Source organism: Hypanus sabinus, chromosome 5 (genome assembly GCF_030144855.1).
Source record: "Hypanus sabinus isolate sHypSab1 chromosome 5, sHypSab1.hap1, whole genome shotgun sequence".
Taxonomy (NCBI): domain Eukaryota; kingdom Metazoa; phylum Chordata; class Chondrichthyes; order Myliobatiformes; family Dasyatidae; genus Hypanus; species Hypanus sabinus.
The window spans coordinates 171,645,758-171,767,660 of NC_082710.1; the positions used below are offsets into that span (position 1 = coordinate 171,645,758).

The window sequence follows — 121,903 nt, forward strand, 5'->3', positions numbered from 1 at the left end:
AGGTCCCACATTTTGGTAGGACTAATCAAAATAGGACATACATGGTAAATGGTAGGGCATTGAGGAATTCAGTAGAACAGAGTGATCTCGGAATAATAGTTCCCTGAAGGTGGAATCTCATGTGGATAGGGTGGTGAAGAAAGCTTTTGGTATGCTAGCCTTTATAAATTAGAGTATTGAGGATAGGAGTTGGGAAGTAATGTTAAAATTGTACAAGACATTGGTGAGGCCAAATTTGGAGTATTGTGTATAGTTCTGGTCGCCAAATTATAGGACAGATGTCAACAAAATAGAGAGAGTATAGAGGAGATTTACTAGAATGTTACCTGGGTTTCAGCACCTAAGTTACAGAGAAAGGTTGAACAAGTTAGGTCTTTATTCTTTTGGAGCATAGAAGGTTGAGGGGGGACTTGAGAAAGGTATTTAAAATTATGAGGGGTATAGATAGAGTTGACATGGATAGGCTTTTTCCATTGAGAGTAGGGGAGATTCAAACACGAGGACATTAGTTGAGAGTTAGGGGGCAAAAGTTTAAGGGTAACACGAGGGGGAAATTCTTTACTCAGAGTGTGGTAGCTGTGTGGAACGAGCTTCCAGTAGAAGTGGTAGAGGCAGGTTTGATATTGTCATTTAAAAAAAAAATTGGATAGTTATGTGGACAGGAAAGGAATGGATGGGTATGGGCTGAGTGCAGGTCGGTGGAACCAGGTGTGAGTAAGCTTTCAGCATGGAGTAGAAGGGCCGAGAAGGCCTGTTTCCATGCTGTAATTGTTATATGGTTATATAAAGGGATCAGCAGTGGAAAAGATGAACAGTTCAAGTTCTCGTTTGTCAACATCTCTAAAGATCTATCCTGGGCCCAACATACAGATGCAATTACAAAACAAAAAAAAAGCACGACATCGGCTATATTTCATTAGGAGTTTGAGAAGTTTTTATTTATATCACCAAGGACACTCGAAGGTTTCTACAGATATACCGTAGAGCATTCTAACTGATTGCATCTCCGTGTTGCAGGGAGAGGCCACTGCACAGGATGCGGATAAGCTGCAGAAAGTTGTAAACTCCATCATAGACACTAGCCTCCCCAGCTTCCAGGACACCTTCACAAGGTGATGCCTCAAAAAGGCAGCATCCATCATTAAGGAGCCCCATCACCCAGGACCTGCCCTTTTGTCATTGTAACTACCTGAAGGAAGATAGATAAATACTTTATTTATCCCAAGGGAAATTACTGTGTCACAGTAGCATTACAAGTGCACAGATATACAAATATTAGAAGTGAACTAAGAAAGAATTTAAAAAATAAGTTACCTCAAACAATCTAACAGGAGGGGGAAATCACTTCCCCAGCTATATGTTGACTCATTAAAGAGCCTAATGGCCGAGGGTAAGAATGACCTCCTGTAACGCTCTTTGGAGCAGCGCAGTATTCTAAGTCTATTACTAAAAATACTCCTCTGTTCAGCCAAGGTGGCATGCAGAGGGTGAGAAACATTTTCCACAGTTGCCAGGATTTTCCACAGGGTCCTTTGTTCTACCACAGCCTCCAGTGTGTCCAGTTTGACTCCTATGACAGAGCCAGCCTCTCTGATCAGTTTATTGTACCTATTGGCATCACCCGTGTTGATACCATTGCCCCAGCACACCACCGCATAGAAAATTGTCCTGGCAACAACAAACTGGTAGAACATGTGAAGGAGAGGGCCGCATAGTGTAAAGGACCTCAGTCTCCTCAGGGAGTGGAGGCGACTCTGCCCCTTCTTGTACACAACCTCTGTGTTGGTGCTGCACTCAGGTCTGTCATCCAGATGCACCCCCAGGTACTTGTAGGTCCTCACCACATCCACGTCCTCACTATCAATAGTAACAGGGAGCAGTGCATTCTGAGTCTTCCTAAAGTCCATCACCATCTCCTTTGTCTTATTGACGTTGAGCTGCAGATGATTCTGTTTGCACCATTGGACAAAGTCCTCCACCAGAGGTACAGCAGCCTGGAGATACACATTTAGCATTTCAGGCACAGCTTCTTTCTCTCCGCCGTCAGATTTCTGAATGGACAGGATCCCCATGAGTACTTCCTCAACATTTCCCCCCATTTCCCTCTCTCTTTCTGTGCTACTTATTTAATTTGTTTTATATACACGGTACTTCTTATAACTTATTGTTTTTATTACTGTGATTTGCAATGTACTGCTGCAGCAAAGCTGCAAATTTCTCGACATAGGCAGGCGATATAAAACAAATACAGGTTGAGTATCACAACCGTCGCAGTTCGCCGTGCCGCTGTGGGACGTCCCTCGGCCTAAAGAGTGGAATAGGTCCACGCGTACCGGCCCTCACTATAAATCTACGATGCGCAGGCGGGAAGAACGATGACTCCTCTTCCCTCCTGATCTTCGCAAGCGAAGAACCCGCCACCGTAATGTAAAACGACCCGTAAAATGGACTTAATCAAGCGACTACGAACGTTAGTTATTTAATAGAACTCTTTAGCGTGGAGAGCCTCAGTTTTAAATGAAAATAAGCGACGGCCATTACTGTATATTGACAATCCTGCTTCTTTTAATACCAGCAGGCACATTCTCTTCAGAGTGTCGCTCCAGAGGAGACTGTTCAGTACAGCCAGGTCAACATAAAACAAGCAAAAAAGAAGAACCGGGTGAACAGGAAAGTGGATAATACAGAATATGCCTCAATAAGACAATTGTTCACGACTTATTCCAATTCTGAAGATCTCAGTAGGCAGACAAGGTTTTAAATAAGCCTCCAAATTCCTAAAATGCGAGCGAGGGGTGGGGAATGGTTAAAGTTGACAATAGATTTTGTGAAAGGAATAAGTACTGTACTGGAATCTGTCATTTTTCACTTTCCTCGGCTTCTGTTTCTGCTGACTACATTCGAGGAGAATTTTGAACGGGCCAACTATGTTCCTGCAAAGTACCGAATTTTACCTGATGATTTGCTAGATCAGGTTTAGCTAATTTGTTGCCATATCCTTTGCAATCAGTTCTGTGCTATTTTTGACAAATCGATTGACATGAAATTCATTCCGTTTCCCACCACGCCGCAAGATTTCAACTTTGAAAAATTATGATAATTGTTTGTGTGCAGGCAGATCGGAAAAGTATACTTTTCCCTTCTTCAGCAGCGTCGGTACTACGCAGTTAATATGCCTCAAATTAAGATAACGTACAAAGAAAGAAGATTCAGTTTAAACTTATTTTACCACCCGGGGTACTAACGGGATCTGATGCAAAACTGGTCTAGATGCACGATCCAATTAATGTAGTTTTGACTAACCTTTATCATTGTGTGAAACGGGCGTTTGCTCAACACAGTGCACCCGCCGACTGAGCTCAATATATGACATCATCCAGTTTCAACAGATTTAAATTTAGTTAAAATATAGACACAGTGCCCACTCCATTAGATACCTACTATACCTAATAAAGTGGCCACTGAGTGGATGTTCGTGGGGTTCTGCTACTATAGCCTCTCCAGTTCAAGGTTCGATGTGCGTTCAGATGCTCTTATGCTCTTACTGCTGTAATGCGTGGTTATTTAAATTATTGTCGCCTTTGTATCAGCTTGAACCAGTCTTGCCATTCTCCGACCTCTCTCAATGCGTTTTGGCCCACAGAACTACCATTTACTGGATGTGTCTTGTGTTTCGCACCATCCTTAGTAAACTCTAGAGACTGATGTGCGTGAAAATCCCAAGAGATTAGTCATTACAGGTTTTATGCATGGATATCCTTGGAATTTCTATATTTATTGTCAGAATATTGTGTTACTCAGATTAACCACTAGTGGTTCACTGATCTACTATAAACATTCTGCTTTACCTCAGCCCGTTTCCACCTATTAAAAATCGAGAAAAATCATTCATTTATTCCAAGCGAAATATTAACGATGCTCCTTGTCACATTTATTTGTCCGAAGTAATTTCAATATGTTCAAGATTCTCCAATCAAACCCCTAAAATCTTAATCAGAATCAGAATCAGGTTTATTATCACTGGCATGCGTTGTGAATTTTTTTTTATACTTAGCAGCAGCAGTTCAATGCAATACACAATATAGAAGAAAAAAGTCAAAGTACATGTAAATAAATAAGTAAATCAATTACAGTATATATATCAAAATCGTGCAAAACAGCAATAATACATATTAAAAAGTGAGGTAGTGTTCATGGGTTCAATGGCAATTTAGGAATCGGATGCCAGAGGGGAAGAAGCTGTTCCTGAATCGCTGAGTGCGTCGTAGGTAAAATGGACGGCATCTAATTGCGAGATATTCCAGGTCTGATGAGCAGAATTGGGACAGCACTGATAGACTTGTGCACCAAGAGGATTTGATCATGAGGCATACTCTTCTACTCTGGTTTTGAGCGACTATTGTTCTCTCCTGACTGTCGATCTGAATGGCAGCGTCCGGTAAGGAAAGGGTCAACCACGATTCCGTGAAACAAAGGACACACGCAGTCGTAATGACCCTTTGATTCAGCACCCTCGCTCTGAGATAATCGATTTTATTCACCAGAGACGATACGTTTGCCAGCTAGATAGTCGCAACTGGGAGTTTAAACCCCCGTTTCTGTAAACGCACTTGTATCACTGACCTGCAGCCCCGTTTCCTACGTGATATCCGACGAGGAGTACGTCCACAATTGGCTTTGCTTCCGCCGGTTTTGAGTAGCGATAGTTCAATTAATTGCATTATGACAGTGGTTCCCAACCTTTTCTATGCCCCACACACCTAGGAAATGTTTGATTAATGTTCGCACCCCCTACAAAAGTAATATCACATTTGAAGATGAAGAAGTCTATTTTCTAATTATTGAACCACATATAGTACTGCGGGTGAACATATTGAACTTAAAAAATAAGCTTTCAACTCAGTGCATAAAATGCAAATTTAAATCGAGCAACTAGATTCTAATTTATTCAGAAAAAATTGTAAACAGTAAATTGATGAGACTCCTCAACTCTGAGGTGTAACTTCCCAGGTAACGCTGATGAGACTCCTCAACTCTAACTCGGGCAGAAGGAGACTGGAGTGTCCTTGGGACAAACGTTACTACCACTTCTCAAGACACACTGGCAGCTGGCTGAGTGATCACTCGTGACTTGTCACTCAAGCACACAAGCCATTCTTTGTCGCACCCCCTGAAATTCCAACTCGCACCCCCTGGGAGTGCAGGCTCCCCAGGTTGGGAACCCCTCCATTAAGACATCTTATTTAAGTGGCATCTTTTGTTAACTGTACTGACCTTGGAAGCAGTTGTAATTTTTAGCCATATCAGACTGAAACAAGATTATTTAAGCAAAGATAAGTGAAAATCCCATTTATAACCACGGAAACAGGCCATCTCGGCCCTTCTAGTCCGTGCCGAACGCTTATTCTGACCTAGTCCCACCTACCTGCACTCAGCCCATAACCCTCCATTCCTTTCCTGTAAACCCGTAGTAAACTATGTATACCTGTCTGAACACGCCCCTCTGCTGACTGCTCCTGTGGCTCCTCCCACAGACCCCTGTATAAAGGCGATTGGGGAACTGCTCCTCCCTATCGTTCACGTTCAGTCTCCTATTGATGGTGCATTAATACCTATACAATTTTTTTTCAAATGACAAAATCGAACCTGCCTCTACCACTTCTACTGGAAGCTCGTTCCACACAGCTACCAGTCTCTGATTAAAGAAGTTCGTCCTCGTGTTACCTCTAAACTTTTGCCCCCTAACTCTCAACTCATGTCCTCTTGTTTGAATCTTCCCTATTTTCAATGGAATAAGCCTATCCACGTCAACTCTATCTATCCCCCTCATAATTTCAAATACCTCAAGTCCCCCCCCCCCCCTCAACCTTCTACGCTCCAAAGAATAAAGACCTAACTTGTTCAACCTTTCTCTGTAACTTAGGTGCAGAAACCCAGGTAACATTCTAGTAAATCTCCTCTGTACTTTCTCTATTTTGTTGACATCTTTCCTATAATTCGGTGACCAGAACTGTACACAATACTCCAAATTTGGCCTCACCAATCATCACTCATCTTCTATTACCGATTTTGCCCTTCTCTTTTCTGTTTTCCTTCTCGGCCTATCCAGTAAAAATTTAATTGTCTTCTTCACACACAGCCCAAGTAGTTCGCCGTGGTTGTATAAATCCTTGTCCTGTGCATCGTGACCGCAGCAGAAAGTTTGGAATCTGAGTCACGGCATTACGGAAAGGCAATGTTCGATGTTAATACCAGAGTGCATTTTGGAAGAACAGGTGGCAGTGGTGGTGGAGGTGAGGGATTTGTCGAGGGAGTCGGAATTCACCATGGTTCCTGCAGAACAGCTTTCGATTACTTCATTTTTTAAATGGCGTTCAGCAAAGGACGACTGCCACTCTTCCTGATCTATTCTACGTTCACTTCACTCACATTCTGAACTGTGTCATCGTGTATAGGGCAGAACGGTGGAGGGAGAGGCGATATATCTTTTATACTGCCTGTCGGAATCTAAACAAAACCTTCACATTACAGTGTCTACGAGCAAGCAATGATTTTGAATGCATCCTGAAAATAAATACTGTATTTCGTCGGTAAATACAGGCTATTAAAGCCCATTCTAATGAACGATCTTCAGAATCTCATATGTTCGCTGCGTATCTGGGACATAACTTCATTGGAAGTAAAAGCAAATGCAATTTAATCGTTCTGTTTTATTTTATCTGTATGGTAAATATTTCAGTGATCTGCACAATTCAGTTTTTTCACACGTTCGCAGACACAAATGCATAAACAAAACCTTCAAGATAAGCAAGCACCACTCACTACAATGCAGTTTTATGCATTCTCTAAACAGCGCTTATGTAGCTCGCCGTGATCGTATAGTGGTTAGTACTCTGCGTTGTGGCCGCAGCAACCTCGGTTCGAATCCGAGTCACGGCATTGCGGAAAAGCAATGACACGGCATTGAGTGCACTGTTTTTCTTCCCGGACCGACAGTGATAGCGATTACAACAGGCACCTGTTTCATACAGAAAAGTCTCTAGAAGCATAGTGGGCTGCCGGTAGTCAAATGTAAAATTTACTATTGCACTATGTTCAAGTTTAATTATCATTCAACCGTACATGAATACAATCGAACGAAACAGCGTTACTCTGGGGCCAAGGTGTAAAATATACACAGCACAAGGCACAAGGCATACAGAACTCATTCAAGCAAACCTGCAGCGCAATATTACATAAGACCATTAGACATAGCAGCAGAATTAGGCCATTCAGCCCATCGCGTCTGCTCCGCCATTTCATCATGGCAGATCCAGGGTCCCACTCAACCCCATATAACTGCCTTCTGATCAGGAAACTTTCAACTTTCGCTTTAAATATACCCACGAACATGGCCTCCATCACAGTTTGTGGCAGAGTAGTCTACAGATTCACCACTCCCTGGCTAAAAAAAATCCTCCTTACCTCCGTTCTATAAGGTTGCCCATCAATTTTGAGGCTATGCCTTCCAGTTCTGAATACCCACACCATAGGAAACATCCTCTCCACATCCACCCTATCCAACCCTTTCAGCATTCCGTAGGTTTCAATGAGATCCCCAGATTCTTCTAAATTCCAGTTAGTACCGGTCCCCAAAGCCACCAAACACTCCTCTTATGTTAACCCCTTAATTTCTGGATTTATTCTCGTGACCCTCCTCTGGACGGTCTTAAAGCAACGCATCCTTTCTGAGATATGGGGCCCAAAACAGTTGACAATACTGCAAATGCTGCCTGACTAGTATCTTATAAAGCCTCAGCATTATCTCCTAGCTTTTATATTCTATTCCTCTTAAAATAAATGCCAACATTGTATTTGTCTTCTTTTCCACAGACTCAACCAGTAAATTAACCTTCTAGGAGTCTTGCACGAAGACTCCCAAGTCCCTCTGCACCTCTGATGTTTGAAACTTTTCCCCATTTAGATAATAGTCCGCACTAATGTTCCTTTTAACAAAATGCATTATCATACATTTCCCAGCACTGTATTCCATCTGCCACTTTTTGGCCCCTTTTTTTTGTATTGGTCTATGTCCTGCTGCAATTGCATTGCTTCCTCAGCACCACCCCTACCCCTCCATCTATCTTCATATCATCCACAAACTTTACCACAAAGACATCAATTGCATTATTATCAAACATTGTGAAAAGTGGCGGTCCCAATACGGACCCCAGTGGAACACCACTAGTCACTGGCAGCCAACCAGAACAAGCTCCCTTTATTTCAATTTACTGTCTCCTGCCTGTCAGCCATTCTTCTATCCATACCAGTGTCTTTCCTGTAACGCCATTGGATTTTGTCTTGTCAAGCAGTTTCATGTGTAGCACCTTATCAAATGTCTTCTGAAAATTCAAGTAAATGACATCAACTGCCTCTTCTTTGTTCACTCTGCTTGTTATTTCCTCGAACAGATTCATCAGGAAAGATTTTCCTTTATAGAAACCTTGCTGACTTTGACTTATCTTATCATTAGTCTCCAAGTACCACGAAACCTCATCCTCAATAATAACTGAGGTTAGTCTAACTGACCAATACTTTCCTTTCTTTTGCCTTCCTTCCTTATTAAAGAGTTGAATGCAAACTTCCAGTCCTCTGGGATAGGATGTAGTGCATCCTAAGACCTTTGAGTTTGCCTAGTAATTTTTCCTTTGTAATAGCAATGTCGGTCACTCCTGCTCCCTGATACTCCTGGATCTCTGTCATACTGCTAGTGTCTTCCTCAGTGAAGACTGATGCAAACTACACATTAAGGTCATCTGCCAGTTCTTTGACCCCATTACTACCTCACCCGCATCATTTTCCAGTGGTCCAATATCAACTGTCACCTATCTTTTCTTTTCAAATGAATAAAAAAAGGTTTAGTATTCTGCTTTATATTACTGGTCAGTTTGCCGTCATGTTCATCCCTTATTATAGGTTTCTTAGTTGCCCTTTGATGGATTTTAAAAGCTTCCAAATCATCCAACTTCCTAGTCACTTTTGCTACTTTATATGCCCTTTCCTTGGCTTTTATCTTCCCTTGTTAGCCAGGGTTCCCTAGCCATGCCATTTGAGAACATCTTCTTTGGGACATATCTATCCTGCGCCATGTGAACTATTCCCAGAAACTTCAGCCATCTCTGCTCTGCCGTCATCCCCGCCAGTATTCACCTGCAATCCACCTGGGCAAGTTCCTGTCTCACGTTTCTGTAATTCCCTTTATTCCATTGTGATACTGATGCATATGAGTTATGCTTCTCCCTCACAAATCGTAGTTAGAATTCAATCACATTAAGATCATTATCTCCTTTAGATTCCTTTACATTAAGCTCCCTAAGAAGATCCGGTTTATTACACAACACCCGATCTAATATACCCTTTTCCTGGGTAGGCTCAAGCACACACTGCTCTGTAAAGCCACCTCGCAGGCGTTCAACAAATACTTTCTCTTGCAATCGGATACCAACCTGATTTTCCTAATGCCCTTGTATATTGAAGTCTTCCATTACTTTTGTGACATCACCCTTATTACATGCCTTTTCCAGCTCCCTTTGCAATCTCGAGTACCTGAGTGACGTGTCCTGCACAAGTACGTGAGTGACATGTCCCTCAAATTGAGGATGTCATTCCCGGCAGTCCGCAGACGGACGTACGCAGGGGCTTGCAATCCTGCCTGCCATTCCACCGTTCCGAACTGGAGGCGAGCCCACAGCCAAAAATCAATGCTGCGCTACACCGCCTCGGACGTCTCCTCTCCTGGACTGCAGCAACAAGCAAATCTACTTCTCGAGGCCTAGCTTTCGTTACATTCGGAGCCACGCCGCCTGTCGCCCCAGTAAACAGGGAAACCGCCCTGCAACATCTTACATTAGCAATGCCCAACAGGATCTTGCGACCACAAGACAAGCATGTAAAGCAATCATCTGCCATTACACACGCCGCATAGCAACGCCGATATCTTTGGTGCCTTTCAACAGCAGGCAGGAATTCAGTCCGAAGCAGCTTGCTGAAGGGGGTAGACCTGTACACGAAGTTTTTAAAGATCAGCATTTTCTTGTGATCATAAAAAAAGGCGTTAAAAAAAGACAAAATCACCTTTGGTTGGTTCCCGAGAGGTCGCTGCTTCCGAGAGCGCCTTTATCTTATCGGTAAGGTTGTACCCGAATACAGTATATACACCTGAGATTCATTTTCTTTCAGGCATTTACGGGAAAATAAAAGTAATACAACAGAATTTATGAAAAACTATACACAATAACGATCGACAAATATTCAATGTGCAAGATATGGCAAATCGATCAAATTATTTAAAAAGTAGATAAATAATACAGTACGATATTGAGAATATGAGTTATAGAGTCCTAGAAAGTGAGATTATAGATTATCGAATCAGTTCAGTGTTCAGGTGAGCGAAGTTACGCTGGTTCAGGAGCCTGTTGGTTGCAGATTAATAAATGTCCTGAACCTGGTGCTGTAGGATCTGCGACTCCTGCACCCCTTGCCCGGTGTAGTAGCGAGAATAGAGGGGGTCATCTGACTGTGGTAGTCGTTGCCGCAGATGACACATTTTACTGCGTGTTTCCATGCACATGTAACAAATAAATAAAGCTGATCTGTAATCTAGTGTCTGCACATCATCTCCTTCCAGATACTACTAAACAGCTAGATACGCGGGACAATGTAGAGGACAATTACCTTTGCAGGCAACTCGGGCGGCCACAGTGCAACACCCACACAAATAGGCTCAGAACAAAACCCAATCAACACTGGCCGCCGTGCTCCTGCACTGCCCACCTAAATTCCTGGCAAATGGAATAACCGGTGTGACTGTGTCGAAATACATCACTCTTGTGACTTTGCAAGTAAAACCGGGAGCCATTAAGAATTATTGAAGATCTGGAAAGCAACTAATTCATTCCTGCCGCTGCACACGTTGGCTATTGGATGCAATTCCCTGAATTTTGAAATCAGTGCTCCTCATTTCGTTACATGGATAAGATCATTGTAACGAAACAAGGCTGAACTTTGCTCACTTTATACATGTACGTGTCCTAGGGATTTGCTGTCGCGTATTCGGTTAACACACACAGCTTAGCAGTTCAAAACAACTCTTCTAGATGCTTCAGATTCAGATTCAGTTCATTGTCATTTAGAAACCACAAATGCAATGCAGTTAAAAAATGAGACAACGTTCCCCCAGAATGATATCACAAAAGCATATGACAAAACAGAATACACCGGAAAATCCACATAACGTTTGGTAATCCCCAGACCAGAGTCCGGAGAGGCTGCTGCATATTAATATCGTGCTACCGTCTAGCGCGTTCCCCGAAAAGGAGCTCCAAAGCCACCAGACAAAAACAAGACCAAAAACTAAAGCTACAAGACCTGCACAAAACCACATAATTACAACATATAGTTACAACTGTGCAAACAATAGCATAATTGATAAAAAACAGACTATGGGCGCAGCAAAAATAGTCCAAGATGTTTAAAGGACTGTAAGTTCAAAAGAAATCACCACAGTTTTCATAAGTCCCCAGGGTCCCGACAGAATCGACATGCACTAGTGGATCAAAATTGATGAATTCATATCCGATCTAGCAGCAGCTGACAGAAACTGACGTGCCACGCCATTTCGCTGCATCCACATTGAGTTTGAATCCTTATAACTAAATATCTCCGTCCTTTTCCTCATTTACACAGTTCGAATCATTTACAAATCAATGCATTTAGTTTTCAGCTTTTAATATATGGTCGATTCTAAAATATTACAGTGCTATTATGATGTTATAATGTTATTATAATATTATACAACTCTATCAAGTCACCTGTCTTTCTCGTCAGCGCCAAAGAGAAAATCCTTACCTCGCTCAATCTTTCGATATTGGGCTTACTGTGAGTTCAGAAGCAAATATAGTTGACTCATTGAGTTTAATTTATTGTGGCTGTGCTCCTTGTAACCCGAGAGAAACGAAAAAAAGTACATGTACTATTATCGATTTTGCCTTTCTCTTTCATTTTTTCCTTCTTGGCCCATTAGTTACAATTGAATTTTATTCTTCTTGTCAGGTTGCGCCCATGTAGCTCGCTGTGATCCGATAGTGGTCAGTAATCTGCTCTCGGTGTGATCCCATAGTCGTACATACTTCGCGCTATGGCCGCAGCCGCCTCGATTCTAATCTGAGTCACGGCATTGCGGAAAAGCAATGGATCGGTAATAGATTTTCTGTTTTTCTTTCTGAACGACACGGTAGCGATTAGCGTAATGATGGTTGTTAAACACAGCATTGGACTACCTCATGTCTTTAGTGTTGTTGAGCTTAGGTCGACAGCCACTCCCCCTGACATAAATGTATTCTGTATTCACTTCACTCTCACCCTGAGCCAGGTAATCGTGTATAGGATAGCGCAGCGAAGAGACTGGCGATATATGTTTTGAATCGACAATAATTTCAAATGCATCCTGAGAACAGATAGGGAAAATATTTTGTCGGTAAATACATAATATTGAAATCCATTCCGAAAACTCGTACACTTTTCAGAAACTCAAATGTTTTGCATAAACGCTGCCTGGTCTGTTAATTTCTTCTGGCAATTTGTGTGTGTTGCTCATGTGTGGCGCCTTATCAAAGACTTTTTGAAAATCCACTGAACACACCATCTACTGAATCTCCTTTTCTATCATGTTTGTTTTCTTCAAAGATTTTCCCTTGAGTGCATCATCTAGTCCAGATGACTGATCTACCTTTAGACCTTTCAGTTTTCCAAGAACTTTCTCCCTAACAATGAATCTTCACTCTCGTCTGACCCCTGACACTTGAGCTTCCACAATACTGCTAGTGAAGGCTGATGCAAAATACTTATTCAGTTCGGTCGCTGCTTCCTCGCCCCCTATCACTAACCTGTCCAGCACTGTTACAAGTGGTCCGATGTCCACTTTCCTCTCTCTGTTATACTTTATGTATCTGAAGAAACATTTGGTATCCTCTTTAATATTATTGCCTAGCATATTTTTGTATCTCATCCTCTCCTTCTTAATGACTTTTTTTAGTTGTTTTCTTTTCGTTTTTAAAAGCTTCCCAAACCTCTAACTTTCCAATAATTTTTGCTCTATTATATGCCCTCTCTTTGGCTTTTATGTTCTTCATGGCTCTTTATGGCTTCAGAATACCCTGTGCATTCTGAATTGTTTCTGGAAATTCCAGCCATTGCTGCTCTGCCGTCATCTCTGCCAGTGTTCTTGTCCAATCAGTTCTGACCAGCTGCTCTCTCATGCATCTGTCATTCCTTTTACTCCATTGTGATGCTGGTTCATCACTCGCCCCTATAGGCTCATTTACCTTAAGCGAACTTAAGGTTCATTGTACCACACCCAATCCAGAATAGTGGATCCCCTTGTGGGCTCAACCATGAGCTGCTCTAAAAAGCCAACTCGCAGGCATTCTAGAAATTCCCCCCGTTGGGATCCAGCACCAACCTGATTTTCCCAATCTACCTGCATATTACAATCCTCCATGACCATTGTAACATTTCCCTTCTGACACGCATTTTCTATCTCCCGTTATAATTTATCGAACACTCCCTTACCTTTAGAATGCCATGGACAGGATCTGAGACATCCCTGGCTCTGGAATCTCGGAGGCAACATACCCTCGTGGTATCTCTATCATGCCCGCTGTATCTCTTCTCTTGTCCTCTGCCTATGGAATCTCCCATGACTACTGCAGTCCTCTTCACCTCGCTGCTGTTCTGAGCCACAACACCAGACCAGGATCAAAGACCTGGTAGGTCGTCTCCCTCAACAATATAGGGTGGTATACTTATTATTGAGGGGAACGGCCACAGGGGCACTCTGCACTGGCGATGCATTTCTGTTCCTTCCCCTGACAGTCACCCAGTTACCTGTGTCCCGCAACCTAGAGCTGACTACCTCCTTATATCTTCTATCTATCGCCTCTTCATTCTCCCGTATGAGTCGAAGGTTGTCAAACTGCAGCTGCAGTTCCTTAATAGGCTAACCCCTATTGACATCAATGGATCTGGAGTTGAGAGGGTGAACAGCTTTAAATTACTCGGCATAAACATCGTTGAAGATCTCACGTGGTCTGTACATACCGACTATGTGGTGAAAAGGGCACAACAACGCCCCTTTCAGCTCAGACGGTTGAAGAAGTTTAGTATAGACCCCCAAATCCTAAGAACTTTCTACAGGGGCACAATTGAGAGCATCCTGACGAGCTACATCACTGCCTGGAATGGGAACTGTACCTCCCTTAATCTCAGGACTCTGCAGAGAGTGGTGCGGACAGCCCAGCACATCTGTCGATGTGAACTTCTCGCTATTCAGGACATTTATAAAGACAGGTGTGTAAAATGGGCCCAAAGGATCAGTGGGGACCAGATCCACCGCAACCACGAACTGTTCCAGCTGCTTCCATCCGAGAAACGGTACCGCAGCTTAAAAGCCAGGACCAACAAGCTCCGGGACAGCTTCTTCCACCACGCCATCGGTCTGCTTAACTCATGCTGACACAACTGTGTTTCTATATTGTATTGACTATCCTGTTGTACCTACTATTTATTATAAATTGCTATAAATTGCTCATTGCACGTTTAGACGGAGACATAACATAAAAAATTTTACTCCTCATGTATATGAAGGATGTAAGTAATAAAGTCAATTCAATTTACTCAAAAGAATGGCCGCTCCGCTTGTACTTGCTTTATTTTTACTCACCTTTTCTAATGAATCCCGCTCGGCGATTTGTCGCAGCTCCAATCAGAGCAACTGCCTCGCAGTTCTGCCTTTTTCATGTTGATTACGGAGCTGATTGAAAAGGCTGCTCTCTTCGTGTACTCCTGCTCTTCGATCTGTCGCAGACCAAATCACTCTGAAATGCTGCCAGCGATAGTTGTGTCTTCGGGAAATTTATGGATAGCGTTTGAGCCGTGCTTTGCCGGACAGTCGTGAATGTAGAGAAAGTAGAGCGGTGGGCTAAGCGCACACCCTTTAAGTGCGCCAGGGTAGATTGTCACCAATCCGCACAGACTGTGGTTTCCTGTTGACGAAATCAGGGATCCGTCATTCTGTAGCATCCCCATAACTAAACATCTACCTCCTGTTCGTCATTTTGACATCCCGAAATATTTACAAATCACAGCATTAAGTTTTTAACTTTCACTATTCTCAGTTCTAAAATATTGAAGTGTTATTTTGATGTTATAGCATTATAATAATGTCATACACCTCTATCAAGTCGTCTCTCTTCCTCATCCGTTCCAAAGAGAAAAGCCCCACTTCGCTCAATCTTTCGATTTAGGACTTATTGCTGATTAGGCAAATATTATTAAAACATTGAATTTAATTTATTGTTGCTATGATCCCGGTAATCAGAGGAATAGAAAAAAAACTCTTCCCATATTCCATTTCCCTCTTTTCTCCTTTCCATCTCCGTCCCGTCATTACAATATTTTTCCCTAACGTCGTGCCCATGTAGCTCGCCGTGATCGTATAGTGGTTAGTACTCTGCGTTGTGGCCGCAGCAACCTCGGTTCGAATCCGAGTCACGGCATTGTAGAAAACAGTGACACGGCAATGGGTGCGCATGTTTTTCTTTCTTTCCGGGGTTGTTACATTGACCGTGTGCGTTTTGGGAGATGGATCACTTTGCAGTCGCGTGGTGAGTTGTTTGTTTAGGGGCCGAGAGCTCACGATGGTCACTGCACAAGAGCATTAGATTACTTCATGTTTAAGTGGTGCTGAGCTCAGGCAAATGCCGCTGTTACTGACATACAGGCTCTCTCTAATGACTTCACTCACATTCTGAAGCGTTTCAATGTGTGTAGTGTAGACGAGAGGAAGGGATGGCCATAGACCTTTGAATCAGCTGTCGGAACTTAATAAAAAATCTTATTATTTAACACCAAAATGATTTCGAATGCTTATTGAAAATAAATTGTTGTTAAATATACAGAGAAAAACGTTAGCAGAGTTCAAGACCCAAGACAGTTTAATGTAATTTCCAGTACACAAGTGCAACGGGGAAGGGATTTTTTCCCGGATCTGATGCAGCATAAAAACCCAATTCAACAAATAACACAATAATTATAAACATATAAAATAGCTTATATACATAAATTGATTGTGTGCAAGTGATACTAGGCACAGGAGGGTCTGTACATAAAATGACTGGAAGTGATGAAGTAGTGGTGGTTTGGGTGTGGAGAAGTGTTTTAGTGTATGGAGGTGCTGATAAGATTTAGTGTTTAGGTAGAGTAACGATTTTGGAGTTTGGTGCTGATACCAAGGGTGACTGATAAATTCGTGGCCTAAAGTAGAAGGAGCCAATTTTAGAAAACCTAGCACATTTTTCAACATAGTCCCCTCCAACATTTACACACTGAGTCCAGCGGTCGTGGAGCATACGGATCTTGGGCCTCCGTGTCCACAGAAGGGGTGGTTGATAAGCTCGTGGCCTAAGGTGGAAGGAGATGAGTTATTAACTTCAAACTTTCTGCATTACCACTCAAAGAGTTGACCTGCATGTACCTGTAACGGGAGTTGTATAACTCATCTCCTTCTACCTTAGGCCACGAACGTATCAATCACCCCTCGTACATAGCCGCCTCCCTGTTGAGAATGGGATAAACAGTCCATGAGCCCGGTTGCTAGGATCCTTTTAAATGCAGAAGAATTGGAGTGTACATTATCATCTTGGTGTACAAACCTGGCGATTTTATCTCAGTCCTGCTCACCCGTTCTAGAGCATCTAGCGGTCAAATGACGTACAATTTACCTGGCGAGGAAGTTTCTGCCATTATCCTGGTAGCGGTGTACATTCCATCAACCAATGTCAAGCAGGCTCTGGAGGAGCTGAGAGATGTAATCAGAGGACAGGGAACTGCGCGCTCTCATGCCTTCCCCAACATTGCGGGAGATTTTAAGTGAGTTTTTAACAAAACCGTTTTGTAGTTACAAAGAAGTCCACTAGATGGCTTAGCATGCACAGTTTACATATGCCCTTAGCTGGACAGACAGACAGAGAGACACACTCACAAATATCTGGTCGTGTTTTTACTAATATTCTATATGTGCCTAGCGGGCGTCTGACGGCTGTGGTCTGGGTGGGGCTGGTTCAGGTCCATATACCTGCACATTCTGTATCGCTGTATTTTACTGATATTCTATATGGGTTTGTTGAATGCTATGCGGGAGGACGGGCATCAGTCTGCGGAATCGGGGGTGGGGATGGAGGTGATAGGGTGTTTCGGGACTCTTTTATTCCATGAATGCGACTGTAGGCAATGTGATTTTGCATTTTAACCTCATAGTAACACTTGTCTCATTTGTCCGTATTAATGAGTATTCAACTATAGTTGAATAACAATTAAACTGGAAATGAATTGAATTTAAAAAATGGATTCCTATGCAATCTAGCAGTAGCTGATGGAGACAGGCGTGGCTCGTCATTCTGTTCGTCATCATTGAACCTGTATCCGTATAATTAAACATCGACATCTTATTTCTCATTTCGCCAGTTCGAAATATTTACAAACGATACCACTAAGCAGTCAGTTTTCAATATTGTTGATTCTAAAATATTGTAATGGTATAACATTATATAGTTTAATACTGTTCCGTATTCAGACAACAATAAATATATGAGTTCAGCAAGGGCTTTATGTAACAAACAACACGTTTATTAAACACAGAAAACAAACCTCCAAAAAGTAAACAAACACTAACGTAACCGGAAACAGCTGCGGAGCGGCAGCCCAAACAGTTCTTAAAGCGATATTGCAAAAACAGTTCTTTAAAGTAGTATTGCCAAAAACAGTTCTTTAAAGTGGTATTGCCAAAAGTTCTATATGCCCACAGTCCATTTAAAAGGAGAGACTTTATAAGACGAGTTAAATTCTCTTTCACGTCGCTTGGCCTCGATCCCCGACGTCGAACTTCCCACGAAGAATTTACGAAACGAAACGGCTTAAAGGCACTGACCTTTCCTTCTTCACTACCTTCAATCCTTTCTGGTAAACCCAGGGATTAACACGAAGATAGTCAACGAAATCCTTCCAAATAAGGATCAAACAAAGGTTGAAACCCGTTTCACCGTAGAAAGCGATTCTCCTCGATCTTTAACACCCGAACTTTGATCTTCACTCTCCACTAATTTCTCGAACTAGCAGAATCGTAAAGAACCGACTGGCAATGACCTTTTAAACTTTAGGCATTAGATAAAACTTCATCCTTCAACTAAACTGCGTCATCATTTAAAACACGCTGTGGCATGAAGTCAACTCGGCAAATCCAGCCACGAACTGCCCCTCCTCACAAGGTGGGGTTTACCTTTTATAACCTGTAAAAAAAACCTGTCACATGATCTCCACTGGCGGGAAAATGACGTCACTTTACCATCACAAGACCATCACCTCAAGTCCAGTACAGCTTCAACCCCAGTCACGTGACAAGGGCACCACTGTCATGTGTCAAGAGTACGTAACAATACACGTCTCTGATGTTACGTCTCTATCAATCGTCTCCATTCTCTCCCGTTCCAAAGAGAAAAGCCCTAGTTCGCTCAACCCTTCGATTTTGGACGTATTGTTTATTAAGCAAACACAGTCAAAGCATCGAATTTAACTTTTAGTTGCTTTGCTCCCTGGAAGCAGAGGGAGAGGGAAAAAAATCAGAGTTTCTATTCACCATTGTAACTTTCTCCTTTCTCTTTTCCTTCTCCGTCCCGTCATTACAATATTTTTCCCTAACGTCGTGCCCATGTAGCTCGCCGTGATCGTATAGTGGTTAGTACTCTGCGTTGTGGCCGCAGCAACCTCGGTTCGAATCCGAGTCACGGCATTGTAGAAAACAGTGACACGGCAATGGGTGCGCATGTTTTTCTTTCTTTCCGGGGTTGTTACATTGACCGTGTGCGTTTTGGGAGATGGATCACTTTGCAGTCGCGTGGTGAGTTGTTTGTTTAGGGACCGAGAGCTCACGATGGTCACTGCACAAGAGCATTAGATTACTTTGTGGTGACCCACTTCCGAGCACACTCTAACCGGCTCACAATTAGCCAGCGTGCGGGCACAAAGGCCAGGTCCGCAACAAAGGGTGAAAAGCCTGGGGGGTTTGTGAGTACGTGTCTCTTGGAGCGTCCGCGCCCGGGGAGGGCGGGATGAGGGAGGCCTTAAAAGCAAAGCTGTGAAGTTCGAATAAAATTATCTTTGACTGCAGTTTACCGACTCCGTGTCGTTATTTTAGCGCTGCGTGGAGCACACCGCAACAATTGGTGACCCCGACGGTTCAAACGATTTTTGGACCGGAGATGAACGACGCCGCATCTGTTCATGCGGTTTAGTCGAAACTGCCAAGCTTCTGGACGCTCCGACCTCACCTATGGTTCCAGCACGCAGAAGCCCAATTCCACGTTCGGCAGATAACCTCAGAGGACACACGTTACTACTACATGGTGAGCTCCCTCGACCAGAACACAGCGGCCCAGGTGGCGGAGTTCGTACAGTCTCCCCCGGAGGACGGCAAGTACACGGAATTCAAAGCCCTGCTCCTAAGGACTTTCGGACTCTCACGGCGCGAGCGAGCTGCCCATTTCCTGCACCTGGATGGCTTGGGAGTCAGACCGCCATCGGCTTTAATGAATGACATGTTGTCTCTGGCCGACGGACACACACCCTGCCTCATGTTTGAGCAGGCATTCCTAGAGCAGCTGCCCGAGGACATAGGCCTGCTGCTGTCCGACGCGGATTTCAGTGACCCCCGGAAGGTGGCAGCCCGGGCGGACTTGCTGTGGAACGCCAAGAAGGTGAGTGGGGCGTCCGTTGCACAGATCACCCGGCCACGCTCCCAGCAGCAAACCAGTCCAGGCCCGGCCGCAGAGCCCGCTAACCCCAGAGGCAGGGGTGGGGAGCCCAACGAACAATGGTGTTTCTACCACCAGCGGTGGTAGAAACCCGCCGTTGCCGCCCCCCCTGCCAGTTCCCGGGAAACGCCAGGGCCAGCCGCCGCTGATGGCTACGGCGGCTGGCCTTCGGGATAGGCTCCTGTATGTGTGGGACTAGCGGTCGGGACGCCGGTTTTTGGTCGACACCGGTGCCGAGATCAGCGTCTTACCTCCGACGAGTTACGACACCCGCAACAGGGCACCGGATCCCCCCCTGAGGGCCGTGAACGGCAGCACAGTAAGGACCTATGGCACCCGTCAGGTGCAGCTACAGTTCGGCTCCAGCCAGTTCACGTGGGACTTCACACTGGCCGCCGTAGCCCAACCGCTTCTGGGTGCGGATTTTTTGCGGGCTCACAGCCTACTGGTCGACCTGCTCAGGAATAGACTGGTCCACGCCGAGACCTTTCAGACGTTCTCCCTGGGTGCAGCCCAGTTGCCAGCCCCTCACCTCGACTCCATCACGCTGTCCGACAACGACTTCAACAGGGTCCTGGCGGATTTCCCATCGGTTCTGGCAGCGCAGTTCACGGCAGCCATGCCCCGACACGGCGTACTGCACCACATCCCGACCCAGGGACCACCCCTCCACGCCCGTGCACGGCGGCTTCCGCCGGACAAGTTCCGACTGGCAAAGGAGGAGTTCAAGAGGATGGAGGAATTGGGGATCATCCGGCGGTCCGACAGCCCCTGGGCCTCCCCCCTGCACATGGTGCCCAAAGCGACAGGGGGCTGGAGACCGTGCGGCGACTACCGCAGGCTGAACGAGGCTACCCTGTGCCGCACATTCAGGACTTTGCAGCAAACCTGCACGGCGCACGGATCTTCTCCAAGGTAGACCTCGTCCGAGGGTACCATCAAATCCCGATGCATCCGGACGACGTCCCCAAAATGGCTCTCATCACCCCGTTCGGCCTTTTCGAGTTCCTCCGCATGCCGTTCGGCCTGAAGAACGCCGCACAGACGTTCCAGCGGTTAATGGACGCGGTGGGACGCGACCTGGACTTCGCTTTCATCTATTTGGACGACATCCTCATAGCCAGCAGCAGTCGTCAGGAGCATCTGTCCCACCGTCAACTCTATGCCCGGCTGAGTGAATACGGTCTAACAATCAACCCGGCCAAATGCCAGTTCGGGCTCGACACCATTGACTTCCTGGGCCACAGGATTATTAAAGACTGGGCACCCCCGCTGCCCGCTAAGGTAGATGCGGTCCGCCATTTCCCCCGACCCACTACGATCAAAGGCCTTCAGGAATTCGTAGGTATGGTCAATTTCTACTGCCGTTTCCTCCCTTCAGCTGCCCGGATCATGCAACCCCTGTTCGCCCTGCTGTCGGGTCCGGGCAAGGACATTACCTGGGACGAGGTGTCCGCCGCCGCTTTCATTCAAACGAAGGAAGCCTTGGCGAACGCCGCAATGCTGGTGCACCCCAGAATGGACGTCCCTACCGCCCTCACAGTGGACTTCTCTAACACGGCAGTCGGTGGGGTACTGGAGCAGCTCATCGCGGGTCGCTGGCAACCCCTGGCGTTTTTCAGCAAACACCTGCGGCCACCCGAGCTCAAATACAGTGCTTCCGACGGGGAACTGTTGGCGCTATACCTGGCAATCCGGCATTTCAGTACTTCTTAGAAGGTCGGCCCTTCATCGCGTTCACGGACCACAAACCGCTTACCTTTACGTTCACGAAGGTGTCCGATCCCTGGTCGTCCAGCCAGCAGCGCCATCTGTCCTGCATCTCTGAATACAGGACGGTAGTCCGGCACGTCTCGGGTAAGGACAATGTCGTGGCGGATGCGCTCTCTCGCCCTAACATTCATGCCCTTTCCCAAGGGGTAGACTCTGAGGCGCTGGCAGAGGCATAGCAGGCAGATGAGGAGATCCCGAGTTACAGAACCGCGGTCTCCGGTTTGCAGGCCTGGGTGAGAGGACCCTACTCTGTGACGTCGCCACCGGCTAACCCCGTCCCGTCGTCCCGGCACCTTGGCGGCGACGTGTTTTCGACTCCATTCATAACTTGGCGCACTCCTCCATCGGGACGGTTGGAGCAGGTCTCCAGCAGGTTTGTTTGGCACGGACTCCGCAAGCAGGTCAGTGCCTGGGCCAGAACGTGCATGCACTGCCAGACGGCCAAGGTGCCGCGGCACACCAAAGCTCTGCCGCAGCAGTTCCACCCCACCCACCGGCGTTTCGGCCACATTCATGTGGATATCGTGGGCCCGCTGCCAGTGTCGCGCGGAGCGCGGCACGTCTTGACTATCGTGGATCGGTTCACAAGATGGCCAGAGGCGATCCCGCTCACAGACACCACCTCCGAATCTTGCACCCGGGCACTGATCGCCACCTGGGTGTCCCGCTTTGGTGTACCGGCCCACATTACCTCCGACAGAGGCGCCCAGTTCACCTCCAGCCTGTGGTCACCTATGGCCAGCCTTTTGGGGACTCAGCTGCACCACACCACTGCCTACCACCCACAGTCAAACGGACTAGTGGAGCGTTTCCACATGACCCGCCTGCGAGGAGCTAACTGGGCGGACAAGCTTCCCTGTGTCCTACTCGGCATCCGCACGGCGCCCAAAGACGATCTGCACGCCTCGTCGGCCGAGTTGGTGTACGGCGCACCCCTGTTCGTCCCCGGGGAGTTCATACCAGCCCCAAGGGGGCAAGAGGAAGAACCCGCAGCAGTCCTGGGCAGACTACGCGAGAGACTTGGTGACCTGGCCCCCATACCCACTTCGCAGCATGGGCAGAACCCGACCTGCGTACCAAAGACTGCAGAACTGTAAGTTTGTGTTTGTATGAATCGGCCACCGCAGAACGGCCCTATGAGGGGCCGTTTACGGCACTCAGGAACAACGGGTCCACGTTCGTGCTGGAGGTTGCGGGGAGAGAGGAGGTTTTCACGGTGGACCGACTCAAACCGGCCCATGTGGACCTGGCGCAACCGGTCGAGTTTCCGGCACCGCGGCGCAGAGGCCGACCTCCGAAACAGGGCCCGGCCCAGACTGTGGACATTGGGGGGTGTATCGCCGGTTCTGGGGGGGGGGGGTTATGAGGCGACCCACTTCCGAGCACACTCTAACCGGCTCACAATTAGCCAGCGTGCGGGCACAAAGGCCAGGTCCGCAACAAAGGGTGAAAAGCCTGGGGGGTTTGTGAGTACGTGTCTCTTGGAGCGTCCCCGCCCGGGGAGGGCGGGATGAGGGAGGCTTTAAAAGCAAGGCTGTGAAGTTCGAATAAAATTATCTTTGACTGCAGTTTACCGACTCCATGTCGTTATTTTAGCGCTGCGTGCAGCACACCGCGACATCTTCCTGTTTAAGTGGTGCTGAACTCAGGCAAATGCCGCTGTTACTGACATACAGGCTCTCTCTAATGACTTCACTCACATTCAGAAGCGTTTCAATGTGTGTAGTGTCGACGAGAGGAGAAATACCTTTGAATCAGCTGCCGGAATTTAATAAAAAATCTTATTATTTAACACCAAAATGATTTCGAATGCTTATTGAAAATAAATTGTTAAATATACAGAGAAAAACGTTAGCAGATTTCAAGATCCAAGACAGTTTAATGTAATTTCCAGTACACAAGTGTAACGGGAAAGGGATTTTTTCCCGGATCTGATGCAGCATAAAAACCCAATACAACAAATAACACAGTAATTATAAACATATAAAATAACTTATATACATAAATTGATTGTATGCAAGTGATGCTAGGCACAGGAGGGTCTGTACATAAAATGATTGGCAGGAAATGTTAAATTAGTGGTGGTTTGGGTGTGGAGAGGTGTTTTAGTGTATGGAGGTGCTGATAAGCTTTAGTGTTTAGGTACAGTAACGATTTTGGAGTTTGGTGCTGATACCAAGGGTGACTGATAAGTTCGTGTCCTAAAGTAGAAGGAGTCAATTTTAGAAAACTTAGCACATTTTTCAACATAGTCCCCTCCTACATTTACACACTGAGTCCAGCGGTCGTGGAGCACACGGATCTTGGGCCTCCATGTCCACAGAAGGGGTGATTGATAAGCTCGTGGCCTAAGGTGGAAGGAGATGAGTTATTAACTTCAAACTTTCTGCATTATCACTCAAAGAGTTGACCTGCATGTACCTGTAACGAGAGTTGTATAACTCATCTCCTTCTACCTTAGGCCACGAACGTATCAATCACCCCTCGTACATAGCCGCCTCCCTGTTGAGAATGGGATAAACAGTCCATGAGCCCGGTTGCTAGGATCCTTTTAAATGCAGAAGAATTGGAGTGTACATTATCATCTTGGTGTACAAACCTGGCGATTTTATCTCAGTCCTGCTCACCCGTTCTAGAGCATCTAGCGGTCAAATGACGTACAATTTACCTGGCGAGGAAGTTCCTGCCATTATCCTGGTAGCGGTGTACATTCCATCAACCAATGTCAAGCAGGCTCTGGAGGAGCTGAGAGATGTAATCAGAGGACAGGGAACTGCGCGCTCTCATGCCTTCCCCAACATTGCGGGAGATTTTAAGTGAGTTTTAACAAAACCGTTTTTTAGTTACAAAGATGTCCACTAGATGGCTTAGCATGCACAGTTTACACATGCACTTAGCTAGACAGACAGGCAGACAGAGAGACACACTCACAAATATCTGGTCGTGTTTTTACTAATATTCTATATGTGCCTAGCGGGCGTCTGACGGCTGTGGTCTGGGTGGGGCTGGTTCAGGTCCATATACCTGCACATTCTGTATCGCTGTATTTTACTGATATTCTATATGGGTTTGTTGAATGCTATGCGCGAGGACGGGCATCAGTCTGCGGAATCGGGGGTGGGGATGGAGGTGATAGGGTGTTTCGGGACTCTTTTATTCCATGAATGCGACTGTAGGCAATGTGATTTTGCATTTTAACCTCATAGTAACACTTGTCTCATTTGTCCGTATTAATGAGTATTCACCTATAGTTGAATAACAATTAAACTGGAAATGAATTGAATTTAAAAAATGGATTCCTATGCAATCTAGCAGTAGCTGATGGAGACAGGCGTGGCTCGTCATTCTGTTCGTCATCCTTGAACCTGTATCCGTATAATTAAACATCGACATCTTATTTCTCATTTCGCCAGTTCGAAATATTTACAAACGATACCACTAAGCAGTCAGTTTTCAATATTGTTGATTCTAAAATATTGTAATGGTATAACATTATATAGTTTAATACTGTTCCGTATTCAGGCAACAATAAATATATGAGTTCAGCAAGGGCTTTATGTAACAAACAACACGTTTATTAAACACAGAAAACAAACCCCCAAAAAGTAAACAAACACTAACGTAACCGGAAACAGCTGCGGAGCGGCAACCCAAACAGTTCTTAAAGCGATATTGCAAAAACAGTTCTTTAAAGTGGTATTGCCAAAAGTTCTATATGCTCACAGTCCATTTATATTGTAATGCTATAACATTATATAGTTTAATACACGTCTCTGATGTTACGTCTCTATCAATCGTCTCCATTCTCTCCCGTTCCAAAGAGAAAAGCCCTAGTTCGCTCAACCCTTCGATTTTGGACGTATTGTTTATTAAGCAAACACAGTCAAAGCATCGAATTTAACTTTTAGTTGCTTTGCTCCCTGGAAGCAGAGGGAGAGAGAAAAAAATCAGAGTTTCTATTCACCATTGTAACTTTCTCCTTTCTCTTTTCCTTCTCCGTCCCGTCATTACAATATTTTTCCCTAACGTCGTGCCCACGTAGCTCGCCGTGATCGTATAGTGGTTAGTACTCTGCGTTGTGGCCGCAGCAACCTCGGTTCGAATCCGAGTCACGGCATTGTAGAAAACAGTGACACGGCAATGGGTGCGCATGTTTTTCTTTCTTTCCGGGGTTGTTACATTGACCGTGTGCGTTTTGGGAGATGGATCACTTTGCAGTCGCGTGGTGAGTTGTTTGTTTAGGGGCCGAGAGCTCACGATGGTCACTGCATAAGAGCATTAGATTACTTCATGTTTAAGTGGTGCTGAGCTCAGGCAAATGCCGCTGTTACTGACATACAGGCTCTCTCTAATGACTTCACTCACATTCTGAAGCGTTTCAATGTGTGTAGTGTAGACGAGAGGAGGGGATGGCCATAGACCTTTGAATCAGCTGTCGGAACTTAATAAAAAATCTTATTATTTAACACCAAAATGATTTCGAATGCTTATTGAAAATAAATTGTTGTTAAATATACAGAGAAAAACGTTAGCAGAGTTCAAGACCCAAGACAGTTTAATGTAATTTCCAGTACACAAGCGTAACGGGGAAGTGATTTTTTTTCCGGATCTGATGCAGCATAAAAACCCAATACAGCAAATAACACAATAATCATAAACATATAAAATAACTTATATACATAAATGGATTGTATGCAAGTGATGCTAGGCACAGGAGGTACATAAAATGACTGGCAGGAAATGTTAAAGTCGTGGTGGTTGGGGTGTGGAGAGGTATTTTAGTGTATGGAGGTGCTGATAAGATTTAGTGTTTAGGAGTAACGATTTTGGAGTTTGGTGCTGATACCAAGGGTGACTGATAAATTCGTGGCCTAAAGTAGAAGGAGCCAATTTTAGAAAACCTAGCACATTTTTCAACATAGTCCCCTCCTACATTTACACACTGAGTCCAGCGGTCGTGGAGCATACGGATCTTGGGCCTCCGTGTCCACAGAAGGGGTGATTGATAAGCTCGTGGGCTAAGGTGGAAGGAGATGAGTTATTAACTTCAAACTTTCTGCATTACCACCCAAAGAGTTGACCTGCATGTACCTGTAACGAGAGTTGTATAACTCATCTCCTTCTACCTTAGGCCACGAACGTATCAATCACCCCTCATACATAGCCGCCTCCCTGATGCTTCTTGGGAATAGTGAGGGGTAGTGGGTACCTTTTTTGGAGGTAGTGAGGTAGTGAGGGGTGGTGATGGTTACTACCTGCTTTAAGTGGCCGGTTGCCGTAGTTACGGTTAGCGTAACGCTTCACAGACCCAGCGATGGGGGTGGGGGGGGTGGGTTAGAAGGCAAGATTGAACTTCCCCCTCTGCATGTAAGGAACTTTGACCGTGAGTTTCTTCCGCGTGCTCCGCTCGCCTCCCATATTCCAATTACCTACAGGTTAGGGTTAGTGAGCTGTAGGCACGCTATGTTGACTCCGAGAGCATGCCACCACTTGCGGACTGTCGCTATTATATTCAGAGTCCAAAGAAAAAATTATTACCGAAGTATGTGGGACTCGCTGGTTCGGTCGAATTCCGGACTAGCCTCGGGTCGAATCCGACGTCTCCTCTCTTCATCTCCTCTCAAAAAAAGAAAACCCAAGCCCATCCTTACCAGAGAAACCTTCTCTTAATACGGCCAGACTAATTGGATGGCACACAATTCTCCTATTTCTTATCTTCAACAGTAACCCAAACAAGCAACTTGCACAGAAACTGCATAACAGTAAAAAAATACGAACAAGGGCATTGCAAATATAAACCAGCACAACCCTGACATCCATTTTATTGCATCATTCACTGGAGTATAAATAATTAAAATAGCATTTATGAAAAAATGCGATAACAAACTCAGAGAAACAACTAATGTGCAAATAACTGAAAAGTAAATAAATAATTCTGGTAACACGTGCTGTTCCAATGTAGTGACATTGGAACTGAATCTATAGATTGTGGAGTTAGTTCACTGCTGAGATGAGTAAAGTTGACCACGCTGATTCAAGAGCCTGTTGCTTGGAGAGTAATTAATGTACCTACACCGGGTTCTTGTGTCTCCTGCTTGATGATAGCAGCGAGAAGAGAGGGGCTCGTCTTTTTTGGGCGTTGTCGTAAACGATGCAATTCTCTACATAATTCGATAAACATGTGGCAAATAAAACTATTCTTTATTCTTTATCAATTCATCCCTGATATTACTACACAGTTACATACCAGAGAAAATGTGTAAAGGAAATTTTCTTTGCAGACTGTCGCAGGGTTAAGGTGCAAAGTCCACACAAGTATGCACAGAGTAGAATGGGAACCGGGTCGCTGGGACCAAAGTTAAGTACGAAGTGCTTCTTGGCGAATGGATTAACCTTCGGGCTTTAACGAAATATGTCGCAATCAGCGTTTTGAAACTGTGCAAGTGAAATGGGGTTTGGGGGGGCGGGGTGGATAACAACCGTCGCACACGCATTCTAATTGGCCGCATCATCGTTTGCTCGGTGGGGGAAGGGGAGGTTTGGAAGTACTGCTGCAGAGAATCCAATGAAGCTGCTGAAAGTGTGAGTTCAGCCAGCCTCCATCATGGGCGCCAGCCTCCGTAGCATCCCGGGCATCTTCAAAGAGCCACACCTTAAATTGGCGGCATCTATAATTAAAGACCCTTCATCACTCACGACTTGCCCTCAGGAACAGCTGACATCAGAATTTGAACTTGACATTGAATCCATAAAAGCTACCTCACGACCTTTTTTTGCACTACTTATTTAATTTTATAAATATATGTACTCTTACCGTAATTCACAGTTTAAAAAACGTTATGTATTGCCTTGTACTGCTGCCGCATAAACACGATAATATGCCGGTGATATTATACCTAGATCTGATTCTGGTTCTGATTATAAATCAGCTCTCCTGATTACGTAGTTTTACTTAAACTAGGCTTTATATCAGTTGCAAATAATTCCACTAGATGGTTCAACATACGCACTCCGGATTAAAAATAATATCTGGCTGGGTGGCGGTTTGCTCGGGATATGCAGGCTATAAATCAGATCTTTCACCGGTGGTTCCAGAAACGAATATCACCTACAGAACCGAAAGAGCTAACACACTTGCTTCAGGACATCTTCAAAGGCGCTTCCTCAATAAGGCGGCATCAATCATTAAGGATCCCCAACGCCAGGACATGCACTCTTCTCATTGCTACCATCAAAAAGGAGGTACAGGAGCTTGAAGACACACTCAACGTCACAGGAACAGCTTCTTCTCATCTGCCACTCGATTTCTAAATGGACAACGAACCCATGAACACTTCCTCTGTATTTTTCCTCTCGTTTTTGCACTATTTCATTTAATTTACACACACACACACACACACACACACACACACACAAACATATAAATACTTATTATAATCTTTCAGTTTTATTACTATTAACTGCAACGCTACGGCTGTCGCAAAACAGCAGATTTCCCGACACCTTTCTGTATATACAATATGCCCTTGATGGTGGGTAGGCTGTTGTCTGTGATAGGATGGACAATTTTGACAATCCGTTGTAGATCCTCGTTGTCCACTACAGTGCAGTTTGTACAATGCAGTGATGCAGATTGTGAGGACGCTCTGCACTATGCATCTGTACAAGGACGTGAGTATAGATGGGCATAGTCCAGCCCTCTGAGACTCTTCAGAACGTTGAGGCATTGGTAGGCGTTCTTGACTGTGTTCTGGGACTGTGAGATATTGTGCGAGATGTGCTTCACCCCGGATTTAGAAACTACTTGTACTGCTCGGGGGAGTAGATTTAGGACAGAGATGAGGAGGAACTGCTTTTCCCAGAGAGTGGTGAATCTGTGGAATTCTCTGCCCAATGAAGCAGTTGGTGCTACCTCAGTAGATAAATTTCAGACAAATTTGGATAGGTTTTGCCATAATAGGGGAATTAAGGGTTATAGGGAAAAGGCAGGTAGGTGGAGATGAGACCATATGCAGATTAGCCACGATCTTATTGAATGGCGGAGCAGGATCGACGCGTCCGATGGCCTACTCCTGCTCCTATTTTTACGTTATTTCTTATGTTCTTACGTTCTTTACACATCAGCGCCACCGATGCAAAGAGGGTATGCAGAATCTCAAAAGATAGCCGCATATCTGTGGGGAAACTTAATTGAAAGTAAAAGCGAATGCAATTTTACCAAGTATAATCATTATACCTGTTTTGTCAATAGTCAAATAATTACTTACTTACTTACTTAAGCCTATCTCCCCAACTGGTGCATTGGCCGTCGACAGCATTACACCGAAGCCCTCTGTCCATACGAACATAAGATATAGGAGCAGAATTAAGCCATTTGACCCATCGAGTTTGCTCCATCATTTCATCATGGCTGATCAAATTTTCTTTTCAGCCCCAATCACCTGCATTGTCCACGTATCCCGTCGTGCTCTGACCAGTCAAGAATTTATCAGCCTCTGCCTTAAATATACATAAAGACTTGGCCTCTACAGCTGCCTGTGGCAAAGAATTCCACAGACTCACCACCCTCTGCCTAAGAAATTCGTCTTCATCTCCGGTTCTAAAAGGACGCCCATTTATTCTGAGGCTGTGTTCTCTGGTCTTTGACAAGCCCGCCATAGCATCTATCTTCTCCACATCCACTCTGTCACAACCTTTCAGGTTTTGATAGGTGACCCCTCATTCTTCTGAATTTAAGTGAATACAAGACCAGAGCCAACAAAACTCTTCATATGGCAAATCATTCAATCTTGGAATCATTTTTGTGTTCCTCCTTTGAAACCTCTCCAATTTCATCGCATCCTTTCTAAGATAAGCGGCGCAAACCTGTTCAGGATTCTCCAAGTGAGGGCTCATCAGTGCTTTATAAAGTTTCAACATTACGCTTTTATATTGCAGTCCTGTTGAAATGAATGCCAACATTGCATTTGCCTTCCTCACCACTGACTCAATTTGCAAAGTAACCTTTAGGGAATCCTGAACAAGGACTCCCAAGTCCTTGTGCGCCTCAGTTTTTTTATATATATTTTCTGCCCATATAGAAAATAGACAGCCCTTTTACTTCTTCTACTGAAGTGCGTGACCATACACTTCGTGACACTGCATTCCATCAGCCATTTCTTTGCCCATTTCATAATCTATCTAAGTCTTTCTGTAGCCTCTCTACTTCTTCAAAACTATCTGCCCCCTACCTATCTTCATATATTCTGCAAAGTCTGCAACAAAACTGTCCGTTCCATCATCCAAGTCATTAACGTATAATGCGAAAAGAATTGGTCCAACACAGACTGTGGAACACCACTGGTAACCAGCAACCAGCCAGAAAAGGCTCTCTTTATTCCCGCTCTTTGCCTCACAAACAGATTTGTCAGAGTTAAACATTTTTCCTTGCTGAAACCATGCTGACACCGGCCTACTTTATCATGTACCTCCAAGTACCATGAGACCTTGTCCTTAACAATGGGCTCCATTATTAAGCGTCAACTGGTTATTCTTTTCCATGGATGCTGCCTGACCTGCTAAGTTTCTCTATCATTTCGTGTGTGTCCTACTGTATACTAAAAAACGCAGGTGGTCATAGGGAGAACAGGCAAAGCCCCAATAAGTATGCACAGAGTAGAATCGAAATCTGATCACTGGAACAAACGCGAAGTGTTGCACTAGCTGCGCTACTACTCAGCGAAATCTTGGCAAATGGATTAGTCTATGCGCTTCATCGAAATACATCTCAATTGGCGCTTTATGATCCGGAAGACAACTACATAATCCACTCATTCCTGCTGTTTGCACACGCTGATGGTTTTAATTTGGATCCTTGTAACGAAACTTTATTCGCCATATACATTAATGTGTATCAGGGATTTTCTCTGGTGTGTTACGTTAGGTTAACACTCAGTGTTTCGTAGTTACAAACAAGTCCACTGGATGGCTCAGCATTCACATACACGCACGAACGCCCCCCGCCCCCCACATATATATCCCCATACCCTTTGATGCCCTGGGTAAACAAGAACCTATCTCTCTCTGTCTTATATGCACCTAATGACTTGGCCTCCAAAGCCGCTCATGACAACAAATTCCACAGATTTACCACCCTCTGACTAAAGTAGTTTCTCCGCATCTCAGTTCTAAATCGACATCTTTCAATCCTGAAGTCGTGCCCTCTTATTTTAGAATTCCCTACCATAGGAAATAACTTTGCCATATCTAATCTGTTCAGGCTTTTTAACATTCGGAATGTTTCTATGATATCCCCCCCTCATTCTCCCGAACTCCAGGGAATCCAGCCCAAGAGATGCCAGACTTTCTTCACGCCGTAACCCTTTGATTTCTGGAATCATTCTTGTGAATCTTCTCTGGACCCTCTCCAATGTCAGTACATCCTGGTCTAAAATATGAGCCCAAAACTGCACACAATACTCCAAGTGTGGTCTCACGAGTGCCTTATAGAGCCTCAACATTACATCACTGCTCATATATTTTATACCTCTAGAAATGAATGCCAACATTGTATTCGCCTTCTTCATCACTGACTCAACCTGACACAGTATCTATTTGTTTGATTCTGTTTTTACTAATATTCCATATGTGCCTCTATTTGTGAGGACTAGGCCTCTAAGCTCTCTAAGCTGTGGTACCGCCTAGCTGGTGCCTAGTCAGATTGATGGGCGGGGGGAGGGGGCGGTGGTTCTGGTCTACAGTATATACTTGGATATTCTGCATCGTTGTATTTTATCGATGTGGGTTTGTTGTCTTGTACGTGCGAAGACTGGGCATCAATCTGCGGTGTTGCGGAGTGAGGATTGGGGGAGGGATGCATCGGGACTCTTATTCCATGAATGCGTTCTTGTGTGCGACTGCTGGTAATGTCTTTTCCCACCTTGACTCTTTTGGCTGTATTCATGAGTATTCTCATTTCGACAGTTTGTAATATTTATAAGTTACACCATTAAGCTTTCAATTTTCAATGCCGTCGATTCTAAAGTACTGCATTGTTATAACATCATGTTAAGTTGGCGCAAAAGGCGACTCCTTTGCTTTCATCTTCGGAAACAGCTTTATTCCTACCTTTGATATCATTTTTTTTCCTTTCAGGGTGTGGGGGTGTTTTTGAAGACCCTGACCTGGAGTTACACTCTGACTCTGTTTCTTTGGGAGAATGGGTCGGTCCTCAGGGCCTCATGACCGGCCGCTTTTTGATATCCAAAGGACGCGGCCTGGAAGAGGAGCGCGTCTTCAGGGTCCAGGGATTCTCTAGCTCTTCTGACGTGCTGCTTCTCGGTCGGTGACCCTGACCGAAGCGTCGCGGGAGAACACCAGACATCGGGAGCCGCGGGTTGTGTGCCCGGACAGCAAGGTCTTATTGGTGCCGACCCTCCGGAGTGCAGAGCTCGGAGAAAGCGACATAACAGACTTTTAACAGCGCAAACCGGCGAGTTGTTTGTTAGGTCTCCCCTTTCGCTGAGAAACGGGGACATCTCTTTTTCCATTATTAGGGAGAGAGAGAGAAGAAGAAGCTGTGATATGTCGAATTATAGTGTGGACAAGTAGCTTGTGGGGTGCTGCGAGTCTGTGTTTTTATTGATGCTTTACTCCACGCATGAGTGTTCGGTGGCGGGAGTTGATGCTTTTTTGCTAGTGGAGGGAGGGTCGTTTCCTTGTGCGTGGAAGGGGGAGCTGGGTGTGGGCTTCAGGGTTCGAAGGTTTAACTGTCATTCATTGTTTGGGGGCACTCCTCCGTTTTCGCGTATATCTGCAAAGAAAAGAATTTCAGGATGTATATTGTATACATTTCTCTGGCATTAAATGAATCTATCGAGCTATTGAATGCTATACGTCTCTATCAATCGCCTCCATTCTCTTCCGCTTCAAAAAGAAAAACCCTAGATTGCTGAATCCTTCGATATTGTACTTATTCTTGTTAAACAAACATAGTTAAAACATTGAATTTAATTTATTATTGCTATGCTGCTTGTAAGCAGACGGAGAGAGAAAAAAAATCACAACTTCTGTCCTCCATTTTGCCCCTCTCCTTGCTCTTTTCCTCCTCCACCCTATCACAACACTGCAATTTTGTTCCTCCTTGACACAGCGCCCAGGTACCTCGCCGTGATCGTATAGTGGTTAGTACTCTGCGTTGTGGCCGCAGCAACCTCGGTTCGAATCCGAGTCACGGCATTGTAGAAAACAGTGACACGGCAGTGGGTTTGCTGTTTTCCTTTCTGGATTTGTTACATCGCCGGTCTGCGTTTTGGGAATAGCAGTGGAGGAGGTAGTGAGGCGTGAGGACGCAAGATGAAGATGGTTCCTGCACAAGGGCATTACTTCATGTTTTCAAGGGCATTACTATGTTTTCCATAGTCGAATAGCCACTCTCCCTGATATGTATTCGACATTGCCTTCACTCACAGCCTGAAGCGTGTAATCATGAGTAGCATATATTATGCCTGCAGCCCCCTCCTTTGTGAGAATCGCAAGATCACTATTGGGTTGGGACAGGGGACCCAGGAAATGAGGGAGAGACGTGTGGAATGTCTCGGTCCCCCGGCGATATAAAGCTACGGGACATGGCCATTGTCTCCGGAATGCGAATTTGTGGATTGAAGACTGTCCTACATGGAAGCCCTCAGGCAAAGTGGGCTGGTTGAGGGACGGATTGCATCACCCCCAACCTGATTGACATCTGCGACCCTGCGAGTCAGGATAAAAGAGGGTCTGTGGGAACAGCCCCTCAGACGCACCAGAAGAAACGCTAGCGATCCCGTAATAGCAGGAAGCCATTTGAAGGAGGCCACGTGCGTTCGGTTCCGTTGCCTGGGACTGGTGGCTTGTTCCACGGAAAACGGCTTTTAGCTAACAACGGGGAAACCAACTCCCCCGACTCAAAGGATTGGCATCATAAAAGACCTTGGCAAGTTTAACCCGTCTTTCTCTCTTAAACCCAAAACGCTGCAGCTTGAACGAACTAACAGTGACTGTTATATTTCCATCGGACAATACATTATCCCCTAGACAACGATAGAGCTATTTCTTATTGATTATTATTATACCCGCGCATTTAGATTTAGTATTGACGACGTATATTATCTGTATGTTTGCATTAATCTTATTTTTGTGCCCCTTTATCAATGAATACTTTAAAAAATATACCATCAGACTTCAACGGACCTCTCTATCTTTGCTGGTAAGTGACCCAGTTACGGGGTTACATAACAGGTAGAACAGAGTAGGGAGTGGCCATATACCTGTCGACTGTTGGAATCTAAAAAAGTAATCTATTTACCACACGCAATGCTCCTGAAAACAGATAATGTTTGTAAATATTAAACTTTACAGCCCAGAATATTAAAGCCCATTCTAAAGGCCATTATCAAGATTTTAGATCCAGAATTGTTTAATGTCATTTCCAATAAACAAGTGTTAAGGAGAAAGAAATTATTGTTACTTTTGATCTGATGCAACATAAAAACACAATAATTAAAAAAGTACAAAAAATAAAAGCCCATAAAATAGATTATATACATAGATTGATTGTATGGTTATGAAGTGATGCTAGGCAGAGGAGTATCTATACTTAAGATGACTGACAGGAAGTAGTGGTAGTTGGGGGCGCGGAGGGGTGGGTTAGTGGATGCAGGTGCTGATCAGCCTTAGTACTTAGGCAAAGTGACTGTTGTTGAGTCAGGTGGCCTTGCCATGTATGCTAGGTAGCTACCTCCCTGATGGGAAAAGGAAAAGCAGTCCATGAGCAGGGTGATTTTGGTGAAAAGGACTACCGTGAAAGTCCAAGGGAAGCCGGATTGGATACACAGAATCATGTGTAAGTTACCTTCTCCTGAAGAATGGGAGAAGGAACACTGAATTATGAAGAAATTACTTTTGATTTGTGTACCCTTGGGGTTTGTTATGCTGGAGAAAACTTATATACTTACTTGGGCTTAGCTTAGGAATATGCTACACAGACTAATGTTGTTGGGTCTCTCAGGGGATTCCTGTGCATAAAGCCAATTCCCTTCAATGAAATTGAGAAAGGATGCTTCGAAAAAATAACCAGTAATTTTAAAAGCTATTACTGGCCAGTCAAAAGGAAGAATTGATACAGGAGGGAATAGATGATCAACGGAAGAACATGAATGTCAATCGGATCATTTTACTTTCAGGGAAATTGCTTTGAGGGTTGGTAGATACCTAACTATATTTAAACAGATCTTAATCTGCCTAAATTGCATGTAGCTACTGAAACAGCTGAAGAGGCGGGTGCTGGAAAAAATCAGGGCAGGTGAGTGAATGGGAAGGAGTAGGTACACAGAAAGGACTGATTTATAATGTGGAATCATCATTAATTATGGACTAATTTTGGTATTGGTCATACCACAGTCATGGTCGCACGATGTACTTGTTCTTGGATAGCTCGGCCTCCAGCTCCACCTGTAAAATTACTCCAACAAGCTAACTTGGAATCTTTTGATCCAGAATATTTAGAAATGAGGCCTTTACCCCTTGGGAATGACGCTTCCTATCCCGAGGAAATAGAAAAGGTGTCCTCAAGAGGTGGGTAATAGATAAGGTTGATTGGACGATAAAAAAAAGAGAGGACTGTGGAAGAAAATTAAGTTTTAAATATTATTTTGTCATCTTGACTAGCTACATTTACCAAAGGTTTGGGTCATGAGGGAGACAGGATAGGACACAAACTCTGTCTTGCTTATGTTAGCTAGCAATAGGTTATGCCAATAATAAGACCATAGGACCATACGACATCGGAGCAGAATTAGGCCATCTGGTCCATAGAATCTGCTCTGCCATTCAATCATGGCTGATCTTTTTTTCCCTTCCTCAACCCTAGGACCTGGCCTTCTTCCCTTAACCTTTAATGCCATATCCAATCAAAAATCTATCAAACTCTGCCTTAAATGCACCCAACGACCTGGCCTCCACACTTGCAAGTGGCAATAAATTCCACAATTTCACCACCCTTTGGCTAAAGAAATTTCCCTGTATCTCTGTTTTGAAAGGGCGCCCTTCTATCCTAAGGCTGTGTTTTCTTGTCATAGACTGCCCAACTATGGGAAACAAACTTTCCACATCTATTCTGTCTAGGCCTTCAATATTCGAAAAGATTCAGTGAAATCACCCCTCATCCATAGTCACTGGCAGCCAACCAGAAAAGGATCCTTTTATTCCCACTCGCTGTCTCCTACCTAACTTTCCTGAAATACCATGGGCTCTTAACTTGGTCATGGCACCTTGTCAAATGATTTCTGTAAGTCCAAATATACAACATCCAATGCATCCCCTTTATCTACCTTACTTGCAATCTCCTCAAAGAGCTCGAATAAGTTCGTCAGGGAGGAAAGCATGCTGACTTTGTACTACCTAGTCCTGTGTTACTAAGTACTCCATCACCTCATTCTTAACAATTGACTCTAACATATTTCCAGACAACTGACGTCAGGCTAACTGGTCTATAATTTCCTTTCTGCAGCCTTCCTCCTTTCTTAAAGAATGGAGTAACATTTGCAGTTTTCCAAGCCTCTGGCAGCATGCAAGAGTACAATGATTTTTGAAAGTTAATTTCTAATGCTACCAAAATCTTTAGCACTACCTCTTTCAGAACCTAAGGTGCAGTTTCTCTGGTCCGGGTGACTTATGTATCTTTAGATTTTTCAGCTTTTTGAGCAGCTTCTCTCTTGTAACATTAACTGCACCCACTTCTCTTCCTTCACACACTACAACATCAGGCATACTGTTAGTGTCTTTCACAGTGAAGACTGACGCAAAATACTCATTTAATTCATCAGTCATCTCCTTGTCTCCCGTTATTATTACTCCAACCTCATTTTCTAGCAGGTCTATATCCACTCTAATTTCTGTTTTATTTTTAACATACTTGAAAAAACCTTTACTATCCACTTATATATCATTTATTATTTTGCTTTCATATTTCATCTATTCCCTTCAAATGATTTTTAGTTGCCCTCTGTATGTTTTTAAACACTTCCCAATCCTTTATATTCATTCGAATTTTTGCTTTCTTGTATGCCCTTTCTTTTCCTTTTACAATAGCTTTGACTTCCCTTGTCAGCCACGGTTGGACTATTTTATCACTTGAGTATTTCTTCAGTTTTGGAATACACATGTCCTGCACCTTCCTCATTTTCCCTAGAAACGTACGCAATTGCTGCTTTGCTGACATCCCTGCCAGTTGCTCCTTCCAATTTACTTTGGCCAAATCCTCTCCAATATCATTGTAAATTCCCTTACTCAATTAAAATACTGCTACATCCGACTTTACTTTCTCGCTATCAAATTTCAAATTGAACACAAACTTATTGTGAACACTGGCTGCTAAAGGTTCTCTTACCTTAAGCTCCCTAATCACATCCGGTTCATTATAACTGGACGAGAGGTACCCCAGGCTACTGTGAGAGGGGAGGCAGGAGATCGCTGAGCCACTGGCGATGATCTTTGCATCATCATTGGGGGCGGGTGAAGTTCCAGAGATTTGGAGGGTCGCGGATGTTGTTCCCTTATTCAAGAAAGGGAGTAGAGATAACCCAGGTAATTATAGACCAGTGAGTCATACTTCAGTGGTTAGTAAATTGATGGAGAAGATCCTGAGAGGCAGGATTTATGAACATTTGGAGAGGCATAAAATAATTAAGAATAGTCGGCTTGTCAAATGCAGGTCGTGCCCTACGAACCTGATCGAATTTTTTTTGAGGATGTGACTAAACACATTAATGAAGGTAGAGCTGTAGATGTAGTGTATATGGATTTCAGCAAGGCATTTGATAAGGCACCTCATGCAAGGCTTATTGAGAAAGTATTGAGAAAGTAAGGAGGCAGGGGATCCAAGGGGTCATTGCTTTGTGGATCCAGAACTGGCTTGCACACAGAAGGCAAAGCATGGTTTTAGATGGGTCATATTTTGCACGGACATCGGTGATCAGTGTTGTACCTCAGCGATCTGTTCTGGGATCCCTACTCTTCATGAAGTTTATAAATACCTTGGAAGAAAAGTGGAGTGGGTTAGTAAATTTGCCGATGACACAAAGGCTGGGGGTGTTGTGGATACTGTGGAGGGCTGTCGGAGGTTAGAGCGAGATATAGATAAGGTGCAAAACTGGGCTGACAAGTGGCAGGTGGAGTTCAACCCAGATAAGTGTGAAGTGGTTCATTTTGGTATGTCAAATTAGATGGCAGAATATATTGTGGAGGATCAGAGTGATTTTGGGGTCCGGGTACATAGGATAATCAAAGCTGCTGCGCAGGTTGACTCTATGGTTAAGAAGGCATACGGTACATTGGCTTTCATCAATGGTGGGATTGACTTTAGGAGCCGAGAATAATGCTGCAGCTATATAGGACCCTGGTCAGATCCCACTTGGAGGACTGTGCTCAGTTCGGGTCGCGTCACTACAGGAAGGATCTGGAAACCATAAAAAGGTTACAGATGAGATTTACAAGGATATTGCCTGGATTGGGGAGCATGCCTTATGAGAATAGTTTGAGTGAACTCAGACTTTTCTCCTTGGAGCGACGGAGGATGAGAGGTGACCTGATAGAGATGGACAAGATGATGAGAGACATTGATCGTGTGGATTGTCAGAGGCTTTTTCCCAGGGCTGAAATGGCTAGCGTGAGAAGGCACAATTTTAACGTGCTTGGAAGTAGGTACGGAGGAGATGTCAGGGGTAAGTTATTTTATGCAGATTTATGCCTGCGTGGAATAGGCTGCCGGCGACGGTGGTGGAGGAAGATACGGTAGGGTCTTTTAATGGAGCTTAGAGAAATAAAAGGCTATGGGTAGCCCTAGGTAATTTCTAAGTTAAGACCATGTTCGGCACAGCTTTGTGAGTCGAAGTGCCTCTATTGTTCTGTGCTCTATGTTTCTATGGCTGATCCCGTAGTAGGCTCAATGACAAGCTGCTCTGAAAAGCTATCTCTTAGGCATTCACACTTTTTTTGAGATACATTACCAACTTGATTTTTCCAATCGATCTGTATGTAAAATCTGCCATGACTACTATAGCATTGCCCTTTTGACTTGCCTTTTCCAGTTCCTGTTGTAACCTGTGATCCACCTCCCAGCTACTGTTGGGACGTCGGTTTATAAATTCTATCAATATCCTTTTATCCTTGCAGGTCCTTAGCTCAACACACAAGGATTCAGCATTTTCTGATCCTAAGTCACATCCTTCTACTGATTTGATGCCATTCTTTACCAGTAGGGGACACCAGCCCCTCTGCCTACCTTCCTATTCCTCCGATACAACGTGTAACCTTGGATATTCAGCTCCTAACTACAACTATCGTTCAGCCACGATTCAGTGATGGCCACAACATCATATCTGGCAATCTGTAATAGTGCAACAAGATCATCCACCTTATTTCCTATACACGCATTTAGATACAGCACACTGAATACGTTATTTGCTATCCTTTCAGATTCTATATCCCTAATGTTTTGACACTCTGCCTGTTGGCTGCAACTAAATCCCGTCACCTGCCTGCCCTTTCTGACAGTCTGACTGCAGGGTATCTTTACTTTTTTTTTAATCATCTGTCCTATCTTGAGTCCCTTCACTCCCGTTCCTAACACCCTGCCAAGTTAGTTTAAGTCCGCCCCAACGGCTCTACAAAACCTGCCTGCGAGAATATTAGTCGCCCTCAGGTTCAGGTTCAACCTGTTACTTTTGAACAGGTCAGAACACCCCCAGAAGAGATCGCAATTACTCAAGAGGCTGAAACCCTGCCCCCTGCACCAGTTTCTCAGCCACGCATTTATATGACAAATCATCCTTTTTCTACCCTGTTTTTGCTGCCTGTGTGGTACAGGCAGCAATCCAGAAATTACTACGCAGGAGGTCCTGCTTCTCAGCTTTCTATGTACTTCTTTAAATTCTCTTTTAGGACCTCATTTTTTTCCGTCCTATGACATTGGTACCAATATGTACCAAGACACTTGGCTGCACCCCCTCCCTCTCCAACATGTTGCGGACGTGATCTGAGACATCCCTGACCCTGGCACCAGGGAGACAACATACCATCCATGTGTCCCGTTCACGTCCACAGAATCCCCTGTCTGTTCCTCTCACTATCGAGTCCCCTATCACTACCGCTTCCTTCTTCTCTCTCTTTCCCTTCTGCGCCACGGACCCATGGTCAGTGCCTGTAACCCGGGTCACCGTGGCATTCTCCCGGGAGGTCATCCCTCACAAGGTATCCGAAGCGCTATACTTGTTTTTGAGGGGAATGGCCACCAGGGTGCTCTGCTCTCACTGCCTATTTCCATTTCTCCTGACAGTCACGCAGCTACTCACCTCCTGCAACTCTGAGGTGACTACCTCCCTGTAACTTTGATCAATTATATCTTCACTCTCCCGTACAAATCACTTGCTCCAGATCCCTAACATGGTCTTCAAGGTGCTGCAGCCAGATGCACTTCACACAGGTGGCGTTCCCTGGGAGACGCTGGGTCACCCAAGACTCCAACATTCGGCATGAAGAACACACCACAGCCACTTAAATGGTACAGTGAGAGAGGAAAAAGAGATGAAAAGGAAACCTTAAAAGACGATTTATGCAGAGCCGACGCCTCTTTTGAGCCCAAACCTGTCGCTTCTACTCTCGCCATTGGCCTACTCCCGACAATGGCCACTCCGCTTATCCCTTCTGTTCTTTTATTTAGTTCGTAGACTTCTGTTGACGCCACTGATAGGCCCCGTACAATGGACAAACAGCGTCGATGTTTCCTTTTTAAATAAAGGCCCCGGACCTGCAAGAAATGCCTCTTCGTAGAGCTCTGTTGACACCGCTGATAGGCCCTGTATAATGAGGTACTCTTGATTTTTGTCCGAGAAACAAAGTGCCAATAGTGAACTATTACTAATCTTTGTCCGAGTCGGTCTGGTTAATAGGGGGTGTAAATGTGAATATGCAGTTCTAATTTAGTGTACCACACGGAAACAATGATACACTTGATGTACTTAACAAGTGGTTTTTTGAAATCGCTGACCAAGTATGTTTAGCTGTTGGGTTATGCCCAGAACTTACTCTATAAATTTAAGAAGTAACCTGGTATTAGCAGAGTCTTGATCCGTGATTGCGTATTAATAGGTTAAACACACAGTGAGGTCTGTTCCTTTATTTCTGTTTATTAACGGGGTACTGTCTGTTTACAGTAAATTGACGACGAAATTCCTCTCACCTTTTAGATTCTTTAACACACATAGTAAAGAAAATGCGAATACTATGCTTTGAGGAGACAGATCTATTTTTCTACTAGTATTTTTGGTAACAAGTGGGTTTGAATACCGTTCAGTTTGCTGTACCTCAGATGTCATTATTCGTCACCACCCACTCAGTCATTCTCCACCTCAGAATACTTGTGGTTTCTCAATGACTCAGCTCCCACCCCCTCCCCCGAACACTGCTTGCAAAACATGTTGGAAGATTTGGTTGAAAGGTTTGTCTGGTTTGGAGTGTTCGCCATTATCGTCTGGAGGGCTCCTCAAATTGTCCACAGTCGTCGGTTCTTCAGTTCCATTGGCAAAGGAAGAAAATGAAAGCTAATTGAAAAAACTGTTTGGCATCACCACCAAGGATGTTCCTTGCCAGTCAGGCATTTTGCTTTTAATCTGGTGTGAGCCTTGAGTGTGTCGTCTATCATCGTAACTAATTTTCTGCAGTGCCAAATCACAAACTACGCTACAAAGAGTTGATACATACCCAATGGCTATCTCTTTGCACCAAAGGGGAATAATTAACGCTTCTACACTCGATCTTTATGATCTGGGTCCATAGAGATGAGGACAAGAACTCGAATGTACAAATTACCATAACTTCATACTAGACCAAATATCTATCTATGGAATCATTTGTAATGATTCTGTGCTTATAGTATGACTTCAATCACTCATCCGTCGGTCTGCCTGACTTTCTATCGATCTATGTATGTTTGTATGTATGTGCATATGTATGCATGTTGTATCTATGTATTTGTATATGCATGCATCTATCTATATGCTTGTTTGTCTGTCTATATCTCTCTATTTAGATCTCCGACTATGCTCAAAACGATAGTCATCATCGTATATCTTGTGAGTTTGAGACTTTTTTAACATTATTTGCGAAAGTGTACATTGCATTTATTGTGCACATTGTGTGAGGTGCCCAGACAGTTACATAATAGTAGATAAAAGAGGCTGCTGATGCTGAAATCAGGCGAGTAATTCAGCGGGCCGAGCAGATCTGTGTGTGTGTGTGTGTGTGTGGGGGGGGGGAAGCTGTGGGGTAGTGTAGGCCGATTTGGGTTGAAACCCTGCATCAAAGTAAGAGTGGAGAGGGCAGATAGATAATATATGGAGGAAAGGGGACGGGTGACATAAGCATCTGTGGAGGGAATGTCTCTCCTCTCCCTCGCTCCTGCCTGTAAATTACCAAATTAAATGGGGGCGGGGTTGGTAGTCGTAACACCGACTGTTATGGTAGGACAGGGAGGCATGCAATTTTTTCATAAGTTTGTGAGATTTGGGCTTCTGCTGTTTGAAATATCACTTAATTGGACATCAGGAGCCGCAATTCTGGGCAAAAGGTACTTAGATTGTTATGAAAGAACTGCTGGAGGGATAGGATGGAAATATCACTGCAGGAGCGTTTCTCTTTACAAAAAGTGAGGTGTCAAGCAAATCGTCATACTTTGCGGAAGGTGCGGAGGGGCCAGTGAAGTTGTCGTACGCTGCGTGCGGGAGTGAAACTGCAAACCAGCAAATTCTGCATTGCAGTGCTGGGGAGTGACGACTTTTGCCACGTTGAAAAGTCACAATGTTTTGCGTTGGCGAATCATTCAGACAATGACCGTGCTAGAGATATAACTTGAATGAAGAAAAACTTCTAAGAAAAACGACGGATTGAAACAAAAACGACCGAGACTCATCTGGCATCCAAGGAGCAGATAATTTCGCTGCATTGTAGCTTGAACCTAACAGTCAGTCTGTACAGATTTCCATCGATTTCGTCCGGATTCTTTTGAAGATAATTACATGTATCGTCGGAAGCTCGGATAACTTGCAGAAACGCGACTCTGTCCAGTACTAGTCAGTCCTTCAGAAGAAGAATTTGCGACGGAATACTAAAACAAAGCTCGCTTTAAGGCTCTTCGCACAAAAGGTATCCTTTCTTTAATCCAAGTATGCTTTTAAATCAATAGAAACGCAGGTTGGTTAAACAGTCATTTTACGCTTTGGTTAACAGTACTAGAGCTTCTTGCACGGTTTCCGTTGGAATGGAAATCCTAAGTCCGTGCAAAAGTGTGTCCTTGCTGAGAAGACGACCAGATAGACCGAGAAGGTTAGGCATTGGCTTCCGCTCGTCCTAAAAGTCCTATGCTGCTCTCTTATGCCAGTGATATATATGAGCAGAATTTATTCTCAACAAAACTTAATATGTTGCTGCATTGAAAACGCATAGTTTGCTAGTAAAGTTTCCTCCTTCTATGAAGTTCCCAACACGGTTTGTTTTACAATTATTTATTTGTTCATAGGATGGAAACGGCGGTATTCTCTGTTCATTCTTGTATGGTGCAGATTTGAACCATGTGGGTGTTCGCAGCCATCCAGCTGTTTCAAATTTCCCGTGACTGGGACCATTATAAAAAATCATCCCCATGTTTTCTTTGCAGCTTACAAAATTGGATTTGAATTCCAAGGATGTCGTGATAATATCGAGCTCGTATATCTGGGCAATGTTTCAGAACAATGGGGGCTAATCCTGCAGCTTAGTCACACATTAATGTACGCCATTCTACACGCTTACATCTTTTTCGCTTACCATTGTTTTTCTAGCACAGCGTTTGCCCTCTCTGTAGATTCTACAGACATTGGAAATCCAGAGAGACACATGTAAACTGCCAGAAGAACTCAGCAGGCCAGGCGGCATCCATGGAGGGGAATGAGCGGTAGTTGTTTCAGGCCGAGTCCTTTCATCAGGACATCTCTGTAAACCTTCTAATGCTTTGGCACCTGTAAAATGTTGCATCCAGAGTAGAAATTAACAAACTTAATTCAAATGAACAATATGTTGGTACATTATCATTCAAATAATAATTGAGCGCGGGCTTCAATTCTATCAACTTCTCTGTCACTTAATCTGAACTTGATTTTCCCCTCTTCCAGTTCTAAAGACAATTCCCGGACGTTAAATGATTTTTTTTCTACCGATGTTGCCCGACTTGCTGAGTTTTTCCGGCATTTCTGTTTGTTTTCCTATCCTTTCATTTCTATTCTCACTCAGATTTTAAACCTCAACGTGATTTTTATTAAGTGCCAAAATAATTAGTGTTTATTTAAAATCGCGTCGGTTGCTCTGCGGTAACCCACTCCCCAATTTTAGACGTTATCTTATCTGTGATTCGACTGAATTTCCTGTGAACTCATTTTGTATTTCTTTGCTTCTCGAAGAGAGAGTGAGAGAGAAAATCTAAGGGGAAAGGGCGAAAGAAAGACAAAAGTACCGGATAGTAGATAGAGAGAGAGGGAGAGGCGGAGAGAGAAGAGAGAGAGAGAGAGAGAGAGAGAGAGAGAGAGAGAGAGAGAGAGAGAGAGAGAGAGAGAGAGAGAGAGAGAGAGAGAGAGAGAGAGAGAGAGAGAGAGAGAGAGAGAGAGAGAGAGAGAGAGAGAGAGAGAGAGAGAGAGAGAGAGAGAGAGAGAGAGAGAGAGAGAGAGAGAGAGAGAGAGAGAGAGAGAGAGAGAGAGAGAGAGAGAGAGAGAGAGTTCGAAATTGCAATCTACGACAAGAAAATTAAGGAAAAAACGATTTTGACTATGTAAAATCAATGATCAGCTGGCAGATGAAGTGGCGTGAATTTATGAATACATATTTTGAAGAAAAAGGAAAGGAGTGCATACGTAAATTGTAAGCAGCAACGCCTAAATACAGAAATCATCTTCCCAGATTCGCGGTTGGTCATCGATAAAGTCAGGAAAATGGAGCAAAATATTGAATATTGAATGGGAACATGTTCTACCTTTCACGCATATACAGATAAATATACATCAGGGGAGATTTACAGTAAGGGGCCGAGTATATTAAAATATATTCAAGTAGTTGAAAATCCAGGGCTGGAGCAATATTAAGAAATTTCCTCCAGCATTTTGTGCGTGTTGCTCTGGATTTCCAGCATCTACAGAATCTCTTGGGATTAAGAAGGAGGACAATGATTATCAGATATTTGAAAAAGTGGGATTAGAGTGAGAGGCACACAGTACACAAATAGGGCATTCGACCCACTTATCTATACTTATCCTATGTACCAGCGACTCGCCTACAGTCTTTGCGTTAACGCTTCAATTGTTCACCTACATGCTTTCAGAAGATAAAACATTTCATTTTCAATAAGTAAAGCATTAAGATCTAATGATTTTGCCGAGATACAGAGAACCTTACCCAACGGAAATCAGATCTTCGAAATCTTTTTGGTTGTGAACTCATACAAAGATAGGTAGATGCTGACATATATGGACGGCGATTGGGGTACGGCTAATGGGTAAACGGCGTCTGCAGCAAAATTTAGGCGCCGGCGCGCGGTAAATAGCAGAAACCCAATTAGCGATTTAATAATTGCCAATGCTTCTTCACATTTAAATGATAATATTTAATTCTAGGATGGTGTCACGAACGGAAACGAAGTTCTTTTTTATTATTAATCGTGCTAATCACTAGATTTGTAAATTTCGTAAAGAGAGTTTAATAAGTTTAATCGCACAGTGATTTGGAGGCGGTGTGGTAGCTGTTGGAAAGATCAGCGCATTGTACAACTTGTTACTTAAAGGATTGGTTAATTAACATACACGAAGGAACCGACAGTGCTATGATGTGTGCACTTAGACAGCAACGCTTCGATAAATGGGGTTAAGTGCGTCGCCCAGTTTTGTACGGAAAATTAATATTTCTATAACTATCTAGTTCAACATGATAGGTAAAAAATTTTCACATATGAACGCTGATATTTTAAAGGCATCACTAATTGTCTATGATCATGAATACTTATTATCGCAGAATGCAGATTATACATTGGAATCGTCTTCTAGTTCATTAATTCATAAAGTTCATTAATTGAAAAATGCATGTTTTAATCAGAAGCTAGGTAGGACATTATGGAAGGGCCTAATATTATAATATCGCAGGTTTCGTTTTATCTCTCCCATTGCTGGTTTGCTGGTCAAAGGAACCGCCAGCGAAGAGCAAATTAATCAATCTACCCGTATATGCACACACACAGACTAGTGTACATGGGCAAAAATCTCTGTTCCAGTTCCCGCAATTGGTCAATTTTCCTTGGTCTTTCTGAAAAAAAAAATAATATTATGAGTGGTTACACCATTCGAAGTAAGTGGAATTAGGTTCTAAAGAGATAAACCGCATCAATAGCAGTCGGAAGAAAAATTCAACAAAAAGGAATATTACGCATTTGGTTTGTTGATACCGAATAAAAAGAAAACTTTAAAATCCCGGACCGGATAACTTGTGCCTTAAATACACCTTATGCTAAATGTCAATCTTCTGGGATATATTTTATTATTTGCATATGCTGTGTGTGAGTTATATATACTGCGTTGTGAAACTTGAATGGGAGCAACATTGCTTTGTTTGGTGATAGACATGTTCTTGTTGAATGACAGTAGATTTGAGCTTGAATTTGAAAAACCTGCTAAATTTTTTTTAAGCACATTCCCACTTGAAACAGTTTGCTTTCATGTAAGTTGCTACATAATATGATGGACCTAAATTAGATGTAGAGGGTGGGAAAAGAATGTACGGTAGTATCCTGTGACTTATATAGGGATGCATAGTGTATCTTATGAACAACGGTATGCTGAAAATTCATAAGTCTGTGACGCGACTTTGGTTAAAGTGTCGTATAAAATTTTGGGTACTGGATCTTTGAAAGAATGGCAAAATTGTGGAGGGGTTGACAGGACAGAAAGTGTAAACATAAGAGATTCTGCAGATGCTGAAAGTCCAGAGCAACACACACAACATTCTGGAGCAGCACCTATGGAAGGAATTAAGCAGTTCGGGCACAAGGTAGTGATACTAGGGTGGGGGGGGGGGGGCGGAGTGGGACATTAAAATGCAATAAATTCGACTTTAAATCGGGATTTTGTTTTAATCAAAACCTGCAGTAAATGAACACCATAAACACAAGCGATCCTGCAGATGCTGGAAGTCCAGAGCACCAAACACAAAACGCTGGAAGAACTCAGCAGGTCACCCGGCATCTATAGTGTGGCGCAGCAGTCAACGGTCTGGACTGTGATCCTTCATGAATACTAAAAGTGCAGCCTTCATTTGGAATTGGCATTTCTCTGCTCAGGCGAGATAGAGTTAAAAGAGGGTCTCAGAATTCTGATTGATGTTGACGGAGAGAATGAGGGAAACTGTTTCTAATGGCAATGGAGTAGATAATGCCAGGTCACAGCATTCGTGCAATTTGATAAAGAAATCGAACAGAAGAGAATATATTGGTCTGGTTTGTTGTGTATTATTGAGATATTAAAATCACATCATATAACCGATTAGAGAAGAATATTCATTTGTTTCTTTTAAAGGCATTCAAGAACTAAAAGAAGCATGCCGGCGAGTAAATAGGATGGTTGGCTAACAAAACTAGTGGTACTATTCAGTAACTGCTTCAAAAAGCGCACAGAGGCAGAACTGATCCATTAGTTCCCTTCTATATTGCATATTTCCATTATCCCAGTTATGTAGTTAGCACCTGATACATTGCATTTAACTCAACTTGACTTGAGTTACCCGACTCCGGTAGAATTAATAGTGTAATCAGGTAACGATTCAGGGCCCCCGCGGTCCCATTCCCAGAATACTGACACAAAATACCCGAGTGCGTTGTGGAAGTGGTTCATGATTACCATTTAATTCGACAGAGAGCAGATTGCGCTGAATGGAAAACAACATTAAACGTTCATGGCTTTGCAAAGGTCGTTTACGAGTTAGAGCAAACAGACATATTCCGACCTAGCAAATCGCGAGGAAATGGAACTAATGACTTCTAAATATAACCATGCGGTGCTATGACAGATTTTTCTGAAAATTGAACTATACGTATATACACTTACTGTTTATTTGTTTATTTAATTTTATTTCTAGGTTATCATGCGTTCCATTGAACTGCTGCTGCTGCTATGTTAACAAATTTCACGATACATGCCGCTGATACTAAACCTGATTATTCTTTTGATTTGCAAAAAAAAGCATGCCCGAGCTACAAACCCAACTCAGTGTTCATGTAGTCTGTTTAATTAACGGCGCAGTGTAGAAAGCGGCAGAAACAGTTTTCATCTTTATTGTTGTATTATAGCAACCACGCTCAATCAACTATTTAATATTTCATGTTGTATTATATGTTTTCAGATGTGGTTACTGTAATTGCCGCTCACTTACTGGCCTGGGTTAATGATGACATCCAAAAGACCAAAGCAGTTCAAAATTTTCAAGGGATTGCAGACCAGTTAGGTGGCTGGAAGTTCAGGCTTTCGAAAGTAGCGGAGACAGAAAGCCGAATTCAGTCCTGATCTTTTGAGTTGTCTATTTGGCGTTTGCACCTCTCAGTGTGGACTCCCCCCACTCCCCCCGACCCCCCACCGCCAGTTATTCTCCAGCTGTTCCGATTCCTCCCCAAAACGTACTGGGTGTCAGATTAATTAATCTGTGTAAACTTCCTCGAACATGTAGGTAAATAGTAGAACCTGGGGTGGGGGAGCAGGAGTGGGGTTAGAATGAGGAGAACGGGCGCAAATTTGATGTGAATGTTGGAAGAATTAAAAAATGAGATAAATGTAGGTTCGTGTAAATAGGTAACTGGTGCAGGCTGAATAAGCCAGTTTCCCTGCTGTATCTTGATACGGCTCCAAAAATGTCCGGTAGAATTATGGAACTCCATCGCTCCCGTATCTGAAGCCATGAAACGCACTTTTATTTGTACACGCTGACTAGAATTTCCAGCATTTTATCCTGTTTCTGAGAAGTCTGAGGATAAGGTTATTCAGATCTTGTAATTTGTCTTCCTCTATTTGTCAGAATCGTTAAATTCGTTGATAGCTCGCTTCCTGACAGATGTTGACTCGTCAGGTTGAAAGGAATTATTCAAACTCACGTTAAGTGATTAACACCAAGCCGCGGTTCGAGCTGTGCCTAAGCGCAGTACACACTCGCTCTGAAGGGCGATCTTATCTCGGCAAGCAAATAAAGAATAACGACATGTCTTTTCCTTTTTATAACAGTCAACTACAATGACGTTCTATCGCTGGGCAACAGCCATCGTCTTCCTCCTGATTTCAGAGATTTTGCCGGGTAAGTTAAGCTGGATTGCTTAAATTGTGGCGCACCGAATATTGTTTATATAAACAATTTCATGTTTATTTAATAGCAGGGAAAATGGCTTAATTTATTATATTATTACAATGAAGGGAGAAAAACAAATAAATGGCATTGGCAAATTTGGTTGAGACGTTAATTTAATTTTATTACGAAACTCTAATGACTAAAGCGTGAAAATCAACTCCTCAGCCGTGTCTCGTTTATTTTTTCCGTAATAGTACAGAAAATAATTGTAAACATGCCTTTGCCAAATACAGCTTGATTTAGCTGCTGCTTGGTGGCTCCAGTGATCCGAGTTCAATTTGGTGCAGGCTATGCAGAGTTTGCACCCACTCGCCGCGACCGCGCGGGTTCTTCCGCTTTCTTTGGGGTGAATAATATAAGATTTTTGAAAATGGGTGTTGGGTGGTCATCGCGGACTCTGTGGGTCGAAAAGCGCTTTTCCGTGCCTATGCCGCTAACATTAGTCTGGTAATTCAGTAGTTGCCCAGGAGGGAAGTAACTTACCCAGAGTTTAACAGCTTCAGATAGAGGAGGTTTACCAGCTTAGTTAAGCTGACTTCTTCCCGGTATGGAATTCCCTTCAACTTTTACCCTTTCTCACTAAAACACACAGACACACACACACACACACACACACACACACACACACACACACGCACACACACACACACACACACAAACTATCTCCTTCTCCTGCATAGACACACACGTTCAAACAGAATCTCACACACATGTACACATACTGTCACGCACACAAAATCTCGTTCACGTTCTCGAGTTCACACACATATACATACAATATCCCTCATCCAATATCTCCCGTGCACATGCATTATCTTTCTCTCCCTCTCGCACACGGGCACATACTAACAGACGCTTTGTTTCGCAATGTCTCTCTCATACATATAGGCACATAGGCTATCATCTTTTTCTTCATCTTCTTCTTTCTCTGTCACACACACACACACACTCACGTATACACACAGAAACGCGCAGGCGCTCGCACACACACAAAAGCACAATTAATCTTCGTGTGTTTGTAAAATGGAAAAGTCACTTGTTTGAGGGGAACTTGCTTGGATCGTTCCGGTAATACCCTGCAATATCTCACCCCACTAGAAGACTTCATGTCTGTCGCCAAGAAAAGCAACACAAAAACAGAAACAGGAGTGGAGCATTTAGTTTGCTGTTCTGTTCCGTGAGACTACGGTTCTCAATTTTCCTTAGCTCCGCTTCCTTGTAACAGACCAGTATCATTTGATTCTGCGGACCGACTGAGGCTTATGTCGTTCAGGGTCGACATGGATGTAACACCCCGGCTGGCAGTAAAATATGGAGAGCAAGTTGCTAGGATAATTTGAATCCCCGAATATTATGAACAAAGTCGGTGACGGAGCTTCTACTGTCCTCCCGGCGAGAAAGTTACAAAAATTAACCGCCCTCCACCCCGCGATGGAAAAAAATTCTAGTAACCATACCCATAACTTCTCATCTTCAGACAAGTGCCCCGTGTTTAGACATACGATCCAAGGAACGTATCACCCCATCCAGCTCATTGAGAATATTGAATGTTTAAATGGTATTACCTCTTTTAGTTATAAACTGAAGTGCATAAAGTACTTCTTAGCTCGTTTAATCCTCAGAGAAACGACAAATCCCCTCAAACCATCCCCGAAATCGATCTGAGCAAGCGTTAAGGTTAACTGGTGCCTTTTTCCACAGATACTGTTTGACTAGCCGATTTCTCACAGCATTCCCATGTTTTTTTTATTTATGTAGTTTTATTTGTTTTTCAAGGATCACCTGAATACTCGTTGCTTGGCGAGTGGCGCCACTATAACATTCCTTAGGTAGAGATAGCAGGCTTGTACGTCACGTACGAAATGTGCTGTTATCTGGACCATGTGTAACCGCAATAACGTAATTTTTCCTCTTACTCTCAAAACTTTTTGTATTGGAGGTCTTTTTTCTTGTCGAGATTTACTATCAACTTTCCATTACCTCATACCAAAGATAGATAAAATCAACACTTTTCCATAACTCATTTTATTTCCTTATCTTGTTATGGCTCATTGGACCTCGGAGCAATCTCGTCGGTGTCGTTCCCCCACTTACTTCACTTAGCCTATTCTCTCTTACACATCCCCCAATTCCCAGCATCTACAGTCAGTACCTCTTGTGTCCATCCATCTTTCTACTCGATCCCCCTAGTACCGAGGTACACTAGAGGAGATCCTCAGTTGAAAATTAATCTACCAACATATTTTTGGAATGTAGGAGGAAACTGGAGCACTCAAGAGAAAGAAACAAGGATCACACAAAGAACGTGTAAAGTCCATACATTCAGCACATAAGGTCATTGCTGAATCCGCTCACTGAAGCAGCGGCACTGCGCAGTATGCTGTCTTGATTTAAGTGCATAACAATCCTGTATACTATTTTGATTTCTCTTTATCCAGCACTGTGGAGGCGCGGACCTAGCTTAGTAGTATGAGGTCCCGTGTTCAATCCCCGTAACCTCCACAGTGGTGATCTTGAATTTCATGGGCGGTAGGTTTGCGCAACGCAACGCATCGAGCTGGGTTCATTTCCGCTGCTATCTGTAAAGTCAAGTCAAATCAAGTCAAGTCACGGGGAGAGTTGGCATTTCTCCCCGTGGCTGCCAGCGTTTTCTCCGAAGGCTCCGGTTCTCTTCACATTTCAAAGAGCACAAGAGCAAAAGCGAATAAGACATAGGAGCAGAATTAGGCCATTCAGCTCAACCCCATACACACGCCTTCTTGCCATATGCTTGATGCCCTGACCGATCAGGAAACGATCAACTTCCACCTTAAATATACCAACGGACTTGGCCTGCGCCGCAGCCTGTGACAGAGCATTCGACAGCTTTACTACAGTATAGTTAAAAATCCTCCTTAAGGTCGCCCCTCAATTTTGAGGCCGTGCCATCTTGTTCTGGATATCCCCCCACCATAGCAAGCATCCTCTCCACATCCACGCTATCTTGTTCTTTCAACATTCGGCAGATTTCAATGAGACCACCCTCCTCCTCTGCCCCGCATTCTTCTAAATTCCATTAAGTACAGTTCCAAAGCTACCAAACACTCCTCATATGTTAACCTGTTCATTCCCGGAATAATCCTCCTGAATCTCCTCTGGACTCTTTCCAATGACAGAACATCCTGTCTGAGATATGGTACCCAGAGCTGTTAACAAGTGTACTCCAAGTGCTCCATGACAAGTGTCTTAAAAAGGATCAGCATTATCTCTTTGTTTTTATATTCTATACCCCTTGAAAGGAATGTCAACAGTGCATTTACCTTCTTTATCACAGACTCAACCTGTAAACTAACCTTTTGGGAGTCTTATAACCATATAACAATTACAGCACGGAAACAGGCCATCTCGGCCCTTCTAGTCTGTGCCGAACGCTTACTCTCACCTAGTCCCACTGACTCGCACTCAGTCCATAACCCTCCATTTCTTTCCTGTCCATATACCGATCCAATATACCTATCGAACCTGCCTCTACCACTTCTACTGGAAGCTGGTTCCACACAGCTACCACTCTCTGAGTAAAGAAATTCCCCCTCGTGTTGCCCTTAAACTTTTGCCCCCTAACTCTCAACTCATGTCCTCTTGTTTGAATATCCCCTACTCTCAATGGAAAAAGCTTATCCACGTCAACTCTATCTATCCCCCTCATAATTTTAAATACCTCTATCAAGTCCCCCTCAACCTTCTATGCTCCAAAGAATAAAGACCTAACTTGTTCAACTTTTCCCGGTAACTTAGGCGCCGAAACCAGGTAACATTCTAGTACATCGTCTCTGTACTCTCTCTATTTTGTTGACATTTTTCCTATAATTCGGGGACCAGCAATGTACACAATACTCCAGATTCGGCCTTACCTATGCCTTGTACAATTTTAACATTACATCCCAACTCTTATACTTAATGCTCTGATTTATAAAGGCCAGCAGACGAGAGGACTCTTGCAGAAGGACTCTTAAGTCTGTGTGCATCTCTGATGTTTGAATCTTCTCCCATTTAGATATTAGTCTGCTCTATTGCTCCTTTTACCAAAATGCATTATCATACATTTCTCAATACTGTATGGAAAGATGTATTGGCTCGCAGGTTAATTGGTCATATAGATGTAAGAGAGCGCCAGAGGCTTGTTCGATAGGAAGACCTTATCTCTAAATACAACTAAATAAATAAAACATATTGCACCTTCCACGTCGCGTCATATTGCTTATATCCCTGACCGCTCCCCCCCCCCCCCCCGAAATTCCACGGTATCTCTTTATCTGTGCTGCTGGTTGCCGTTTGAATAGCTCCAGCAATATTGACCAGTATGAATTCTGGATCATAAATCTGTGTTGCCTCTGCCAAATCCTACTGTCATTTGCGAAACACCGTCATTATTATGATTTTTGCATTTAGCGACTACTAACTTTAAGTGAATAGATCTGTAGGTCCTCGTTTCTGCCTTTCTAATTTCTTAAGTAATCAGAATCAGATTTAATATCACTGGTACATGTCATGAAATTAGTTGTTTTGCGTTGCTTTATACATAGAATAAATTATAAATTACAATAAAATAATGCACTGTGTATATAAAGTATTGAGCAAAGGTTTTAGTCAGAAATATATAGCTAGGCAGAGCAAGACCTTTGCACAATACTGTAGTAATTTTATCTATTGCACTGTACTGTTGCTACATTAAAAAATCATACCATGTGACTGATGCTACCTGATACTGATATTGTGAACTGATACTATTGTGAAGTGAGAGATAGATGGGACTCATTGTTGGGAAAAGGGGAAGGAAGAGGAAGCAGTGAATACCAGAGAGATATTCTGTAATGATCAATAAACCAATTGTTTGGAAGTACATGCCCTTTCCTAATGTCTCAGGGCTGGGTCTTTCTGCACCCGCGTCAACCCCGTACCTGGCACTGCTTGCCAGCCATCAGTCCCACAACCTTCCTGCGACTCTCCACCCTCGTCATTACAAACACCCTTTGCTCCTGCGAGATTTACAAAGTGGCAAGTGGTGCAGAACGAGACCAAAAATTAGTGAGCAGTATTCATGGATTCAAGGAAAGTTCGGACAAACTGATGGCGGGGGAGGGGGAGGGGAGGAACTGCTACCAAAATGTTGATTGTGTGCGAATACCTCCTCCTTGATGGCAGTAATGAGAAGAGGGCATGTTGTGAGTGACAGGGTTCCTAATGATGGAGATCCCGTTTTTGAGACTACGGCTTTAGAAAATCTCCTCGATGCGAGGGAGGCTGGTGCCTAGGATGAAGTTGGTTTAGTTTGCAAATTTCTGAAGCTAATTCCGATCCTGTGCAATGGCCCCTCCATGGCAGACCAAAGCTAATCAGAAGTAACAGAAAGATTTTATTTTTCGGTTTACAATATAATTTTGATGAGTATGGTAAGTTAAATTAAGGCAAGATTTACACAGTAAATGTCAGGAGCATAGAGAGCGCTGTGGAACAGACGGCCAAGAGCTATAAGGATTAGTTCCCTGAAAGTGGCGAGACAGATAAATATACTGGCGAATAACATGTTTGATACACTTTCTTTCATCAGTCAGAGTACAGGAGTAGGTATTTCACGTCACAACTGCACATGCCGTTGGTGAGACCCCGGCTGGAGTGTTCTGCACATTTTTGATTCGTAGCAGGAGTAAGGATGCGGAACAGGTGAACAAGGATGGCACCGAAACCGATGGGTTTGCCAGGATAGTTGGGATGGGCAGGGTTTTCCCTTCACTGGAGCGTAGGAGGCGAAGAGATGATCTTACAGAGCTCTAAGAAATTAGAGGTATTATACATCGAATGCTCACTGTCTTTTTCCCAGGGTGGCGGAGTCAGAAACTAAAAGGCATAGGTTCAATGTAAGAGGGGAAATATTTACAGAGAACATGAGGGGCTTTTCACGCAGGGCGCGGGGGCTGTAGGGAACCAGCCGCCAGACGAAGTGGTGGAGGCGGATACAATTACAATGTTGAAGCCTCATTTGAAAACCTACCTGAATTGTCAAGATTGAGAATGATATGGGCCAAACCCAGGGAGTTTATGTTGGCAAATTTGTTGGCATTGTTGGGATGCGTCGATAAGCTTGTGTCCGTGTTGTATAAATCTGTGGCTTTAATTATTATAGCGCTCCGTTTACAAAGTACTTGGCCAGCAGACTTTCATACACCATTCAGTAATAAGTACTCGGCTTTTCTTCTTGACCTTGGAATAATGAAATGCCCATTTTGAATGCAGTTCCAGGAAGCCAAAATATGTTTTGCAATGATCATTCAGAAATCATTTATGAAACTTTTGCCAACCAATTGTTGGTGTCATGGTTCAAAAAATGGCTAACATGAATGATTCTATTGTCTATCAGCCATGGAACTCCATGCAGCCTTTCTGTAATGCAGATAGAATTTTTTTTACTGTAACGTTTATTGGGTGCTATAGGATAATATAGCAATGTTCACAATCATACGACTGAAAATGATCATTATAAGCAACATGGAATTGCACACGAGCTGATAACCATGGAGTTGTCCCAGGGTTGTCACAATTTTTTATTAATATACTTATAAAATGGTTCAATATAGTCATTATCATTGACTGAAAACGCTTTTTAAGCTTAATTTCCTAAATTTAGAAGAGTACCAACTCTGGTTGTTTGTTCTTTCAGCTTTTCTTTCGAGAGATTAAAATATTGTTGACATACAAATGACCAAAATAATATTTTTTGCAGTTTAATTTAGTTTTTCGGGCTGTTATTATTGTTTGCATATTATAATCTGTAAAGTGCTTGAACGCCTATCCAGTTCACAATGAAAATGTGTCATACCTCAGTCTTATTAATCTATAAATAAAACAATACTAAGGAACGCGTGGGACATGGGTATAAACAGAAATGCTACAGTGATTACAGTGATTTTTTTATCTGATACATCCTATTTATAACCATTTTTGAAAATAGCAACCAGGCCATCACTCAACCACCCATCCATCCATCCATCCATCCATCTATCTATCTATCTATCTATCTATCTATCTATCTATCTATCTATCTATCTCTATCTATCTATCTATCTATCTATCTATCTATCTATCTATCTATCTATCTATCTATCTATCTATCTATCTATCTATCTATCTATCTATCTATCTATCTATCTATCTATCTATCTATCTCTCCCCATACCAATTTGCTGCCAAAGAATCGGGCCGAAATTTAACACGTTTTGACTTTGTGTTCACGGTCCATCCCCGTAGATGTCAATGAAATTAACACATTATTTCTAAGTCCTGGAAAATATTTTCCATTAAAAAAATACACATGCGCAGTTCTATGTTAAAGTGCCTTTTCCGAGTATGTTACAGTAGGAATAACGCACACTGGAAGAAGTTGACTTGTTTGAATGTTTTACTGGAAACTTCGGTATACTAATTTTTTGTTTGTGTATTTTTATGTTTGACCAGGTACCGAGGCTAAAAATGGTCCTGTATTCCAAACCCCAGCAACAATTCACTTATTCGAAGGCGACACTCTGATGTTGAATTGCACTTTTAAACTGAGTGGGGTAGCATCTTATACCTGGCATAAGGATGACTGCCTCATGGATTTAAAATCCCAGAGATACGAAGGTAGAACTGTACTACCTGTTAAATCAACTTTTCTAACCAAGAAAGATGCTTCAATCTGGATTAAGAATGTTACAGTATTCGACTCAGGAAGGTATTACTGTAAAATTGCTGAACTGGGCAAAAGCGAAGAGAAAGGCGACGGTACCTTGGTCACCGTGAACAGTAAGGAAATCTAGTATTATAGCACTCTCATATACGTGTTGATATCATAGTTTGTATCGTCTTTTGATAACGTTGTGGTAACACTGGTATGTGCGCATAGAAGAGGAGCTTTTAATCCTTTTTATGGCATGGACACCTTGGTAGTCCAGTGAAGCCCCTGGACCCCTTCTCAGAGTAATGATTTAAATATATAAAATAAATTACACATGATAACAAAAGAAACCAAGTATATTGAAATACAATGATCAAACTATGAATAAAACAAATATGTGATATATTTGTGCGTCTTTATTAACGCATTTAATAGTAGAAGGAAATGATAAATTTCAGTTAGAGGTTAGTGAAGATGTCATGTCTTTCCCATCCAAGATCACGAATCCCCTGGAGTGGTCCGTAGACTCCTGGTTAAGAACCTCTGGCACAGAAACATTCGGGCCCAATGCAAGGAAACTTGATTGGCGTAGATAAACATCACTGTTTGCATTGGCAAGTTAGGCCGAATGGCCGGTTGTTTTTCAGTGCAAATAATCGATGACGCTGTAACTCCGATGGAAATTTTCTTCTCCTTTTCCACCAATCTGTTTTTCTTTGGTCTGTTTGTCTCCGCCACCCACCCTCTCTCTTTTCCTCAGAAATGGACCCAACCATGGTCTTATTCTGAATACATTTCAGTTTCCTGCTTTTTTATTTGCTGTTCGATCCGCGGCATATAATACAGTGCCTATAAAAAGTATTCACTCCTGTTATGAGTGATGAACAGACCTGATGGACAATGGGGTGCAGAGTTAACCATTCCCAACCTCCCTCCTGAGAACTACGAACTATTGCTGTTGTTATGCTGCTCGTGAGAGAGAGATAAAGCCCAGGCAAGAACATTTGCTATAGATAAGAGGGGGAGAGAGAGATTGTTGATTAACTGTATTATGACTCTTCCTGGATTATTTACTTTCTACTACAAGGACTGTACTTTGCTCGTTAACGTTCCTCAGGAGATAGCAGGAGAGGCCTGATTTGATGGACACAGTCATTCAGAGTTGATGGATAGCTGAGACCCAGTGAGTGGGGATAAAAAGAAAGGTCTGGAGAGACACCCTTCAGACACACCAGTGGGCACTTATTGAGTGTTGGGAACCCACAGAAAGGTGGGGGCTTCGAAGACAGAACCAAGAGATCGGTCAGTAAAACTCACAGTGTTACAGCAGGGCCGGTGCGGACTTGTGTGTGTGTCCACTCATGCCAGAGTGACGAGTCCACCACAGAAGAACGGTCTAGCTGTAGACCAGAGGGGTCATAACTAATTGACCACAACGACACGACGGATTAAGAAAGCCACAAATAAGGTTTGCCTGCCGCAGCGGTTGCTGTTACATCTCTCTCTCTCTCTCTCTCTCTCCAACGATTTCAATACAACAACCATAACTACTACAGCATTTATGAACTGAACTCTGTACTTTTCTATGACAATTCATTTACCCCTAGACATTGATAGAGCTTGTTTATTGTTCATTATTATTATTCCTACACTTTTAGGTTTACTACTACTAACTTGTTTTATATGTATATTTGCATTTTTGATATTGTATTGTGTAGTTTACTAATAAACACCTCTAGTTTGGTACCACCAGACTCCAACGGATTCTTCTTTCTCTGCTGGTCAGACACACAGTTACGGGGTACGTAACACTCCCCCTTGGAAGTTTTCATGTTTATTCTTTTACAACATTGAATCTTAGTGGAATTAATTTGGCTTTTTTTGACACTGATAAACAAAAAAAAGACACATCGGTGTCCAACTGAAAATATACCTCTACTTACAAAGTAATTTAAATCAGTCACATTTATGAAAACACAAAATAATTGATTGCATATGTATTCACGCCCTTTAATATGGCACACCAAATCATCACTGGTGCAGCCAATTGGTTTTAGAAGTGGCAGAATTAGTTAAATGGAGATCTACTTTTGGAGACCTGTGTGCAGTCAAGGTGTTTCAATTGGTTGATGTAAAAATACACCTGTATCTTGAAGGTTCAACTGCTGGTGAGTCAGTATCCTGGCAGAAACTACACCATAAAGACAAAAGAACAGTACAGCAACTTTGCGAAAAGGTCAAGTCAGTAGATGAATACAATATCATTTCCAAGTCACTGACTATCCTTTGGAGTACAGTTAACTCGATGATGGAAAAAATATGGCACAGCTGAAGGGGACTAGTGAAGAAGGTCACCAAGAGACCCGTGACAACTCTGGAGGAGTTACAAACTTCAGTGTCTGAGATGAGAGAGACTGTGCATTCAACAACCGTTGCCCGTCACCAGTCGCAGCTTTAAGGGAGAGGGGCAAAGAGAAAGCCACTGTTGAACAAAAACCTCACATGAAATCTTGGCCAGAGTTTTCCAGAAGGCACGTGGGAAACTCTGAAGTCAACTGAAAGAAGGTTCTATGATTTCATGAAACCAAAATTGAACTTTTTGGCTATCAGACGAAACATTATGTTTGGCAAAGCCAAACACCGCACATAATCGAAAACATAGCCTCCCTATTGTGAAACATGGTGATGGCTACATCATGCAGTGGGGATGCTTCACTGCAGAAGGATTGTGAAGGTAGGGGGTGAAATGAATGTACAAAATCCAGTGAAATCCTGGTAGAAAGCCTAATGCAGTCCAGAAGAGAACTGCGACTTGGAAGAAGACCTGTTTTCTAGTAAGACAATGAGCCTAACCATAAAACCAAAGCTACACAGGAATGGCTTTAAAACAAAAATATTGTCCTGGAGTGGCCAAGTCAGAGTCCAGATTTAAATCCAATTGAGAATTTGTGGCTGGACTTGAAAAAGGCTGTTCGCTCACGATTCCCGTGCAATCTGACAGAGCTTGAGCAGTTTTGGAAAGACAAAAGTGTAAAACTTGCAGTGTCCAGATGTGCAAGTCTGATGGAGACCTAAGCACACAAAATTAAAACTGTAATTGCTGCCAAATATGCATCTACTAAATACTGAGTTGAAATGGGTAAACACTTGTGCAATGAGTTATCTTGAGTTTTATATATGTGATTTAGATCACTTTGTAGAGATCTATTTTCACCTTGACACAAAACGGTATTTCTTCCTTGATCAGCGTAAAAAACAACAAATTAGACCCACTGTGACTCAATTTTGTAAAACGATAAAGCATGAAAACTTACGGGGGTAGGGTGAATACTTTATAAAGGTACTGAATAACTCACGGTGTTTTCGCTTGTTTTCTCTCTATAGAGAATTGCAAAACCGCAATGCATTCAAGAGCTATTCATCTTGACTGGCAGTGGATTGGAATCGCAGGTGGTGTAGCATTCCTAATTACTCTGTTACTGCTTGTAGTGATCGCAGTCCTTGCTAGACGAAATAAAGGTATGTCCGAAATTTGAAAATTTATTATACTTATTCATGCAAGCGGTGTAAGTTCATGGGGAGATTCAGAGTAGTAACAAGTCGTAATCGTAATCACACAACATACAGCAGAGACAAAAGCACATTCAGATAATTCTTGGTTTTTTAGCGACAATTGTTTGTTATTATTTTATTAGGAATTATTATTGATTTTGCCATTCTCTTATTTACAGCTTACGCCTTACTGGTCAGGTAAGCTGGTCAGCAACTTTCACGTTATTTTATTTTGCTGATGTTTAAGCTTTGTTCAAAAAGATTTCCCGAAACTCATATTAGCAATTAGTAATCGTGTTCTGTTCACTTCCCACAGAGAATGCACGTCCTTTGATTCTGCAAAAGAGCCAAGTAAGTCATTCAAACTCTTCTTGAGTACTACAAAGACTAGGAGCTGTTTGTGCGTCGGCACGTGTGTGTGTGTGTGTGTGTGTGTGTGTGTGTGTGTGTGTGTGTGTGTGTGTGTGTGTGTTTGTGTGTGTGTGTTTGTGTGTGTGTGTGTGTGTGTGTGTGTGTGTGTGTGTGTGTGTGTGTGTTTGTGTGTGTGTGTTTGTGTGTGTGTGTCTGTATGTCTATTTTATGTATTGATCAATAATGGATAGAGCAGGCCCTGCTGGCCCTTCAGCAACCCTGACAACCCTGGTTTAACTCTAATTTATTCATGGAACAACTTACAATGACCAATTGACCTACCCGGCACATCTTCGGATTTTGTGAAGAATCCGGAGCACCCAGGGCAAATCCACGAATTCGACACGGAGGACGTTCAGAGACTCATGGTTTCTGTGAAGTGAAATCTTCCCTGACGTATCTGATAGAGCTCTTCGAGGAAGTAGTAAGCAGGGTGGACAAAGGACAGTTAATGGGTATCGTTTTCTTGGATTTCCAGAAGGCACTTGCTAAGGCCCACACTTGAGGCTGCTTAACAAGATAAAATCACATGGCATTATAGGAAAGATACTGGCATGGCTGACAGACAGGAAGCAGCGAGTGGGAATAAAGGGACCTTTTCTGACTGGCTGCCAGTGACTAGTGGTGTTCCTCATGGGTCAGTTTTGGGACCGCTACTTTTCACATTGTTTGTCAAAGATTTAAATAATGGAATTGATGGCTTTGCGGCAGTCTGTGGATGATACGAAGATAGGTGGAGGGGTAGCTAGTGCTGAGGAAGCAATGCAATTGCAGAAGAACTTGGACAAATTGGAAGAATGGGCAAAACGTTGCAGATTTAGGAAACAGCGTTAAGAAATGTATAATAATGCGTTTTGGTAATAGTTTAATTGGGAGAAGTTTCAAACATCAGAGCAGCAGAGGATTTAGGAGACCTCGTGCAAGACTCCCAGAAGGTTAATTTACAGCTTGACTCTATGGTAACGAAGGCAAGTGCAGTGTTACCATTTATTTCAAGGGGAATAGTATATAAAAGCAAGGAGATAATGCTGATCATTTATAAGACACTCGTCAGGGCTCTCTTGGATTATTGCCGACAGTTTTGTGTGCCATATCTTGGAAACGATGTGGTGTCATTGCAGAGAGTCCAGAGGAGGTTCACGACAATGATTCCTGGAATGAAGGGGTTAACATATGTGGAGCGTTTGGCTACTCTGGGCCTGTACTCACTGGAATATAGAAGAATGCGAATGGATCTGATTGAAATCAACTGAATGTTGCAAGGACTTCATAGGGTAGATGTGGAGAGGACATTTCCTATGGTGGAGGTATCCAAAACTAGAGGGCACAGCCTCAAAATTGAGGCGACATTTTAGAACAGTGGTAAGGAAGAATTCCTTTTTAGTCAGAGAGCAGTGAATCTGTGGGGGAATGCTCTGCCGCAGACTGCAGTGGAAGCGGTGAGTATACTTAAAGCAGAAATTGATAGTTTCCTGATCTGTCAGGTCATCAAAGCGGATGGCGAGAAGGCAGGTGAGTGGGATCCGGCATCAACCATGCTTGAATGGAGAAGCAGACTTGATAGGCTGAACGGCCTAATTGTGCTCCTATGTGTTATGGTTTTATGGTCTTATGTACTGTTTACAGCTGACGCTGGGATTGAACTCCGAACTCGATGTCCCGAGGTGTAGCAGCGTTACGCTAACTGCTATACTACTGTATTTGTGTGTGTGTGTGTGTGTGTGTGTGTGTGTGTGTGTGTGTGTGTGTGTGTGTGTGTGTGTGTGTGTGTGTGTGTGTGTGTGTGTATGTGTGTGTGTGTGAGAGAGAGAGAAAGATTTAAGTAAAGAAGTGTCATTAACTGGTATTTAGCTAAAATTTTTGATGATCTAATTATAAGCGCTAGAAACTCTGCAGATGTGGGAAATCAAGAGCAATAAAAACAAAATGATGAAGGAACTCGGCAGGTCAGGCCGAGAGGAATAAACAATCGACGTTCGGAACTAGATCCTTCATCAGGACTAGGAAGGAAGGTGAAAACGCTAGAATAAAAAGATAGGGTGAAGGGAAGACAAGCTAGAAGGTGACTGGTGAATCCAGGTGGTGGAAAAGATAAAGGGTAGGAGATGAAGGAATCTGACAAGAGAGGGAAGTGAATAACGGAAGAAAGAAAGGGACAGCGGGGGAGGTGATAGGCAGCTGAAGAGAAGAGTGGGGAATGGAAGAAGAGAGAAAAAGAAAGAGAACAGAAAGAAGAAAAAATATTGGAAGGAGATATGCCAGCAGGTTGGAGGCTACCTAGACAGTATAATAGGTGACGCTCCTCCACCAGGTGTTGGAGTTGTTAAAATACATTAGGATGGATAAGTCCCCGGGGCCTGACGGAATATTCCCCAGGCTGCTCCACGAGGCGAGGGAAGAGATTTCTGAGCCTCTCGCTGGGATCTTATGTCCTCATTGTCCACAGGAATGGTACTGGAGGACCGGAGGGAGGCGAATGTTGTCCCCTTGTTCAAAAAAGGTAGTAGGGATAATCAGGGTAATAATAGACCAGAGAGCCTTACGTCTGTGGTGGGAAAGCTGTTGTAAAAGATTCTTAGAGATAGGATCTATGGGACATTTAGAGAATCATGGTCTGATCAGGGACAGTCAGCATGGCTTTGTGAAGGGCAGACCGTGTCTAATAAACCTGTTACAGTTCTTTGAGGAGGTGATCAGGCATATAGATGGGGGTAGTGCTGTGGATGTGATCTACATGGATTTTAGTAAGGCACTTGACAAGGTTCCACACGGTAGGATTATTCAGAAAGTCAGAAGGCATGGGATACAGGGAAGTTTGGCTAAGTGGATTTAGAATTGGCTTGCCTGCAGAAGGCAGAGGGTTGTGGTGGAGGAAGTATATTCGGATTGGAGGGTTGTGACTAGCGGTATCACACAAGGATCGGTTCTGGGACCTCTACTTTCCGTGATTTTTATAAACGACCTGGATGTGGGGGTAGAAGGATGGTTTGGCAAGTTTGCAGACAACACAACGGTGTTGTGGAATGTGTAGAGGATTGTCTAAGATTGCAAAGAGACATTGATAGGATGCAGAAGTGGGCTGAGAAGTGGCAGATGGAGTTCAACCCGAAGAAGTGTGAGGTGGTACATTTTGGAAGGACAAACTCCAAGGCAGAGTACAAAGTAAATGGCAGCATACTTGGTAGTGTGGAGAAGCAGAGGGATCTGTGGGTACATGTCCTCACAGGTAGATAGGGTAGTTAAGAAAGCTGATGGGATGTTAGTTTTCACAAGTTGAGGGATAGAGTTTAAGAGTCGCGAGGTAATGTTGCAGCTCCATAAAACTCTGGTGAGGCCACGCTTGGAGTACTCTGTCCAATTCTGGTCGCCTCACTATAGGGAGGATATGGAGACCTTGGAAAGAGGAGATTTACCAGTATACTGCCTGGTTTAGAGAGTATGCATTATGATCAGAGATTAAGGGAGCTTGGGCTTTACTCTTTGGAGAGAAGGAGGATGAGAGGAGACAAGATATTAAGAGGAATAGATAGAGTGGACAGCCAACGCATCTTCCCCAGGGCACTACCGCTCAATACAAGAGGACATGGTTTTAAGGTAAGGGGTTGGAAGTTCAAGGGGGACATAAGAGGAAGGTTTTTTACTCAGAGAGTGGTTGATGCATGGAATGCACTGCCTGAGTCAGGCAGATACACTAGTGAAATTTAAGTGACTACTAGACAGGTATATGGAGGAATTTAAGGTGGGTGGGGGGTATATGGGAGGCAGGGTTTAAGGGTCGCCACAACATTGTGGGCTGAACGGCCTGTACTGTGCTGTTCTATTCTATGTTCTATGCTCACACACATTTAGTGGATATTGCTGCACTTTCGTTTACAGCCTTGCCATGAAATATTCTTGTTTTCCTTGTTAAAGTTTTACTTATACTGTCTTGTTATTTCTTTTTGTCCTCTCAGTCAGTAGGAACCGCTAAATGTATCTGGCCTTAATTCAAAAAAATTCTATTGTTATAGACTATACTTCAATTAGAACATAGGATGTGAGCATTTAAATTTTGGTCACTTAACATGTGGTGAACACAATCATGTGCAAATTGCAGATCATTCTCATGGAGGCAAAGTTCAATTTCAAAGTAATTTTTTTTTATCAAAGTCATTATACGTCACCAACTACTACCGTGGGATTCATGTTCTTGCAGGCTTTCGCAGTCGAACAAAGAAATACAATAGAACCAATGAAGAACCGCACACAAAGGGTGACAAGTTGTAAAATAGAAAAAGAAATAAGTAATAATAATTAAGTAATAAACAAACATTTCTCGAGCTCCTTCTTTACACAGGTCTTCAATGTGACCTCTTTCAGCACATTACATTCATTCAACTCCACCAACGCAATGATCTGTTTGAATGAGTTGTTGGCTCGAGAAAGTCTATGGAACGATTTTCAACATCTCTTCAAATCACATGATCCCCTGTTTTTTTAAAAGATATCCTCCATCATTGCTGATGCACTCTTAATGCCTAAGGTTCGAACAGTGGAGGCAGCCATATGTAACTAATGAAATATCTCCAATATATCAGAATTCATAGTCAAAGTATCGTCTGAACTTCCTCTTTCTTTTATAACACATCACTCTTTTAATGTTTCCGTCGCTATGAATTTGTCCTATTTTATAAGCCAAATTCATAGACTTCATGGCATCCAAATTCATTAATCAATTCTTCCATGTGACCAACTCTGATAATTCGAATTCAACTGTACGTCATCATGGCAACAACTCCTCCTTAGTGTTTATGCATTCTTTTGAGCCGTGCTGACGGCTACAATTACCACTTGCACTATTAGATAACCACAAAATATTTGTTGAAAAGTTCCCAATCAGACCATGCCTTTCTCGTTGAGAATCTTAATCTTAATCTGGCGCGCCCAATTTAGTTGGATGTGGCCATATTATTTTGATGGATCATGTGTAGAGAAGGGTAATATCAATAAGCACCAGACATGGACAGATGCGTTACCTATCCCTATTTCTCTTGCATAGAGATGGACAAAATGTCGATTCATTTTATCCTCAACAGATTAAAAGGAAAACTATTATTGGTTAAAACATATAGTCACACACATTGAGCATGTGGTTTATTTCTCCAAAGTATCAGATGATAACTTGTTTGACGTGAATCCTAGGTTATCAGCAGTTTCTGAGATACTGAAATAACTCCGCCTGGCACAAACAATCATTCCACTGTCAACGTCATGTTTATCACATTTCTTCACCATTCTGATGTTTGGCACGAATAACTGAACACATCGACCACCTCTGCCTTCTGTTATGCAGTGAGTTGCTGCCACATGATTTGTTGATTAATTATTTGCATTCATGAGCATTTGTAAAAAAGTGGCCACTGATCGTGTGTATTCAATACATGTAACGTATAAGTAATCAAAACAAGAAACGACGCTCAATGACCAGGTTACGTCACGACTTACGTAGGATACCCGCTGAAGGTCTTTCGTCTGTGAAACAGCTGTATAAATGTAAACTTCTCATATATTTAGAACAGGGTTTCCCAACATGTGGTCTACAGGCCCCTTGCTTAATGGTATTGGCCCATGGCATAAAAATCGGGAAGATTTAGAAGTTTATTTTAAAGCTCGTTGATGTATCAGTAAAAGGATTTCCTTGGCAACGAATGTAATATAACCGATGCTCTTATTGTCTAGAGATTCAAATACAAAGCTTACTAATCGACAAAATTGAAGCATCATTTAAAATATTTGTGTTGGTTATTACAATAACGCACACTTTTTATTTTGTTTTCAAACAGTTGCACCCCCCAGAAGAAAAATGAACGATCACGCCAATCATCAGGTAATGCACTTTGTTTATCTCGGAATGTGGGATGTGCGAAACGAATGTCACATGACAAATTTCCAAACTTTTTAACAAATTGAAAAACCATAGAAACAGAGTTTCTGCCTCCACCACAGCCACCGGCAGCCCATTCCACGCACCATAGTCCAGTTAGGCTAATCTCAGTGGTTGGGAAAATGTTGGAGTCTATTATCAACGAGGAGGTTTCGAGGTACTTGGGAACTAATGATAAAATAAGTGAAAGTCAGCATGGTTTCTGTTCAGGGAAATCTTGCCTGCCAAAACTGTTAGTGTTCTTCGAGGAAGTAATAAGTAGGAAAGCAACAAATAAGCAACAAAGGAAAGGCAGTGGATGTCATTTACTTGGATTTTCAGAAGACTTTTGATAAGGTGACAAACATGAGGCTGCTTAGGAAGACAAGATACTATGGCGTTACAGGAAAATACTGGCATGGACAGTGGAATGGCTGACAGGCAGGCGACATCGAGTGGAAATACAATGGGCCTTTTCTGGTTTGCTGCCAGTGACTCGTGGTATTCTTCAGTGGTCAGTATTGGGACTGCTCCTTTTCAAATTGTTTGTCAATGATTTAGATAATGGAATTGATGGTTTTGTGACAAAATTTTGCGGATGATAAGAAGATAGGTGGAGGGGTAGTTAGTGCTGAGTGAACAAAATGATTAACTTAGATAAATCCAGCTGCAACCATCCGGGAAATGGTACCATACCATTAAAGCCAGGACCAACTGGCTCCAAGATATCTTCTTCAACCAGTCCATCATACTGATTAAATTACGCTGATACCATTGTATTTTTATGCTATATTAACTGTCCTATTGTAATACTATTCATTACAAATTGCCATAAATTGCACGTTGCACATTTAGACAGAGACGTAACGTAAAATTTTTTTAGTCCTCATGTATGTGAAGGATGTAAGGAATTAAATATCAATTCAATTTAATTCATATTGGAAGAGTGGGCAAAAAGTGGCAGATGGAATACAGTGTTAGGAAATGTATGATAATACATTTTGGTAAACTGATCAATAATGCAGACTATTGTCTAAATGGGGAGAAGGTTCAAACATCAGACATGCAGAGGGACTTACGAGTCCTCGTGCAAGACTCCCAGAAGGTTAATTTACAGCTGTCTGTGGTAAAGAAGGCAAATGCAATGTTGGCATTTATTTCAAGGGGAATAGAAGATAAAAGCGTGGAGATAATGCTGAGTCGTTCTGAGACACTAGTCAGGTCGCACTTAGAATATTGTCAACAGTTTTGGGCACCAAAGCTTAGAAAGCATGTGTTATCATTCGAGAAAGTTCAGAGGAGGTTCAGGAGGATGATTCCGGGAAAGAAGGGGTTAACATATGAAAAGCGTTTGGCAGCTTTAGGCCTGTACTCACTGGAATCCAGACGAATGTGTGGAGATCTCATTGAAACCTACCGAATGTTGAAAAGACTAGGAAGAGTAGGTAGGTTGGATGTGGCGAGGATGTTTCATATGGCGAGGGTATCCAGAACTAGCGGGCACAGCCTCAAAATTAAGATTCGACCCTTTTGAAGAGTGGTAAGGAGGAATTTCTTTAGCCAGAGAGTAGTAAATCTGTGGAATGCTCTGCCAGAGACTGCGGTGTCGGGCAAGTCCGTGGCATATTTAAGGCGGAAGTCTATCGTTTCCTGATCGGATAGGGCGTCAAAGGAATGACGGTGCATAGTTGATGGGCTGAATGGATTAATTCTGCTCCTATGTCTCATGGTCTTATTGCGGGCATCACAGAACATACACCAATCACACTACACATGAAGTAATATTACCACTAATAAAGTAATAAATAATAAGGAGAATTTAGACTCAAGTTAAAAAGTAAACAGTATAACACGATTGGCGCATCATACTTGCCGAGATCCGGGTGGTAGCAGAGAATTCCGTAGCCTCACGTTCTGCGGGAGGAAGCTGTAGCTTATCCTAGCAGAACTTGTTTAATGCTACGGTACCTCCTGCCTTATGGTAGGGGCTCAAGGAGATTGTTGGATCATTGACAATGCTGAGGACCGTGCGTACGCAACGCTCCTGTAAACATCTCGAAAGGATGGAAGAGAGACCCCAGCGATTCTCTCAGCGGTCACCGCAATCCTTTGTAGGGACTTGCAATCAGATCAGATGCCCTTTAATTCCTCGTGCTACTGAGTATATGATTAATTAATGAAATTCTTCAGTGTTGGCGTTGGAGTGAAAATGGTTTTATATGTAAAGCCAGTTGAACAATATGCTGATGATGCAAAGAAGATTTAATCCTTTCAACTGAAACTAAAAAGAAGTAATTTTGATGCGAGTATTGAGAAAAACCAATATGCATCCAGTGCGCCTCCCTTAACTTTACATTTTCACCGTCAACACTTATCATTTATGTTCAACAGTTTAGCTTTTACTTTGGCGTGTCCATGCTGGCAGACGAAATCTGCCACTTTTTAGCAGCTTGAGGAAACGCGGAGAATGGAAAACCACTACTTTGCTTTACATCTAACTCAATTTCTCTGCTTTAACTTGAAAGAAATGAAACTTCCATATTTGCATATAATTCAATCGTTAGAATTACTCATGTTTAGATAGCACTTCGGCGGAAATGCATTAAGTTTGCTATGGAAATTTGAGATTTCACACTTCAACCATGGCTGCCGTTTACGACACTCCAAAAGGTCATGACAATGAGATACTCAAACGAAGTTGAGATAGGTTTTCTGGAACCAAGCACTTCACAATCTATAGCAATTAACGCTTCACAACCCAACTCATCTTTGTTTTTGTTTTCTATTCTTTTGTTAACCACCAAATATATTATAGATCTCATGTGTCTAAATACTGAATAGAGTAGGCCTTCGGAGGGTTAGATTGCCAGGATTGAGCAAACTTGCAGATTATAAGCAATTTGAATAAAAATGCATTCTTCTTCCGAATGAGTCGTTTGTCTGGCACGGTATCCTGCTCACTGAGTGTTTTTAAAGTTGCAATCATCCACCCAAATTGGGAGCATTCCACCAGAGTTCTCACTCCTGCTTTTTAGATGATGGAAAGACTTTGCGTACAGGAGGCAAGTCAGTTGCTGTGGGATTCTGGTTGCTAACAGTGGGGCAAATATCATCAGAGTTTCTCAGAGATCTGCCTTGGACTCAGCCATTTTGTATCATGGGCGTCATGGTGGTGTAGTGTCTTGTACGCTTTACAGTACAAGACACCCAAGTTCAATTCTTCCGCTGTCTGACTTTCTCCCTGTGAATGCGTTAGTTTCCTCTGGGTACCCCACAATCCAAAGACATACCAATTAGAAGGTTAATTGATCATTGCAAATCGTTCCATGATTAGGCTCGGATCAAATGAGGAGACTGCTGGGCAGCGCAGTTGATGGATTGGACTATGAATAAATAAATATATTTCATTTGTTTAATTAGTGATTTCTCTTCTTTGAAGGCAGGGACTAAAATATTTGCTGCTTTTTGCATATTATTCCATTCTATCTGCAAAAGATGCCTGTCTTTGAACGAAACAGGACTAAGATAGTATTAAGATTGGACTGATATGACATGTGATATAAAGAGTTCGATAATGACCATGGCGAACAAGGGTGGGTCTAAGTACTTTGTCTTATTCTATCACCAAGACCACCTGTATCCAACTGATTAATGCAGCGTGGGTCTATAATTATAAGGAAATCAATTCACCTGGACCATCTACACAAGTAGCATGTTTTCAGCTGACTATACTGGATGCGGAACCACGGTTCATTTTTTTTTGTCCATGAAAATGTTTCCAGGATTGAATGGCTTGTCATATGTAAAATGGACGTTGGCTCTGGGCCTGTATTCATAGAATTCAGAATAATGAGGGGTGACGTCATTGAAACCTATCGAACGGTGAAAGGCCTTGATAGAATAGATGCGGATGGGATGTTTTCTATGATGGAAGAGCCTAAGAGCAGAAGAGAAAACCTCAGAATAGAGGGGCGTCCTTTTAGAACGGAGATGAGGAGGAATTTTCTTAGCTAGATAGTGGTGAATCTGTAGAATTCTTTACCACAAGCATGTAAAGGCCAAGTCTTCATGTATCGTTACAGTAGAGGTTACTATATTCTTAATATATTCTTGATTGGTCAGTGCATGAAGGGATGTGGGTAGAGGGCAGGAGAATGTGACTAAGAGGAAAATTGGATCAGCTATGTGTAATGAGTATAGTCTGAGTGAGCTAGGGGTTTTCTTCTAGGAGCGAAGGAGGATGAGAAGTGACCTGATAAAGGTGTAAAATATCATAAGAGGCATAGAGCAAGCTGACAGCCAGATACTTATTTCCAGGGGTGGAAATGGCTCACACGAAGGGAAATATCTTCAAGGCATTTGGAATAAAATATAAGGGTGCGACTTTTACACAGAAGGTCGAGTGCGCACGCGTGTGGAACGCGCCTCGAGAGGTAGTGGTACAGGCAGATACACTAGGGTTTTGTAAGATAATCTCAGATAGGTGCACGGATCATAGAAAGATAGAGGGTTATGTAGGAGGGAAGGATACTTATTAGAGTAGGGCAAGATAGTGGGCCTAATAGCCTGTACTGTGCTTTACTGTACAACGTTCTATAGTCTGTGAAATTGGCTGAATGAAATTACGGTGATAACAGTTCCATTTATCTTAGTGTCAACGAATGTTCTTGTTTAACAGCATGAAGACGCCTATCTGCACTGTCACAATAAAGAGGGTGCGCCGAAGAGAAAGCGTCCACCACCAGCAAGAAGGAACATGCAGTAGATTTCGGTCTGTGCCGTGCGGTAGGGTCGTTGCAGCTTGTGTAAATCACTCAGCGTTATCGAATAAATTGGTCGATAAAAATGCCATATATTTACAATTTGTATTTTTTGTAACAAAGCGAACTCACAAAGGAATTCGAGGTAAATGGATGTTTAAGTACATAGTACTGGTTCTTTTTCGATTTGAAGCGGACTCTTTATGTCGTGTGGCCTGTCTTCAAGTATGAAACTGAAATATATATATATATATCTAAAAATAACCGCAGATGCTGGAAATCTGAAACCGGAACAGAAACTGCTGGAAGTGCCCTGAAGTTCCAGCAGCATCCGTGGAAACAACTGCAGTCAGTGATTTGTGTGTGTGTAATGAAGGATTGCAGACCCGAATCAGAGATAATATGTCTTTCCGCTGTTGCTGCGTGACCTATTAAGAGTTTTCGTTGCTTTATAGTTTGCTTCTGGTAGAAAAGAATATCTTCCTACTTCTTCTAATCGGTTCCTAATATGTATATGCCGGGAGCTTCACTTTTGGGCTTGCACTACAAATAAACTTCGTTACTCGTGCTCTTGGTTTTGATTCCGTCATCTTTTGTAAATAGTCTAAAAGCCCAAATGCTATATAAAGCCCATGGTCTTGCAAACCAAGCGAGGAAATGGAAAGAGAAATACTGGATGTACTCTGTGAGTCAGGCCACGTTTATACGAAGCAAACGGGTTCAATACCCTTCGTCAGAACCAGTAAGAATATTAAAACAATTCTAGATGTGGGGAGGGTGAGGAAAAGATAATTTCAGATAGGGTCAAATGGGGGTGACCATGGGCAACATCTGAAAACACAATGTTCAGGACAATTACTGAATGGGGTTCTAACATATAACTGTCATTAATTCCTTTGGGTACTCTTCTGTTTTGGTGGCCTCTTGCGAAGAAACATAATTTCAGGATGTATATTGTATATATTTCTCTGACATAAAATGAAACCTATCGAATGGGAATACTTAGAGCGTGAAGACATGACAAAATAATATACACAAAATATTCTCGGCTTTATTAGACGTAGACGGAGAAGATATGTCCAGCAGACGAGACTGGTCAAACCTTCCCAACCAGAGGAAGAAAAAATGGGAAGCATTTTTAGAGATGGACTACCGAAACAAGCAGAAATATAGTTATTTGAAGATGTAGAAAGTAATATGAAGACCAGTGGAGGAGAAGCAGACTTTGTGTTTTTCTGTATTACTCTAGACCTCCAGCATCTGAAGTTTTATTTTGATTTTTATGGCAAACGAGAGTTTACTCGATTTTTTGATCTGCGGAATCTTCAGAGCCCAACTTAGTTCCAGTTCATGTCATTTTCCAGCTTTTGACACCAAAAGTCGTGGCTGTCTACGTTGTAGGTTTTGGTATTGCTTTATACATAAAGAGGTGACACCTTAATGCCTGACGTTCTCTGTAGTGGTTTGTCAGTGGTTGAAGATAACTCAGTGTTTAAGGTGGGCCCCAGAGAAGTTTCTACAGCTATGGATCTCTCATAAATGTTAGCTGGAAAAAGTCGGCCTTGATCTGCTTCTGCAGGATGCTTTCTGAGGAAAGAACGTTAATAATAATGCCCGGAGGAAAAAAAAAATGACAAAAATAAAGTACAGCAGCCTGGAAATTTGAAGGTAATCTGTAGACGCTCACATATCAAATAGGAAAATTTACACAAAGCGTGATGACAGCAGCTGGAAGTAAAATAGAGATGATTAGAATTAATGTGGTTTTGCGTTACGAGAAGTAACCCATACCGTCACTGCGTTACTTTCCTATTTATTTTAACATTAGTTCTCATAACTACTACCTAATCAGTTCAAATGAATGTTGTCTCCCCATTAATCAGCGCTCCATTCTGAAAATCACAGTAGACATCTGTTTAATTACATACCTGAACATCAGATAAAAAACTTTCCCCTTTAGAACATAGAGCGACACAGCACAGGACATTCGGCCCACGATGTTGTGCTTACCCTTTAACCTACTCAGAGTAATCTAACCCTTCTCTCCCATATTGTTCCCCACTTCTGTTTCATCATGCTCCTATCAATGAGTCTTTGAAATGTTCCTAATGTATGTTCCCCTACTACCGTCCCTGACTGCACATTCCACGCACTTACCACTTTCTGTATTAAAGAAAATCTACATCTGACATTCCTCCCGTATAACTTTCCCAATCATCCTAAAATTGTGCCAATATTTTATCAGCCATTTCCGTCCTGAGAAAAAGTCTATGACGTCCACTCTATCTATGCCTCTTATCATATTGTACAACTCTATCAAATCACCTGACACCCTTCTTCTCTCCGAAGAGAAAAGCCTTACATTGCTCAACTATCTCCATAAGGCATTTTCTCTAAACAAGGTAGGATCCTGCTGCTAAAATTCGCAGATGAAATCCAAACCAAATATCCGTCTGTAAATTTTGAATATCTACTTTAAAAGTTCTTACTTTAATCAATGTTATATTTTCAAATTTTTCAATAAACAACATTTTAACCCAAACAGTTTTCCATTCATATATGTTGCTACAATTCATTGTAGTTCATGGAGTAGAACTGAATGTACTAATCTCAATATCAAACATAATCTACGGAGCACATCTTCTTCCATAGCAAAATCAAACTTCTGTAGAGGGTTAGGAGCACCTCCAGAAACAAAGGGTGGTCGACGTTTAGGCTCAGCACACTTAACCAGCAATATTCCCTCATGGGAGTGAAAACAGTTGATCTGCTGAGTCCCTCCAGCATTTTGAATGTGATATCCCAATGAGCCTGTACCCTGCCAAGGGGAAAGTACTGACCTGCTGAGTTCCTACAGATTTTGTGTTGTGACCCAGAGGATCAAATCCTCATTGTAAGTAATCCTGATGAACTACTGAGTTCCACCAGCATTACTTGCGGTGAACCAAAAGAGCAGTTTCCTATCTTGCGAAAACTGCTTACCTGCTGAGTTGCTTCCTCTTATTGGGTGTAGTGACCCAGTGGAACTCTTCCCCATCAGAGGAATCTGCTGATCTTCTGAGAGCATAGGACGTTTTGCGTGTGGTGACCTAAGGACTAGTTCCCCATGAAGGAGAAACTGCTGACCTGCTGAGTTCCTCTAATAGCTTTTTTTGTGCTGACCCAGTGGAAATATTCCCAATCATAGTCTGTCTGCTGACCTGCTGAGTGCCTCCAGCAGTTGATGTGTGTTAGAGCACAAAACCATCAGACACATGAACAGAATTAGGCCATCTGGCCCATCGAGTCTGTTCCACCATTCAATCAAATTCACCACCCATTGGCTGAAGAAATTTCTCTGCATCTCTTTTTTGAAAGGGCGCCCTAAATCCCGAGGCTGCGCCCTCTTGTCCTAGACTCTCCCACCGTAGGAAACATCCTTTCCACATCTACTCTGCTTAGGTCTTTCAGCAAAATAACAGTTTCCAGTCGTAGGAAATCTACTGACCTGCTGAATTCCTCCAGTATTTTGTACTTGGTAACGTAATGGACTAATTCACCACCATGGTGAATTTGCTGACCTGCTGAGTTCCTCCAGCATGCTGTGTGTGCTGACCCAAGGGTACATTTCCCATCATGGGAAACCTGCTGATCTGCTGAATTCCTTCAGCATTTTGTATGTTGTAACGCAATGGGTCACTTCCCCAGCATTGGTGAAGTTGATGACATGCTGAGTACTCCAGCATTTTAGCCGTGCTGACCGAATAGACCAATTCCCATCATACGAATCCTGCTGATCTGCTGAGATTCCCCAGCATTTTAGTTAGTGAACCAATGGACCAGTTCCCCATCATAAGGAAAAGGCTGACCAGCTGAGGTCCGACAGCATATTGTGTGTGGAGACCCAAAAGAAATCCATCACTGCTAAAGCTCACATACAGTGCAAGTAGGGAGGATGGGCATCTACGTGTGCTTTTCTATATGATTGCACACTTAAAGGATAGTTTTATGGAGAATGACTTGGAATAGAATGAAATAGGTTCCGAGAACTAGTGGTTTTCAAAGAGTTGTGGCTGTTGCTGAAAGTTTCAGATTGAGAACAATCTACAATGCAGCAAAGCATGTTTTGACAAATATATAAAGTTAATATAAAACGTTTGAATAATCAAATTAATTTCAACATCCGCAACAATAGCAGGGAAATCTAAACATACCGTCATGTTTATAGATGTTGTCATAATCTGAGGCACCATTTGAAAGTCGATTGATATATTACATTGGTGAACTAAAACATTTATATGGAACAGCATTTCAGTTTCATGCGGTATGCTATCTCAATTAAATTTGTCGTTGATTACTCCTGGTAAACGAATGGCTCAAACGATGCCATAGCACATAAAACATTGTATAGTACAGCACAGAAATGGTAATTTGCCCCAGTATGTTATACTGAACCAATTAAATTAGCCATCATATGCCCGACTTAATTCCCACTGTTTATACAATATACATGTCCCTCCATATTCTTCAGATTCACATGTCCATGTAAACGTCTTTTAAAAGTCTCTAATGTTTCTACCTCTCCCACCATCCCAGGCATTCCATGTACACACCACTCTCTGTGTAAGAAACCTTTCCCTCACATCTCCTTTGACATCCCCCTCAACTTAAATGCACTCCCTTTCCTATTAGTTATTTCAACTCCAGGAAAATACATTGTCTTTCTCCTCAATCTATGCCTCTCATAATGTTACAAATCCTTATCAGATCACTCTTGAGCCTCCGCTGCTCCTCAGACAGCAACCCAAATTTATCCAGCCCCTCGTTATAGCACATCCTCTGTAATCCAGGCAACATCCTGGTAAACCTCTTCTGCCCTCTCTTCAAAGTTTCGACATTCTACCTGTAATGGGTGACCAGAACTGTATGCAATACTCCTGAAGCCGCCTCATTAGAGTTTTAAAAAACTGTAACACAACTTCCCCACTTTTGAACTCACGCCTCGACTACTAAAGGGAATCATGTCGTATGCCTTCTTAAACACCCTAACAACCTGTGAAGCGCCTTTCAGGGAGCAATGAATTTGGACCCCAATGTCTCTGTGCTGATCAACACTGTTGAGGATCTTGCACTTAATAGTGTGTAGTGTAGTGGCTTATGAAAGGAATGACAGGGTAATGTGATTAGAATTTCTGAATCTGTCCTGTGTATCATTGATGGTAAGTACGTATCAATCTAATAGTGTAAATATGGGGTTTAACATTGATCTAAATCGGTTTAATTGCATTTCTTAAAATATCTAAGATATCTGTGGCACATGTGCAATTGGTTTGCTACATCTCTTTAATCCATTTGGTAAAACAAATTTTATATGTTTAAATATTAAATTTCAAAATTATATGGCGCAAAATCATAACTTTATTGTAATCCAAAATTGGCTTGACTCAACAAGCATTTTATTTTGCAATATATTGTTTCAAAATTTGTTAAACAACATTCACTTGAACACATTGCAAACATTTCCTGCCAATCAACAGTTCAAGCCATGACTTCAATAGCAGGCATAGTCGGTTCTTATCAGATGTTAACTTGTGGTTAAAGTATATTGCAAGCCTTGACATGCTCTTCGAGCATTCCTTGTGCTTTGGGTATGTTCACTCTGAATGTTGCAGTGTTCGATGCGTTTTCTTTCTTGCGAAATACATTTCTATAACATACGTGTCTAATTGATATTAATTTGCAAGTATGCCATTAGCTTACTGAGTCACAGCGGTGCATCGAACCGCTGCTGTTGTGAAAGCGGCACTTGCAGATACACCGCGGTTTCTGTGCGCTTTAAAGAAGAAAACCGCACGAAAAGCTGAATGCATGAAGTGGAATGATAACTTTGTTCATTTGGTGAATAGAACAGACAAACATTAACCCCTTAGATCTGAGTCAGATTACAGGGAAAATACTTACTTAAGCCCATCACCCCCACTGGGGCATTGGCCGCCGACAACAGCTTGCTAGAGTCTGCTGTCCTGGACCAGTCTTTCAAATTGTCCCAGCTGCAGCCCACCTTCGACGGTATTTCTTCTTCCACGGATAAGGTCTCTGGAGCTTCTGTTGGTGCTCCTGTCGCTGTAGGATTTTTTTACAAGATGGGGGTTTTAGCCCCAAGCCCAACAGCCGGGACGGGACTGTTCATATCGGAGTCAGGAAAGGGAAAAGTTCTTTCAAAACGGAATTGAAGACGCAATAAAATAATTTGTTTACTGTCTCTGTAGAGCTATCCAGTATAACTTTCGTAAACTGGATAAGAGACATGGATATTTTCAATTGTGTGTTATTATAATGCAACAAATGCCATGGCACAGGAGACTGTGGGCGGACTACTCAGCTTAAATTCCACATTTTTTTAAACCATATATCGTGCAAATTTCAAAGAATTGAAGGCAGGACCCGTTTAGAGTTCGTGAAAGAATCAATGGCACTATGGGGAGAAAATGATTTCTTTAGTTCTCTTTAGGCCTGAATGTATATACGTGTCTCTCTACAAACTCTACGACCTGTACAAAAACGACGTGTTGCACTTGAATCCCAGTTGGACTAATATCCTGGCGGGGAGGTTTGCTAAAGTTATTGGGGAGAGTTGAAACTAGAAATGCTGAGGGGTGGGAACCGAACTGAAGAGACCGAGGAAGAAGCAGTTGGCTCACAAATAGAGAAAGCTTAGAGACAGTGAGGGGCGGGGTGGTGGTGTGGTATGGGCAGGTGGTAGAGAAGAGACACGCTCAGATCGATGGTTTAAGATGTGTCTATTTTAAATTCAAGGATTATTATGAACAAAGTGGATGAGCTTAGAGCATGAATCAGTATTTGGAACTATGATGTTGTGGCCATTCCTGAGACTTGGATGGCTTAAGGGCAGGAATGGTTATTTCGAGTGCCAGGCTTTAGATGTTTCAGAAAGGACAGGGAGGGAGGAAAAAGAGGTAGGTGCATGGCACTGTTGATCGGAGATAGTGTCATGGATGAAGAAAAGAAGAAGTTAAGGAGGGAGTGCCTACAGAGTATCTGTGGGTGGAAGTTAGGAACAGGAAGGGGTCAATAACTCTACTCGGTGTTTTTTATAGACCACCCTGTAGTAACAGGGACATCGAGGAGCAGGCAGGGAGACAGATTCTGGAAAGGTCTAATAATAGCAGGGTTGTCGTGGTGGGAGATTTTAATTTCCCAAATATCGATTGGCGTCTCTCTATAGCGAGGGGTTTAGATGGGTTAGAGTTTCTTTGGTGTGTTCAGGAAGGTTTCTTGACACAATATTTAGATAGGCCTACAAGAGGAGAGGATGTACTTAGCCTGGTATTGGGAAATGAAGCTGGTCAGGTGTCAGATCTCTCAGTGGGAGAGCATCTTGGAGATGATGATCATAATTCTATCTCCTTTACCATAGCATTAGAGAGGGATAGGAACAAACAGGTTAGGAAAGCGTTTAAATGGAGAAAGGGGCTATCAGGCAGGAATTTGGAAGAATAAATTGGGAACAGATGTTCTCAGGGAAATGTGCGGAAGAAATGTGGCAAATGTTCAGGGTATATTTGTGCAGAGTTCTGCTTAGGTAGGTTCCAATGAGACAGGGAAAAGATGGTAATGTACAGGGACCGTGGTGTACAAAATCTGTTGTAAATCTAACTAAGAAGAAAAGAAGAGCTTAAAAAAGGTTAAAAAAAACTAGGCAATGATAGAGATCTAGAAGGCATTTGACAAGATACCCCAGGCAAGGTTTATTGAGAAAGTAAGGAGGCATGGGATCCAAGGGGACATTGCTTTGTGGATCCAGAACTGGCTTGCCCACAGAAGATAAAGAATGGTTGTAGACGGATCATATTCTACATGGAGGTCGGTGACCTGTGGTGTGCCTTAGGGATCTGATCTGGGACCCCCTACTCTTCGTGATTTTTATAAATGACCTGGATGAGGAAGTGGAGGGATGGTTTAGTAAATTTGGTGCTGACACAAAGGTTGGGGGTGTTATGGATAACCTAGAGGGCTGTCAGAGATTATAGGGGGACTTTGATAGGATGCAGAACTGGAGTGAGAAATTACCTGGATTAGGGAGCAGCTTTATAAGAATAGGTTGAGTGAACTCGGCCTTTTCTTCTCACAGCGGCAGAGGATGAAAGGTGACCTGATGGAGATGCATAAGTTGATGAGAGGCATTGATCGTGTGGATAGTCAGAGGCTTTTTTCCCCAGGGCTGAAATGGCTGACACAAGAGGGCACAGTTTTAAGGTGCTGGGAAGTAGATACAGAGGAGATGTCAGGGGTATGTATTTTAGGCAAAGAGTGGTGAGTGCGTGGAATAGGCTGCCAGCGACAGTGGTGGAGGCAGATACAATAGGGTCTTTCAAGAGACTCCTCGGTAGATACATGGATCTTAGAATATACCGGGCTGTGGGGTAACCGTAGTTAATTTCTAACGCCTGTATTGTGCTGTAGGTTTTCTATGTTTCCAGGCTCCGTTCTTAACTCAGAGCAGGTGTTCAGAGGTGGCTTGCGTTCTGTCAGGACGCTGGAGCAGGGATCCAATCTCAGACCCAGGACAATGCACACAGTGATATTAATTGAGTAACGAATCCTGAGGTGCAAACAAAGTCGGCCTCAGAGTTCAGGCATTGATCAAAATATCCAGGAAAATTAAAAAAAAACAGACTTGAGAAACAGACAGAATGGATATTCAGACGGACAGAGTACAGATACGAATGCTGGAAAGGCTCAGGAAAACTCATTGGGACAATCTGGTAACAGACAGGTGAAAACACAGGACTGAAATACACAGAGCAATAAACAGAGAGGCAGCTATTAGGTGGAGCACAATGAGACAGAAGTGGCAGCAAAACAGGTAATAATGAGAAATAGATGAGAGACGGAGTACTCAGTAAAACAGGGGTCGGAGTAGAGCAGGAGCGGGGACAGAACACCCCCCCCCGCCTCTAAGAACACCTCCTTGAGTCACGCCAGGTAGAGCTGGGTGCTGGCGATGGAAGTCCTTGATGAGAGAAAGGTCCAGGATGTTACGGGCGAGGACCCAGCACCTCTTATCAGGACCGTAACCCTCCCCATCCGCAAGGTACTGGAGGCTACGGCCCCGGCGACTAACGCCCATCTGTCGACGCACTGTGAAGGCCTCTGACCCATCGATGAGCCGTAGGGGAGGGGGGAGTGGTTGGGGAGGTTCATGTGGCCTTTCAAGGATACATGAAAGGCTTGATGCGGGACACATGGAAAGTGTGAGAATGCGACGGAGTGTGGAAGGGGGACGAGACGGACGGCAGAAGGGCTGATTACTTTAGCAATGGGAAAGGGACTGATGAAGCGAGGGGCGAGCTTGCAGGGATCCACCTTGAGGGGCAGGTCTCGGGTTGAATGCCACACACACTGTCCCTGGTGGTAACGTGGGGCCTTGGAGCGATGGCGGTCAGATTGACGCTTGATCCTAGCAGAGGCACGGAGAAGGACAGAGCGAGTGCGTCTCCGCGTCCGCTGACAACGGCGGATGAACGCCTCGGCAGATGGAACGCCAACCTCCTCCTCCTGGGCAGGAAACAGTGCAGGCTTGCAGCCAGGCAGCACTCGAAAGGGGACCGACCAGTGGATGAGGACGGATGAAAATTTATGGTGTATTCGGCCCAGGATAGCTGCTGACTCCATGGGGAGGGGTTCTGGAAGACCAGACACCGCAATACAGTCTCTAGCTGTTGGTTGGCCCGCTCAGTCTGGCCATTGGTCAGTGGGTGGAATCCTGACGACAGACTCACAGAGGCACCAGAAGATTACAGAATGCCCTCCAGAAGTTGAATGTGATTGAGAGCACCTGTCTGACAGAACATTTACAGGTAAACTATAAATTAAAACATGCAGTACTAGTAATTTGGCTGTTTCTTTGGCCGAGGCGAGTTCAGGTAAAGGAATGATGTGTACGGACTTGGAGAAACGATCAACTACTGCGATAATGGTGGTATTACCACCTGATGGGGGACGACCGGCGAGTTCTTGCCTTGAGCACAGACCAAGCAGGCTGTGACAAAGTTGCAGATGCCATCTCCCACGGAGGGCCACAATAACCGCAGAATAATGAAGGCATGAGTACGCTTGGTTCCAGGGTGACAGGATAACCGGGAAGAATGACCCCACTGTAATACCCGTGAGCGGACAGAGCTGGCAGCATAAACACGGTTAGTGGGACATTGACTAGGGGGCTGCCTCGCTTTGTTGAGCAGCTGCACCATGGTTTCAATACCCCATTGGACTGCACCCACGAAACAGTGAGCAGGGAGGATGACATCGGGTACCTCAGGGGTCTCAGAGCAGGGGAACTTTCGGGAGAGGGCATCAGGTTTTACATTCTTGGAACCGGCGCGGAAGGACAGAGTAAAATTGAATATTGAGAAAAACAGGGATCAACGAGCTTGACGGGAGTTGAGACGCTTGGCAGTATGGATATATTCCAGATTCTTGTGCTCAGTCGAGACTAACAATAGCAGCTTTGCTCCATCCAGACAATGCCTCCACTCCTCCAGAGCCAACAGCTCCCGGTTTCCGACATCGTAATTCCGCTCCGTAGGAGTGAGGCGGTGAGAGAAGAAGGCGCAAGGGTGTACCTACTCATTCTTGGCCGAGTGCTGAACGAGAACAGCTACTATACCAAAGTCAGTCGCATACACCTCCACAATGAACTGCCGGTCGGTGTCGGGTTCAATCAGGATGGGGGCAGAGGTGAAACGTTCCCTCAGGTCAGAGCTTTTTCAGCAACAGTGGACCAGGTGAATCTTACAGCGGATGAGGTAAGAGAAGTGAGTGGTGCAGCCAGCGTACTGTGATTTCTGATGAAGCGGCGATAGAAATTAACGAAGCCCAAGAAGCGTTGCAACCCCCGACGAGTCGTGAACTGGGGTCATTGGGCCACCGCCTTGACCTTCTGTTGCTCCATCTGAATAGAGCAGCCTGAAATTACATACCCCAGGAAGGAGATTGTATTGCGATGAAACTCACATTTGTCAGCCTTCACAAATGGGTGCTTCTCCAGAGGGTGCTGGAGAACTCTGTGGACGTGACCTGTGTATTCAGCGAGGGACTCAGAAAAAAATCAATATGTCGTTGAGATACACAAAAAACAAATTAGTTCAGCTTGTTCCTGAGAACGTCATTTACCAGGGTTTGGAAGACGGCGAGGGCATTGGTGAGACCGAATGGCAAGACCAAATACTTGTAATGGCCCGAGGTGGTGCTGAAAGTCATCTACAACTCGTCCCCTTCGCAAATGTGGACAAGATGGTAGGCGTTACGGAGATAAAGCTTTGTGAAAACTGAGGCTCCTTGGAGTAGTTCAAATGCCGAGGGTCATGAGCGGAAGGAGGTAACAGTTCCTAACAGTGACTTCATTCAGTCCCCGGTAATCAATGCATCGGCAGAAGGAACGATCCTTCTTTTCAACAAAGAAAAAACCGGCAACAACGGGAGGGGAGGCGGCCGAATGATGCCAGTCCTCTTGAATGTACTTATTCATGGCTTCTATTTCAGGTCCGGACATGGAATACCCCTAGGGGGAGACGTGCCAGGCAAGAGGTCAATGGCGCAATCATATGGATGGCGAGAAGGCGGGACTTGCTGAATACAGGCTTGAGGTCTATGTATTCAGGAGGGATGGTACTAAAGTCCGGAAATTCCTCGCGGTGATCTGGGCTTGGAGACAAGGGAATCTGAGCATGGCGGTGGCAGTGGGATTGACGGAATTGGCTCCAGCCTCCAATCTTGCGACTGAGTCAGTCAATGTGGGTGTTGTGTCTGACTAACCAGGGATGGCCCAGGACAATGGGAACTTGAGGAGAGTCAATAATATAAAGGGTTAACTGTTCATGATGGTTGCCTGATGAACTGACTTACCGGGGCCGTGACATGGGTGATATTAGAGAATCTCTGACCGTTCAAGGGGTTGGCTATTAATGGTGACTGGAGAGCAGACGTGTGTAGTCCCCTGTGTGCAGCCATGCCGGAATCGATAAAACACCCTTACGCACCAGAATCAATCAAGGTGTAGACTGCTCGGCATCGGACGCCCCACCACAGAGAAGCAGGTATGAGAGTGAGTGGTGTCGAGGAGGATCCGGACAGGGGTCACGCTCACCAATACACCTCGTACTACTGGTGAGCGCTTGACTTTTACTGAGCAGGTGCAAATGAAGTGGTCTGGTTGGCCACAGTACAGACAGGAGCGGGTGCAGACTCTCCTTTGTCTTTCAGTCGGCATCAGGCATGTAGGGTCAACATGCATAGCCTCGGGCTCTGAAACGGGAATTGTAGATGAAGGCAAACGGCACAGTAATGTAGACTGACGAGGAGCTTAGAACTCGCCCTGTGCCCCCAGGGACTCCTTGGAACCCCCCGCCCCCCACCGTGGCGAACATAAATATGGATGGCCAAATCCACCAGGGCTTCAAAGGTGGCAGGAAGGTCCTGGGTGACCAGCTCACCTTTGATGTCTTTGGAGAGGCCGTTCAGGATGGTGTCGTACTGTGCCTCCGAGTTCCAGCTGCTGGAGGTGGCTAGGGTCCGGAACTCCATGGGATAATCCGACGCAGATCTGCGCCCCTGGTGCATGTGCAGTATTTCTCGGGCAGCAGCTCCTCCATGTTTGGAGCGATCAAACACATTTCTCAGAAAATAACTGAGAACTACTGCAGAACATAAAGCCTGCCTCCCATGGCTGTTACCCATTCTCTCGCCCGAATGGACAGTTGGGTAACGTAGGCTACCTTGGCTCGATCAGACATTAATCTTGTTGTAGGGTGGGAAAGAAAAGAGCGCCAGGTACCCGGCTCAACTGAGTACTTTTCTGGAGGAGGCAGACGGGGATCTTGGACGGGAGGAGCATGCGAGGACGCGGAGGGCCGGGCGGAATATGCAGTTGCAGAATGTTGATGGACGTTCTGGGACAGCTGGAGTGACTGAGTCTGGGCCCCAAGATCGGCTACATTGGCAGAAGGCGACTCCACTGCCCTGAACACAGAGTCCAGCTGGTTCTGGTGTCTTTCCAGCATCACTCCCTGTTGTTCCAGGGCAGCTCTCAGATGATCGGGGTCTGGTGGATCAATTTTGGCCAGATTGTACTGTCAGGACGATAGAGCAGGGATCCAATCATAGACCCAGTACTATGCACAAAACAAATCCCGAGGTGAAAACAAAGTCGGCGTCAGAGTTCAGGCAGTGATGAAAACATCCAGGGAAATCCAAAAACAAGAATCGAGAAACAGGCAGAGTCGATATTCAGGCGGACAGAGTACAGATACGAATGCTGGTAAGGCTCAGGTAAAGTCACTGGCACAATCTGTCAACAAACAGGTGAAAACACAGGACTGAAATACACTGAACAATAAACAGAGGGGCAGCTATTAGGTGGAGCACAATGAGACAGAAGTGGCAGCAAACAGGAAGTAATGAGAAACAGATGAGAGACGGAGTACTCAGTAATATAGGGGCCAGAGAAGAGCAGGAGCGGGGACAGGAGCACATGGCAATATAAAACCACAGACTGACAGCTAGGGGGAAACATACAAAAAGACAGCGTTCAACTGGAGGTACTGACACATTCATTCCATCTACATCACTAAATTAGAAATATACTACCTGTAATGGCATAAACGATAATCGAGAGGAGTGGGACTTTAGCCCTTTGAAGTAATAAAGATGAGCTCATCGGGGAAAAACATTACTCGAATATGCAGACAAGCGAGACTGTCAGTAGTGCAGCCTGCACAAAAAGCAAAAAAAAAACTGAAAAGAACTGAGCCTGTCAAGCAGCATCTGTGGCTGTAAACGGCGAGAATCAAAATTTCAGATCAAGCCCCTGACTCAGACTTAAGAGGTAGCATATAACAATACTCTGGAATAAAATCGAAATTAGTGGGTGGTGGGTAGAATCAAAGAGGAGGGTAAGAATGCTTCGGTTATAACTAACACTTAACATCCTCTGTTCTATTGCTGGCCACGAAACAATTAAACACGGAAGAAAACATTGAATTCGAATTGGCTGGGGCAGTTGAAGTAGACAAATTAGATGCCTGCTTTTGCCATGCTCTTGAAGGAATGGAGGTTGCTATTTTAAGAAGCTGCCCTGTAACCTCCATTTTGTGGAATGTTTGATGAAGTGATTCTTGCTCTGCGATAACTTAATCAGAACAAATGAATGTGGGCACAGTTAGTTTCTGCTAATGATCTTTGAAACCCTGAGGCCATTCTCAAATGAACTGCTTATTGTGCACAATTACAGGCTTGCAGAAATAATCTCAGGATACATACTGTTGGGGAGATGAGGCTGAAGAAAGAAGTTATGACAAAAACTCAAAGGGCAGACAATGTTTTTAGATTGCCAGGCAGAATTTGCTAAACATAAACTCAACTCGGCAGTATGCAGTGAAAATTATGTATACTACGCGTTGATCCAAAACCCCAGACGGAATATAAACTTACAAATCAAATAGAGGCAGGTGTAGAGTAAGTTACTTAGAGTTTACTAACACTGAGGGTTTTGCGAGAAATAGCATCTACAAATAACTCACCCATATTGCCCGTTCAAAAATCCGATGATGTTGGAAATCCACCATAGATTACAAATTGAAAAAGTTACCCCTTTAACTGCCTCCACTGTAAGAATACTGTAGCAAAGTGGCTCACAGTACTGAATATAAGTAATGGATTTTGGTCTGATGCATTGAAAAGAAGGACAATATGCAACATGCAGGAGGAACTCAGCAGGCCAGGCAGGATTGCTTCCTGATGAGGCGGCACGTCACCTGTGCGTCTGTTGGGGTCATGGATTGTGTCTGGTGCTCCTGGTCTGGTGACTAGTATATCAGTGAGACCCGACGTAGATGGGGAGACCGCTTCGCCGAGCATCTATGTTCCATCAGAAAGCGTGATCTCCAAGTGGTCTCCCATTTTAATTCTATTTAGCATTGTCTTCCTGACATGTCAGTCCATGGCCTCCTCATTGGTTGCAATAGGGTCACACTCTGGTTTGAGGAGCAATACATTATATTCCATCGGGATAACCTCCAATCTAATGTCATGAACATCGATTTCTCCAACTTCCGTCAATGCACCCCATTCCCCATTCCCATTTCCTTCTATGACCTGATCTCCTTACTTACCTGTCGCCTCTCTCCGGTGCTCCCCACCCTTATTTTTAACATTATAAGACCAAAAGATATAGGAACAGAGTTACTATTCTCTGTATTGAGTCTGCTCCACTATTCCATTATGCCTGATCCGGTATCCAACTCAACCGCCTGCACCTGCCTTCTCGCCATAATCTTTGATGCCCTGACCAATGAGGAAACAGATTGTTTTTATATTCCATTCCCTTTGAAATGAATGTCATCATTGTATTTGCCTGCTTCACGACAGACTCAACCTGTAAACATACCTTCTGGAAGTCTTGCACGAGGACTCCTAAGTCCCTTTGCACCTCGGATACGTCATTTTCTCCCCATTTAGACAATTCCCTACACTTTTGTTCCTTTTACCAAAATGCATTTCCCAGGGCTGTTTTCCAACTGCAACTTCTTGCTTATTCTTCCAATTTGTCCAAGTCCTTCTGCGATCGCTAATGCCTGACCTTTACCATCCACACAGTCTGCTACTACTATAGCAGCTGATGTAATTCAAGTAGACTTCGCCATGAATGTTATAGACAATAGACAATAGGTGCAGAAGTAGACCATTCGGCCCCTCGAGTCTGCACCGCCATTCTGAGATCATGGCTGATCATTCACTATCAATACCCAGTCCCTGCCTTGTCCCCATATCCCTTGATTCCCCTATCCATCAGATATCTATCCAGCTCCTTCTTGAAAGCATCCTGAGAATTGGCCTCCACCGTCTTCCGAGGCAGTGCATTCCACACCACAACTCTCTGGGAGAAGAAGCTCTTCCTCAACTCTGTTTTAAATAACCGACCTCTTATTCTCAATCCATGCCCTCTGGTACTGGACTCTCCCAACATCTGGAACATATTTCCTGCCTCAATCCTATCAAATCCTTTAATTATCTTAAACGTTTCAATCAGATCCCCTCTCAATCTCCTCAATTCCAGCGTGTACAAGCCCAATCTCTCCAATCTCTCTGCGTAAGACAGCCCTGCCATCCCAGGAATCAACCTAGTGAATCTACGCTGCACTTCCTCAATTGCCAGAATGTCCTTCCTTAAACCTGGAGACCAAAACTGTACACAATATTCCAGGTGTGGTCTCACCAGGGCCCTGTACAAATGCAAAAGGACATCCTTGCTGTTGTATTCAATTCCCCTTGTAACAAAGGCCAACATTCCATTTGCCCTCTTCACTGCCTGTTGCACTTGCTCATTCACCTTCATTGACTGGTGAACTAGGACTCCTAGGTCTCTTTGCATTTCTCCCTTACCTAACTCGACACCGTTCAGACAATACTCTGCCCTCTTGTTCCTGCTTCCAAAGTGGATAACTTCACATTTATTCACATTGAATGACATCTGCCAAGTATCTGCCCACTCACTCAGCCTATCCAAGTCTCCCTGTATTCTCCTAACGTCCTCTTCGCATGTCACAATGCCACCCAGTTTAGTATCGTCAGCAAACTTGCTGATATAGTTTTCAATGCCCTCATCTAAATCGTTGACATAAATCGTAAAGAGCTGTGGTCCCAATACAGAGCCCTGTGGTACCCCACTAGTCACCTCCAGCCAGTCCGAGAAACACCCATTTACTGCTACCCTTTGCTTTCTATCTGCCAACCAGTTTTCTATCCATGTTGAAACCCTGCCCCCAATGCCATGAGCTCTGATTTTACTCAGCAATCTCCTATGTGGCACCTTATCGAATGCCTTCTGAAAATCTAGGTACACTACATCCACTGGCTTACCCTCGTCTAACATCCTTGATACACCCTCAAAATACTCCAACAGATTAGTCAAGCATGATTTGCCCTTGGTAAATCCATGCTGGCTCGGCCTAATCCTATTTCTGCATCTAGATGTGCCACTATTTCGTCCTTAATAATGGACTCAAGCATCTTCCCCACGACTGACGTTAGGCTAACAGGGCGATAGTTCTCCGTTTTCTCCTTCCCTCCCTTCTTGAAAAGTGGGACAACATTAGCCACTCTCCAATCTTCAGGAACTGATCCTGAATCTAAGGAACATTGGAAAATGATCACCAATGCATCCGCAATTTCCTGAGCCACCTCTTTTAGAACCCTCGGATGCAGACCATCTGGACCCGGGGATTTATTAGCCTTCAGTCCTACCAGTCTACTCATCACAGTTTCTTTCCTAATGTCAATCTGTTTCAATTCCTCTGATATCTTATGACCCTGGCCCATCCATACATTTGGGAGATTGCTTGTGTCCTCCCTGGTGAAGACAGATCTAAAGTATGCATTAAATTCTGTTGCCATTTCCCTGTTTCCCATAACAATTTCTCCCAATTCATTCTTCAAGGGGCCAACATTGTTCTTAACTATCTTCTTTCTCTTCACATAGCTAAAAAAGCTTTTGCTATCCCCTTTTATATTCCTGGCTAGACTGAGCTCATACCTGATTTTTTCTCTCCGTATTGCTTTTTTAGATAAGATCTGCTGTTCCTTAAAACTTTCCCAGTCATCTGTATTCCCACTCATCTTAGCCCTGTCATACTTCTTTTTCTTTAATGCTGTACAATCTCTGACTTCCTTTGTCAACCACTGTGGCCCCTTCCCCCTCTTTGAATCCTTCCTTCTCATTGGAATGAACTGCATTTGCATCTTTTGTATTATGCCCAAGAATATCTGCCACTGCTGATCCACTGTCTTTCCTGCCAGGGCATCCGCCCATTTAACTTTGGCCAGCTCTTCCCTCATGGCTCCGTAGTCTCCTTTATTTAATTGCAACACTGACACCTCTGATCTGCCCCTATCCCTCTCAAATTGTAGATAAAAACTTATCATGTTATGATCACTACTTCCTAATGGCTCCTTTACTTCAAGATCACTTATCAATTCCTGCTCATTACACATCACCAAGTCCAAAATCGCCTCGTTCCTGGTTGGCTCAAGCACAAGCTGTTCCAAAAATACATCCCTTAGACACTCCACAAACTCCCTATCCTGGGGTCCAGCACCTACCTGATTCTCCCAGTTCACCTGCATGTTGAAATCTCCCATAACGACTGCATTGCCTTTAGCACATGCCAATGTTAACTCCCTAATCAACTTGTACCCAATATCCACGCTACTGTTTGGGGGCCTGTACACAACACCCATTAGGGTCTTTTTACCCTTACTGTTCCTCAGCTCAATCCACACAGACTCTACTTCCCCTGTTCCCAAGTCACCTCTTGCTAAGGACTGAATCTCATTCCTCACCAACAGGGCCACCCCACCCCCTCTTCCCATATTTCTGTCTCTATGATAGCACGTATACCCTGGTACACTCAATTCCCAGGCCTGATCCCCTTGCAGCCATGTCTCCGTTATCCCAACAATATCGTAGTTCCCCATTTTCATCTGAGCTTCAAGCTCATCTGTCTTATTTCTGACACTACGCGCATTCAAGTATAGAATTCTTAGCCCATTCCTCCTCTCTTTGCTTAAAACACTGTCTACTGTACCTAACCCAGCTCCTTGAACTTCCATCGGGCAAATTACACCCTGAATTTTGATGACCTTCTCAAGATCATCCAAACCTTTTACACATTTAATCCCATGCACCTTCAGACCAACCCTCTGGATCTGGATCCCTGCCCCCTGCACATCTAGTTTAAACCCCCCCGAGCAGCACTGGCAAATACTCCTGCAAGAATGTTAGTACCCCTCCGGTTCAGATGTAGACCATCCCTTCGAAACAGATCCCAATGTCCCTGGAACAAAGACCAATTATCCACAAACCTGAACCCTTCCTTCCTGCACCAAGCTCTCAGCCTCGTATTAATGTGCATAATCATTCTATTCTTCGCCTCACTCGCACGTGGCACAGGTAGCAGTCCGGAGATTGTCACCCTGGAGGTCCTGCCTTTCAGCTTCACTCCTAACTCCCTGAACTCTCTAAGCAGGACCCCCTCACTCACCTTACCTACATCATTGGTCCCTACATGGACCACTACATCTGAGTTCATGCCCTCATTCTCAAGAATAGCCTGCACCCGATCTGAGATGTCCTTGACCCTGGCACCAGGGAGGCAACATACCATCCGAGACTCCCGATCTGCCCCACAAAATCTCCTATCTGCCCCCCCCCAACGATACAGTCCCCTAACACTATCGTTCTCTTCTCTTCCCTCCTCCCCTTTCTAGTTGAGGGTTCAACCTCTGTGCCAGAGGCAGGACCACTACAACTCATTCCTGGTAGGTCATCCCCATCAACAGTATCCAGTACGGTATACTTATTGTTAATGGGAATGGCCGCAGGGGTGCTCTGCTCTCTCTGCCTGCTCCCCCTGCCTCTCTGGACCGTCACCCATCTGCCTACTTCTTGGTTTTTTGGTGTGACTACCTCCTGATAACTCCTATCTATCTCTGCCTCTGCCTCCCGAATGATCCGTAGTTCATCCAGCTCCTGCTCCAACTCCCTAACTCGGGCTGATGGGAGCTGCAGCTGGACGCACCTTTTGCTGGTGTGGTCATCAGGGACAACTGTGTTGACCCTGAATTCCCACATGCTGCATACGGAGCACACGACTGCTCTGACTGTCTCCCCCATCCCTGAACTGGATTAATAGAATAAGTCTAAAAAGCACCTAGCGACCTTACCTTCTTCCCCTCAGCGAGCAATCACACAAGCTTACCGAAGACCCCTTACGCCGAAGCCCACTTAGCCAAAGCCCAGGACTCTGCTTCCATGGACTCCGCTGCCCGCTCTGAAAAGAAGTCCTGCCTTTTAAAGTGCGCGCTCGACGCTGACGTCACTCGCACCTGCGCAGTTCCCCCTCCTCCACAGGTGTTGACCAGGGAGGCTTAAATCCTACCTGCACGGTCGAATTCTCTGAGCTCCCAGCTGAATCAGAAGCTGTAACTTGCTCCCGATTCAAAATGAATAGACTTATGAATAGACTTCCCGCAGCCAACCTAAACTTTGTGTCCAGATGAATATAAAATTGGCCAGTAGTGCTAAGTTTCCTTAGCACTACCTACCCCTCCACCTATCTTGGTGTCATCTGCAAGTTTTGCCACAAAGCCATCAATTTCATTATTCAAACCATTGACAAACGATGAGAAAAGTAGCGGTCCCAGTAATGACCCCTGAGCGACATCACTATTCACTGGCAGCAACCAGAAAATTCTCGTTGTATTCCTACTCGCTGCCTCCTGCCTGTCAGCCGTTTCATGTCAGCATCTATCCTGTAATGCCATACGATTTTATCTTGCTAAACAGGCTCATGTGTGGTAAATTATCAAATTGCTTTTGAAATTCCAGGTGAATGACGTCCACGGCCTCTCCTTTGTCCCCCACTGCTTGTTACTTCCTCGACGGGATATGTCGGCCAAAATTCCCCTTTACAGGAACAATGCTTATTTTGACTTATTTTATCATTCGTCTCCAAGTATCCCGAAACCTCATCCTTAATAATAGACTGCAACACTTCCCCAACCACTGAGTTTAGGTTAACTGGCCTATAATTTCCTTTCTTGTGCCTTCCTCCTTTCTTAAAGAGTGGAGTGACATTTGCAATTTTCCAGTCCACAGGAACCAACCCAGAATCAAACAATTCTTAAAAGATCATAACCAATGTATCTGGTATTTTTTAGCAAAGTCTTTCAGAAGTTTGGGATGTAGTTCATCTGGTCCAGGCGACCTATCTACCAAAACCGTTCCTTTGCAATAACCATGTCACTTTCTCCTGCTCCCTGACACTCATGGACCTCTGGAACACTACTGGTGGCCTCCACAGTGAAGATTGCTGCGAAGTACTTATTAAGTTCCACCGCCATTTCTTTGTCGCCTCCATGACTCCCTCACCAGCAACATTTTCCAGAGGTCTGATGTCAATTCTCACCTCCCTTTCACTCTTTATATAACTGAAAAAAAAAACTTTCAGAATCCGACTTTATATTATTGATTAGTTTGCCCTCATATTTCATCTTTCCTTCCTTTGTCTTTTTTGAGTTGCCTTTTGTTGGAATTAAAAACAAAATCCCAATTATCCAACTCCCCAGTCACCTTTGTAACAGAACAGTTTCCCTTTCTTGGCTTTTATGCAGTCCACTAACTTCCCTTGTCAGCCACCGTTGCCATCCCTGCCAATTGACCCTTCAACAGGTGGGCAACAACTCCCATTTTGCACCAGGATCAAGAAGGTGGGGGTGGTGGGTGGTTAAGCCGAGGCCATTGTAGCAATCGCCTGAGGCAAGACAAAGCAGACAAATGGAAGACAGAAGCAGATAAGAAACTGCGTCCATCACTAGTTCTGGAAATAAAGTGGGTAATAGAAGAGCTGAATTTAGAGACAGTATGAGATAATCAGATAAGGACAACGACTTCTCTTGTTTTTCTTTCTAAATATTCGGACATGATTGGTACTGGAATACTACTAACGATTGGTCTCATAATGGTCGAAGGCTTTATTGAAGGTTACCTGTTCTACAACGAAGTGGTTTACTGGCCAGTTTTATATTCATCTGGACACAAAGTTTAGGTTGGCTGCGGGAAGTCTATTTATAACATTCATGGCGAAGTCTACTTGAATTACATCAGCTGCTATAGTAGTAGCAGACTGTGTGGATGGGAAAGGTCAGGCATTAGTACGAATTCATGAAGGACTAAGACAAAATATTGTAAAGAAAATGAGACCGATATTTGTGATACTCGTGGTCAAATAACTGTAATATGGGGAAATGATGGGAGTACCAGTATAACAGTGGAAGTATGTGGTTTAGGTCGTGGTTCAGGAATAAAAGCTTATAAATCAAGCACAATATTGTGAATGTAATGGTAGTGTTGACGTGGACAGAAAGCACAAACGGGATAATCAGTTAGCCTGTCCCCCAGGCAAACCAATTGCAGTTGGTCATCGGGCATACACCTTACCCCATGGTATATTTAACAAATGATATGACAAATGAAGTTCCAACTGTTACTAATCCTTTGCTGTGTGATGAGTTTCGGACAGATACAAAGGGAGGAGGATTTGTATTAGAAGAAATAGAAAAACAGATTACTCTATTTGCATGTTAACTCCATTACAGAAAGTAACCTAAAGGTATTGGGGGTTGTACATACCTCATCTAGTATATCGACATGTGCAGGTGTGATAAATTTGACAGCATTCCAAATTCCTAGATGGAGTGGAATAAGCCTCCAAAAGCTTTTACAACATATATTAATTGAACAGTTTACCCATTTAGAATATGAAACAGGAGAGAATCGAAGGAAAGGGTTTACTGAAATTATGTGTTTGGGTTACGCAACTGGCATTTCAACAGTAAATACTGTAGATATTGTAGACGGAAACTCTCAGTTTTATTCCCTGACACAAAAGATGAAAGAAATTGTAAATTAGTATTAACTGGATACGGGAGGAGTTAGCACTTTAGGTAAGCAAAAAGCAAATATAGTTTAGAAAATGCTCCTGCTCCAGGGAAATGGAAACTTTGAGAGGTATGACAAATCGAATTACTGTATTGACAGAGTTAATAATGAAACTATCCAACCCTCTAAAGATGCGGTACAATTTAAGAACCGAAGGTTTCCCGATTGAATTTTGCATGAACAACTGAAAGAATTGGTTGCTGCTAATGCCTCAGGATGTCACACTAGAGAATTCGTCTTGACAAATCATCTCCTTCGAAGTTGTAAGAATGGATATGGAGCACTGTATGTTAGAGCATTGCTTCATATTCCTTACCACATTGGCAACCGAACATACCGACTGTACAGTGTTGGAAATTATCAAGAAGGAGTTTGGATTTCACTTACCATTTCACCTACTTAGAAACATAGAAAACCTACAGCACAATACAGGCCCTTCGGGCCAAAAGGTTGTGCCTACCCTAGAAATTACTAGGCTTACCTATACCTCTCTATTTTTCTAAGCTCCATGTACCTATTCGAAACTCTCTTAAAAGACCCCATCGTATCCGCCCCCATCACCTTTGCCGGCATCCCACTCCACGCACTCAAAACTCTCTGAATGAAAAACCTACCCCTGACACCTCCTCTGTACCTACTCCCAAGCACCTTAAACCTGTGTCCTCTTGTGGCAACCTATTAAGCTCTGGAAAATGAGTATCTACACGATCAACGTCTCTCAACATCTTATATACTTCTATCAGGTCACCTCTCATCCTCCTACGCTCCAAGGAGGAAAGGCCGTGTTTTCTCAAACTGTTCTCATAAGACATGCTCCCCAATCCAGGCAACATTATTGTAAATCACCTCTGCCCCATTTCTATGGCTTCCACATCCTTCTTGTAGTGAGGCGACCAGAACTGAGCACAGTACTCCAAGTGGGGGTCTGACCAGCGTCCTATATAGCTGCAACATTATGCCTTAGCTCCTAAATTCAATCCCACGATTGATGAAGGCCACCGTAAGCCTTCTGAACCACTGAGTCAACCTGCTCAGCTGCTTTGAGCTTCCTATGGACTTGAACCCCAAGAACCCTCCGATCCTCCACACTACCAAGAGTCTTACCATTAATACTATATTTTGCCATCATATTTGTCCTACCAAAATGAACCATTTCACACCTATCTGTGTTGAACTTCATCTGCCACTTCTCAGCCTACCAATGTCCTGCTGTAAGCTCTGACAGCCCTCCGCACTATCCACACCTCTAACCTTAGTGTTATCAGAAAACTTACTAATCTATCCCTCCACTTCCTCAAAACAGACCAGTCCCAGAACAGATCCCTGAGGCACTCCACTGATGACTGACCTCCATGCTGAATATGACCTGTCTACAACCACTGTTTGCCTTCAGTGGGCACTCCAGTACTGGATCCACAAAGCAATGTCCCCTTGAATCCCATGCCACCTTACTTTCTCAATAAGCCTTGCATGTGGTACCTTATCAAATGCTTTGCTGAAATCCATATACACTACATCTATTCCTCTTCCTTCATCAATATGTTTAGACACATCCTCAAAAAATTCAATCAGGCTCGTAAGGCACGACCTGCCCTTGACAAAGCCATGACGACTATTCCTAATCATATTATTCCTCTCCAAATGTTCATAAATCCTGTCTCTCAGGATCTTCTCCATCAACTTACCAACCACTGAAGTAAGACTCACTGGTCTATAATTTCCTGGTCTATCTCTACTCCCTTTGTTGAATAAAGGAACAGCATTATAACAAGAGAAATTGAGTATGGGAGTAAAGAGGTCCTTCTGCAGCTGTACAGGGCCCTGGTGAGACCCCACCTGGGGTATTGTGTGCAGTTTTGGTCTCCAGATTTGAGGAAAGACATTCTTGCTATTGAGGGAATGCAGCGTAGGTTAACAAGGTTAATTCCCGAAATGGCGGGACTGTGATATGTTGAAAGATTGGAGCGACTGGGCTTGTATACACTGGAATTTAGAAGGATGAGAGGGGATCTGATTGAAACATATAAGATCATTAAGGGATTGGACACACTGGAGGCAGGAAGCATGTTCCCGCTGATGGGTGAGTCCAGAACTAGAGGCCACAGTTTAAGAATAAGGGGTAGGCCATTTAGAACAGAGATGCGTAAAAACTTTTCCACCCAGAGAGAGGAGGATATGTGGCATGCTGTGCCCCAGAAGGCAATGGAGGCCAAGTCTCTGGATGCTTTCGAGAGAGTTGGATAGAGCTCTTATAGATAGCGGGGTCAAGGGGTATGGAGAGAGGGCAGGAACGGGGTACTGATTGTGTATGATCTGCCATGATCACAGTGAATGGCGGTGCTGGCTTGAAGGGCCGAATGGCCTACTCCTGCTCCTACTCTCTATTGTCTATTCACATTCCTCCAATCCTCTGGAATCTCTCCCATCTCTATTGATGATGCAACGGTCATCGCCAGAGGCTCAGCTATCTCCTCTCTCGCCTCCCACAGTAGCCTGGGGTACATCTCATCCGTGTCCGGCGACATATCCAACTTGATGGTTTCCAAAAGCTCCAGCACATCCTCTCGCTTAATATTTACATGTTCAGGCTTCTTATTCTGCTGCAAGTCGTCATTATTATCACCAAGAGCCTTTTCAATAGTGAAATACTGAAGTAAGGTATTCATTAAGTACCGCTGCTCTTTCCTCTGGTTCCATACACACTTTACGACTGTCACATTTGCGAGGTCATATTCTTTCACGTCTTATCCTCCTGCTCTTCACGTACTTGTAGAATGCCTTGGTGTTCTCCTTAATTCTGCCTGCCAAGTCCTTCTCATGGCCACTTCTGGCTCTCCTAATTTCCTTTTTAAGTTATTTCCTGTTAGCCTTATAATCTTCTAGATCTCTAACATTACTTAGTTCTCTGAAGATTTTGTAAGGTTTTTTGATATTTAGCTTATGCTATTAAATGTGAATAATGTACAAAGGCAGTAAATGTGACTTCCTGTCATTGAAAAGGCACAAAGTTGTTCCGTCTGAGGACGTAGCTATGAAGGAGTTAAAAATTGTGGCTTTGTTTCTTTTAATAATTTTTCTCTATCTATTTTTCCTGTCAGTAGAGCACATTCCTAAAATTTGCTTTGGTGAATTTGCTATTTGCTTCTTAAATTTGCTTCTTACATTGCTATTTCAAGCACACATTAATAGAATAGCTCTTTCATTTGCAATAAGAATAACTCTAATATTGAGGTTTCCAGTATTTCGAGGGACTTATCCTTAGCTGGGCTGTTACCAAATCGAGTTATAAGACCATTTATTAAACTAAACATAGATAAGACCATAAGACATAGGAGCGAAGCCAGAGACTCCGCTCCGCCATTTCATCATGGCTGATCCAATTTTCCCCTCAACCTCAATCTACGTCCTTCTCCTCGTATCGTTTCAAGCCCTAACTAATTAAGAATCTATCAATCGCTGCCTTAAATACACACTTAGACTTAAAATACATTAAGAAATTCCTCCTCGTGTCCGTTCAAAAAGGGCGCCAATCTATTCTGAGGCACTGTCCACTCGTTTTAGACTCTTACACCTTTGGAAACAGCCTCTCCAGATCCACTCGATCAAGGCTTTTCAACATTTGATAGGCTTCAATGAGGTCACCCCTCATTCTTCCGAACTCCAGTGAATACAGGCGTAGAGCCATTAGAAGCTTTTCATATGATTCCAATCCTGGAATGATTTTGGTGAACCTCCTTTGAACCCTCTCCCGATTCAGAATATGCTTTCTAAGATAAGGAGTCCAAAACTGCTTACAATACTCCAAGAGAGGCCTCAGCAGTGCTTCATAAAGTTTCAATGTTACATCCTTGCTTTTGTATTCTAATCCTCTTGAAATAAATGTTAACATTGGATTTTCCTTCCTCAGCATGGAGTCAACCCGCGAATTAACCTTTAGGGAACCCTGCACAAGGGCTCCCAAGTCTCTTTGCACCTCAGAGTTTTGTATTCTTTTCTCCATTTAGAAATGGAGAAAATAGTCCACCCTTTCATTTCTTCTAAAAAAGTGCATGACCATACATCTCCCGACACTCTGTTTTATCTGGCATTTCTTTGCCCATTCTCCTAATCTAAGTCTTTCTAAGGCGATCTACTTCCACAAAACTACCTGCCCATCTACCTAGCTAGATATTGTCTGAAAACCTAACAACACAGCCATGATTCCGGCCTTCAAATCCTTGGCATATAATGTCAAAAGAATGGGTCGGAACACAGATACTTGTGGAAAATCACTAGTCAACGGCAGACAGCCTGAAAAGACACCCCTGATTCCCACTGTTTGCCTCATGCCAATCAGCTACTTCTTTATCCATGCTAAAATCTTTCCTATAATACCATGGGCTCGTAGCTTTTTAATCAGCCCCATATGTGCACCCTGTGAAAGACCTATTGTTGTGTCAAGTACACAACATTAATCGATTCTCTTCTATCTCTTCTACTTATTATTTCTTCAAAGACTTTCAACAGATCTGGCAAGCAAGATTTTCCGATGATGAAAACATGCTGAATTCGGCCTATTTTGTCATGTGCCTCAAAGTACCCTGAGACCCAATTCTTAGGAATCGACTCCAACACCTAGCCAACCACGGAGGTCAGACTAACTGTCCTATTGTTTCCATTCTTTTGCCTTTTCCCCTTTTTGAAGAGTGGAGTGACAGTTGTAATCTTCCTGTCTTTCTGAACCATTAAAGAATCTAATGATTCTGGAAAGGTCATTATTAACAACTTCACAATCACTTCACAACCTCTATCGGAACTCTAGGCTGTACACCATCTGCTCCGGGTGTCCTAACTACCTTCTGTTGCAAGGGAGTGGCTGGGGACGAACCCAAGTGCAGGACACAGGCACAGAGACAGTGTCGAGAGGTGCTAGCACAGTTGCGAATGTGGAACAGATAACCAGGGGAGTCTTGACTCGAAGACAAGGTTTTCGTAAAATAACTAGAGGATGGAGCGGAGCTTAGAACTAACAGTCCTCAGGGACCAGGAAACGAGGTTAACACTCACTGGAATCGACCAACGAACTGGCGACCCATGGCTGTTAGCCAGAGTTCTTATCCTATATTCTCTGATGGGAACCAGGTGTGCTGTAATTAATTGAACTAGCAGCAATTGGGAATCAGACGACGGGATGTAAGGCCCAATCAAGGAGATAGGAGCGAGATGGGGAATAGCCAGACGGGACCATGACACCTTCAGACCTTTCAGTTACCCAAGAACCGTCTTGCTAGTTATAGCAACTTCACACGCATCCTGCCCCATGATTTCTGGGACTTCTACAATGCAGCTATTGTCTTCCATAGGGAAGACTGACAGAAATTACTTATTCAGGTCTTCCCCCATTTCGTTTGTTCCCATTACTACCTCTCTAGCATCGCATTCCAGCGTTCGGATATCCACGTTCTCCTCTCATTTACATTTTGTGTCTCTGAAGAAACGTTCAGCTCTTCTGTAATATTATTAACTAGCTGACTTTTATCTTCGTAATTACTTTTTTAGATGCTGTCAGTTGGTTTATAAAAGCTTCCCAATCTAACTTCTCACTAATGTTTGCTTTATTATAAGTCCTCTCTTTGGCTTATATGTTGGCTTTCAATTTTCTTGTTAGCCATGGTTGTGGCATCTTTCCTTTGGAGTACTTCTTCCTCTTTGGGATGCACGTACTCTTTACCTTCCGAATTGCTTCCAGAAATTTCAGTCAATGCTGCTCTGCCGTCATCTCCCCCAGTATTCTTTTCCTATCAACTCTGGCCAACTCCTCTCTCATGCCTCTGTAATTCCCTTTATTCCCATGTGATTCTGATACATCTTGACTTTAGCTTCTCTTTCCTAAATCTCAAGGTGAATGCGATCATATTATGATTACTTTCCTCTCAGGGCTCTTCTACCTTTAAGATCTCTAATTAATTCTGGCTCATTGCACAACTCCTAGTGCAGAATAGCTGATCATCTGGTGGGTTTATCCACGAGCTGCTCTAAAGATGCAGCTTGTAGGCATTCTAGAAATTCACCCTCTTGGAATCCAGCACCAGCCTCATTTTCCCAATCTAACTGCGCATTGAAGTTTCCCATGAATATTGCAACATTGTTCTGTCTCTGGCTGTAATCTGTAGGCCACCTCCTTACCACTGTTTGTGGGTCTGTATACCACTCGCATCAGAGTTGTTTTCCCCTGGCAGTTCTGTAGCTTTATCCATAATGATTCAACACCTTCCGATCCTATGTTACCTCTTACTGAATATTTGATTTAATTTTCATCGGTGATGCCTACACCATCATGCCTGCCAATCTGCCACTGTGCTGCATGTTCACCTACCTTATACCATATACGTACACATTCAAATACAGCACCTTCAGTCATTTATCCACCTTTTCAGACTTCGTCCGCTCACCCTTCTCCATTTTGTTAGTATCAATGATACGGTGGAACGCTTACTAAGACATTTACCTACTGCCTATCTCTCATTTTACTGCACAGTGGAATAAAGTTATTAACCATAACGGAGCTCTTATTAAACAAAGGAACGTCTTATCGAAGATTATTAGAGATCATGCTGACTTAGGTAACGATGTTTTCCAGAATACACCTTTTTGGAATGAAGTTCTATGAATGTTAAAGTACAACCTTGGATTCGTCTTATGTTATCTCTTTTGTTACGTGGTTTTGTTATTGTTGTTCTAGTGACTATTCAATGTATTTGCCCAAGTTTTTGGATAGCAAGTTTAAATGTTTACATGGTAGATATATTCCAAATCTCTTTTTGGTGATTTGTCTGACTTTATTAAATATGAAAGAAAACACCGAACTCGAATGGGTCAACGAGAGCTGGAAGTTGTCCTTGCTATGTGCATGGAGGGTTGGAGGCTGCCAGTTTGTGAAGCTGCTCTATAAACTTATATCTTATGAACGATTTGATGAACAGATTCTTGCTCTGGGATAACGTTACCAGGGCAATAGACGGGGACACAAGAAAATTCTGCTCGTAGTCTGTTAAATCGGAGACCATTTTCAAACTAGGGGCTTATTGTGTGCAATGTCAGGTTTGCAGAATTAATTTCGTTGTCTCCGCTTAGTGTCTGCGTGACCCGGTTTGACCGGTTTGAAGCAGAGTCGAATAGAACAAAATAAGTCACCTACGGCACGAAGTGTTGTAGACACTGGCTACATCCGATAAGAATCTGACACAGTTTGGTCAAATGACCTCGAGCCAATGAATTGAAACGTAACGTTTGAACTGATAAGGAAAGAGTACAAGAATGCAAGGGGGTGAGAAATTCGACGACTAAATACAGGAAGGAAGACTTTCATGCTAGGGGCTGGGAGAAGAAGAATCAATCGGGTGACCAACGGGAGATTCTCTATATTTGTGTTATACATTGGAGAAGCGCTCTGAGTGAGCATTTAAAGATTCAAGGTTTAAAGGATATTGGTTATGAAAGTATGTATGCGATTTTGAACCCTCAGATTTGTCTTTACAGGCAAGCAGGAAACGAAGAAAACCATGGAACCCGTTCAAAGGAAACCATCAACCACCCCCAACAAAGCGCAAATATTCGCTTAGACGGCAAAAAATGGGCGGAAATACAAAATCGAAAGAGTTCAGGCACGTTCAGCTCAGTTCCGGATATTAAGGAAGTTGAAGCAAATACAACGCTACTCATACATGGAATGGTAGCATTAGATTTGCTTGGGCATTTGGCAAATTAGTTGATCTGCGGAAAAGAATCGAATTTCTGTTAAGTTTAGCTCCACTGTTTTTCTCTCTGTAACGCTCACGTGGTTTTGTTATTTTTAATAGGCTCTCGTCACTTACAATATCACCAGGCCGCTGTTCTGACCAAAACTGACTGCTCTAAGTAAATGGAACAATTTAGGCCTTCTTATCAGCCCGTGTCCTTTCTAAGTACTTGAATTGTTCCAGAAGTGTTGTGCTCAGAAGCCACGTATGGGGAATGACTAAAAATTAATATAAATTGAATTTACATGTTTTGATTCATTTGCCGTAGTACCGTGAATTGATCTGAGACTAAAAGGAGCTACGAAATGATATCGTGGAAGACCTGATTGATAGTTTCTGCCAGATAACAAGACAGGTATACAAGATGTTGACGACGGTAAGGCAGTGGATGTAGTCTATATGGACTTCAGCAAAGCCTTTGACAAAATTCCACATGGAAGGTTAGTTGAGAAGGCTCAGTCATTAGGTATTAATGCTGGAGTAATAAAATGGATTCAACAGTGGCTAGATGGGAGATGCCAGAGAGTAGCGGTGGATAATTGTTTATCGGGATGGACGCTGGTGACTAGTGGGGTGCCTCAGGGATCTGTTTTGGGCTAAATGTTGTTTGTAATATACATAAATGATCTGGATGATGGGGTGGTAAATCGGATTAGTAAGTATGCCCGTGATACTAAGGTAGGAGGTGTTGTGGATAATGAGGTGGGTTTTCAAAGCTTGCAGGGAGATTTATGCCGGTTAGAAGAATGGGCTGAATGTTGGCAGATGGAGTTTAATGCTGAGAAGTGTGAGGTTCTACATTTTGGCAGGAATAATCCAAATAGAACATACAGGGTAAATGGTAGGGCATTGAGGAATGCAGAGGAACAGAGAGATCTAGGAATAACAGTGCATAGTTCCCTGAAGGTGGAGTCTCATGTAGATAGGGTGGTGAAGAAGGCTTTTGGAACGCTGGCCTTTATAAATCAAAGCATTGAGTATAGAAGTTGGGATGTAATGTTAAAATTGTACAAGGCATTGGTAAGGCCAAATTTGGAATATTGTGTGCAGTTCTGGTCACCGAATTATAGGAAAGATATCAATAAATTAGAGAGAGTGCAGAGACGATTTACTACGATGTTACCTGGGTTTCAGCACTTAAGTTCCAGAGAAAGGTTGAACAAGTTAGGTCTCTATTCATTGGAGCGTAGAAGGTTGAGGGGGGATTTGATCGAGGTATTTAAAATTTTGAGAGGGATAGATAGAGTTGACGTGAATAGGCTGTTTCCATTGAGAGTAGGGGAGATTCAAACGAGAGGACATGATTTGAGAGTTAGGGGGCAGAAGTTTAAGGGAAACATGAGGGGGTATTTCTTTACTCAGAGAGTGCTAGCTGTGTGGAATGAGCTTCCTGTAGAAGTAGTAGAGGCCAGTTCAGTTGTGTCATTTAAGGAAAAATTGGATAGGTATATGGACAGGAAAGGAGTGGAAGGTTATGGGCTGAGTGCGGGTAGGTGGGACTAAGTGAGATTAAGAGTTCGGCACGGAGTAGGAGGGCCGAGATGGCCTGTTTCCGTGCTTTGATTGTTATATGGTTATATTGTTATATGGTTATGATAGGAAACATCGATTGAGAGGACAGTCAGAGACTTTGCCCAAGAGGGAAATGGCGAATACGAGGGGGATAAATTTAAGATGATTGGAGTAACGTAGATGAGAGATGTTCGAATTAACTTCTTTACACAGAGTGATTCGTGAGTGAAACGCACTTCCTGGTGCTGTTGTAGAAGCAGAAACATTAGGAGAATTCAAAGGACTCCTAGACACACTGATGATAGCAAATTGGAGGGTTGAGTGGGAGGGAATCATTAGATTGATCTTAGAGTAGGTTAAATTTGGCACAACTCGTGCGCTGACAGACCTATACTATGCTGAAGTTTTCAATGTACTATGCAGTTATTCGTCAGAAAATACATAATGTAACTGGAAATACTTTATGATTGGATTGCTCGGTACTTCATAAGCTACCATAAGCTGACGTATCAAAAGTAAAAAAATACACACTCAGTGTCTACTGTTATCAGGAACACACTTACACATCGTTATTGGAAATATCTTATCCTGAGGCAGCATATTAATGCCGAAAAGAATGCGGACGTGACCAAATGGTTCAGTTGTTGTTCAGGCCGAATATCAGAATGGGGACTAAATGTGTTATAAGCGACTTTTGTTTAATTCTAATGACTAACGAAAAAACATGCAGCGCAACCACTAAAGCCACAACCATAGGAAAATCAAATTAAATATTGAGCAGCAAAAGGGAGAAAAAAATATCAAGGTTAAAAGTAAACATACACCGCAGAGGTGCACCACACAAATAAACCTCAGTCCTCACTCCGTAAGAAAGTCCAATACAGGGCCCCATATCCGTTCAAAGATGTCCCCTCTGTCCCCATTACATAGTCTCAGTCTCTCCAAATGTAAAGTGTTTGCCAGTTCTCTCATCCACACATTGTACGCAGGCACTGAGTCCATTTTCCATATTTGCAGGATTAACTTCTTAGCAATCACCATTCCAAACAATACAGTCACTTTTTCATACATATTGGCTGAAGATAAGGAGCTTGTTGCGCCAAGGATGGCTATGAGCGGGTGATCTCTCAGCTATTGGTGATCTCCTGGGATCACACACACACACACACACTCCAGTAAGTGGGCAAAGACACCTTGATAATGAGAGAGGTCAGACGAGAATAGCCAGACTATTGAAGAAGAAGGGCTACAGCAGCAAAACACCACGAATATATCTGTGCCATCTATGGCGGAGTTGCATATCAGACATTAGAACACATTAAAAAGGAGATAAATTAAGAATTATTGGGAGAAAGTTTTAAACTGAAGAGCTGTGAGACAATCAGGCTAACCAGAATATCGGCACTACTGTTCAAAATACTATTGCAAATGCAACTATGATGTTTAAAAGAAGCAAAAGTAATCGATGACACTTTAGTCCTATTCTCTTAACTGCCGGACATTACACCTTTACTCAATGTTCCCTGCCCCCCCCTTTCCATTCTTGTCAAACAGTACAGTGATTCGTCTCCCCGCAATCCTCTGCTACCAGAAGTCACGCGAATGAGCATTATGTGCCATTCAGTTCATTTGTCAATGAAACCGGGTATCTGACTATTTGCGAATTGGAACATCGTCACAAAGCGCGATAATTTTATTTGCTCTTGACAAATTGGAAACAGGTTACTGGGCAGTCAGCTTTACAATTTAACATGATAATGCGATAGTTCCATTTACCCATTTTCTAGCCATCGTTTATATTAGAATCGGGTTTAATATCACGATTATGCGGGACCTTGGTGTATAAGTCAGCTGAAGAATTTCAAAAGGTGTATTGAAGGAACGTGAGCAGGTGAGTTTCCTTCTTAATCAGCTGCGGTCCTGGAGTAATGTGTCCAATCACTATGCTGTTTCCGAGGGCGTTTTCCCAGGATTTTCACACAGCGATGGTGAAGAATTGGAGTGGTGGGTTGGGGGTTGACGTGGTGGTGGAATGGAGTTGGTGAAAGGTCAGTTATCGAGAATGTAGAAAACGTTTAAAGAAGCGGTCAGTAAGGAAGGCTTTCAAAGCTTGCAGAGGGATTTGGACCAGTTGGAGGAATGGGCAGAAAAATGGCAGATGGAGTTTAATGCGGACAAGTGTGAGGTATTGCACTTCAGAAGGTCAAACCAGGGTAGAACATACAAGGTAAATGGGAGGACACTGAGGAGTGCAGTAGAACCAAGGGATCTGGGAGTACAGATACATAATTCCCTAAAAGTGGCGTCACAAGTAAATAGGGTTGTAAAGAGTGCTTCTGGTACCTTGGTCTTTATAACTCAAAGTATTGAGTATAAGAGTTGGAATGTAATGGTGAGGTTGTATAAGACATTGGTGAGGCTGAATTTGGAGTATTGTGTGCAAGTTTTGTTACCTAATTACAGGAAGGATATTAATAAGGTTGAAAGAGTGCAGAGAAGGTTTACAAGGATGTTGCCGGGACTTGAGAAACTGAGTTACAGAGAAAGGTTGAATAGGTTAGGACTTTATTCCCTGGAGCGTAGGAGAATGAGGGGTGATTTGATAGAGGTGCATAAAATTATGACGGGTATAGATAAAGTGAATGCAAGCAGGCTTTTTCCACTGAGGCTCGGGGAGAAAAAAAACCCGGAGGTCATGGGTTAAGGGTGAAGGGGGAAATGTTTAAAGGGAACATTAAGGGGTTGGCTTCTACACGCTCAGAGTGGTGGGAATGTGGAATGAGCTGCCAGATGAAGTGATGAATGCCTGCTCACTTTTGACATTTAAGAAAAACTTGGGCAGGTATACGGATGAGAGGGGTTTGGAGGGATACGGCCCAGGTGCAGGTCAGTGGGACTAGGCAAAAAAAAAAATGGTTCGGCACAGCCAAGAAGGGCCAAAAGGCCTTTTTCTGTGTTGTAGCGTTCTATAGCTCTATGGTTCTAAGTTATCAGCTTGGATTGTTTCGAGCTGGATCGGAAGATCTGCAGAAGGCACTGTTCCCTCTAAGCTACGCGGGTGCACAGCCGTGCAGTAAGTGAAATGTTCCCGCGCACATGACCTTTGTGGCCCCACAGCTGGAATTTTCCGTTATGTAGTATTAACATAATTTTGAAATCTATCTATACAATTGTGACATACACTGTTATTAATTAGGTGTTAATGAATATAATCCATAAATTGTGTGAATAATAAATGCACAAGAACCTTTACAATACTTTGAAATATTTTCGAATTTCAACGTGTTTACATTGTCCGTATTTGAAGTTACACCACGGTTACAAATTGTAACAAGCACAGAGTGCAAGTCAGTTGGTCATTGTTAATAAACTATGATACCATTAAGTTACGGTCAGAGTATCTTGACGATATCGTAAAATTGGATTGACAAAGTGGAAAATCTGCTTGCATTTTCAAGTTCTGACGTCGATACTGAGCCTATTATTCTATTCATTCAACGAGTGCTTAACGACTTGGATAATAGATTTCCTGAAGATCTGCTAAGAGAATGGCAAGCTTTTGACCTTATTGCCCTTGCAAATATAACCAATTTTGAATTTGGAAAACGAAAACACGTACTGAACTACTATTACAAACTAAGACGGAAGCATTGCCTCGAAAATATCGCAGCAATTTTTAAAAAAAAATGATTTTACTGAGAAAGTTAAGTTTGGTTCAATTAAGAGATTCACTGATATATTAAACTACATATTTAGGAACGAAAGATTTGAAGAAATGTCAAATCGTGTTGACATCGCTGGAGAATTTGAAGCTTGTGCTGACAGCGAACGTGGATTCAGACTTGTGACTTAAACCAGTATCAAGAAACATTTTAGAAGTGGAACATTTGGATGATTTAACGACGATAAGGACCATTATTTCATCTAGAAGCGAAATTAATCTGCAGTGTTTACAGACAATGAAGTTGTAATAAAGACAGGCGAGAAAAAGTTATGAAATGAAAAGCAACTTACTTTGACGTACCGTACTTTATGATACCCTACAATTAATGAATACAACCAAAAGTACAAGATTATTCAGTTTTCAAAAAGCACAAGATTTATCGGAAGATTAGGAGGGATAATGGCACCTAATAGAGTATAGAAACATAGAACATAGAAAACCTACAGCACAATATAGCCCTTCGGCCCACAAAGTCGTGCTGAATACGTCCCTACCTGAGAACATACTAGGCTTACCTATAGCCCTCTATTTTACTATGCTCCATGTACCTATCTAAAAGCTTCTTAAAAGATGCTATGGTGCACGCTTCCACCACCCTTTCCGGCAGCCCATTCCACGCACTCACCACTCTCTGGGTAAACAACATACCCCTGACATCTCCTTTGTACCTACTCCCCAGCACCTTAAACCTGTGTCCTCTTGTGGCAACCACTTCAGCTCTGGGAAAAAGCCTCTGACTATCCACACGATCAATGCCTCTCATCATCTTGTACACCTCTCATCCTCCTATGCTTCAAGGAGGAAAGGCCGTGTTTACTCAACCTGTTCTCATAAGGCATGCTCCCCAATCCAGGCAACATCCTGGTTAATTTCATCTGCGCTCCTTCTATGGCTTTCACGTCCTTCCTGGAGTGAGGCGACCAGAACAGAGCACAGTACTCCAGGTGGGGTCTGGCCAGTGTCCTATATAGATATAACATTACCTCTTGGCTCATAACTTTAAATCCACGATTGATGAAGGCCAATACACGTTATGCCTTCTTATCCACAGAGTCAACTTGCGCAGCTGCTTTGAGCGTCCTATGGTCTCAGACTGCAAGATCCCTCTGATCCTCCACACTGCCTAGAGTCTTACCATTAACAATATGTTCTGCCATCATACTTGACCGACCGAAATGAACCACTTCACACTTATCCGTTTTGAACTCCATCTGCCTTTTCTCAGCCCACGTTTGCAGCCTATTAATATTCCGCTGTATCCTCTGACAGCCCTCCATACTATCCACAACACCTCCAACCTTTCAGTCATCAGCATACTTATTAACCCATCCATCCACTTCCTCATCCAGGTTATTTATAAAAATCACGAAGAGCAAGGGTCCCAGAAGAGATCCCTGAGGCACACCACTGGACAGCGACCTCCACGCAGAATATGACCCGTCGACAACCACTCTTTGCCTTCTGTGGGCAAGCCAGTTCTCGATCCACAAAGCAATATCCCCTTGGATCCCATGCCTCCTTACTTTCTGTATTGCCTTGCATGGGGTACCTTATCAAATGCCTTGCTGAAATCCATATACACTACAGCTACTGCTCTTCCTTCATCAATGTGCTTAGTCACATTCTCAAAAAATTCAATCAGGCTCGTAAGACACTACCTGCCCTTTCCAAAGCCATGCTGACTACTCCCAATCATATTACACCGCTCCAAATGTTCATAAATCCCGCCTTTCAGGATCTTCTCCATCAACTTACCAATAACCGAAGTAAGACTCACTGGTCTATAATTTCCTGGGCTATATCTACTCCCTTTCTTGAAAAAAAGGAACAAAATCCGCAACCCTTCAATCCTCGGGAACCTCTCCCCGTCCCCATTGATGACACAAAGATCATTGGAAGAGGTTCCGCAATCTCCTCCCTCCCCTCCCACAGTAACCTGGTGTATATTTCGTCCAGCCCCTGCGACATAGCCAACTTGATGCTTTCCAAAAGCTCTAGCACATCCTCTTTCTTAATATCGACATGCTTAAAGTTTTCAGTCTGCTACAAGTCATCACTACAATCACTAAGATCCTATTCCACAGTGAATACTGAAATGAAATATTCATTAAGTAACTCTGCTCTTTCTTCCAGTTCCATACACACTTTAACATTTGTCATATTTGGTAGGTCCTATTCTTTCTCGTCTTATCCTCTTTCTCTTCACATACTTGTAGAATACCGTGGGGTTTCGTTAATTCTGCCCACCAAGGCCTTCTCATGGCCCCTTCTGGCTCACTTAATTTCCTTCTTAAGCTCCTTCCTAGTCGCCTTATAATCTTCTAGATATCTAGGTCTCATTACCTAGCTCTCTGAACCTTTTCTAAGCTTTTCTTTCCTTATTGACTAGATTTATTACAGCCTTACACGGTTCCTGTACCCTACCATAATTTCCCTGTCTCATTGGAACATACCTGTACAGAGATTTACACAAATATTACCTGAATATTTGCTGCATTTCTTCCGTCCTTTTCCCCGAACGGCTAAAGCCAGAGGCTTATAAACTGCGGGTTCGGGTCTCGAGTAGATTACCTTATTGGCCAAACTCAAGCGACGCGTGAAACAGGATTAGAAGGGAACAAGGCGTCAATGGTCCGGATCATAATGCAACCTAACTAAATTTAAAGGAGAACCGATCCGGACCATGACAGAAACAGAAGAAGAGTCCCTCGAAGAAGAGTCCCGGTTCGGTGCCTGAGTGGAAGGCGGAGTTCTGGCTCGACGTTCATGCCCACTGTCCGTGTCTACCCCTCGAAGAGTCCCGGTTCGGTGCCTGAGTGGAAGGCGGAGTTCTGGCACGAAGTTCATGCCCGGTGTCTGTGTCTATCCCCCGATGAAGAATCCAGGCTCGATGCCTGAGTGGAAGGCGGAGTCTTGGCTCGACGTTCATGCCCAGTGTCTGTGTCTACCCCTCGGAGAGTCCTGGCTCGGTGCTTGAGTGGAAGGCGGAGTTCCGGCTCGAAGTTCATGCCCTGTGTCCGCGTCTGTCCCCTTGAAGAAGAGTCCCCGGTCGATGCCTGATCTGAAGGAGGAGTCCTGGCTCAAGGTTCCTTGTCCTGTTTTGATGTCCGTGTTTCTGGCTGCGGTGAATCAAGGTCCCAGTCTCCAAGTCCGAGGAACGTGGCAGTCCCAGTCCCCAGGGTCCCAGTCATAGCCGCGACGATCCATGTTTCCACTGTCCAAGTCCAAGGTCCGCGGCTGTCCATGTTCCCACTGTCCAAGTCATGGCCGCAGCAATCCCAGTTCCCTGTTTCCAAGTCCCAGGTCCGCGGCGATCCAAGTCCCATGTCCACTAGTCCGAGGTTCGTGTTCCACTTTGTCCTCCTTGATTTCCCGATTTTTTGTGCAGCGAGTAATAATCGCGATTTTATTGAACCTAAGAAAGACGTGTTTGAGTCCTACGTGTGGGTCCTCTCCCAGCACCCTTGTCCCCACCTCTTGACAGTTTCCAATGTAAGCCTCCAATTTCCTACCTGATAATTCCCTTACTACAGTTAAACGCTTTTCTAACTTGTCTGTTCTTATCTCTCTCCAATGCTATTGTAAAGGAGATAGAATTATGATCGCTATCACCAAAGTGCTCTCCCACTGAGAGATCTGACACCTGACCAGGTTCATTTCCCAATACCAAATCACGTTCAACCTCTCCTCTTGTAGACGTATCTACATACTGTGTCAAGAAACCTTCCTGAAGACACCTACAAACTCCAACCCAACTGAACCCCTTGCCAATCGATATTTGGGAAATTAAAATCTCCCACCACGACAACCCTTTCCGGGATGTGTTTCCCTATCTGCTCTCGATATCTCTGTTACTATTAGGCGCCTATAAAAACACCCAGTAAAGTTATTGACTCCTTCCTGTTCCAATCACAGAGACTCCATAGACAATCCCTCGAAGGCGTCCAACTTTTCTGCGGCCATGAAGCTATCTATGAGCAACAGTGCCACGCCCCCACCTCTTTTTCCTCCCTCCCTGTCCTTTCTGAAACATCTAAAACCTGGCACTTGAGTAACCAATCCTGTCCCTGAGCCATCCAAGTCTAGGTAATGGCCACCACATCATATCTCCAAGGTCATAATGCACGGTCTAAGCTTATTCGCTTTGTTCACAACACTCCTTGCATTAAAATAGACACATCTCAAGCCTTCAGTCTGAATGCGTCCCTTCTCTATCACCTGCCTATCCTCACACTCGCACTGTCTACAAGCTTTCTCTATTTGTGAGCTAACCTCCTCTTCCGCAGTCTCTTCAGTTCAGTTCCCACCCCCAACAATTAAACAATTCTAGTTTAAACTCTCTTCAGTAGCCTTAGCAAACCTCCCCACCAGGATATTGGTTCCCCTGGGATTCAAGTGCACCCGTCCTTTTTATACAGGTGCCACCTGCCCGAAAAGAGGTCCCAATGATCCAGAAATCAGAATCCCTGCCCCCGCTCCAATCCCTCAGCCATGCATTTATCCTCCACCTCATCCTATTCCTATTCGCAGTGTCGCGTGGCACAGGCAGTAATTTCGAGATTACTACCATTGCGGTCCTGCTTCTCAACTTCCTTTATTGCGACTCCTTTGCTTGCATCTTCGGAAGCAGCTCCATTTCTACCTTTAATATTTTCTTTTTCTTTTTCAGGGTTCTTTTGAAGACCCTAACTTGGAGTTACACGCAGTCTTCGGTTCTTTGCGGGAATGGGACCCATTCTCGGGGTTCAACGACTGACGGTAATTCGACATGCCAAGGGTTTGGCCTGAGAGTCTCGATCGTGTTCGCAAGACTAAGATCTCGGGGCTCTGGAGACGGGAGTATTGAGGGTCGATATCATGGCATGAGACTCGTATGTCGTCGTGGAGGCCAGAAAACCTTTCGCTGTAGAGCCGAAAGCCCGAGGTCTTTGCGATCTTGGGACACGAAGATCGAAAAGCTACGAAACGCACTTTTAACATCCTAAACCAGCGGGTTGTTCTGTCTCCTGCTCGCTTTGAAAATGGGAGAGAGAGAACCTGTGGTTTGTCGAATGTCGGGTGAAATGGGGTAACTTTAGTCTGTGTCTTTGCTATTGCTTAGCACACGCTTGGCCTCGGTGACGGTACCGATGCGCTTTTTTTTGCTGTTGCGGGGAGCGGGATCGTTGTTTCCTGCCGCTTACGCGCGGGAGGGGGAACTGTGGGTGTTTGTGGTTCTCATGTTTAACTGTCGTTCATTCTTTGGAGCACTTCTCTGTTTTCGTGGATGTTTGTGAACTAAAGGCATTTCAGGATATATATTGCATACATTTCTCTGACATTCAATTCGACCTTTGAACCTTTTCGTTCTAAACATTCATAGTATGCATATGTGGAGGGAAAGGTTCAATAAGCTAAGTGACTAGGGTCAAGGAGACAGCAAATCAAAAGAAGAACGTTATGTGCTGACTCTTGCGAGATAAGGCATGAATATAATCTGCTGCGGCCACAGAAACAGAAACTAATGTGCTGAGCTCTGCAAGATAATTTATCTTGTAACTGCTCCTTTCATTCTAAGTTTTATGTAGTGAACATTAACGTATTGCCAGCATGTCGTAATATTTCTATACAATGATTCGATATTTTATAATAAGTCTGCTGTTACTATGCTGAACTGTATGAAAGGACACTATTGCAACTGGAGAGCAAAGTCGGGAGCTGGTGGAGACCAGCTCTCTCCCTCCTTGTACCAAGTAAAATAAAGGTTCCGAAAAGAGGCTCCAGAGTCGAGCATTCTTTTCACTTGGCTAAACTCAAATTTCCACGACAGCATATTACAAAAAAGTGCCCTGATGTTTTCAGGTTGAGCAAAAAGTTTCTGCTCGGAGAAATGATTTGTCGGTGCAGCTGTTTAAAATAAATAAATAAATGAATAAAAAATAAAAAATTAAAGGCAATGTTAGCAGAAGGTCAGTAGCAATTCTGCTATCAACGGCTGGCTGACAATTTAAGATCCCAATGATTGTACATCCTAGGGAGGCTATTTAAAGAAGCCTGCTGCATGAAACGTACTCATGATAAAGGACAAGATTCTGAAAATCCAGATCAACACAGAAAATGCGGTTGGAACTCAGAAGGTCAGTTTTATTCTATTGAGGGGAAAGCAGACGACGTTTCGGGCAGAGACCTTTTATCGGGAATGGAAAGGAAGTGGGGAGGAAGCCAGAACTGCTTATTCCCCTCCACAAATGCTATCTGATCGGCTGAGTTATTCTAGATTTTTGTGTGTTGCTCTTGATGAAGTCACATCTGCTTCGCTTAGAAAATTAAGTAGTGCGCCTAACTGGAATTTTGGGAGCTTTGGTCATCTTTTAGAACTGTTGTCATGCTCAGGTTTGCACAGCTCCATTTCCCTGCCCCTTAAAGTGAACGAACTCCGTCAAATATGCAGGTAGTGGCAAGTATACTATGAAGTGAATGCTAAAGTTTCAAAAGTTTCAGTAAGCCAGCGCGGTTCCAGTTCTGGCAGTGATAAAGAAATAGTAACTGGAAGACAGGAAGAGAAATACATCGCAGTAAACTACACAGCATTTCATGGGACCTCACATGCCAAGCAGGCTGTAGAGATAAATTTTGTTTTCTCTCCGGATGATGATCTTTGGCATGCTTTAATATTTGGTGAGGGTTTTTGTTACTTGATTTTTCGACATCCAGGCGTAGCTGCAATAACATAATTTATTTTTCATCTTCAATTAATGCTTGCCTGCCGCCCTTTTGAACCACTGCAGCCCTTCTGGTGGGCATTGTTAGAGGATTCAGATATGGCCACGCTGAAGGACTGGCGGTGCGTGACTTTAGGAGTTGTTTTCAAAGCTTGCCGCCTTTTCTCTTTTTAGCGGATAAGGTCGGACGCATGTTGGTAGGTTTGGCGGGGGGTGAGGGGTGGAGGATGAACCATGCAAAGCAACAAGCTAATAGAAAAAACACGAGGAAATCTGCAGACGCTGGAAATTCAAAAAGCACACACAAAATGCTGGTGGAACACAGCTTGCCAGGCAGCATCGATAAGGACTGGTCCTGACGAAGGGTCTCGGCCCGAAACGTCGACAGTGCTTCACTTATAGATGCTGCCTGGCCTGCTGTGTTCCACCAGCATTTTGTGTGTGTTGTTTAAGCTAATAGAAAACAAGCCTGATCAGCGATTGTGCACCGTGGCAGGCTGCTCTGGCCTGCAGCGCCCTCACTAGGTGATGGACAACAGTGAAGATGCGAGATAGAGAAACACCACATGAAATGACACCGCATTCTGAAATATAAACATCGGTTACATCAGTTCCGCCTCTTTCTGGCAAATTACCTTTCGGTTATCTTGAGATTAATGCCAGGAAACAAAACTGTTAAATAATATTTAATGCTATTTTACAATTGTACAGCATATTATGGTTCCTTAAGGTTGTTATAGCCAGGGCCCGTAATAGAGACAAACTCCGACTAACTATTAAATGATCCCAAATGGCGTGTGCTTCAAATTGCCTCTGACAACGAAATCTAACTCCTGGTGAAATCTAACATGTGGCTTAGCAACTAAGCACAACGAAACCGTTTCTATTGACAGGAGAAGGGGCAAAGGCGGGTTACTGACGCCTTAAAACCAGTCGCTTCGGGCAGATGGGACTCGTCAGCCGTGGCTGGCAGGTCATCTAGTAGAAGGAAAACTATGATCTCAAAGCTCCGCTGCCTTGCGGCTATACCCACTCAGGAGGATGGGTTCTGGAGTAAACCCCAAGGGAAAACAAATCCGAGGCAGTCCTATGCTGAGTTCGATGCTGACTGGCAACTCCTGCGACACTGCTGTTACCAACCTGTATTGGTTTCTGTCGTTCCATCATCAGATGTGTGGAGACGGGGAGCTTGCTACATAGGCAAAAGCTTGCTCTCCATATCGTACTGCCCAGGCTTGCGTATCTAGACAGATATGATGCAATATCCATGGTCAACTCTGACCGACAGTTTTCCTCGACATCATGTTAATTGTCATGATAAGCAAAAGTTCTTGAGCCAGAGAGTTGTGAACCTGTGGAATTCTTTGCCACAGGTAGTTGTGGAGGCCAAGTCCTGATGAATATATAAGGCAGAGTTTGATAGATTCCGGATTGGTCTGTGTTTGAAGGCACACGGGGAGAAAGCCGGATGCTTCTCATCCCAGGAATCATACTTGGAAGATCATTATCTAACCTATAAAGACTTTAATAAAGAGTGGGGCACAGAACTGGATTCAATATTGTAGTTATAACTGCACCAGTGTGCACCAGTGTTTTATAAAGATTCTTACATTAAATTGATTCCTGTCTTACAAACGGTGGAAATGCAATGGACAAACAAAAGTGCCATTAGAAGTTCAAATTTATTTTCAAATGAGTATATGTTATCATAACATCGGAGGAAAAACGGATGATAAAGCTGACGATGAGGTAGCTGGGTTACAAGCAGAAGCAATGTGTAGTGAGGAGAGGCTGTTGATAGGGCAGAACTGCAGTTAACAGGATGAGTTGCAACGTGAAAAGCGGACAAAATCGAAAAGAGTGAATACAGGACTTAGGTGTAATATTTGAATGCGCATACTATACACTGAATCATGGCGAAAAGATTATGGCTGGGAGCTTGATGTCAAACGATACACATTATATCGAAAGGACAAGTAGGAAGGCAGAGAGGGCAGCGTTGCTCTGTTGGTAAAAATTAAATGACATCATTAGACAGAGGTAACTTTTGTAAGGAAGGTGTTGAAATATTGTCGATAGAACTAAGGAACTGCAAGGATAAAATGACCCGGATAGGATATGTATGCAGACCACCAAACAGTTGTAAGGATGTAGTTTACAAATTAAAACGGGTAATAGAAAATACATGCCAAAAGGGCAATGTTGCAATAGTCAAAGAGAATTTCAATTAGCAGGTATATCGGGAAAATCTGGTTGGTGCTGGATTCCAGGAGGGCAATTTCCAGAGTGCCTACAAGATGGCTTCTTAGAGCAGCTTGTGGTTGAAGCCTCTAGGGAACTAACTATTGTGAATTGGGTGCTGTGCAATGAACGGGAATTGATTAGGGGACATGATCATAATAAAAATCGAAATCGCCCTGAACTTTGAGAAGGAAAGGTAAAGTTAGATGTAACAGTATTACAGTGGAGTGAAGGGAATTAGAGGCGTGAGGGGGGAGTCGGTCAAAATTGATTGGAAAGGATCAAAAACGTGTTGGTTATTTAGCTTTCTCTCTCCATTTATGTTTCTCTGCAAGGGTGTTCAACGAACCGTTGAGAGTTTCTAGCATCTTTCTGTTTTACTCTCGATTCCTCGTATTCTTATATACCTTGCAGATGCTTAAGCTACCCAAGAGAATCTGAGACCTGAAGTGTGCACTCTGTTCCCATTGCACTATAACCAAGAGATGCAGACCCCAGAATTAGGTACAGAATCCCTAATATGGTATACGGAAGCTAGAAATGCCGTCACTGCAGTTAATCTTTGAGTCATCTTTTTCTGCTTTGTGTTTATTTTCTTCTGACCGTGAATCCAAAGGCAATATTAGACTTCATGCATACGATCAGTGTCTCTGAACTTAACAGCTAGTTTGAGAATGGTAAGTACATCTTAATATGCGCGTTAAGAATATCCGGTGGCCCACAAAGGCCTTTGAAAATATGGCGTAACTCTGGATTGGGTTTTAGGGAGGGCGAATCACTCTAAACCTGGATAAAGGGAGGGTAAGTTTCCAAGAAGCGGGCTTGGCGATATCAAGTTTCCATGAACCAGCTTTCAGGGAGATTGTTAATTTCAATGGGGAATTTGTCTAACGGGACTTTGAGGATAGTGAATGATTCTGAGCCAAAATGTGGGGAAAACGTGTTTCTTTCAAGCTACCTTTAAATTTCCAGAAAGGAATTGTTATAATCCGTAATTAAATGTCTCTAAATCCAATTATGATTCCGGCTTTGATGCAGCTGAACGTGGCTCTATCGTGCTTCGGGGAGAGTGAATATCCCTTTGCTTCGCCACTTCCCACTGCAACGTCACCCACCGGTTCCCTGGCACTCTCTCCGTTCACAGTTCTCATTCTCTCTGCCACTGCTCAATGATTAAAGCCTTAAGATGCAGCCTAATATCTTTTTCGGACTGAACGAAATTCAGATTTAGTTTATCCCCGCAGATGTCCAGCGGCCTGGATTTTACTGACGTCCAGGCAATCCTCGAACGTCGTTTTGAAACTAAAATATCCAGTAAATGCCGATGAGGCGTAACCTACCTTTTACTGACGACTGCTTCTGCTCAGCCACTGCAGAAACGCCATGCACAACGCCCCTGACTGCTGGTATTCTAATGCTTTTTAGCAGCTAATTGCATGGGACATTTCATACTTTCGATACCCAGATCCATTGAAACAGACAGAGCATCAAGTAGGAAGGCACATTTCTGGGGAATATCAAAGCAGAAGTGAAGTGAAATCTTAGGAGTCACCATCTTGACATTAGGTAGCATATCCGAGTTCTCAGAAAAAATGTTAGAAATGTTAGAACTGTGCTCAGTTCTGGTCGCCTCACTACAGGAAGGATGTGGAAACCATAAAAAGGGTGCAGCGAAGATTTACAAGGATGTTCCCTGGATTGGGGAGCATGACTTATGAGAATAGGTTGAGTGCACTCGGCCTTTTCTCCTTGGAGCGACGGAGGATGAATGGTGACCTGATAGAGGTGTATAAGATGATGAGAGGCATTGTTCGTGTGGATAGTCAGAGGCCTTTTCCCAGGGCTGAAATAGCTGCCACAAGAGGGCATAAGTTTAAGGCGCTTGGGAGCAGGTACAGAGGAGATGTCCAGGGTAAGTATTTTACGCAGAGAGTTGGGAGTGCGTGGAATGGCACGTTTGGTGGCACTGGGTCTGTACTCGCTGGAATTTAGGATAGAATCAGAATCAGGTTTATTATCACCGGTATGCGAGGTGAAATTTGTTTACTTAGCAGCAGCAGTTCAATACAATACATAATCTAGCAGAAAGAGAGATAAAATAATAAGTAAAATAAAACAATAATAAATAAACAAATAGATCAATTGTGTACCTTGAACAGATTTTTTTAAAATGCGCAAAAAACAGAAGTATTGCATATTAAAAAAGCGAGGTAATCTCCAAAACATCAATGTCCATTTAGGAATCAGATGCTAGAGGGGAGGAAGCTGTTCCTGAATCGCTGAGTGTGTACCTTCAAGCTTCTGTATCTCCTACCCCATGGTAACAGTGAGAAACGGGCTGCCCTGAGTACTGGAGGTCCTTAATAACGGACACAGCCTTTCTGTGAAACCTATCGAATGTTCAAAGGCCTAGACAGAGTAGATGTGGAATGGATGTTTCCTATGGTTGGAGAGTCTAGGGCAAGAAGGGACAGACTCAGGCTAGAGGGGTATTAATTTAAAACAGAGGTATGGAGAAATTTCCTTAGCTGGAGCGTGGTGAATTTGTGGATTTATTACGACAGGCTGCTGCGAAGGCCGGTCGTTGGGTGCATTTAAGGCAAAGATTGATAGGTTGTTGATTGGGCACAGCATCAAATGTCACGAGGAGAAGGTCTGGGAGTGAATTAGAGGAAGGAGAAAATGATGAGCCATGACTGAATGGCGGAGCAGAGTTGGTGGACCACATGAACTAATTCTGCTCCTATGTCTTATGCTCCTAAAATTCAATCACCCGAGTTAGAAAATTACTTCCTGAATGGTGCGTGCATTTTCGCGAGATTTTAGAAACGCAGAGACAACCTCTTATATCTTCAAGATCTCGAAGTATGTGGATATAATGAAGGTAAATGGGAACTCTATCAATGGGTGCCACGGGTGGAATTGACATGCAAGTCTGTATTGGCTGTATCTGTGCTCTATGACTCTAAAACTTTACTTATGTTTATAGGATGTGCTGAAGGAAGCATAACAATCATCCACTCGCCTCAGCAGGTCGCCGTTGCTGAAGCAGAGACGTTGCAGATCATGTGTATTTTCAGTCATGCTACAAGTTATTCAGAGATCAATGCAATTGGAGCAATCAGATGGTACAACGAAGTGGCAACATGTTCCGTTTCCGATAACTGCACCTGGTATAATGTCCGCTTCCGGGAACATAGTTCACCTGAAATTCCAAGAGCATCTCTCGATGTATCCGACTTCAGAATGAAAAATGCAAGACAGTGTTAATGTGGATGTTTCCATGGATCAAATATACGTTGGAAACGGACAGCCGGAAGGTTACACTGCCTAACGTTTACATTCATTGTTTGGAGCATCTGTCTCAACAACGCCGCTATAGCATGCTAAAAGAAAGTAAAGCTATTGCAAATATAGGGAAAGAAATTTCGGCTATTAATAACTATTAATAGTTACAACATATGAGTGAGAATTCAAATATTTACATAGCGATAATTAGCAAATGATCACAGATAATCCGATAAAAATTAAAGGATAAGATAGGCGTAATTTCTGAGAATACACGGATGTCAGGCAGAAAGATTGCTTTATACTATTACAAAATAGTAACGGTACTGAAAGAGGCATTCTGTGGGTGTTGGCCGATAAAGATCTGCATAAGGGCACCAAATTTCTTCGTGTTCACCTGGGGGAGAATCTCACCTGGTCCTTCAACACCATCTTCTTAGCACAGAAAGCCCAGCAGCGTCTCTACTTTCTGCGAAGGCTGAGGAAAGTCCATCTCCCACCCCCCCATCCTCATCACATTCTACAGGCGTTGAATTGAGAGCATCCTGAGCAGCTGCATTCACTGCTTAGTTCGGAAATTGCACCATCTCGGATCGCAAAACCCTGCAGCGGATAGTGAGGTCAGCTGAGAAGATCATTGGGGTCTCTCTTCCCACCATTACAGACATTTACACTACTCGCTGCATCCGCAAAGCAAACAGCATTCTGAAGGACCCCACGCACCCCTCAAACAAACTCTTCTCCCTCCTACCATCTGGGAAAAGGCACTGAGGAATTCGGGCTCTCACGACCAGGCTATGTAGCAGTTTCTTCCTCCAAGCTATCAGACTCCTCAATACCCAGAGCCTGGACTGACATCAACTTACTGCTCTCTACTGTGCCTATTGTCTTGTTTATTATTTGTTGTAATGGCTGCACTGTTTTGTGCACTTTATGCAGTCCTGGGTAGTTCCGTAGTCTAGTGTAGTTTTTCTCTGTGTTGTTTTTTTTTACGGTAGTTTAGTGTAGCTTTTGTACTGTTTCATGTAGCTCCATGGTCCTGAGAAACGTTGTCTCCAATTTAATGTGTACTGTACCAGCAGTTATAGACAATAGACAATAGACAATAGGTGCAGAAGTAGAGCATTCGGCCCTTCAAGCCTGCACCGCCATTTTGAGATCATGGCTGATCAATTCCTATCAATACCCGGTTCCTGCCTTGTCCCCATATCCCTTGATTCCCCTATCCATAAGATACCTATCTAGCTCCTTCTTGAACGCATCCAGTTATGGTCGAAATGACAATAAAAGTGACTTGACTTGACTTGACTTGACTTGATAGCACAGATCCGTGCCCCTGAGATTCATTTGCTTCCATTGCACATCAAGGTTCGTTGTAAATTTCGTCAGTGCGCTCTGCCCATTAACCGCTCAGGCATGAAGCTCGAGAAGCCGGACAACTTCCTCAACAAAGTCCTTTACCTGTTTAGTGCAAAGTCATCTAATACAGCTGTCCTTTCGAACCTCTGTTCAATTTCCTTCTCCGCAGAATTGCGCCAGTTATTCTCCGCATCTCCTCCGAATCCTTGTTTTATCTTACATTCCCTGTATCCGCAAAATCATTTTCTAACTCTACAAAATCCTCCGGATTGTGCTAATTTACTTAGTATAATGT

At 43.4% G+C, this 121,903-nt stretch overlaps 1 protein-coding gene and 5 non-coding genes across 8 annotated transcripts; all 6 read left to right on the top strand.

Annotated features, from left to right (window-relative positions):
• The first annotated feature begins 6,867 nt into the window (after positions 1 to 6,867).
• Positions 6,868 to 6,939, top strand: trnah-gug (transfer RNA histidin (anticodon GUG)). The gene has a single exon. It is a non-coding gene; the product is annotated as a tRNA-His (tRNA).
• An 8,582-nt stretch (positions 6,940 to 15,521) lies between these two features.
• Positions 15,522 to 15,593, top strand: trnah-gug (transfer RNA histidin (anticodon GUG)). The gene has a single exon. It is a non-coding gene; the product is annotated as a tRNA-His (tRNA).
• A 3,215-nt stretch (positions 15,594 to 18,808) lies between these two features.
• trnah-gug (transfer RNA histidin (anticodon GUG)) lies at positions 18,809 to 18,880 on the top strand. Its single transcript has one exon. It is a non-coding gene; the product is annotated as a tRNA-His (tRNA).
• Positions 18,881 to 25,719: 6,839 nt separating this feature from the next.
• trnah-gug (transfer RNA histidin (anticodon GUG)) lies at positions 25,720 to 25,791 on the top strand. The gene has a single exon. It is a non-coding gene; the product is annotated as a tRNA-His (tRNA).
• Positions 25,792 to 33,818: 8,027 nt separating this feature from the next.
• trnah-gug (transfer RNA histidin (anticodon GUG)) lies at positions 33,819 to 33,890 on the top strand. The gene has a single exon. It is a non-coding gene; the product is annotated as a tRNA-His (tRNA).
• Positions 33,891 to 43,392: 9,502 nt separating this feature from the next.
• Positions 43,393 to 73,018, top strand: LOC132394584 (uncharacterized). Of its 3 annotated transcripts, none has more exons than XM_059970903.1 (8): positions 43,393 to 43,886; positions 50,018 to 50,087; positions 57,627 to 57,953; positions 61,210 to 61,275; positions 61,521 to 61,575; positions 61,694 to 61,728; positions 67,611 to 67,654; positions 72,369 to 73,018. In XM_059970903.1, the coding sequence occupies exons 2-8, from the start codon at positions 50,027 to 50,029 to the stop codon at positions 72,453 to 72,455; spliced, it is 675 nt and encodes a 224-aa protein (XP_059826886.1). In that variant the 5' UTR covers positions 43,393 to 43,886; positions 50,018 to 50,026; the 3' UTR covers positions 72,456 to 73,018. The 3 variants fall into 3 exon arrangements, with proteins under 3 accessions (XP_059826886.1, XP_059826887.1, XP_059826885.1); XM_059970904.1 differs by having other exon boundaries at positions 43,396 to 43,886; positions 61,557 to 61,575; XM_059970902.1 differs by having other exon boundaries at positions 43,422 to 43,886; positions 61,210 to 61,344; positions 61,557 to 61,575.
• Positions 73,019 to 121,903: the final 48,885 nt, after the last annotated feature.

What these genes read in the sequence shown, in the direction of transcription:
- LOC132394584 (XM_059970902.1), top strand. Translation starts at nt 50,027, where the DNA reads ATGACGTTCTATCGCTGGGCAACAGCCATCGTCTTCCTCCTGATTTCA. An exon ending in TACCTTGGTCACCGTGAACA is followed by an intron (nt 57,954 to 61,209) that starts GTAAGGAAATCT and finishes TTCTCTCTATAG; the next exon opens with AGAATTGCAAAACCGCAATG. An exon ending in ACGATCACGCCAATCATCAG is followed by an intron (nt 67,655 to 72,368) that starts GTAATGCACTTT and finishes CTTGTTTAACAG; the next exon opens with CATGAAGACGCCTATCTGCA.